This window comes from Rutilus rutilus, assembly GCF_951802725.1.
Source record: "Rutilus rutilus genome assembly, chromosome: 2".
Classification (NCBI taxonomy): domain Eukaryota; kingdom Metazoa; phylum Chordata; class Actinopteri; order Cypriniformes; family Leuciscidae; genus Rutilus; species Rutilus rutilus.
Genome location: NC_140210.1, coordinates 46,256,662 through 46,400,840, shown reverse-complemented (window position 1 = coordinate 46,400,840; position 144,179 = coordinate 46,256,662). Strand labels below are relative to the sequence as shown.

Below are 144,179 nucleotides of genomic sequence, written 5' to 3'. Positions count from 1 at the left end.
ATATATTCTCATTACAAACCCTGTGTTACTGCAGCATGAGTTCCAGCAATATTATAACAGTCAATTAGAAGATTTTAACAAATATGAGCACGAAAAATTACTGTTCGATAACAAACACAGACATCAATAATCAACATATGAATCTCAACAATGGTGACAATCTAAAGTACCTTGCTGCAATGCATGCTGGGTACCATCATTGTACAAAACTCCCAGCATGCATTGCAACATGAATAAATTATGCAGCTGAATTGTCCTATTATTTTAATTCTAAATATGTGCTTTTATTTTTTGCTGTTGTTTTTTTTTTTTTTTGTGACATTTAGTAGCTTTTCAGTGATGTTATGAATTAATCTGTTTATCTAAAAAATATATATATATATTGTCACCCTTGTTGAGATTCATGTGCTGATTTTTGATATCTCTGTGTGTCACGGTGGATTCATTTTTCATGTTCATGTTCGTTAAAATCTTCTAACTGATTGTTATAATATTGTTGGACCTCACGCTGCAGTAACACAGGGTTTGTGATGAGAATATATTATTGGTACAACACAGTTGTTAGATTGAAATTATCTCAGTGAAGCAGTCTATTTCATGATGATTACAAAACCATCAACAGGTAACCATCATCACCTGATCTCGTTTCACTTTAGCTTTCTTTGCTGCTGCAAATGTGTTTGACAAACACACTGTCACAGCGGCCAAAAAAGACAAAAGATATAATAAGAGTTAAGAGCCCAACTAATGGAAACACTAATCACTGTTATGGTGACTTCAAATGAACCACATTAGAGTTAAACACCTGTTAATTCTCAATAAAAACTGGGGTGACCTCATATTGTGGCCATAAAATGAGCACACAGCGAGTCCGCTGTGAGGTTACACTTTTAGCTTATATTGTGGTCATATGGAGAGATCACTGTGAGATCAACTTGTTGACTGGGCTGTCATGTTATCTTTTGTTTAGATGCCTAATGTGTGTGACAGTTCTGGGAGATAATCAAACAAAATCATTTTGATGACAGGCATTTCAGAATGACCAAAACAAAATTTTAGATGGTGTGTGATGAGATTGCTCAGTCCAGTTATCTAATCATATAATCACATGCAATATCCCAAAAATTGCATAGGCTACAATACATGGATGGAAACATTGGCATTGTTAGTTCAACTCTAAGGCTCTATCACACATAGGGCTGGGCGATATATATCGTGAGATTGTTATGCGCATCTCGTCAGTAAAGCCGGTTCCTTGATTAGTAGTAAATCGCCTTCACCTGCTTTCAGATGGAGCGGCATTTACTACACAGCAAAAACTCCAGTGTTAAATTAACACTCCTGGGAAGGTTTAAAGTTAATGAGATAATTTAGTAATTAATTTAGTGATGATTGAGCATTATTGAAGACACCTGATGTTAACAAGCAGAATCACTGAAGGAGAAAATCACAAATTGTAAGCCACCGTTATGGTGATGGGTGTTTGCTTTAGTTGGACTCTTGACCCTTATACATACACTTTAAATTTTGCTTGTCTGCTGTTATTGATTTATAACAGTCAAATGAACAAAGTAAAGTGTGATCTTATAGTGTTGGTTATGTTTTGACATAATCATGCTGTGATATGAAAAATGAAACTTATTGAGATAGATTGGTTTAACTTGTTAGCAGCAGCTTTGTGATTTTACAGCATAATGGTTATCAGTATTTTTCTTATAATCCAAAATATTTAATAAACATTGTTCTGATCAAAACACTTTCAAATTCATTTATTTAGAAACACAGATATCAATAATCAGCCTGTGAATCTCAACAATGGTGACAATAATAAAGCATGTTGCAGTGGCTGCCACCAATCACAACTCATTAATGGCTCCCATCATGCATTGCGGTATGAATAAATTATGATCTGAATTGTCTATGTAATTTACTTTTCCTAATTTAATATTCTGCTCGTCACCATCGTTGAGATGCATAGACTGAATCTTGACGTCTGTGTGTGCCTAAAAGAGGGATTTTTTTTTTTTAAACTACTTTTAAGCAATCCTTTATATTATATCTAAAATTCTGGATATTTAGAATTGCAGAATCACAGTTATGCTGTAACCAACAACATAAATCAAAAACATAGTTCAAATGATGATTGTCATAATATAACCAACACCATCAGATCACTTTTTTTCTTTGTTCATCTGGCAGTTATAACTCAGCCAGACAAAATCTAAAGTTAATAATATAAGGGTCAAGAGCCCAAATAAAGAAAACAATGATCGCCATAACGGTGGCTTACAATTTGTGATTTTCTCCTTCAGTGATTCTGCTTGTTAACATCAGGTGTCTTCAATAATGATCAATCATCACTAAATTAACCACTTAATTATCTCATTAACTTCAACACTCTTGAGTGTGGACTCATATACAATCCCAGGAGTGTTAATTTAACACTGGAGTTTTTGCTGTGAAAGAGCCGTAGTTAACTGACAAGCTGAGCCATATCACATTAATTATCGCTGGCGATACGTCTGCGATATTAATGCGATATGGCTCAGCTTCAGGGGCGGATCTATAAAAATATTTATGGGGTGGCGAGAGGGGGGCAGGAATTTTTGAGGGGTGGCAACATATGGCAGAAGTATATATACTGAATTTAAATCACAGTTAAATTGGCCATAACTTTTAATTCGTTGCTGCCAATAGGGATGGGTATCGTTAAGGTTTTAACGGTATTACTACTCTTACCAATACTCCTTATCGATCGGGTACTTTAACAGTATTCTTATCGGTTCTTTTTGTTATATAAAAAAAAGGAGGAAAAAACTATTATGAACACATTTAATATTGCTTTATATTTTGAAATGTAAAATAAATATCTATAGCAAAAGAAAAAAGCAATGCTTTAACAAAACAAATAAAACATGCATGTTATGCAGAAGGGTGCAGGCTTTTGTGTTTTATATTCAGACGACATAGGACACCAAAAACAATGTACAAACACATGGTCAAACAAAAAAGTATACAATTAAACAAATATACAAATTATATACCCAGTGCTTTAATTTCAGTAATGTCGGCATTACTGTTCAGGAGTAATATGGGCTAAAAAGACATCTAATAAAGTCAGATTTAAAATAATCTGGGGGGGGGGGTACTGGGTTCGGGCCGAATACCGAGCCCGGAGCCTCTCCTCGGACAGCACGTCAAATATGCATTTATTCTATCTGACTTATTTGTAAGTGTGAACTCGTGAAATCTCAATTCTCAAGCGGCTGTCGTCTTTGTTGTTAACAAATTCAACCCAAGCGCTCGTTGGTGACGTAGATGATTACGTTGCTCATCTGTCCATCATCGTATAAAGCCCACCCTGACAATTTGATTGGTCCGAACAATTTTTGTTCGGGCATAATAGCTCCTCAACGGAGCGAGTCCAGACCGAACTTTCCGAACAAAACATTTTGTGGGCGGGGCTAAGTTCGGCTGGCATCCAGGCTAGCTCTTTGTAGCAGAGGTGGAAAGTCCAGGGGTCAGAAAGTAAAAGTCCTGCCATATATTTATTCCACCCATGAACTCACACAGCAAAAACTCCAGTGTTAAATGAACTCTCCTGGGAGTTTATTTGGCTCCAGACTCAAGAGTGTTAAAGTTAATGAGATAATTTAGTGATTGATTGAGTGATGATTGAGCATTATTGAAGACGCCTGATGTTAACAAGCAGAATCACTGAAGGAGAAAATCTATTTTTTAAGTTGCCATTATAGTGATCAGTGTTTGCTTTAGTTGGGCTCTTGACCCTTAAACCAGTAATATTAGATTTTGCTTTCTGTTGTATCTGAACAAAGAGAAAAGTTGATCAGGTGATGTTGGTTATGTTATGACATAATCATGATTTCACCTGAATCACAAAACTCATTTAGTGAGTTAGGTTTACCTTGTTGATTACAGCAGCCTGTGATTCTACAGTATAGCATTTTCAATATAATCAAAAAGATTTCTTTGAAGTTGTTCTGATCAAAAGACTTTGATGAAGTATTTTATTTGGACACACATACATTAATAATCAGCCTGTGATTCTCAACAATGGTGACAATAATAAAGCATGTTGCAGTGCATTCTGGGTGCCACCAATCAAAACCCATTCATGGCTCCCATCATGCATTGTGGTATGAATAAATTATGATCTGAATTGTCTTGTTTTCCTAATTGAATATTAATTTTGTCACCATTGTTGAGATTCATACACTGAATCCTGATGTCTGTGTGTGCCTTAAAGAAAGATTTTCTTTTTCTTTATCAGAACAACTTTTAAGAAATAATTTGAATTATATTGAATAATCTGGAACTTAATCTGTAGAATTACTGTGATGTTGTAATGACCAATATACATTTAAGTCAGAGATTAGGCTCTAATTGAGTTCAGTGATTCAGATCAAATTATGATTATGTTCAAATATAACCAACACCACCTGTTCACCTTTTCTCTTTGTTCATCTGGCTGTTATAACTCAGATACAGCAGCCAAACAAAACCTGAAATTAAACATTTAAAGGTCAACTGCCCAACTAAATCAAACACTGATCTCCATAATGGTGATTAAAATTGTGATTTTTCTCCTTCGGTTATTCTGCTTGTTAACATCAGGTGTCTTCAGTAATGGTCAATCATCACTCAATCAATCACTTAATTAGCTCATTAACTTTAACACTCTTGAGTCTGGAGCCATATAAACTGCCAGGAGAGGTCATTTAACACTGGAGTTTTTGCTGCAGCTGATTTCACTAATTAGTTCTCTCTCCTGCTGAATTTGCAAATCCAGGTGATTGGAACAAAATACTGAGGAGGACTTTTACTTTCTGAACCTGGACTTTCCACCTCTGCTTTGTAGTAAATGCAGCTCCATCTGAAAGCAGGTGATGGCGATTTACTACTAATCAAGGAACCGGCTTTACTGACGAGATGCGCATAACAATCTCACGATATATATCGCCCAGCCCTAATCACACACCCGGTGCAATGCAGCGCCAGGCGCTACGCAAGTGTGTTTTGCTAGTTTCAGCCCGACGCAGTTTTCATTTTCACGTCCTGCGCCACGTTGTTTAAATAGAAAATGCATTTGCGCCCATTTGTGCGCCGAAGGGCTTCTGGTCTGAAAACGAGGTGTGTTCAAGCACATTGATGGTGCGTTTCTATTTTGAGGAACTGAAATAGACGCACCATTGACCAACTGAAACCTGGTATAAAGTCAATGGCGCAGTATTTATTTATGTTTTTGTTATTTAAACAATGCGTTAGTAATATGAGCCTATAGGCAAGTCCACAACGCGCGTACACTCTGCTTATTACACACATAGGGAGGCGCAGAAGCACACAAACATGCCAAATATTAAAAATAAAAAGGATTACAATGTAAAAGATTAATATTCTGTACATAAAGATAACGTGGAATCCAGCTTGTCCCGTAGATGGTGTTCTTGCGCTTTAACCTCACACAAGCAGATCAGTTTCCTCTCTGGAGAAGCGTTCAGTCTTCCCGCTTAAAAATTGCATCATGTAAATAGCGAATCCGCCATGACGCGAGCGCAACTGACTTTTAAAGGGAATGGGAGATGAGACTCTGATTGGTTTGTTGCACGTTACGCCCAAAACACACCCATTACTCATTAAGAGAATAGAGACGACCCTTTTAGACCATGCACTTATATTGTTAAAATATAAAACTTCAATTTCAGAAACTCAACTTACGGTGCATCCTTCCTCCAGCGTTATATTTATATCTGCAATGACAGAAATCAGCATGAAGACAATAATAAAATACATCTGCACAGAGTTGTATAGTCCAGTGGTCAGAAAGTAAATGTCCTGCCAAATGTTTATTCCACCTCAGTCAGCTGATTTCACTAATTAGTTCTCTCTCCTGCTGAATTAGCAAATCCAGGTAATTGGAATACAATACTGAGGAGGACTTTTACTTTCTGAACCTGGACTTTACACCTCTGCATAGCAATGCCACATGTCAGCCAAGAGCAAAGAAATAAACCAGAACTGGACCTTATCGGAGCCACAAAATCTGTGTGTATTATATATGCACAGATTTTGCAATATGCACAGGTGCCAAAGACTTCTACTCTTTGGCGCCTGGATTACCCACCTCTGCTAATATGTACATTTGAGGGACTAATATATACTCTTTAGGTACAAAAGTGTACCTTTTGAAAAGGTACCGCCACAGTGACAGCATTTGTACCTTTTTTTCTGAGAGTGAACCGGGGTTACGACAGTAACCTATTGTTCTCTTTCATCATCTCGTGTTCGAGATCCACCTATGGGAGAGACATGGACAGCTCCCCGATCATAGATATCATATAAAGGCTAGATGTCTTAAGGCGGAGTCACTTCCGGCATCACCGGCGGCCATCTTAGGACAGGGCTCTGTGAATTAAGGTGAGTGAGCAGCACGCACACAAATCCTCTTATCTCGCTGAAATCTGGACGGATTTACAAACGGTTTGGTTTCTTACAAACGTTATTAACGTGGCTATAATTCTGAATGCTTAAACATTTTGAACATAATTATTCATATGTATGCAGTATAATAGCTACATCTCTGACGTTTATAACAAACCAAACCGTTTGAAAATCGGTAGAAAATTGAGCAAGTTATGGTTATTTAAAAGTACATGCACCATGTTATGAGTGAGCGAGCACCCTGTCGTAAGATGGCCGCCGTGTGCGGATGTCGAGCTCCATTGGCCAGCAGCGCGGACGAGACATCTAGCCTTTATATGATATCTATGTCCCCGATTGCCCAATACACTCACAGTGAGGTTCTGAAAGCCAGAGAAGGACGGTCCCCCCTGGGAGGCGGTGCCTGACACGTCACATAATCATGAACCTGCAATTCTGACGCACACACATGACTGCTGTGCACATGCAGGACATGAAACATGTATGCAGCACACACACGATAATAACCCCAGCAACACCAATGTGCATATAAATACACCCAGAAAAGGAATGGAAATGCATGCTTGGTGACAGAAGTGTGCATGGCCTGCCGGCCCATTTACTCCTTATTCGTTACTGCCAACAGAGTTGCAGGGAAGGGCTAAGAAGACCCCACCCCTAAAACCGAACGTGTTACCGAGATTCTGGTGACATCCAGCCGGTAGTAACGCACAAAGGTATGAGGAGAAGCCCAACTGGCAGCGGAGCAGACGTCCTGCAGTGACACTCCCCTAAACAAAGCCCAAGAAGCGGGAATGCCCCTCATCGAATGAGCTCTGATGTCCCCTGGGGGCTGCACTCCCTTTGATTCATAAGCCAAAGCTATAGCATTCACAAGCCAATGCGTTGCTTAGATATGGGATTCCCTCTATGGGATATGGGAATCGCAAGAAGCCCATGAAATAAAGAGATGGTCGCTCTTCCAGAAAGCACTGGTCCTGGTCATATATGTCTGTAAAGCACGGACGGGACACAGAGCATTTAGCCTCTCATCCTCTGGGGAGAAAAAGGTGGAGGGTGAAAAGCGGACAGCTCCAACACCTCCGAAGTGAACGCAGGGAAGTACTTCGGCATGAAGGCCCGATTAGGCTTAACCCCTTCCCCTTCACCCCCAATTTTGGCAAGTGCTGCATACATGAAATGCCCAAAATAAAAAGGTTACTGCTCATAAGTAATTCTGAATAGAAACATAACACACATACATTTAGAAAGCCAACACTTGAGAGTTTATAGTTCAAGACTCAAAATTAACCTGTTAACCTGTAACTCAAGACTGTTATTAATATTGAGATATATAAGCTCAAACATATTTTGAACTAAAATAATCTGGGATCACCAGTGATCCCTGACAGGTAAGGGGAAACCTTATCTCCACTAAGAGAGAATTTAGTGCACGAGAGATGAACCAAGAGTGCATGTAGCTCACTGACACGTTTAGCTGATGCCAAGACCAAGAGCAAAGCTGTCTTGACAGCAGCTTTAGGGAAATAATTCCCAGAGGCTCAAAAGGATATTGAGACAGAGCCTCCAGCACCATGGAGAGGTCCCACTCAGGAACAGTTCTCCTGACGACTGGCAAGGAGCGACGGACACCCTTCATATAATCTTCGGATTAGAGGATGCTGCCCGACTGTTGAGCCCTCAAAACCCACATGACAGGCTGAAATCGCAGCCAAGTAGACCTTAATTGTGGAAAAAGACCTCCCTTTTTCCATGAGGTCTTGAAGGAACACTGTTAACCCTTGCTGTAAAAAAAGGCCAGATTCTGACAATATCATACCATTTTCCATTAAAACAGTAATATACCGTAGAAAATAAAAGTAGCCTACAGGAATATACTGTGAATTAACAGTGCTCAAAGTCGACACTCAGAGGCTGTTTTCCCAATCACACCCTATACCCTCATTCACTATTCCCTACATTAGTTCACTAATATAGTCCACTTGAATGAAAAGAAGTGAGTGAATTGAGAAACTGATGAACACCTGATAAGCAGAATCACTGAAGGACAGAGAAACAAGAACAGAAAAAAGAGAAACACAAGAACTACAACTGACTTCCAGCAACACTGAGTGTGAAACCAGTTTACGATTATTTTTTTTATACATGTACAAAAGTTTTTTTTGAGAATTAACAGAGATTTAGTTAATAATAAAGTTTGTTGTCACCATAATGGAGATCAGTATTTGCTTTAGTTGGTCTCTTGTCCCTTGACTTTTTACCATTCATCTCTCTCTGACTGCTGTAACAGTGAGTTTATAAAACACATTTGTTATGGCAAGAAAGAGCCAAGAGAAATTGTGATGATGTCACAATTATTGTAACCGCAATCATTCACTAACTCTGTGTGTGCACAAGTGTGACGTGCACAAACACAGCTCAAGCAGCAAAAGAAACACTAATGTTTTAGCATCAGCATCCCAACTAAAGCAAGCACTGATCTCTATAATGGTAACTTCAAACTAAACATTTTCAATTAAACATCTCAATAACAACTTCTGTAGATGTATGACAGAAATAAAGTCATACTGGTTAATAATAAGTGTAATAATTTGTAATGGCTGGAAGTCAGTTGTAGTTCTTGTGTTTCTCAATTTTCTGTTCTAACAGCAGGTGTTCATCACTAATGCTCAACAATCACTTTTTACTCTTTGTAGTGTGGATTTTCCTGTGGGGTTGAAAGGGTTAACAGTGCAAGATATAAAGACACACCCACAAAATGTATTTTAACAGTAATAAACTGTAAGTTATAAAACAGGTTTATACTGGCAACACTGTTGCCAGTAGTTTACTGTAAAATCTTGTTTGTGGGTCACCATTGTGCAGAAGAGTAGAGCCTGTGCTTCAGTCCAGGAGAAGATCTACAAACATTGATGATATGCTGCATGTTGCTTTATTTAACAGGCAGTGACTGTGTAGTTGCTGGTCCAGTGGAAATCTCTTTATTTACCAAAGTTTCTTTGTGGTTTCAAATTAAAGAAGTTCACAGCAATACTTTGCTCACGTTGTTAATGATTTATAAATTCTATTTAATACATTTAAATGGCAGTTGGTCAATTTAAGGCAGTCGGTTTCTGCAAGTGTAATTAGTTAACGAATTTTAGTGCATTTTTACAGTAAATTACTGGCAACAGTGTTGCCAGTATTTTACTGTAAAAAAACCCGGTAAGGTCTAACAGTGAAACACAAAATATCAGGAACTGAGCAGAGGTGGAAAGTCCAGGTTCAGAAAGTAAAAGTCCTCCTCAGTATTTTGTTCCAATCACCTGGAGTTGCTAATTCAGCAGGAGAGAGAACTAATTAGTGAAATCAGCTAAAACTCCAGTGTTAAATTAACTCTCCTGGGAGTTTATTTGGCTCCAGACTCAAGAGTGTTAAAGTTAATGAGCTAATTAAGTGATTAATTGAGTGATGATTGAGCATTATTGATGACACCTGATGTTAACAAGCAGAATCACTGAAGGAGAAAATCACAAATTGTAAGCCACCATTATGGCGATCAATGTTTGCTTTAGTTGGGCTCTTGACCCTTATACATTCACTATAAATTTTGTTTGTCTGCTGTTATTGATTTATAACAGTCAAATGAACAAAGAAAAGTGTGATCTGATAGTGTTGGTTATGTTTTGACATAATCATGATGTGATCTGAAAAATGAAACTTATTGCGATAGTTTGGTTTAACTTGTTAGCAGCAGCTTTGTGATTTTACAGCATATGATTATCAGTATTTTTCTTATAATCCAAAATATTTAATAAACATTGATCTGATCAAAACACTTTCAAGTGAATTTATTTAGAAACACAGATATCAATAATCAGCCTGTGAATCTCAACAATGGTGACAATAATAAAGCATGTTGCAGTGGCTGCCACCAATCACAACTCGGTAATGGCTCCCATCATGCATTGCGGTATGAATAAATTATGATCTGAATTGTCTATGTAATTTACTTTTCCTAATTTAATATTCTGCTCGTCACCATCGTTGAGATGCATAGACTGAATCTTGACGTCTGTGTGTGCCTAAAAGAAGGATTTTTTTTTAAAACAACTTATAATATAATCTAAAATTCTGGATATTTATGCAGAATCACAGTTATGCTGTAACTAACAACATAAATCAAAAACATAGTTCAAATGATGATTGTCATAATATAACCAACACCATCAGATCACTTTTTTTCTTTGTTCATCTGGCAGTTATAACTCAGATACAGCAGGCAAACAAAATCTAAAGTTAATAATATAAGGGTCAAGAGCCCAACTAAAGCAAACAATGATCGCCATAACGGTGGCTTACAATTTGTGATTTTCTCCTTCAGTGATTCTGCTTGTTAACATCAGGTGTCTTCAATAATGATCAATCATCACTAAATTAATCACTTAATTATCTCATTACCTTCAACACTCTTGAGTGTTCATCTGAGAGTTATAACTCAGATACACAAACCAAACAAAGTCTAACATTATTAGTTTAAGGGTCAAGAGCCCATCTAAAGCAAACACTGATCACCATAATGGCAACTTAAAAAAAGAGATTTTCTCCTTTGGTGATTCTGCTTGGGACAAGGGAAGAGAAGGAGTTCCCTTTTCCAGCTGTTGCTCTAATTCATCCAAAATCTCCACCTGGTAAGCGGAAAGCAGTGAAGAAACGTTCAGGGCCCTGACAGCCAAGGCCTAGGACTTGTATGCGGCCTGGTGAACTGAGGCAGAAAAACGGTCCATCTTGTTGGGCAAGACCGGCTTAGGGGGGGCGAGCAGCCCGCCCTGAGCAGAGTTAAGGTGCCTGGCGATGGAAGGCTCGATACCGGGGTATGACGGGGGTCATCCATACCATGAGCTGCCATATCCTTCACCTCAAGGCCCATGAGACCGTGTTTAAAGTCGAGCGGGTCGCTCCAATTGTGCCTCATGTGCTTCACGCACGCTGGAAGGATGGGGAAGAGTTGTTTTCTCGGACCGGGAGGGGGTCCCAAAACGTTCCCATCGTAAATATTCCTCTCCTGGTCGGTGGCGCTCTGTGGAGCCGGCCACTCAATGTTGAGGCGAGCGGCTGCTCGCTCACAAACTTCCAGGAGGATGGACTGAGGCAAGGCCGCGTGGGCGCTAGCCTGGGGAACGCCAGAGGGCAGGAAGGCCTCCTCGTCCTCTGAGACCCCAAGAAGGGCCGCGTCATCCTCATTGCCGGAACCGGCCGGTTCATCGACGAGCGTGAGGTTGCCAGCGAAGATGTCCTCTTCGGGGAATGCAGGATTGGACTGGGCGGGGCGGGGCCTTACCTGGCATTGGCTGCGCGCTTCTGTCTGTCTAGCCAGACTTGGTGCAATTGGATGCTTCTGCAGAGGTCAGGTACGGATGACCTTCCATAAGTGGATCTCGAACATGAGATGATGAAAGAGAACATTCAGAAAATAAGCCAATAGAGACACAGTGTGTAACATTACCAGGTGAGATGGTCACTGGTGAGACAGTTGTTGAGCTGGTGTTAACGCTGCCAGTGTCTGAAAGTTTGGATGAATAGTGATTAATGAACAGAGACACAAATATCATGAATGTGTAGAAAGAGCTCATGTGAATATAATTACCTGCACAGTATGCAAGATTGCAGTGAGGTGGACCAACCAGCTCATAGACATAATAATTGCCTGAACAGGCTTTGACTTTAATGGGAAAAGACCCGTAAAAGCAGCAGTAACCCGCGTGACTGACCCAGTGACCGCAGACATCTCGAGTGACGACTCCATCTGTTACTGTTGGGTGTCCACCACGTATCCACAGTGCGATATCAGTGCCACAGCTGTACCTCTCAACACATGTGTCTGGGATATGAGCGCTAGTGTTGTTAATGAAGAGACGATACCAGCCGCTCCAGGAGACAGGCCTGTCACAGTTTCTGACTGAAGCATGTGTATTATTGATGGATCTCCATGTATTGTCCAGCACAGTGTAGGTGTAGCAGGGGTCTGCAGAAAGATCAACTTATGAAAACACCAATATGAAGTCATAGTCTAAATATAAATATGTTCATGAAAACACATTATAGGCTACTGTATTATATATATATATATTATATATATATATATATATATATACTATATATTATAAATGAAATATAAATCTTATAAAAACATTATGAAAACACCAGTACAAATGTGTAAGATTAATAAGGGAATTAAGATCAATATAACTCAAAGGGGATTGAATTACAGTGAATAAGAATCGAATTAATATGCAAATTATTCAGAATTAATATTTAACACTTTATCAACTATTCGTCCACCGATAAATTGAGATTAGGGTATTTTATCAATTCTGTACAGAATATTATCCCGTGGCCTACGGTAATAAAATCATAAAAATTATGATAACTGATTATGAGCAAGGTAACAATCTACAGTTTAAGGCAGTAACTTGTAAGCACACAGCACAAGACGCTTGTATGTAAAATCAACCAAGACTTTATTGAACTACTCTAATACACACAAACTAAACTACCCAGTCAACATGTTGATCTCACAGTGATCTATCCATATGCAGAGGTGGAAAGTCCAGGGGTCAGAAAGTAAAAGTCCTGCCATATGTTTATTCCACCCATGAACTCACACAGCAAAAACTCCAGTGTTAAATGAAGTCTCCTGGGAGTTTATTTGGCTCCAGACTCAAGCGTGTTAAAGTTAATGAGCTAATTAAGTGATTGATTGAGTGATGATTGACCATTATTGAAGACACCTGATGTTAACAAGCAGAATCACTGAAGGAGAAAAATCACAATTTTAGACACCGTTATGGAGATTAGTGTTCGATTTAGTTGGGCAGTTGACCTTCAAATGATTATCTTTAGATTTTGTTTGGCTGTTGATCTGAGTTATTACAGCCAGATGAACAAAAAGAAAAGTTGATCAGGTGGTGTTGGTTATATTTGAACATAATCATAATTTGATCTGAATCACTGAACTCAATTAGAGCCTAATCTCTGACTTAAATGTATATTGGTCATTACAACATCACAGTAATTCTACAGATTAAGTTCCAGATTTTTCAATATAATTCAAATTATTTATTAAAAGTTGTTCTGATAAAGAAAAATAAAATCTTTCTTTAAGGCACACACAGACATCAAGATTCAGTGTATGAATCTCAACAATGGTGACAAAAAGAATATTCAATTAGGAAAACAAGACAATTCAGATCATAATTTATTCATACCGCAATGCATGATGGGAGCCATGGATGAGTTTTGATTGGTGGCACCCAGAATGCACTGCAACATGCTTTATTATTGTCACCATTGTTGAGAATCACAGGCTGATTCTTGGTGTCAGTGTGTCCAAATTATATAATTTTTCAAAGTCTTTTGATCAGAACAACTTTCAAGAAATCTTTCTGATTACATTGGAAATGATTAACATGGCATAATATTAGAATCACAGGCAGCTATAATCAACAAGGTAAACTTAACTCTCTAAATGAGTTTTGTGATTCAGGTCAAATTATGATTATGTCAAAACACAACCAACACCACCTGATCAATGTTTCTCTTTGTTCATCTGAGAGTTATAACCCAGATACAACAGCCAAACAAAATCTAAAGTTATTAGTTTAAGGGTCAAGAGCCCAACTAAAGACAACACTGATCACCATAATGGTAACTTAAAAAAGAGATTTTCTCCTTCAGTAATTCTGCTTGTTAACATCAGGTGTTTTCAATAATGCTCAATCATCACTCAAACAATCACTTAATTATCTCATTACCTTCAACACTCTTGAGTCTGGAGCCAAATAAACTCACAGGAGAGTTAATTTAACACTGGAGTGTTTCCTGTGTGAGTTCATGGGTGGAATAAATATATGGCTGGACTTTTACTTTCTGACCCCTGGACTCTCCACCTCTGTCCATATGACCACAATGTGAGTTCACAGTGAGCTAAAAGTGTAACCTCACAGCGCACTCGCTGTGTGCTCATTTTATGGCCACAATATGAGGTCACCCCAGCTATAAATGTTATTGGATTTGAACATTTTAGTTGAAAATGAAAATTAGGTTGACGTCTAAACATTTGATGTCAGGCTCCAACTTCATTAAACAACTCCACAAACAGCATTACCAGCTTCACTTATTACTAACCAGACTGACTTTATTTCTGTCAGACGTCTACAAAAGTTTTTATTGAGAATTAACAGGTGTTTAACTCTAATGTGTTTCATTTGAAGTCACCATAACAGTGATTAGTGTTTCCATTAGTTGGGCTCTTAACTCTTATTATATCTTTTATCTTTTTTGGCAGCTGTGACAGTGTGTTTGTCAAACACATTTGCAGCAGCAAAGAAAGTTAAAGTGAAACGAGATCAGGTGATGATGGTTACCTGTTGATGGTTTTATAATCATCATGAAATAGACTGCTTCACTGAGATAATTTGAATCTAACAACTGTGTTGTACCAATAATATATACTCATCACAAACCCTGTGTTACTGCAGCGTGAGGTCCACCAATATTATAACAATCAGTTAGAAGATTTTAATGAACACGAACATGAAAAATGAATCCACCGTGACACACAGAGATATCAAAAATCAGCACATGAATCTCAACAAGGGTGACAATATATATTTTTTTTTTTTAGATAAACAGATTAATTCATAACATCACTGAAAAGCTACTAAATGTCACAAAAAAAAAAAAAAAAAACAACAGCAAAAAATAAAAGCACATATTTAGAATTAAAATAATAGGACAATTCAGCTGCATAATTTATTCATGTTGCAATGCATGCTGGGAGTTTTGTACAATGATGGTACCCAGCATGCATTGCAGCAAGGTACTTTAGATTGTCACCATTGTTGAGATTCATACGTTGATTATTGATGTCTGTGTTTGTTATCGAACAGTAATTTTTCATGCTCATGTTTGTTAAAATCTTCTAATTGATTGTTATAATATTGCTGGAACTCATGCTGCAGTAACACAGGGTTTGTAATGAGAATATATTATTGGTACAACACAATTGTTAGATTCAAATGACCTCAGTGAAACAGGTTATTTCATGATGATTATAAAACCATCAACAGGTAACCATCATCACCTAATCTCGTTTCACTTTAACTTTCTTTGCTGCTGCAAATGTATTTGACAAACACACTGTCACAGCAGCCAAAAAAGATAAAAGATATAATACGAGTTAAGAGCCCAACTAATGGAAACACTAATCACTGTTATGGTGACTTCAAATGAAACACATTAGAGTTAAACCTCTGTTAATTCTCAATAAAAACTTCTGTAGACTTCTGACAGAAATAAAGTCAGTCTGGTTAGTAATAAGTGAAGCTGGTAATGCTGTTTGTGGAGTTGTTTAATCCTCCTCTGCTGAGATCTTCACAGATTTAATGTCTTCTTTTCTCTTCAGTTGATTTCATCTGAGGCTGTGGCTGAAGTCAGTTGTAGTTCTTGTGCTTCTGCTCGTCTCTTTTTTCTGTTCTCTTCTTTCTTTCAGTGATTCTTTTTGTTAACAGGCTGAGATGACTTCATATTTAATATACACAGATTTTGTGGCTCAGATAAGGTCCAGTTCTGGTTTATTTCTTTGCTCTTGGCTGACATGTGGCATTGCTATGGCCTGCTTGTGGCCCAGATTTGGCAAACAGGAGTGGCCCACCCAAGTGCCGTAATTCCACGCTGCATGTGGGCCAGATCATCTTTCCACGTGTGCCAGATGTGGGCCGGATCTGGGCCGACACCAGAGGTGGAAAGTCCAGTGGTCAGAAAGTAAAAGTCCTGCCATATGTTTATTCCACCCATGAACTCACACAGCAAAAACTCCAGTGTTAAATGAACTCTCCTGGGAGTTTATTTGGCTCCAGACTCAAGAGTGTTAAAGTTAATGAGATAATTTAGTGATTGACTGAGTGATGATTGAGCAATATTGAAGACACCTGATGTTAACAAGCAGAATGACCAAAGGAGGAAATCTCTTTTTTAAGTTACCATTATGGTGATCAGTGTTGGCTTTAGTTGGGCTCTTGACCGTAAACTACTGACATTAGATTTAGTTTGGCTGCTGTAACTGAGTTATAATAGCCAGGTGAACAACAAGAAAAGCTGATCAGGTGGTGTTGGTTATGTTTTAACATAATCATCATTTGACCTGAATCACTAATCTCATTTAAAGCCTAATCTTTTACTTAAATTTATATTGGTCATTACAGCATCACTGTGATTCTACAGAATAAGATCCAGAAATTTCTGTATTATCCAAATGATTTCTGAAAAATTGTTCTGAAAAAAATAAATAAAAAATCTTTCTTCTAGGCACACACAGACATCAATAATCAGTGTATGAATCTCAACAATGGTGACAAACAGAATATTAAATTAGGAAAAGGAAATTATTAAGACAATTCAGATCATAATTTATTCATACCGCAATGCATGATGGGAGCCATGAATAAGTTTTGATTGGTGGCACCCAGAATCCACTGCAACATGCTTTATTATTGTCACCATTGTTGAGAATCACAGGCTGATTCTTGATGTCTGTGTGTCCAAATAATTTATTTATTTTTTACATTTTTTAATGAAAGTCTTTTGATCAGAACAACTTTTAAGAAATCTTTCTGATTATATAAAAAATGCTGAAAATAGTATAGAATCATAGAATCACAGGCTGCTGTAATCAACAAGGTAGACTGAACTCTCTAAATGAGTTTTATGATTCAGGTCAAATGATGATTATGTCAAAACATAACCAACACCACCTGATCAACTTTTCTCTTTGATCATCTGAGAGTTATAACTCAGATACAACAGCCAAACAACATTTAACATTATTAGTTTAAGGGTAAAGAGCCCAACTAAAGCCAACACTGATCACCATAATGGCAACTTAAAAAAGAGATTTTCTCCTTCAGTGATTCTGCTTGTTAACATCAGGTGTCTTCAATAATGCTCAATCATCACTCAATCAATCACTTAATTATCTCATTACCTTTAACACTCTTGAGTCTGGAGCCAAATAAACTCCCAGGAAAGTTCATTTAACACTGGAGTTTTTGCTGTGTGAGTTCATGGGTGGAATAAATATATGGCAGGACTTTTACTTTCTGACCCCTGGACTTTGCACCTCTGGCCGACACAATGTTGCTATGTGGGTATTGTGGTCACAGTTTGAACACACAGTGAGAGCGCTGTGAGGTTACACTTTTAGATCACTGTGAACTCAGATTGCTGACGGTGTGACCACATGGTGACACCACTGTGAGATCAAAGTGTTGACTGGGTAACGAAAACACACAAACATTCATTCAAACAGTGACAGAGAAAAGTGATGTAATTAACGGCCCAGTGGGCATTTGATGTCAATTTAACATCAATGTGACATCAAACATTGATGTCAAAATTACATCATGAAATAGGTCAAAAATGAAAGTCATATTGACGTCAAAGTGTCGATGTCAAATTGATGTCAAGATTTTGACCTCTGCTGATGTTATTTTTATGTTATTTTGATGTCATGCTTTGTTTGTTGGTATTTGATGTCAATTCAACATTTATTTGACGTCAAGATGTCATGATGTTGTAAACTGATTTAACTGACTCTATCTTAAATTGATCAGTTTCCATTTCATATTTATACTGTGATCTTATTTTATTTGAGTCAAAAAATGTAATTAATTTAAATGAGTTAACAAAACATCGATTTAACTCAATCCTTTTGCAGATAAGTATTTGTTAACAACAGCACACATGAATTAGCCTGACTACGTCAGACTTCATACTTCCACTCAATTTCATTTCGCTTCTGTACTCAGTCTGAGACAGCGTAATAGCTTTCTGTTTTCCTCCGGCCTGAAAACAGCCGGCCAATCAACGAACAGAGGGCGGGCTGAGAGCCGTGACGTAGACGCTGATTGTACTGTGGTGGATGCATAGATTTACTTCACATAATCTGCAAAAGTCGTTCACAGCCATGTTCACTCCGGTATTTCGCTCGATGGTTTTGTTTTCACATCATACATGTGTTTACAGTGGAAGTTAGATGAGGCTGAGCATGCGCATAACACACGCCATAACCAAACGTTATGTGATTGGCTTACGGGTAACCAATGATTTTAAACTTCAGACAAGCGCTTGAGTCTGCTGTGAGACTTTAGTGTAAATGCCCACTGCTGTGATTGGCTGCTGTGATTCTTCAGTGTAAACGCCTACTGCTGTGATTGGCTGACATGCTTGCATATGAAATAGTTAGCATTACATGTGAAACTCTCTCGAAAACATTTACTATTACAGCTATTATACGTTTTTACTATTACAGCTATCGAGATTAACGAGTCGTGAGAAGTTTTTTAAAGTATTTAGATCTATTCCCATCACATAAAACGTTGCAGTGATCCCAGCGGGCATTTGATGTCAATTTAACATCAATATGACATCAACATTGATGTCAAAATTACATCACGAAATAGGTCAAAAATGAAAGTCATATTGACGTCAAAGTGTCGATGTCAATTTGATGTCAAGATTTTGACCTCTGCTGATGTCATTTTGATGTTATTTTGATGTCATGCTTTGTTGGTATTTGATGTCAATTCAACATTTATTTGACGTCAAGATGTCATGATGTTGATCCCAGCAGGCACATGATATAGACTACAACGTCGGTCAGACGTTGGATTTTGGTTGAAAATGAAAGTCGGTTTGATGTCTAAATCCAATGTTTGTTTGACGTCAAGCTCCAACGTTGGGCAGTCGTTGAATTTTGGTTGGAATAAACCAAACAAAAAGGTGAAATGCATGGCCGTACACTTATTACCAGTTTCACTTAAAGCTAACCAGATTTACTTTATTTAATTTCCGGTTTAATCAATAGTTGTATTTTAAAGTCACCATGATGGTGGTTAGCGTTTGCTTTAGTTGGAATCTTGACTTTTTAGTATAACATTTTCTCTAATTGCTATAATTTTGTGTTTATAAAAAATTTAGCTGGAAATTCTGTTTGTGGAGTTGTTTTATCCTCCTCTGCTGAGATCTTCACAGATTTAATTTAAGGCTGTGGCTGAAGTCAGTTGTAGTTCTTGTGTTTCTCTTTCCTTCAGTGATTCTGCTTGTTAACAACAACAGGTGTTAATCACTAATGCTCAATCATCACTCAATTGATCACTTAATTGTCTCATTAACTTTAACACTGCTTCAGTGTTACTTTAACACCATGTAGAGTGGGACCATATGTGCTCTGAGCAGTGTTGATTTAACACTGGGGATTTTGCTGTGTAGGCAGAGGCATATAGTGACAGATTAATTCAATAATGTTCCAAATATGTTGCATCAATCCGTATGTTTCATTAGGCTACTAGGCTATTTGTTTTGCCTTACTCTTTATTCATTTAGGCTATTTATTCAGTTATTCATCATCTTCCGTCCTTCGCACTACTTGTGTAGCGCACGCATTCTCAGACCTGTCACCTGTCACTCATCATCGTAGGGGAGGCGTTTGGCATCATTCCCGCGTTACAATCATCAGCCAATCAAGGTGGTCACTTCAGTCAAGCTCGTGCATGAGTAATGACGTCATCCATAGCAACGAAGACTCACTCTTAGTTTAGGAGTTGTCATTTTTCTTTACTAAGAGTAGGTCTGAAAGGCGTTGTAAATAACTTTTAAGAGAAAACTCCTAGCTAAAATCTTTTAGTGCGATTTAGGAGTACTCCTAGTGGTAAGATAAAATGCTTTGTGAATACTGCCCCTGATCTGTAGCCTACATACATTAGAAACCATTCAGAAAATAAGCCAATAGAGACACAGTGTGTAACATTACCAGGTGAGATGGTCACTGGTGTGACAGTTGTAGGGCTGGTGTTAACGCTGCCAGTGTCTGAAAGTTTGGATGAATAGTGATTAATGAACAGAGACACAAATATCATGAATGTGTAGAAAGAGCTCATGTGAATATAATTACCTGCACAGTATGCAAGACTGCAGTAAGGTGGTCTAACCAGCTCATAGACATAGTAATTGCCTGGACAGGCTTTGACTTTAATGGGAAATGACCCGTAATAGCAGCAGTAACTCCCATCATTACCACAGACATCTCGAGTGACGACTCCATCTGTTACTGTTGGGTGTCCACCACGTATCCAGAGCGGGACTTGAGTGCCACAGCTGTACCTCGCAACACATGTGTCTGGGATATGAGCACTCACACCATTAATGAAGAGACGATACCAGCCGCTCCAGGAGACATAGTAGTCACAGTTTCTGACTGAAGCATATGTATTATTGATGGATCTCCATGTATCGTTCAGCACAGTGTAGTTGTAGCAGGGGTCTGCAGAGAGATAAACTGTTTTGAAAATATATTAAGAAATTAACAAGTTTCTGGTAATGTTAATATTACAAAATGTAACCAAAAGTGCAGCTTTAGACATTACTTTTCTTCTTATTCTTTTGCTAATTCAGATTCATTTCGATCTACAATATGTTTTAAAATGCATTTATAGGATTATTTAAACATCAACACATTACATACCAAAATAATCATGTACATATTATTATTAGTACTATTTTTTTAAAGAATTTATTTCCATTTTCTTGGTCTAAAAATGACCATTTCAAAATTACCATTGCCAGGTTTTCAGCGGGAATCCACAAACTAATATTAAAGTAACAATCTGACATTCAGTTTCCTCAATATTTCATAAGCAAATAATACAAAAAACACACTGTGTGTGTGTGTGTGTGTGTGCGCTCTCCGCTGTGTGTGTATGTGTGTGTGTGTGTGTGTGCTCTCCGCTGTGTGTGTACTCTCCACTGTGTGTGTGTGTACTCTCCACTGTGTGTGTGTGTGTGTGTGTGTGTACTCTCCACTGTGTGTGTGTGCTCTCCACTGTGTGTGTGTGTGTGTGTGTGTGTGTGTGTGTGTACTCTCCACTGTATGTGTGTGTGTGTGTGCTCTCCACTCTTTGTGTGTGTTGTGCTCTCCGCTGTGTGTGTGTTCTCCGCTTTGTGTGTGTGTGTGTGATCTGTGCTCTCCGCTGTGTGGGCTCTCCGCTTTGTGTGTGTGTTTGTGTGTGATCTGTGCTCTCTGCTGTGTGTGATCTGTGCTCTCCGCTTTGTGTGTGTGTGCTCTCCGCTGTGTGTGTGTGTGTGTGTGTGTGCTCTCCGCTGTGTGTGTGCAGAGGTGGAAAGTCCAGTGGTCAGAAAGTAAAAGTCCTGCCATATGTTTATTCCACCCATGAACTCACACAGCAAAAACTCCAGTGTTAAATGAACTCTCCTGGGAGTTTATTTGGCTCCAGACTCAAGAGTGTTAAAGTTAATGAGATAATTTAGTGATTGACTGAGTGATGATTGAGCAATATTGAAGACACCTGATGTTAATAAGCAGAATCACTGAAGGAGAAAAATCACAATTTTAGACACCGTTATGGAGATTAGTGTTCGATTTAGTTGGGCAGTTGACCTTCAAATGATTATTTTTAGATTTTGTTTGGCTGTTGATCTGAGTTATTACAGCCAGATGAACAAAAAGAAAAGTTGATCAGGTGGTGTTGGTTATATTTGATCATAATTTGATCTGAATCACTGAACTCAATTAGAGCCTAATCTCTCACTTAAATGTATATTGGTCATTACAACATCACAGTAATTCTACAGATTAAGTTCCAGATTTTTCAATATAATTCAAATTATTTCTTAAAAGTTGTTCTGATAAAGAAAAAGAAAATATTTCTTTAAGGCACACACAGACATCAAGATTCAGTGTATGAATCTCAACAATCGTGACAAAAAGAATATTCAATTAGGAAAACAAGACAATTCAGATCATAATTTATTCATACCGCAATGCATGATGGGAGCCATGGATGAGTTTTGATTGGTGGCACCCAGAATGCACTGCAATATGCTTTATTATTGTCACCATTGTTGAGAATCACAGGCTGATTCTTGGTGTCAGTGTGTCCAAATAATATAATTTTTCAAAGTTCTTTGATCAGAACAACTTTCAAGAAATATTTCTGATTACATTGAAAATGATTAACATGGCTTAATATTAGAATCACAGGCAGCTGTAATCCACAAGGTAAACTTAACTCTCTAAATGAGTTTTGTGATTCAGGTCAAATTATGATTATGTCAAAACATAACCAACACCATCTGATCAACGTTTCTCTTTGTTCATCTGAGAGTTATAACGCAGATACAACAGCCAAACAAAATCTAAAGTTATTAGTTTAAGGGTCAACAGCCCAACTAAAGCAAACACTGATCACCATAATGGCAACTTAAAAAAGAGATTTTCTCCTTCAGTAATTCTGCTTGTTAACATCAGGTGTTTTCAATAATGCTCAATCATCACTCAAACAATTACTTAATTATCTCATTAACTTTAACACTCTTGAGTCTGGAGCCAAATAAACTCACAGGAGAGTTCATTTAACACTGGAGTGTTTGCTGTGTGAGTTCATGGGTGGAATAAATATATGGCAGGACTTTTACTTTCTGACCCCTGGACTCTCCACCTCTGCTTATGGGTGGTTGAGCTGCACGCTTAACAAACAAACTACAGCTAGTTCAAAACGCAGCAGCTCAAGTTCTTACCAGAACCAGGAAGTATGACCATATTAGCCCAGGTCTGTCAACACTGCATTCGTATACATTTTTAAATATTGCTGATTACTTACAAAGCACTAAATGGTTTAGCTCACTGTACTTGAGCGAGCTCTTAACGCATTATAGTCCTTCACGTCTATTGCGATCTCAAAATTCCGGCCAGTTGATAATACCTAGAATATCAAAATCGACTGCTGGCGGTAGATCCTTTTCCTATTTAGCACCAAAATTTTGGAACTGTCTTCCTAACATTGTCTGGGAAGCAGACACACTCTGTCAGTTCAAAGCTAGATTAAAGACACATCTCTTTGACCTAGCATACACATAACACATTATAGACTTCTATAATTCAATGTTAGGCTGCATAGATTAGGTCAGCCGGAACTGGGAACACTTCCCATAAATCCTGATGTACTTGTTACATCATAAGAAGAATGGCATCTATGCTAATTTTAGTGTTTTTGTTTATCCCAAGGTTTTCCCGCAGCCTGCCAGATCCAGGCCGTATGCAGATCTGATGAAGGACCTGCTGCTGGACCCGACGTCATAGCGGGGTGCTAAAGTGCCAACTAGTTTCTCCTTATGGAGGATCCCTTTACCACTCTACAGATCAAGCGTTGACGCGAAAATTCGGTTCGCGTATCTACCCCGAAGTGATAAAATTCTGTATCACAATGTTAAGGCCAGACAAGTAGTTTTTTAAGGCTTGGCTTGTAGGGAATTACAAACCTGCGCACATATATTCAAACGCGCATACCAATAGACTGAACTCGTAATACGCATGTGCACACCATCAGCGTTCTCACAGGTTTCGCGTTTAAAGTCTGTGTAAAGTTTCCTGTTAAAACGGTGTCGTGTTAGCGGCCCCTAAGTTAATCACTAATGATCGTTGTGATGGAAGTGAATCAATCAAATTAACTTTAGCTGGAAAATAACTTTATTCAAGCCAAAACAATCTCTGTTACTTTAAACTATCCTGTACCTATCTAGTAAAAATGTATTTCACCATCATCGCTAACCACCCTCAGCCGATTGGCATTACAGTATTTGCAATCACCATCCCGTGGCAAAACGGAACGTCTAAAAGAAAAGTTCTGACTGCTGACTGAACATTGGTCAGTGAGCCTCTCCCGCTCGGCGCTGTCAAGCGCAGCTTCACCACACAGATTTAACTCCGCACAGCTAAATAAAACAGGCTGGTGGCAGACTAATAATTCATATTTCTGATGTAATGATTTCTGTGAAACGTGTAAAGTTGCACAGAAGAAAGCCCAATAGGACCTGCCCTGTACAGTTTAAGAATCTGTAGCCATAGAGGACTATTTTGTTGAACAGACCTGAGCGACAACTGATGACGTCACATGCTCAGATTTGCTTGACCAATCGGCGGAAGGGGGCGTGTCATTTTGACTAAGATATTATTGTTATAAATGTATAATGACAAGTGTCCCACGGGTGTCGGGGAGGGGCAGTCTTAAAAATAGTGGTTAAAACATTTTTATAAATCATAAATTCAGAAATGTATTCTTTGTAATGTGTGAAAAGTATTGATATTAAAAGTTCATTATTTGTACCTGAATGTAATTATTATAATGTTTTTTCATAGTGTGATTTTTGGGGAATTGAATACAATTAGGATCAGTTTGACCTGGACCACACAGACTGTAACCAGAAATCTAAAGTGCATGAGGGTTAAAGAGAGAAAGTCAATCTGTACTCACACATGACATTGAGCTGAACAGCAGGAGAGATGTGAGTGTGTCCGTCTACAGCACAGCTATATCTGCCTGAATCATCTCTTCTGACTGACTGCAGCAGGAGTTCATTGTTTCTGTCTCTTCTCTCAGTTAATGGCTGTGAGTTTCTGTACCAGATGAATGTTGCTCTGTCAGTCAGAGCGCAGCTGCTTTTACATCTCAGAGTGACTGAATCTCCCTCTGTCACTCTCTCAGGAGACTCCACCTGAAGATCTGAACACAACACACACATTATATCTAGTGCTGCTGTCATACACTGATTATTATTCTACATAATGCATAGAAGAAGAGATAAACCTCATCATAGTCACCTGTGACAGTAAGAGTCACTCCTGGAACACCAATCCATTTTATATTTTTATCAGTGATGAATCTGAAATAGTACATGTGTGAATCATTCAGTGTCACATGACTCAGTCTGACGGTGCAGTTCTGCTGTTTATCTCCCAGATACTGAAGCCTCTTTCTGTATGCAGGGTCCTCAGACAGATCTGGATACTCTTCATGTTCCTTTTTATCTTTTGTTTTAGTCCAGAACACTTTCATGATCTGATATCCAGTAGGGTATGAATAAGTGCAGCTCATTATCACTGCTGAGTCCTTTAGTGCACAGATGTGTGAAGGACTGTAACTCACACTCCAACCAGCACTAGAAACCCCTGAAACACAGAATTCATCAAACTGTAAATGTTGTAAAAAAGAATACATTGATTTTATTGATATCTAATCAATAAAATTGAGGCAACAGATTACAAGCAATATTATTAATTAAATTTAACAAATTAGAATTGAGTAATAATTAATCAAATGAATTCCTTAACCCTCTGGGGACCAAGGTGTTTTTGGAGCCCTTGAGATGTTCTGACATGCCTTGAAATTTGTGCTTTTTTCAGTTATTTATAAACATGTTAATGGCAAAGGTGTAAAATCACTCTATATAGCACAAACAGGGCTACCAAAATATGCGGGCAACGTGTATGTAGATGTTTGTATTTTTAAGAGAATAATGTTTATGCGTGGTTATTGGAAAAAATAAAAATGAAAGTGGCTGAATTAAGACCACAAAACACATATTAAATATGTGTCCACAAGACTTTTGTCTAATTGATGTTGTACCTTTGAGTACTGGCTTCAAAATTATGTGAAAATAGTCTTGCTTTATCGTTCACAAAAAAAAAATACATTGATTTAAATGGTGTAAAACAGGTTTTGCTTGGAAAGCCAATATGCGAGGGGGAGGAGTAGTTTACACCTTAGATTACAGTGTCCCACCCACTCTGCATAATGACTCTGCATAGCCTGATTAGCCATTCATTCAGGTGTGACACTGACTGAGCCACAATGCAAGGACAATGTATTTAGAAGAATACTTATATTGACCATTTAAGATTTCGCTTACATCTATCTTGTAAATATGTTTAGCTATTTTATTAAAAATGTTACAATTACAACAATAATTACAATTTCAACAATATTTCAAGTGTACTCTTTCTTTGTAAAAAAAAAAAAGAAAGAAAAAAAAAGATTATAGGCCTACATTTTATCATATGTATTCATTAGTTTGAATATAGCCAACATTGGAACATCTAACATCTTAGTCTATGACTTTATTTTTGACAAAAATAGTGTGACTAACGCCTGACTAACGTTGTTTTATTGAAATATCAGGGCATATAAATGTTAATTTACGTTGCTTATACAAATACATTTTATTTCAACATATTCCAGTCGATTTTTACTCATCTCAGTAGGCTATGGCAAAGCAGTTTATTCTTTCACACACAGACACGCGATTCATATTTAGGCTAAACACTCTTTACAAATATGTACCCTTCATTCATCTCACAGAAACGCGAGTCATATTATAGAAATGCGATTCATCTTTTTGCGGTTTATAGGCCTACACTAACGTTATTCCATAACGTTATTCCACACTTGAGAAAAGAAAACAGCCTACCTCACTCCTCAGCGCGATCTGCTGCTCATATCAGGATATTTCTCCTCATCAGCACTGTGGAAACTTTTCTCCATAAAGGATAATGTCTCACTCGCGACGCGCTTTGTTTACAGCTGATGTGGGCGTTTCACAGACTGAAATGGTTCTCGGAATTTGCATTTGAATAGCGCGCGCTCTCCGGGGAGTGGTCAAATTACTGTGAATCATCTCGTAATGAGCTCGACTGGAGTCGCTCTCTTTGTATACAGATTACAGAAACTAAGAATATTTGTTTTTTATATAAATGACTTCAATTAAAAGATGCGATCTCAAGCTTTATGCCCGTGGGTCTGTTTGCCTGTTTGACTGAATTTTCGCGGAGTTATAGATCATTTTCGAACGCGTTTCAAACGGGAGTTTACTGACAGAGAGAAGGCAGAAATCGCATCATCTTAATTTTTCTTTATTTGTCAAAAAGCAAAACACTTTATTTTTATTGTGAGTATACAGAAAAAAAATAGAAACTGAACAGGATCGATTGATGTATTACACGAAAATGAAAGATCAAAATTAACAGAGCATTTAGTGTTTATTTTCATTGCTAAAAAAAAAAAAACGAGCAAAACGCGCGGGCGCGTTTTTGGTCCCCAGAGGGTTAAAATTTAACCAATTAAAATGAGTACAATTCACAAAATATCTTTTATTGCCAACATTGAAGACACCTGGTGTTAACACGCAGAATCACTGAAGGAGAAAACCATAATTAAAGTCACCATTATGGAGATCAGTGTGTGTTTTAGTTGGGCTCTTGACCCTTAAATTATTAACTCTAAGTTTTGTTTGGCTGCTGTACATGAGTTTTTACAGCCAGATGAGCAAAGAGAAAAGGTGATCTGATGGTGTTGGTTGTGTTTTAACATAATCATTATTTCACAATCATTTGACCTGAATCACTGAATTCATATAGAGTCCAATTTAGTTAGGTTAACTCTATTAATTATAGCAGCACTGGTCTTGTACGGCATTATATTTTTAACTTTTACAATGTAATCCAATTAATTTCTAAAAAGTTTCTCTTATACAAAAAAGAGACACATAGACATAAATAATCAGCCTGTGAATCTCAACAATGGTGACATTAATAAAGTATGTTGCAGTGCATTCTGGGTGTCACCAATCAAAACTCATTCATGGCTCCCATCATGCATTGCTGCATGAATAAATAATGAGCTTATGATCAGAGGTGATCTGTTTGTCACCATTACTGAGATTCATACGCAAAATCTTGATGTGTGTGTGTGCTTAAAAAAAAAAGTGTATATATATATATATATACTTTTTTTTTAATTGATTTGATCATTTGGATTTCATTGAAAAGGCTGAAAATATTATGCTGCTATAATTAATAAAGTTAACCTAACTCAAAGTCATTAAGACAAAAGTCAGACAAAAGCAGAGTTCAGTCATTCAGGTCAAATGATTGTAAAATAATGATTATGTTAAAACACAACCAACACCATCAGATCACCTTTTCTATTTGTTCATCTGGCTATTATAACTCATGTACAGCAGCCAAACAAAACTTAAAGTTAATAATTTAAGGGTCAAGAGCCCAACTAAAACACACACTGATCTCCATAATGGTGACTTTAATTATGGTTTTCTCCTTCAGTGATTCTGCGTGTTAACACCAGGTGTCTTCAATGTTGGCAATAAAATATATTTTGTAAATTTTACTCATTTTAAATGGTTAACTTTTAAGGAATTAATTTGATTAATTATTACGCAATTCTAATTTGTTAAATTTAATTAATAATATTGCTTGTAATCTGTTGCCTCAATTTTATTGATTAGATATCAATAAAATCAATGTATTCTTTTTTACAGTGCAGGCCGCCCAGATGTGGAAAACGAATTTTGAAGTAATTTCGTTTTACTTCAAGTTTTACTTCAAGTCAGTTTTTTGCCTGTGAACTAAAAAACGACAAATCAAGCCGAAATCTCGTATTTTTGTTTTTTTGAAAAAAACGAATAAAGGGGCCATTTTCTCGTTTCTGCTTATTTCATTTCAAATTGAACAAAGAACTGCAAAGCGTTACATGGTCCATCTGTAATCTTAAATCATTTATTTCATTTGAACATTTCAGCCAGTTATTGTAGATGTTTCCACATGAAGTACATTTTCTAAGTTCAAATGACAAAACATTTTTTCAGTGTACATTACCTATTGCAGTCGTCACCGGTGAGACAGTTGAAAAGGCCAAGTACAGTCTTAAGACATCTAAAAAAAAAAATTATAAATCAACATGTTTAGGACACAAAAAAAATAGACAAATAAACATATAAATATAAGCTTGTACTTAAAATAATAGTTCACAAAAAATGAAAGTTCTGTCATCATGACTTTTTCTTTCACAGAATATTGTATTGTCTATCCTAGAAATTATTATTATCCTCATCCATCTTTTCCACATAATGAAACTCTTAAGCCTTTTCTGTTCAAACTAACAAAAAAGCACCATTGCAGCACTACAGTATCTATATGAAGTATGATGTGTGTGTCATATTCCAAATCTTCTGAAGTCAAACAGCAGCTTTATGTGAAAGAAGTGGTTGTTGTTTAGGGTGGTTTCTCTACACAGATAAATCAATCACATCCCAGTCAACACTTTGATCTCACAGTGATGTCACCATGTGGTCACACCGTCAGCAATCTGAGTTCACAGTGATCTAAAAGTGTAACCTCACAGCGCTCTCACTGTGTGCTCAAACTGTGACCACAATACCCACATAGCAACATTGTGTCGGCCCAGATCCGGCCCACATCTGGCACACGTGGAAAGATGATCTGGCCCACATGCAGCGTGGAATTACGGCACTTGGGTGGGCCGCTCCTGTTTGCCAAATCTGGGCCACAAGCAGGCCATAGCAATGCCACATGTCAGCCAAGAGCAAAGAAATAAACCAGAACTGGACCTTATCTGAGCCACAAAATCTGTGTATATTAAATATGAAGTCATCTCAGCCTGTTAACAAAAAGAATCACTGAAAGAAAGAAGAGAACAGAAAAAAGAGACGAGCAGAAACACAAGAACTACAACTGACTTTAGCCACAGTCTTAGATGAAATCAACTGAAGAGAAAAGAAGACATTAAATCTGTGAAGATCTCAGCAGAGGAGGATTAAACAACTCCACAAACAGCATTACCAGCTTCACTTATTACTAACCAGACTGACTTTATTTCTGTCAGAAGTCTACAGAAGTTTTTATTGAGAATTAACAGAGGTTTAACTCTAATGTGTTTCATTTGAAGTCACCATTACAGTGAATAGTGTTTCCATTAGTTGGGCTCTTAACTCGTATTATATCTTTTATCTGTTTTGGCCGCTGTGACAGTGTGTTTGTCAAACACATTTGCAGCAGCAAAGAAAGTTAAAGTGAAACGAGATCAGGTGATGATGGTTACCTGTTGATGGTTTTATAATCATCATGAAGTAACCTGTTTCACTGAGGTAATTTGAATATAACAATTGTGTTGTACCAAAAATATATTCTCATTACAAACCCTGTGTTACTGCAGCATGAGTTCCAGCAATATTATAACAATCAATTAGAAGATTTTAACAAACATGAGCATGAAAAATTACTGTTCGATAACAAACACAGACATCAATAATCAACGTATGAATCTCAACAATGGTGACAATCTAAAGTACCTTGCTGCAATGCATGCTGGGTACCATCATTGTACAAAACTCCCAGCATGCATTGCAACATGAATAAATTATGCAGCTGAATTGTCCTATTATTTTAATTCTAAATATGTGCTTTTATTTTTTGCTGTTGTTTTTTTTTGTGACATTTAGTAGCTTTTCATTGATGTTATGAATTAATCTGTTTATCTAAAAAATATATATATATTGCCACCCTTGTTGAGATTCATGTGCTGATTTTTGATATCTCTGTGTGTCACGGTGGATTCATTTTTCATGTTCAGGTTTGTTAAAAGCTTCTAACTGATTGTTATAATATTGTTGGACCTCACGCTGCAGTAACACAGGGTTTGTGATGAGAATATATTATTGGTACAACACAGTTGTTAGATTCAAATTACCTCAGTGAAGCAGTCTATTTCATGATGATTATAAAACCATCAACAGGTAACCATCATCACCTGATTTCGACAGCTTTAGCTTTCTTTGCTGCTGTAAATGTGTTCGACAAACACACTGTCACAGCTGCCAAAAAAGACAAAAGATATAATAAGAGTTAAGAGCCCAACTAATGGAAACACTAATCACTGTTATGGTGACTTCAAATGAAACACATTAGAGTTAAACACCTGTTAATTCTCAATAAAAACTTTTGTAGACGTCTGACAGAAATAAAGTCAGTCTGGTTAGTAATAAGTGAAGCTGGTAATGCTGTTTGTGGAGTTGTTTAATGAAGTTGGAGCCTGACATCAAATGTTTAGACGTCAACCTAATTTTCATTTTCAACTAAAATGTTCAAATCCAATAACATTTATAGCTGGGGTGACCTCATATTGTGGCCATAAAATGAGCACACAGCGAGTGCGCTGTGAGGTTACACTTTTAGCTCACTGTGAACTCACATTGTGGTCATATGGAGAGATCACGGTGAGATCAACGTGTTGACTGGGATTATAGATGTATCAATTTAAATTATTGCATGAATGACATGTCGTAGATGATTCAGGAATTCTAGAGGTTTCAACAGAAAGAAAGATAATTTCTTCAAAAAATAATTTGTGCTTGAGTGACTTGCAGAGGTGTATAGTCCAGGGGTTCGAAAGTAAAAGTCCTGCCATATGTTTATTCCACACACACACACACACACACACACACCAGGCAACACACGCACAATGGCAATTCAAAGTGCTTTACATAGAAGAAATTAAAAATAATAAAAAGAAATAAGAATATTAAAAACAGTTTAGAAAAATAAAAAATAAAATACAGTACAGTACAGTCGGACGAACATTGGCACAGTGCTCGTTCAGTAAATGCATAGCTAAACAGATGTGTTTTGAGTCTGGATTTGAAAGTAACTAGTTTCCCTTATGAACACTGAGCGATGGTAATTCAACACCAGGGAATTTACTGTGTGAAGTGACGTGAAGGATAAACCAGATCTGATTCACTGGTCATTACATCAGTATACAGACAAAAAGCAAAAAACACTGTTTAGACTTACACAGAATAGCAGAGATGAGAGGATGAGTTTTTATAAAACCTGAAATATGAAGAAAAAGTCAATAAAAACACTGAAATTGTATTGGATTGAGTCTGAGAAAACTACATTCATCATACGTTCACAGGTCATAAGGTTTTTGGGGCGATGAGAGCCAACCTTTAAACACAAGAAGAATACTCACCTTTATGAAAGGAAGCCATTGTCAGTTTATTTCTGATTATCCACAAACCAGTTCAGAGGAAGAGTTTCCTTTACAGTTAGAGAATAAACAAATTAGCCATTGCATTGACACATGACTTATAAAAAGCTGTTTTCTCTTTGTTTCAAACACACATGTAAAACATTCCACAGCATTTGATTTTGGATCAGAGTTCAAATTGAGACTTTTAAAACCGTAATTGTCAAGCACAATGCAATAAAGGAAGAAACAACTTGATCAATTCCTCATATTTTATGAGGTGACTATTGACTAATTTGTACAAATGACCTACCCCTGACCCCGCCTCTAAACCTACCCATGACCCCGCCCCTAACCCTACCCCTGACCCTGCCCCTAAACCTACCCCTGACTCCACCCCTAAACCTACCCCTCACTGGTGTTTAGACAAATCAGTCGTCGAATTAAATAATGCTCTGTTGATATACAGTGATCATCATCCGACAAGTTTAAAAAGTTTGTGTGTTGAGATGATATAGAGAAGTTATCTGTCCATCATTCTAATGAGGAAATATGAAAAAAGTCCACTGTTTTCCCTCTTCAAAATACAACTTTCCACACAATATGTGTCATTTCCTCAGTTCCGCCTTCTTCTATTGACTCGTGTCATACATATAAATTGTACATAGACATTGTGATCAGATTCTCTGATTATTTCACAGATAGTTAAGACTTTTGTATGTTACATTTTAAATAGATATGTTGCAGAAGATGGCTTAATTTCATTTTTTATTTCACAAACTAGGATATTCTTCTCAAATTAGAGTCAGTGTATTTTATATACATATATCAAATATTTAAAGCCAAGAGAAAATATGATCACACTTTAAACCCTAACACTCAAAATCATTAATTGGTTTGAGTAGGACAAACTTAAATTAAACTAATTAGTTCAGTCAAATTAACTTGTATGAGTATTTAGCACTTTTTTTTTTTCATTCAAGTTCACAGAACTGATATATTTTAAGTAAACTGAACTGTTTCATTGTTTTGAGTTTTATGAAATAATTTATTTTAATTTAGACAAACTTAAGTTTAACTGAAACAGCTGGGATGTCTATTTCCCAGCATGCTTTGCCGATGGCACTCGAAAGGGAGAGTAAATGTTAAAATTAAGTGTAATATAATGTTTTTTTGTGTGTGTGTAAGATTAATGTTAAGTGTGAGATTTAGTAGTGATTAATGTTTTGTTATGCTAATTTAGAAGAATTTCTGTTAATGTTGACTTTACACTGTAAAAAATAAAATCTTTAAAAAACGGTCAATGATTGTCAGCTACGGCTGCCAAAAAAACGTAGACAAAAAAACGTAAAAATAAAGTAAAATATCCTAATTTAAATGAAGTGCAAAAAACTTTTACAGAAACTTTCCTTAAATGTTTTACAGAAAAACACTGTTATTTTACAGCTATTTGCTGAATTATTACGATCAAACATCTTCACTGTAAAAAAAAAATCCCATAAAAAAACAGTCAAATGACTGTCAGCTAATTTTGCATGATGAAACTGCTATAGACAATCATGCAGTGCTGGGATACTCAGATTTTATTTAGTCATTATACAGAAAATGTTTTGACAGGATCATATAGACTCACTCAGACATCAAGAATCAGCGTATGAATCGCAACAATGGTGACAATGAAAAAAAATTCTGATCAACTCTGAACTACTATAAAGTCACAAAAAGGCTTTGTTGGTTGTCACCATTGTTGAGATTCATATGTTGATTCTTGATGTCTCTATACTACAATAAAAATGAACCAGCTCAAAACTTTTTCTATATGATATATATATTTTTTTAAATTTCAGATTGTTATAATACTGATGCCGCAATATTTCAAGGGTCATGTGAAAAATTATGGCATTACTTACTTTGTATAAAGCTAAAATCCATCTATATATTATGTAATCTAATCTAATATATTCATGCTTGACTGACAAATCAGTGAACCAGATTGCCATATGATGATTATAACATTACTGTTAACTGACCAAGATCATCTGATATTTACTCCCACATTTATTGCTATAACATTGTGTATGAAATACATAGTTAAAGCAGCCAGAGTTAACTAAAGCTAAAAAATTAGGGTCATGAGCCCAACTATAGCAGACACTGATCTCAATCATGGTGACATCAAATTTATTTTAAAGTTTTTTACACTTTATTTAAATTAGCATATTTTACTTTAATTTTATGTTTTTTGTTTGCCAGCCGCAGCTGCCAGTCATTTGACCCTTTTTTTACGATTGTTTTTTTACAATGAAGGTATATGATCGTGATTATTCAGGAAATACCTGTAAAATAACAGTGTTTTTCAGTTTATTTAATTTAGGATGGTTTACAGGTTTTTTGGGGAGCTGACAGTCATTTGACCATTTTATCATTTAAAGGTAGGGTAGGTAATCCTGTTCAGAAACACTTTTTTTTATACTGGGTGAAATGGTCCTTCCATCCTGAGAGTAGTCAATACATTATGTGTTCAGAAAAAGGAATGAAAAAAATCAGACCTCTGTAGCAGCTGCAGGACAGTAAAAACTCTGACCAATCACTGCCACTCGGTCCGAGTGTAAAGAACCAATCAGATGCCTTCATGTCTCGTGCCCGAGCCCCACTGCGCGTGCTGCCCTGCGTGCACTCATCACATGTCACCGTTCCCGGAAATATTCAGCTCAAAGCACCTGCATATGCAGTCAGCGAAGGCAAACAAGGCAAAAACTACTTCCTCGGACCCTGCCCGCACTCTTGAACGACCTCCTCTGCTTCGCCCTCAACCCCGGACCTGTCCTCGAACCGACGATGCGGTACTTGTCTCCGGACTCGGAGTGTACGTTAGTCTTCATTAGAGTCAACAATGTTTTCATCATGGAAACTCTTACATGCAAAACACCGTATATGTTATGAATCTTACACGAAATTCACCTTCATCACAGTGTAACTGATGGTAATGGAAAAACGTGTATCAATGCAACCTGTTTTTAGTTTTGCCTTATAAATATAGCTCGTTACCGAATGAAACTTTACCAGTATCGATATGCTAGCTTGATAGTGAGTACTAAAAGAAATCTTATTTGTTTATATTCATAGTGATAAAGTTAGGTATTTTATTACATGTGATTCTGACATGATGTCACTGTATGTACTGCGCTCCTTCCTCTCCACTCGTCTCAGGTAATAAATGCGTCTTGTTCCAGCTGAGCCTGAGCGTTTGGCGTCGCGCGTTCATGTGTTTTGGGGGCGTGGCTTTGGAAGGAGCTCAGAAGGGAGGGGGTGGGAGTGAATGGAAATAATGAGCTGTGTTTATTGCAGATTAAAAGGTCTACAGTCACTCGATTTTTATATTTTCTTTTTCAGAGTACTTACATTTTAATTATGTATTGGTATATAAAGACAGTTTAAACAAATTTGAATGTTTTTTTTTTTTTAGAAAAATCCTACCTACCCTGCCTTTAAAGCTGCATTCAGTAACTTCGGGATTTCTTCGCTGTATTCTCGCTTTTTGCTCGCAGGTTTCTCTCTAGAGCTCCCCCCACAGCTTCGGAATAGATATTTGACAACACTGTTGTAAAAACTCGTTGGCTATTCTCAGACACCAGAGGCTAGCAGATCAACGACATCAAAGCAGATGGGATATTCTTTAAAACGTCTTCTTCCTTCGGGTTCGGACAGCGTGAGGGAGCGCAATAATGACGGCATTTTAGCAGATTTCTTTTGGCCGTAAAGCAGTTGTTTACATCGCGAGACCTGATATCACGCGAGACTTCCTGACACGGCGGCCGGCGGCCCGCCGCCCCAAAGTTGCAAGTGCGCATTTTCCGCTCACGGGCACCAGGGGGGTGCGAAACGACCACCATTCAACCCGAAATAAGTAATATAACCATTCCAATGACTCCGAAGCTGTTCCGTTAAGGTAAAAAAGTTACTTAGTTCACCTTTAACTGTTTTGTTACTGTTTATTTACAGATTATATTTGTAATTTTACATACATTTTTATGTATTTTAAAAAAACAGAAAAAATACTGTATGAAAAATACAATCAATTTTCTGTATAAAAAATGTGTATTACTGGAATTTGTCATTAATGTCACAATACCTAAAATAACAGCTGAATTTTTATTTTACAGATATTATTTGTAATTTTACAGTGTTTTGACTACAATTTAAAATTAAAGAAAATGATCGTCAAAAAATCAGTTATTTTCTGTAAAATTAGGATTTTTTTTTTACAGTGTAGGATAGTTACCATCATGGTGACAAGTGGTGCATGCAGCTTGATTTGAGAGCAAATAATCCCTTTATGTTTGTATTGTATATTGTTTATATTGCACAAATCATTTTTTCTTTATGCTTAAATTGTTTGAGTTAATAAACTTAAATGATTTAAGGCAATCGGTTTCCTCAAACGGTTTGAGTTGAGCTAACTCATCAGGTTTTACAGTGCAGGTGGTTTTGGGAAAGTTGATCTGAACTGCTGATAATGCTTTTTTTTTCTTCCCTCATCACTGAAATAATTCATAACTGACTGCTGTAAAATGCATTAATAATATAACACACTTTCTAAATGAAATTAAACATAGCCTCTGCTTGAAAAATGTGAAAACGGACGTGATTCACCAGCGTAGAAATAAAGTTAGATTTGTTGTATTTATTTAAGATTTAATTAAGATCGTGTTGTACATAAAGCAAGATTGATTCATTATTGTTTCAATGTTGATTCGATGTAAAATAAGTGATTTTATTTTAATGTCCATCTTGATCTATTCTTTATAATTGAAATAACATTATCTCAAGTTGCAAACCTGATGAAAAAAATCAATGTTAAATATCGATCTTGATTCAATGTTGGTCTGTTATCAGCGTTTTAATAAAGTGCCTCATAGTCCAGCACAACTCTCCATAATGGAGACCAGAATACTGTGTCGATCATGTTAAAAGCAGAGCATTAATCTAATAGCAGCAAAACTTTCACTGAATTTTACATTTGCTTTCACTAAATTTCTCCCATAAATACTGTGAAACATGTAGTCTACAGTATCACAAACAGCTATTAATGACAAAACTGCAAAAATGTGTAGATTGATAGAAACACTAAAGCATTTAATTGTCATTTAAGTAAAGAGAGACTCACCTGATATGAGTTTCTTCACACAACTAGACTGACTACAGAAATATGTGTGTCAGAAGATTATATGACCGTTATCTCATCCAATGGAAAAAAAAAAAAAAAAAAGTCAACCCTTCCTGCAAAAATTCAAATTAACATTCAAATTTAGACGACTTAATGAACACAATGAATACAAAGATCACATTTCTAAAAACATGGTACATTTGCTTTAAATGAGATTAAAAACGTACTATTTACTATAAAAGGACTATGTTTTTTCTCTATCCTTAGACCTTTATATCATCTTAGACCTTCATATTTGCCATAATGCATATTTTCGAAGTTGTGCTCAAAAAGTGGGTTTGCAAAAACGACCACGACCAAAGTGACCAAAATCATCATCAAACTGCCCTTTGTACATTGTAAAAGTCTGTCATAGTTTGAATAAGTCCACAAAGTTTGTTTATGCAAATATGGAATGCATGAATAGTTCTATAACACATTTCTTTATAAACAAATCAATCTTTCAAATTCTGAACACATTTTAAACGTTTCCCAACCAACCACACTAGTACAACATGAAGTTCTTTTTGTCAATGAGCCACAGCTCTGCAGAGTTTAGCTCCAACCCTGATAAACTCTCCTGCCTGTAGCTTTCTAGTGTAAGAATTGAGCAATTAGAAAATGCCGGACAGTCTGGTTGAAGAGCGACCAGACCCTGAGAGGACAAAGGACCTCTCTGGAAATTAACATTTGAACTCTCCCTTGTGCACTATCGAGACAAAAGTGTCACCTCCGAGACAAAAACCTAACATTAAAAAGTCAAGACCAAAGTGCCCAACTAAACACTGACCTCCACAATGGTGACCAAACCAAACTATTACTTTCAACATCTAAACCTCTTTGAAGAGGTTCAGTCCTGTGTCTGCTGGGAAACTCCTAAAACTGTACAAGAATGTGTAGCACTTTCTAAGTGATCTTATGAACCACTGACAACTCCTAAATAACTGGTTTGTAAATAATGCTATATAAATTGATCATTAATAAAGTATGAAAATACAATTATTAAACACATTATACACTCTAAAAAGAGATGTGTTAAAAAACAACACACATCATGTGTTGATGGTATTTGACACATGTTGTGTATATTTTAACACACAATGTGTGTTAAAATGTAACTCTAGAATAGCACTGGGTGGAGGAGAGTTTGTGTTTATGAAAAAATTATAGGTATATTTTATATGGTATCCCATAAAACACTCTAAAATAAATAAAGCAATACATTCAAATAAATAAATTCTTCAATGTCTTTTTCAAATGCTGCTTTCAACTTATTAATTAACTTGTTATTAATAACCAGATTGACTTTATTTCTGTCAGACGTCTACAGAAGCTTTTATTGAGAATTAACATAATTAATAATGTCCAGTACAGTGAGTCTGTCCAGTCATTGAGCTTGAAACATTGTGTTGTACTTTGTGTGCACATGCATTCTGTACTCGACTATTGATTAAACGGTTAATATTTTAGCATCTGGCCCTTTCACTTTATTTTTTAAAATGACACAATTTGTGTGTTAAAATGACTTACACAGTGAATGAGTTAAAATTAACACAAAACTAGTAGTCCTGGAGCTCACCCACGCATGTGTCAAAATTTAACACAGGTTGTGTCATTTTTAACACATTCTTTCTAAGAGTGTAGATATGCTTATACATCAAGAATAAAGCATATATAGCTGTATTTATAAACTGCTCATTTATGTCTATTAATGCTTTATAAATGATGAATTAACTGTTTACTAATGCTTAACTAATGATTACTAGCGTGCAGTTATTATAAAGTGTTACCCAAAAGTCTGTTAGCTGGGTTTCATATGGGGCTGAAAGGGTTAAAATGGTGAGATGTTCAAATCTGTTTTCTGTTGTGAAATTGGATGTTTTCCTCCAGTTGTACTGCTTCTACAACATTTTGTCCTTTATTGGACCATTTGAATACTGGTTTTCAACTTACTGTCAAACAACACAACCCTTTATTGTCTTGTAAAGGATACACAAAAGATCTTCAGTATATTCCTGAAATTATGTAAATAGTGTTTGACGAAAGAGTGTTAAAAGCCACAGTTTTTGTGTGTGAGGGCTGTGTGTTATTCTAGACTGAATGCAAATGAATCTTCCTCGGAGGCCGTAGTGATCAGTTTACTGTTAAGAGGTTTCTCTTTAGACTACAGTTACTTACAGACCATAACCTAGATGTGCTGTATTTGACAGTAACTTGGGTAAAACCAGACAATTACATTACTTTAAATGAGTCCACCCCGCAAGATTACATTTATAAACACAAGGCTTGTTTAAAAGGCAAAGGGGGAGGTGCTGTAATTTATAGCAATATCTTCAGTATTACACTGAAAAAAATGTGGAGTGACATTTACTTAAAAAAAGCTAGGCAACTTTTTCCACACAGAAAGTGCTTGTAATCTTTACTCGGGCTATTTCAATTAGTAATTAATTGTAAAAGTAATTAAATTGAACAAATCATAATTGAGCAATAATTAATCAAATTAATTCCTTAAAAGTTAACCATTTAAAATGAGTCAAATTTACAAAATATCTTTTATTGCCAACATTGAAGACACCTGGTGTTAACAAGCAGAATCACTGAAGGAGAAAACCATAATTAAAGTCACCATTGTGGAGATCAGTGTGTGTTTTAGTTGGGCTCTTGACCCTTAAATTATTAACTTTAAGTTTTGTTCGGCTGCTGTACATGAGTTATAACAGCCAGATGAACAAATAGAAAAGGTGATCTGATGGTGTTGGTTGTGTTTTAACATAATCATTATTTCACAATCATTTGACCTGAATCACTGAACTCATATAGAGTCCAATTTTTGAGTTAGGTGAACTATATTATTCATATTATTCACCTCTGATCATAAGCTCATTATTTATTCATGCAGCAATGCATGATGGGAGCCATGAATGAGTTTTGATTGGTGGCACCCAGAATGCACTGCAACATGCTTTATAAATGTCACCATTGTTGAGATTCACAGGCTGATTATTGATGTCTGTGTGTCTCTTTTTTTGTATAAGAGAAACTTTTTGGAAATTATTTTTGTTTACATTGTAAAAGTTACAAATATTCTGCCATACAAGGCCAGTGCTGCTATAATTAATATAGTTAATCTAACTAAATTGGACTCTATATGAGTTCAGTGATTCAGGTCTAATTCTTGTGAAATAATGATTATGTTAAAACACAACCAACACCATCAGATCACCTTTTCTATTTGTTCATCTGGCTGTTATAACTCATGTACAGCAGCCAAACAAAACTTAAAGTTAATAATTTTAGGGTCAAGAGCCCAACTAAAACACACACTGATCTCCACAATGGTGACTTTAATTATGGTTTTCTCCTTCGGTGATTCTGCTTGTTAACACCAGGTGTCTTCAATGTTGGCAATAAAAGATATTTTGTACATTTTACTCATTTTAAATGGTTAACTTTTAAGGAATTAATTTGATTCATTATTACTCAATTATAATTTTGTTCAATTTAATTACTTTTACAATTAATTACTAATTGAAATAGCCCAAGTAAAGATTACAAGCACTTTCTGTGTGGAAAAAGTTGCCTAGCTTTTTTTAAGTAAATGTCACTCCACATTTTTTACAGTGTACTCAGAAGTCTAGTTTCAAATATAATTCTTTTGAAGTGATGGTGCTTTCTGTAATGTAATCTTCCGTAAGTGATAAATCACATTTGAGATTTGTGCTGGCTATTGTATACAGGCCATCAGGGCACCATACAGACTTTATCAAAGAATTTGCTGATTTAGTACACAGCAAAATCCCCAGAGTTAAATTAACTCTGCTCAGAGAACATTTGGTCCCTCTCTACAGAGAGTTAAAGTAAAAAATCCAAAGAAAGTCTGATCTGTAGCAAGAGAGAATTGTTAACAAATATAATCTATTATCTTCAAATAACCACTTTTGGACAGTGATGAGATAAGTGCCTCAACCTACTTTTTGTTGTATCATCTTATCATCTGTGTTTCTGGCCTTCTTTGTAACAAATTACGTGTTTTGGTAATAACTGTTACAAAAACCACAAACTTGCAAAAAGCGCCAAGTGACAAAAAAAGTCAATTTATATAGCGCTTTTAACAATGTAGATTGTTTCAAAGCAGCTTTACAGAGATAAACGTATAATTTAAGGTAAGATTGTTTTGGCTTTATAGCGGTTCTTTAAAGATCAACATCTAAACCTCTGTTAATTCTCAATAAGAACTTCTGTAGACGTCTGCCAGAAATAAAGTCAGTCTGGTTAGTAATAAGTGAAGCTGGTAATGCTGTTTGTGGAGTTGTTTAATCCTCCTCTGCTGAGAACTTCACAGATTTAATGTCTTTTGTCTTCATTTGATTTCATCTAAGGCTGTGGCTGGAAGTCAGTTTTAGTTCTTGTGTTTCTCTTTTTTCTGTAGTTTAAAATGAATGAAAAGTTACTATTAAGTTAAGCAATTAAATTATGAATAATTTAACTTAATGAGCAACTGAATACTGAATGAACATTTCCAAAAGAGTAAACCAAAACTGATCACAGAAATTATTGTATATGAATCATCATATAATCGCAAAGTGTGAGTCAAAAACTAAATATATTAAAAAGCAATTGAAGATCTACGAGTGCACAGAAAAAAAAAAAATATATATATAGAAACAGTTTTCACTCATAAATTGCTAGTAAAGTTCACAAGTAATTACAAAGAATCTGCAAGAAACACATTGAATTTAACTGACATTTTCAAGCAGAAAGACTGAAATTACATTTTTTGTAAAACAATTATCTTTGTGCTATTTATTGTTTTCAGTGCTCATGAGTAATCAGAGTGTATTTAATACAAGTATCTCAATATTAAAATCACACACTGTAAACTGAGTATTAGTATCCATTCGCAGTTTCAACCAGTTTTTTTCCAGTTCAACCATATTTCTAAAGGCGGTTTAACCCTTTCACACGTAAGTTTAAAATATTCTGGCTGACCCCCCAGCGTGAGTTTTTCAAGGCGACCATTATTTAGAATGTGTCACTTTATGGTTTCCAAGGTGACGCGTTATTGCTTGTCACGTGACACACCGCAGCAACAACAGAGCTGAATGAATGATGATCTGCTTTTATGTCATTTTTCCTTTTTTATTCAAAATATTCACAAATTTGTTAGATATGGCATGAAATAGCTGATATTCCGATTGTCAAATATATGCAAGTGGAAGTGTTTTGTTGTTTAAACACCTTTATAACAATTGCGTTAGTTGAGCTGGGCGCCGCCATGTTAGTTTGTGCCGCAGATGCAGTTCAGAGAATCGGATCTGTTGGATTTACAACACGTGAATTCATCCACTTCTCCCGAAATACATAAAAGTAAGTGGCTGGTGAACTGGGAGAAGAATAGAGTAAACTTTAAAGTTACTTACACAATGTGTATCTGATATGAATATAACTAATTATAATGGAAAGGATTATTATTGCCTCTTCCTTTGACATCAGTGTGTATTTTACAAACTCTAAATGTATTGTTTTTTTAGTACTTTATATGTCTGAAACCTAAAATAAACATTATGTGGTTGAAAACACTGAAAAGTTGTGATATATGACAGCTCTGAGCGTGCCTGTCTCTGGCTCAGCGCCAGCCAACGCGCGAAAGCACATTTGAATTTAGCAGTTGATCACGTCATGCACTGACCGTTCTAATCACACCAGTGTGATCGTACGCTCCAGGGACCAGCCTAGACTGATCACACCGGTGTGATCGTACGTGCGAAAGGGTTAAGAGGTCAGCCCTTGTCAGAACATGAATAGAACTAACACAGTAAAAACCCCAGTGTTAAATCAACACTGCTCAGAGTACATATGGTCCCACTCTACAGAGTGTTAAAATTAACACTGAAGCAGTGTTGAAGTTAATGAGATAATTAAGTGATTAATGAAGTGATGATTGGCCATTAGTGGTGACACCTGATGATAACAAGCAGACTCACTGAAGGAAAGAGAAACACAAGAACTACTGACTTTGAACCATTATTGCACTTATTATTTTACCAGTTTGACTTTATTTCTGTCATTCATCTACACACGGTCTTATTTAGATTTAACAGAAGTTTAGATGGTAATGTTTTATGGAATGTTTCGTTTCATGTCACCATTATGGTGGTCAGTGTTTGCTTTAGTTGGGCTCTTGACCCTTTCGTTTTTAACATTAGTATTTTTCTGGCTGCTCCAACTCTGTGTTTATAAAGCACATGTGTTGTGGCAAAAGAAACTGTGACTTTGGCTGTGTTTCCTGAAAGCATTGCAAGCCTAATTTGATCGTGCAAACCATTTGTTGCAGTTGGTCTGCAATCAAGTAAGGCTTAAGATGCTTTTGGAAATGCAGCCCTGGTTATGATTTGATGATGAATTTACTAGTGACTTGATTCAATGATGGCACCCATCATTATAAACTGATTATCCACATGTTTTATAATTGTTTCACTACAGTAGTTACTTCCAACAATGTTTTCATGATCTGAAATTTTTTTAAATCACACACAGACATCAAGAATCTACATATGAATCTCAACAATGGTGACAATCAAACAAATGCTTAATGTTGCAGTGCATGATGGGAGCCACCAATCAGAACGCATCAATGGCTCACATCATGCATTGCAGCATGAATAAATTATGCAGCTGAATTGTCCTGTAATTTTCATTGTTTGCTTTTATTTTGCTATTGTTTTGTTCTGACTTTAGTAGCTTGTTTTGTGATGTTCAGAGTTTATCTGTTTGTCACTAGTTTGTTTATTGTCACCATTGTTGAGATTCATATGCTGATTCTTGATGTCTATGTGTTTAAACACAATAACTTCTTTGCACAAAGTATTTTCAAAATTTTTCATATTGCTGTTGGATCTCAAACTGTAGAATCTCAGAGCTACAATCACCAATAATAAAACGAGACATCAAGAATATAGTTAAAGATTTAGACTCTGAATGACATCTGTGAATCAGGACACTACATGATGATAATGTCATTATCATCAAAACATATTGTGAGCAGGTCATGTTTTCTCTTGCAATAACAAATGTGCTTTATAAACACAATGTTGGAACAGTCAGAGAAAAACTAATATTAACAAAAAGAAAAGAGTCAAGAGCCCAACTAAAGAAAACACTGACCACCATAATGGTAACTTAAGAAAACTTCCATAAAACATTACCATCTAAACTTCTGTTGAATCTCAAGAACTTTTGTCGATGTATGACAGAAATAAAGTCAAACTGGTAATAATAAATGCAACAATGTGTAATGACTCAAAGTCAGTTGTAGTTCTTGTGTTTCTCTTTTTTCTGTTATTTTTTCTCTTTCTGTCAATGATTCTGCTTATTAACATCAGGTGTCACCACTAATGGCCAATCACTTAATTAATCACTTAATTATCTCATTAACTTCAACACTGCTTCAGTGTTAACTTAATTATCTCATTAACTTCAACACTGCTTCAGTGTTAATTTTAACACTCTGTAGAGTGGGACCATATGTACTCTGAGCAGTGTTGATTTAACACTGGGGATTTTACTGTGTACACTGTTAACCCTTGCTGTAAAAAAAGGCCACATTCTGACAATATCATACCATTTTCCATTAAAACAGTAATATACCGTAGATAACACAAATAGATTACAGGAATATACTGTGAATTAACAGCGCTCAAAGTCGACACTCAGAGGCTGAGTGTTTTTCCAATCACACCCTATACCCTCATACACTATTCCCTACATTAGTTCACTAATATAGTCCACTTGACTGAGTGAATGAAAAAAAGTGAGTGAATTGAGACACTGATGAACACCTGATAAGCAGATTCACTGAAGGACAGAGAAACAAGAACAGAAAAAAGAGAAACACAAAAACTACAATTGACTTCCAGCCACTGAGTGTGAAACCAGTTTACGATTATTTCTTTCATACATGTACAAAAGTTCTTGTTGAGAATTAACAGAGATTTAGTTAATCATAAAGTTTGTTGTCACCATGATGGAGATCAGTATTTGCTTTAGTTGGTCTCTTGTCCCTTGACTTATTATTCATCTCTCTCTCTGACTGCTGTAACAGTGAGTTTATAAAACACATTTGTTCTGGCAAGAAAAAGTCAAGAGGGAAAAAGGAAAAAGGCACAATTATCCTGGACATGTCTGATTTGAAGATCTTTCTGCTATATATTCTTTGAAATAATTGGTATTTCAAATTTTGCATATATCTGTGAATCTGTAACATGAAATCAATATTTCTGTAATCAGGTCTTCTGAAGAATATTGTAATCATATAGTGCTTTAAAATATTTTTAACTCCTGCGTGTCTCAGACACAGACAGACATCAACAATCAGCACATGAATCTCAACAATGGTGACAATAAAAAGTTTCATGTCTCAATGCATGCTGGGTTCCAGGATAGTATAAAACTCCCAGCATGCACTTCTGCATGAATAAAAAAAATATAAAAAATATATTGCTACCATTGTTGAGATTCATGTGCTAAATTGTGATATCTCTGTGTTTCTATAAGCCAGTGTAGCTCTCTTTCTTTTGTTTATGCATGATGTGTTTAAAAAAAATGAGTCATAATTTATTGTTGTGGTCTCACAGTGGTGATAATGTAACACTTTTGATTGAGGAGTAAACTCTGAATGAGTGAGAATGAATTCCTTAGTGAATGAACAGGCTATATAATGATTTTGTCATCACAATCATTATAACTACAATCATTCATAAACTGTGTGTGCACAAGTGTGACTTGCACAAAAACAGCTCAAGCAGCAAAAGAAACACTAATGTTTTAGCATCAGCATCCCAACTAAAGCAAACACTGATCTCTATAATGGTAACTTCAAACCAAACATTTTCAATTAAACATCTCAATAACAACTTTTGTAGATGTATGACAGAAATAAAGTCATACTGGTTAATAATAAGTGTAATAATGTGTAATGGCTGGAAGTCAGTTGTAGTTCTTGTGTTTCTCTATTTTCTGTTCTAACAGCAGGTGTTCATCACTAATGCTCAACAATCACTTACATATTCCCTTAATTATCTCACTGCAACAGTGTCTCAATGTTACTTTTACTCTTGGTAGTGTGGATTTTCCTGTGGGGTTGAAAGGGTTAACAGTGTAAGATAAAAAGACACTCCCACAAAATGTATTGTAACAGTAAAAAACTGTAAGTTATAAAACAGGTTTATACTGGCAACACTGTTGCCAGCAGTTTACTGTAAAATAAATTTTTTGGGTCACCATTGTGCAGAAGAGTAGAGCCTGTGCTTCAGTCCAGGAGAAGATCTACAAACATTGATGATATGCTGCATGTTTCTTTATTTAACAGGCGGTGACTGTGTAGTTGCTGGTCCGGTGGAAATCTCTTTACACTCTTAACCCGAATTAGTTGACTTTACTCGCAAATCGCGAGGAAACCCGTTGCCTTATACCACTTTAGTTTTTACACAAGCAGAAACTAAACATGTTGAGTTGTATTAACATGGAACCCTAACCTTTTACACAAGCTGAAACTAAACATGTTATGTTGTATTTACACTGTTTAGGATAATAGGTTTACTATTGGGTACTCAGCACCATTGTTGAGATTCATATACAATTCTGTTGGATTTCCTGCTGTAAAATCACAGGAAAAGTCAAGTGCTACTGACTTTAGTGACTTATAATCCCTATTGATAACAGCATCAATAGGCAGTTAAAATTAATTGATCATTTTACTCTTAGCTTTTTGCTATCACTATTGTGCCTTTTAAACTCACAGTTATAGCAGCCAGAGAAAATATAATGTTTAAATATCAAAGGCAAGAGCCCAACTAAAGCCAACACCTTTCACCATCATGGTGACTACAAATGAAACAATAAATAATCAACATCTAAACCTCTGTTGATTCTCAACAAGATCTTTTGTAGACGTCTGACAGAAATAAAGTCAGTCTGTTTAGTAATAAGTTAAGCTGGTAATGTTCGACTCTTCGGTTCAAACTTTAAATGACGCACTCTGCGCACTGTCACCTGTTTAAATAGGCCACGCCCCTCCCTTACAGAAGCTTAACATAGCGAGTTATCTCAGCTTAACATGATTAGTGCAATGAATCTTTCAGCTAAATAGTGCACACAACTAATGTTGTTTAGTAATGATAGCAGGTTTTTACTAAACATAAAAGAATAAGTAATGATTACTCGTAAGTTTAATTAGAAACAAAATCTGGGTTTACAGTGTATGTGCAATAGTTTTTTAGTGGTCTCAAATGAAAGAAGTTCGCAGTAATACTTTGCTCACATTATTTATGCATTATAAATTTTAGTTAATACATTTAAATGACAGTTGGTCAATTTAAGGCAGTCGGTTTCTGCAAGTGTAATTTGTTAACTTGAATTTTAATTTAGTGCATTTTTACAGAAACAAACTGTAGATTACAGTAAAGAACTGTATAATTAACAGTATATTACTGGCAACAGTGTTGCCAGTATTTTACTGTAAAAAACCCGGTAAGGTCTAACAGTGTAGGCATACAGTGGACAACCTCATTTAGAGAGTAGACATAACTCTCTAAATGAGTTCAGTGATTCAGGTCAAATTATGATTATGTTAAAACATAACCAACACCACCTGATCAACTTTGCTCTTTGTTCATCTGAGAGTTATAACTCAGATACAACAGCCAAACAAAATCTAATGTTAACAGTTTAAGGGTCAAGAGCCCAACTAAAGCAAACACTGATCACCATAACGCTGTCTTAAAAAAAAAGATTTTCTCCTTCAGTGATTCTGCTTGTTAACATCAGGTGTCTTCAATAATGGTCAATCATCTCTCAATGAATAACTTAATTAGCTCATTAACTTTAACACTCTTGAGTGTTAATTTAACACTCATATTTTAACACTTTAACACTCTTGAGTTTGGAGCCATATAAACTCCCAGGAGAGTTAATTTAACACTGGAGTTTTTGCTGTGTGTTTGACGAAAGCAGTGTTAAAAGCCACAGTTTTTGTATATGTGAGGTCTGTGTGTTCTAGACTAAATGCTAATTAATCTTCCTCGGAGGCCGTAGTGATCAGTTAACTGTTCAGAGGTTTCTCTTTAGACTACAGTTACTAACAAAAATAGTTGTAAATAGTTGTCACTTCTCACTGAAGTGAATCAGACTTTCCAGTGCTATAGGTGTAATGCATGAGACATCTGACTTGCTTTCCACTGGAGTAATATGAAGGCCATGGAAAATCTCAAAATCCTCAGATGTAATGCACAGAAACCCGTCAGCCAGTTTGCAGTTTCTTTTCAATGTGACAACTTTATTTGTTGGATTTGGAATTGGTTGGCTCATCAATCACAGTTCTGCCAGGTGACATGGGCACGTTAGTTGGCAGACGGCCCCAAACCGAATGTTAATGCTCTGGCAAGAACACTACTGCTTGAATGAGTTTGACTGTGCCTACTTTGTCAGAGACAGTATCCCCTTTCCAACGTTCAACGCCTGTAAACATTGACATGAACTGCTGAATGTCTCCATTAAGCTGATGGTCAGGTCTAGAAGCAATGTCCTAATAATCTCTGCTGCTCTTCAGCTCATTATTCAAGTGTTTAATGATTTATTTATTATGATTAATTAGAGCCCAATATAAGATCATCACATTGGTCAGGCACGACCAAACAGCGGACAACACACTGGATGCCAAAGAAGTGGATCTCTAAATCATAGAAAACTTCAGGCTGCATATGCTGACCGCCACAGCCAACCAAGACAATGTTTTCTTCAGAATGTTTCTCCAAAGGTAAGACACCAGCTGAACTGATTTTCCTGACGTGGGCTGTCTAGTTTAACTGATGAGGTGGTGTACTAGCATCACTGCTCAACTGATGTTGACGATGAGTGGCTCGTTGAGGGCAGTCCTCTTTCCAATGCCCAGGAGTTAAGCACTTAAGACATCGGTTGTCCTGTCTGCAATGAGACTCTGCAGGGTTTGCGGTAAGTTTGAAATGCTGTAGCTTGATGATGAGGGCTGGCTTGGAATTGGGTCTGCTGAGTGACAAGACGGTCCAATAGACTCACTAGGATTTTCATGCAGTCAGCGTCACTGCCAGACTGTGCTAGGGGAGAAGGTGAAAAAGACAAGGCGGGGTTAAATGCAGATGTCTCAACAACAAACCCTATAAAACCGAGTGCAAACCCTATGCTCGGTTTAATACAATTCGTGTGACTTTGCGTATTTGAGCTTTACGTTCTTGCATGTGTTCATCAAGCCTCTCTTGTATCTCACAGGCTGACCATTTTTCTGCTGATTTGAATTTGAAGACGTTTGAAAGAGACTGATCCGGGCAGTGCTTAATAAACATCATACTGATCTCGTGACTTGGATCACAAATGCGCCGACCTTGTCTCTCTAAGCATTCCTTCGCAACATCCATTGTTTTTTTTCAGCCTGATCCAATACTCCATTGCATCTTCGAATGGCATTGGTAAAGTATTGTGAAAATTGGCTAGGGGCATACTAGAGTAGGAGACTGTGCTGAAATGCTGCTTCAAAATTTCAAAAATCAATTGTGGATTTTTGTAGTGATCAACAATGTGTAATTACACAGTTTAATTCTCACCACATCACATGCTTTCCCCATAAGCCTATCCAGGACTTCTTGTGACTGCTCATGAATTGGAATAGCACATATTCTCAGGTATAAAGACATGAGATTTTCCCACTCCTGTACAGTGAATCTGTCCAAGTCATCACCCCTAAATATTGGTGGTTCTTCTACATTGCATCACTAATTTGACATTAGACAGCGTCATCTCAGTTGGCTGTTCAGAATTACTGCTATGTGCGCTTCTATCAGATCGGGTTCAGTCCACTTTACTTCATATAAAATATGTTGTCCTTCAGTCCACGGCGAACCAACAGGTGTCGATCTTCAGATGGATCCTTAAAAGGTCACGGCACCATTGTAACCGTTCCCTCGTGATGGGACGTTGACTCTGTGTTGTGTGTGTAGAACAAATGGACACCAAACTTCTATAGCTGGCTCTTTATTTCCTGGACAATAAAGAGCAGGACAAACAAAGAATTAATCAATAAACATGCATTCTGTAGCTTCTCTCAAAACTCCATCTTTGGCTCTGTGAGCCACGAGACATCCTCATCTCAGATTAGCTTAGCTTGAACTGAGAGAAGCGAGAACGCGCCCAAACTTAATGTCCCCGTGAACCGGAAGTTACAAACAACTTTTCTCCAGTGTTGTGACGTATTTCCAAGTGAAACGGAATATTGAATAGAGGGCAAGGTTTTACTTTAGCGCTCCTCCTCTCCATCTCTCACTGATAGCAAACTAACGGTTTGAGAGGAGTTGCCACGCGCTCACGCCATAGCACATGACAGGAAGAGAAGTCGTTTCGAGGGGGGAGGGAAGGATAACATATTTGATTAAAGATTATAAGGGTACATGATTTTTTTTTTAATTAATGAAGTGCACAGATAAATCATTTATAATAAACACTACAATATTACATATAAATATATGAATTGTAAAATCTTATTTCATGGCGACTTTAAAGGACAATTCCGGTATTTAACACTTTGAGTCTATTTTGTAGTTTGTTTTGGATGAACAAGAGTGGTGGACAAAGAAATTTTGACAATGGTTCCTGTCGCGACTTTTTGACTATTTTAGAATTGCCCATGACCACTTTAGAATGGGAGTCAATGGCCATGCACAAACATGTCCTTAAAACAACCCTTAACGTTCGTTTTCAAAACTGTGCAACTCACCGTGTGGTTAGTGGTGTTCGTTGATGATTAAAAACAAATATATCGGCGCAATGTATGATTTCAATCCGTTAATTTTTCTATAGTGGAACTATTTTTTCAGATACCTCACAACCGCGTATAAACTTCCGCTCTTCCGCAACTTCCGTTGCTCTGCTCACGCTAGCCTTCTGAGAGCGAAAAGACCTAAAAGACTACAATCAAATGTAAACAGCATCCTTTCCGTTTCCGGTAGCGCAGTAATATCAACGAGCAATGAGTCCTCCAACGGAAATCAATGGATTTTACAAAATGCCAAATAAAACACGACAGAAACTGTATTTCGCTACGCTACTTGTTTTGGAACATCAACGAACACCACTAACCACTCGGTGAGTTGCACAGTTTTGAAAACGAACGTTAAGGGTTGTTTTAAGGACATGTTTGTGCATGGCCATAGACTCCCATTCTAAAGTGGTCATGGGCAATTCTAAAATAGTCAAAAAGTCGCGACAGGAACCATTGTCAAAATTTCTTTGTCCACCACTCTTGTTCATCCAAAACAAACTACAAAATAGACTCAAAGTGTTAAATACCGGAATTGTCCTTTAAGTGTCTCTTAAAGGGGCAGTACTCTTCATTACCAAATTGTAAACTCAAACTATTCATGCCAATGTGATTAAACCAAAAGACAATACAATAAAAATCAAACAATATATTCAAAATAAAAGAATCAGAGTTCATAGAATACGAAAAAGGGAGATTTTGAGTGAAAAGAATAATGCTGATTTTACCTTTGTTACAATAAGGAAAAATAGGTCACAGGACAGAACCAAATACACAATGAAGGGGGAAACACAGAACATACATTTTACAGGTTGTGTTGTTTTACATTAAATTGAAAAGCACTGTTCAAATTGTTCCAATAAGGAATTTCTCAATATCTCACTCATTTAAATAACAGGAAAACAAGAGTTGGTGATTTACATTGACATACACTGGACAACTTTTTCACTGTTATAATACAATTCTTTTCTGTTTTTTTCTTATTCTTTATAAGGATTTATGGCCTTTGTCTCATGTCTCATCTGGACATTTTTGCTGACTGGAAGAACAGCTCTCCACCAATTCCTGTACTGTTGCCTGACCTGCACAAGAAGAGAAAGTCAGTCAAAATTGGGTTATTTCACAAGACAAATGATGACTAGATCAAGGAATAGACTGACTTAAATTCTTTTGGAACAGCCTTTCTGTTGGAAGTGTGCCTTTATGGCCTAAAATGCTTTATAAAAGGAAGTTAACTGGGTTTTGGAACAGTGCTGTAGTCTCTCAGGTGTGAAAATAAGATGGAACTCATATGAATTATGTGAAGCATATAGAAGATTATCTGGTAGAGTAACATGATGTCTGACCTCATTATTGAAGACACAATAGACCAGGAAGATGAAGGTTCCCTGCTGGGAGTTCAAGATCAGGAAGAGGATCTCCAGCTCCTTACTGCCATTAGTGAAGAAACCCAGAATCCAGGAGCAACCAAGAATCACAAACTGAGCCAGTGTTTTAAATGTCATAATCCTGCAGAGAAAGAGAAAGAAAAATATTTAATGTGTCTTTATTGACTATTTGTTGACTATTATTTTAAATCAGGTTGTTTGTTACTTGGTTTGTTTCATCTGTGAAACTTCAGGGTTCAGATTTTTCAAAGTCAAGTTCAGACTGATGATGATGTTGATGAAAATAATCATATTTAACTGCACAGTAAGAAAAAAAAAAAAGGTAATTAATCAGTGTTTTCCTTTTAATACAAAGTCATGAGATAAATGAAATAAGAAATGTGCTTACTGCAATTATGACCGCAACAGGTCCCAGAAAACTCCAGAAAAAACCTTTATCCATTTTAAACCAGCAACTGTTTGGAAGAAGATACAGTCAAAAAATAACAATAAACAAACATGGATGAAGATCTCTGAGTCACTCAAACTAAACTCACTCTTCACTTCCATAGCCTTTAGGATCCACTGCAGCAGACACGGCCACCACAACCAGAGGAACCGTATATCCAATCACACACAGGAATCCACTGCTAAGTACAGTCCTCTTTTTGGAGCTGATCTGTGATAGGTTCTTCACACAGATGAAGAGCAGCACAGCTTCAATGAACATCCACACAAAGCCGGAGAGAAAGAGGAAGTGCAGCACACCTGATATCACGGCACACAACACCTGGAGATCATGAGAGACGGTTATGATGATTCTCAGTGAGACTGATGAAGGAGCCCTACAGCTCAGCACATTCTCACCTGATGAGGGTTTATGAGGCTCAGGAACTGTTGTGTGAGCAGGAACAGAAGGTGAGCCAACAGCAGACTCACGCAGAGGTTGATTCGAGCCACATTATTCACTCCAGGACTCCACTGACAAAAGGCAAAGGTCAACAGGGCCAAACTGAAGAACACCAGCCCAACTGGCACACACACCAAATTCAACAGCTCCAGCAGTGAGTTGCTCTGAGAAAACAAGTCAGAGTACATGAGTGCCACATCTGTGCTGTTCTTCAATGCTCACTATAAATGTTCTCGTACCTCTGATGGGCGGCTGGTTTGCATGATGAGAGCGAATGTGGACAGATGAACACAGGAACACACAGTGTAGCTGCTGTTGGTCTTTAAAACAGAACAACCATCTACAGTCCACTCGCTGATATTCCAGTACACACAGGACAGGGAACCGTTGGGAACAAGCTTCTGAACAATAAAGAAAAGACGTGCATATTAGGGATACCTCCAGTGGCGGCTGACCAAAACCTTAGAGCACTTACTATTTCATTATGTATTTGTATTTTTAACTTTCAGGAATTATTTAGTTATTTAATTATTTAAATTTAATTGATATATCGCATTGACCAACCCCTTATCCTAAATACAACTGTTGGTAACTCTTTTGAAATATTTAACCTAGTCTTTGCATCTGTTTTATGTTTAAATGGTAGGGTGAGTATTTGAAGGGCACATGTGTTGTGAAACTGATGAAGATGTTTTCTTAATTTGCGGGTGTTTTTCTATTTGCATGTGTTTTCTTCAGTTACAGCACGTTGAGCTCTCTCGGCCACCGTAGCATTGTGAACATGAGAGTTATTTTTCATAAAATTCTTAATCCAACTGCCAGCTTTACTGACAGTAAAGTTTATCGAGTGGATCTCTGAACTGGTGTGAGTGAGTGGAGGCGGGGCTAATTTGCATATCCATGGTTCCACTAGGAAAAAAAACGTTCAAATGTCATTTTGTTGATCAAAGTTTGTCATTTTGTCCACTGTAATATCAGCTATCAGTTAACTGGTTTGGTTAGGGAAGAGTAGCTGAGATCACAGTGGACATTGTGGTTTCCTATCGTCCGGTCACTACGACGTACGTCGTTGACGGACGAATAGGAATCTCGCTAGAGAGGCCAATCTACTTCGAGTGAAACTAAATGAGCCAATGCATATTGGTACGCTTTCTCGATGCTCCCATCTCACAAGGTGGCCTTTTCGGCGACACTGTTGAGAATTGGCCCAACAGTTCTCTGCAGTCAGCAGTAGACTGAACTACTGTGTCCGCTGCAGGAGGATGACACCGCCCGTCTCAGCCGCTGTTTAAGTGGTCGGTGAAACAATCACCCCTGAGATGGTGGAGCTGCTCTCTCCCGGTGGAGGGCCGGGGAACAAATCTTTTGAGTAAAAATTCTGTTCCACCACTGGAGTTCACAGTGGTACCCAAATTCTCAAAAAACAAAAAACAAAAGAGCAGTTCCTCTATCCCTGGGTCTGAAGAGGGCCAGGAGAGCAGTGGGAGGAGAGAATCCTCACCACTCTCATCCGCCTCTTCTATCGCCAGCAGGCAACAGTGTGCGGTTCGAGAACGCAACCAAGCCGCCTCCTGCACCTCCTGCCCCGTGGAACCAGGTAAGTGTTGCTCAGCACACTCAGACTACGCTACGGGCCGCCTACCAGAGAGAGCCTCCTGAGCCAAGCCCCTGTGTTCCACCACGCTGCCCTACTCAGGGTACACCTACGGTCCCTTTGGTCCCGCTTGCACGGTCTCTACGAACCTGGTTAGCGCTCCCCAGTCCGTCTCGCTGGCTCATTGGGACCACCAGGCCCGGCTATGCGATTCAGTTTGCCCGGCGTCCCCCCAAGTTTCAGGCCATCCACTCCGCTACAGTGAGAGCAGCCGATGCCCATGTCTTATGCACGGATATCGCAGTCCTACTGGCGAAGGACGCGATATAGCCGGTCCCTCCAGCCGATATGAGGTCACGCACTACAGTCCCTACTTCATTGTACCCAAGAAAGGTGGTGGGTTACGACCGATCTTGGACCTGCGAGTTTTGAATCGGAGCCTTCACAAGCTACCATTCAAAATGCTCACGCAGAAACGCATTTTCGAATGCATCCGTCCCCAAGATTGGTTTGCAGCGATCGACCTGAAGGACGCGCACTTTCATGTCTCGATTCTTCCTCGACACAGGCCGTTTCTGCGCTTTGCGTTCGAGGGTCGAGCATATCAGTACAAGGTCCTGCCCTTCGGGGCTGTCGCTGTCTACCCGTGTCTTCACGAAAGTCACAGAGGGGGCCCTTGTTCCTATGAGAGAACAGGGCGTTCGCATCCTCAACTATGTCGACCACTGGCTCATACTGGCACACTCTCGAGATCAGTTATGCGAACACAGGGACCTCGTGCTCAGGCACCTCAGCCAGCTGGGCCTTCAGGTCAACTGGGAAAAGAGCAAACTTGCCTCTCCATGCAGAGGATTTCCTTTCTCGGTATGGAGTTGGATTCGGTCGCTCAGACAGCGCTAGTTCCCAGAACTCATGCTCCTCATGACAGTCCCTCCCTGGCCCATTCCTCTGAGGAAGGATCTTCTGACTCAGAGACGGGGCACCCTATGGCATCCGCGTCCGGATCTCTGGAAACTCCATGTTTGGTCCCTGGATGGGATCTAGGTGACTTACCCCCAGAGGTACTTAACACAATCACTTCTGTGCGTCTACGAGACGTGCATATGCCTTGAAGTGGAACCTGTTCATCGAGTGGTGTTCCTCTCGCAGAGAGGACCCCCGAAGATGTTTGATAGGGTCAGTGCTTTCCTTCTAGCAGCAAGGGTTGGAGCGAAGGCTGTCTCCCTCCACCCTCAATGTACATGCTGCCGCTATTTCAGCATATCATGACCACATAGATGGCAAAACAGTAGGAAAGCACGACCTGGTCGTCAGGTTCCTTAGGGGGGCGAGATGATTAAATCCTCCTCGTCCCCCCTCCATAGCCTCTTGGGACCTTTCCCTGGTGCTTCGAGCACTTCAGGATGCTCCCTTTGAGCCTTTGCAGTCAGCAGACTTAAAGCTTCTCTCCTTGAAGACTTTGCTGCTGATTGCACTGGCCTCGATCAAGAGGGTAGGGGACCTGCAAGCATTTTCCGTTGACGAATCGTGCCTAGAGTTCAGGCCGGGTGACAACCATGTTGTACTGAGACCCCAGCCTGGCTATGTACCCAAGGTTCCTACCACTCCCTTTAGAGATCAAGTAGTGAACCTGCAAGGGCTGCCCCTGGAGGAGGCAGACCCAGCCCTGGCTTTGCTCTGTCCCGCTAGAGCATCTGTAGAGCTGCGGGCTGGGCAACACCTAACACGTTCGCTAGATACTAAAGCCTATGTGTAGAGCCAGTGTCCTCCTGTGTTCTCGCCTTAAATGGGTAGAAGCACTGTGATTTGCTTGCTGCATCCTACTGTGCACCCTTATTGCTCCAGAGTCAAAACCTGTTGAGTCCTCCAAACACCCTCGGCCCGGACATGGCGGAGCGTCCGGTGCCAGGCCTTTATCCGCTGAATCCTTGAGAACCGGGTTTAGGCTGGGTCCCATATATGTGACCCTACGGGGATCCCATATGTGTATATTCTCCACGGCTGCTCCTAAACGGAAGCCCGTGTCTTTCCCTTGGGCTAAGTCACCCACTATTCATATGCAGTACAACCCTCGGTTTAGTCCATATGTGTATTCCCACATAACTCTCCTTAAGAATGTGGCACCCGCAGCATTCCCCTCCCTTAGATCGGGCACGCTTTCCCAGTGTTATCCAATAATCTCACTGTATGGGTTATCACGGAACAACAGTGACGGATACTCTCGGTGTAAGCCCTTTCCTATCGTCCTTCCAGGCAAGAAGGTGTGAAGGCTTACACAGGGTGCTGGATGGGGTGTAGCAGCTGTGGCGCTTTGGTAGGGATTCCTATTCGTCCGTCAACGACGTACGTCATAGTGACCGGATGATAGGGAACGTCTCGGTTACATATGGTAACCCTCGTTCCCTGAGGGAGGGAACGTTCCGTCGCCACATCTGCTGCGACCCGCCTGGGCAGCCAGCTCACCGGCTCGGCTCCTCAGCAAAAAACTGAAGTGCAATCGCACCAGCTGCTCGTTAAATACCCGCGCTGCGAGGCTGCACAGCTGATGCAAATGACTGCACACCAATTTGCATTGGCTCGTTTAGTTTCACTCGAAGTAGATTGGCCTCTCTAGCGAGATTCCTATTCGTCCGTCAATGACGTACGTCTCTGTTCCCTCCCTCAGGGAACGAGGGTTACCATATGTAACTGAGATGTTTTAACCATGTCATTTGATGTGTTGAAGGAGTCAGGCTTCAGTAGATTCTCAATTGTGTAGATAATAACCCAACATTTTCAGCAAACATCCCAGTATGATTTAATGCAAAACAGTGAAAGTTTAAGAAAAACAGTTAACAGAAGGAAATATCCAAAATTATAAACTATAACCAAATGATAAAATTAGTCCAAATAATTCAGAACTATTAGTTTAACATAATAGCTGATACATAGCCCTATACCTAGAAACTTTTCTATCAGCGGTCACCTCCATTTTATTCAAAACATTTTTTTTTCTGAATTACTGTACATTTTCAAACCGAACCCTGATTGATTAGAACAGTGGATAAAGGAGATTATGAAGTAGTAAATGAAAGTTACTCACTCTGATGTGTTTGAAGGTGAAGTTGACTGGTTTAGTGAGTTTAGTGTTGGTGGTTTTGGGAAGAGTAGCTGAGATTACAGTGGACATCATGGTTTTAATCGTGGCATTTGATGTGTTGAAGAAGTCTGGCTTCAGTAGATTCTCCATTTTGTTATAACTCATGAAAGCCACAGCAGCTGATCCTGTGTGACAGAAAATCACATACACTGAATGTGATATTATATTGGAAGTATGTAAAAAGTTATTTAATGAGTCATACCAAAACTTTTAACATACTTTCACTATTGTGCTTGGCGATCCCAATGAGATCGATGTCCACAGAAGAATTTGTTGTGTCAAGTTGAGGGATTTTATCTAAGGTGACATTTGGTCCAACCATGAAGACTTCAACCTCTGATTTAAAATAAAAAAATAACATTATGTAAATTATTCAGTCTAACAATATTTTACATCAACCAGACGAGAAATCATGAAATAATTAGATCATCCAGAAAGTCAACGATTAGTTCATACTCCAGAGTTCAAATTTATAGAGCTGCATGATTCTGGTTAAATTGAGAATCACATTTATTTATTTATTTATTTATTTATTTATTTATTTATTTATTTATTTATTTATTTATTTAACAGAGATCACAATTCTCGATTCTTAACCCTAACCCTAACCCTAACAAAATAAAATGTAATTTACAAGAGGTTCTGGAAAAATGTTAATTGCTGCTATTTAAAAGCTTTTAACAATTAATGGGGCAGCTCTACAAAGCTAGTAATATCATGTAGGCTGTACCTGTAGTTACTTCTGCAGTTCTGTTTTACTTACCCACAGTGTCAAGGGTAAAACTGACATTGGCATATGTGTCTGTCGGCTTCACCAGCATGGACACCAGCTTTTCACTGGCTTTTAACACACGGTTTCCATCTGACACCAGTTTATTTGGGTCAGCTGATGATGACACTAAAACCTTCTCTGAAGTGTTGAGGACCAAATCCAAAATTTTGGTCACATCCTATTTTAATGATCATATAATGAGTATTATTTGTAAATGTTGAAACAAAAGAAAGCATTGCTACAGTATCATCTAGTGACAAACAATTGTCATGTTTTTCTTACGGTCAAAGGGAGAACTTCAGCTGTGATGTTCTCTATCTGCTCGAGAAGATTTTCTATACATCGTCCTGTGGCCTGAAATCACAGAGCACTGAAGATTATTTGTTGATTTTAATGTTTTTCTTTTATGGTTTCTAAATAAAAGTTAATTGTTGGTGCATGTAAAAGGAACAAATAGTTCAACATACAGTACAGGCCAAAAGTTTGGAAACATTATTTTTAATGTTTTTGAAAGAAGTTTCTTCTGCTCATCAAGCCTGCATTTATTTGATCAAAAATACAGAAAAAAAAAGAAAAAAAAGTAATACTGTGATATATTATTACAATTTAAAATAATTGGTTTTCAATTTTATACTTTAAATTATCATTTATTTCTGTGATGCAAAGCTGAATTTTCAGGATCATTACTCCAGTCTTCAGTGTCACATGTGACATCCAGTCTATCACATGATCCTTTAGAAATCATTCTAATATTCTGATTTATTATGAGTGTTGGAAAAAAATATATATTTTCTAATAATATAAATCTTCTTTACTATCACTTTTTATCAATGTAACACATCCTTGCTGAAAAGTATTGATTTATTTCAAAAAAAGAAAGGAAAAAAAAATTACTGACCAGTAGTGTATATTGTTGTTACAAAAGATTTCTATTTTAAAAACATTTTCTTCTTTTTTTTATTTTAATTTTTATTTATTTCTACTTTTTATTCATCAAAGTATCCTAAAAAAGTATCGCAGGTTATGAAAAAATATTAAGCAGCAGAACTATTTCCAACTTTGATAATGAATCATCATATTAGAATGATTTCTAAAGGATCATGTGATAGACTGGAGTAATGATCCTGAAAATTCAGCTTTGCATCACAGAAATAAATGATAATTTAAAGTATAATAAATTGAAAACCAATTATTTTAAATTGTAATAATACAGTGGGTACGGATAGTATTCAGACCCCCTTAAATAAACATTATTAAATGTTATTATTAAATTATTAAATTAACATTAAACTCTGTTATATTGCAGCCATTTGCTAAAATCATTTAAGTTCTTTTTTTTTTTTTCTCATTATTGTACACACAGCACCCCATATTGACAGAAAAACACAGAATTGTTGACATTTTTGCACATTTATTAAAAAAGAAAAACTGAAATATCACATGGTCCTAAGTATTCAGACCCTTTGCTCAGTATTTAGTAGAAGCACCCTTTTGATCTAATACAGCCATGAGTCTTTTTGGGAAAGATGCAACAAGTTTTTCACACCTGGATTTGGGTATCCTCTGCCATTCCTCCTTGCAGATCCTCTCCAGTTCTGTCAGGTTGGATGGTAAACGTTGGTGGACAGCCATTTTCAGGTCTCTCCAGAGATGCTCAATTGGGTTTAAGTCAGGGCTCTGGCTGGGCCATTCAAGAACAGTCACAGAGTTGTTGTGAAGCCACTCCTTCGTTATTTTAGCTGTGTGCTTAGGGTCATTGTCTTGTTGGAAGGTGAACCTTCGGCCCAGTCTGAGGTCCAGAGCACTCTGGAGAAGGTTTTCGTCCAGGATTAGGCTTGGCACGATAGTCGGTGTTACCGGTGTTACACGGTGTTCAGTCGCAACACCGGTTTCATCACTTGCCCACCGCAGCACCGCAAATTTTTTTTTTTAAAGCAATTACGCAGTATTCGTATTTTCTGTCTCCAGTTGACTAGCGTTGTATGATCACGCTCAACCATTCAAGCGCGGCAAAACAAGAGACCGCGCTGTAAGTCCTGCCTATTACACACACACACACACACGGAAAAGAAGTGCGTCAGTATCGAGTTCTCTTTTCGGCCTTGAACAAAACACACACAAATTATGCCAAAATGTCCGTTTTGTCGAGTGTCCTCATAAGAGCAAATTATTTAAATAATATCATAAATGAATGTAGAGATTTGTGAGAAAATGGGACGCGTGTCAGATGGAGTGTCATTAATGTTAATCAAAGAACAAAGGTAAGAGAGTAAATCACTCACTCAGACCCGGCGCCAGGAGGATTAGTATACCAGTAGCCTAATAATCATGAATGCACTCTCGTGTGCATGAATGAATCTTTTAACACATCTCCGGCGAACGGCTTCTTCACGCAAAAGAAAAACTCAAGCGCAGTGAAATTCATGTGGCGTTTCCTGATGGAACGAGATTGTTCGTTAACTTCATTTTATACGTGCAATTCACACGAGCTCTAAACGAATGCGAGACTGCTGCGATTAGTCAAACTTTATTAATGAAACAAAATCAGAGGGAATAGTTTCTTTAATGTATTGTTTTTTTTTTGTTTTTTTTTACCGGTTGGCCGGTCACACGGCTTTCATAGTTTTCAGTTAGGCTAGTGCGGAGACCAGGGCCGGGTTTCCCGATAACAATGTATCTTAGCTCTTAAGAGCATTCTCTGTGTGCAAGGTTACGAACACTCGCCGCAATTCAACGCGCGTTTCCCAAAAATGCACTTAACATGAATGCGCGAGAATGCGTTCGTGCTACTTAAGAGTCGCTGTCCATTCGCGAAGTGCTGAAATATAACCTTATATGGAATCGTATTCTGAACGTTTAACCTAATAACTGTCATCTGTTGTGGATTAGCAATCAAGACAAGTGATTGTACAAAAGCAAATAGGCCTACCGTTTTTTGGCTCTTTAATGTGTCGTGACAGATTGCCTCAGTTAAAGCCAAGTTCAAATCCACCGAAGTTAATCAATATCTCTTCTGACTGCTTTGTCGCACAAAAATGGTGGAATTTGATTGGTCAGATCGCATGTCAATCAAACTCAATACGAATGATGAATTGATGCCATGTAAAAAAAAAATTACATCACTCTAACACCCCCCCACCCCCACGATGAAACCGGTAATACCGGTGTTGTCACAAGTCGATTAACCGGTGGGAGAATATTATCACCGTCACATCTCTATCCAGGATATCCCTGTACTTGGCCGCATTCATCTTTCCCTCGATTGCAACCAGTCGTCCTGTCCCTGCAGCTGAAAAACACCCCCACAGCATGATGCTTCCACCACCATGCTTCACTGTTGAGACTGTATTGGACAGGTGATGAGCAGTGCCTGGTTTTCTCCACACATACCGCTTAGAATTAAGGCCAAAAAGTTGTATCTTGGTCTCATCAGACCAGAGAATCTTATTTATCACCATCTTGGAGTCCTTCAGGTGTGCTTTCACGTGTCTTGCACTGAGGAGAGGCTTCCGTCGGGCCACTCTGCCATAAAGCCCCGACTGGTGGATGGCTGCAGTGATGGTTGACTTACTACAACTTTCTCCCATCTCCCGACTGCATCTCTGGAGCTCAGCCACAGTGATCTTTGGGTTCTTCTTTACCTCTCTCACCAAGGCTCTTCACCCCCGATAGCTCAGTTTGGCCGGACGGCCAGCTCTAGCAAGGGTTCTGGTCGTCCCAAACGTCTTCCATTTAAGGATTATGGAGGCCACTGTGCTCTTAGGAACCTTAAGTGCAGCAGAATTTTTTTATTCTGTAACCTTGGCCAGATCTGTGCCTTGCCACAATTCTGTCTCTGAGCTCTTCAGGCAGTTCCTTTGACCTCATGATTCTCATTTGCTCTGAAATGCACTGTGAGCTGTAAGGTCTTACATAGACAGGTGTGTGGCTTTCCTAATCAAGTCCAATCAGTATAATCAAACACAGCTGGACTCAAATGAAGGTGTAGAACCATCTCAAGGATGATCAGAAGAAATGGACAGCACCTGAGTTAAATATATGAGTGTCACAGCAAAGGGTCTGAATACTTAGGACCATGTGATATTTCAGTTTTTCTTTTTTAATAAATGTCCAAAAATGTCAACAATTCTGTGTTTTTCTGTCAATATGGGGTGCTGTGTGTACAATAATGAGAAAAAAAAAAGAACTTAACCCTCTGAGGTCGGCAAACGCGCCCCCGCGTTTTGCTGGATTTTCTTCACATTGTAGCACTATAAACTTAAATTACTCCGTCATTTATGGTCATACAGAAAAAAAGAAATATAAAAAAAAGAATCTGTGAAATTTCTACTTTTGTATGTGTTCAATTACAATCAAATCAAAACATTGTGCTTTTGTAAAATAAAGAAAATAAACAGGGTGTGTGTTCTGCCTCTCCGTCGCGGTGAACTTTTTTTTCTTGAGCACGTCTATAAACTGAAACAAAACTCAGATACTCAGATACTACAGAATACTTGTCACACATTTATGAGCCATATACCTTTATAAACATTTAAGTGTGTACTTTTAAATGATCGGATTCAAACTGAAAACAAATATTCTCTGTTTAAGTAATTTGTATAAAACCAACAAGATGTCCAGCTTCTCAAACGCTTCCTAATTATTTTTAATTTGACCACGCCCACTTGCACAAAAGATATTCACATGCAAATCTCCACATGGAACGCGAACGCACTCATTACCTCAAAAACAAAACACCAAAACACTTCACAAGTCTCTGCTTTTCGTCAAGTTTGAAAGACGCACCGTGAGTTTACATTGGATTTACCTCAGAAGAAGAACGCGATTTGAAGACAAGAAAGATGTAAGGTAAGAAATTCTTACATATTAGTTTGTTATTGTTGCATAAATTTCTCATTGCAGTTGAACTGTTGCTAGATATATGGTGAATATTATAATATTTAGACCCGTGTTTACTGTTACTGTGTTTGTGGATATCTGCTCAAACGTAGATATGTATATGGTAACCATAATGTTTCATATTTGAGCGTGATCGCGTTTGAATGTATCATATTTTGGATCGCGATCGCGTTTGAAAAGCAAAACGCACCAAACGGCTTCATGTTTTTACTATTATCTCATTTCATATCATCATAACGAATGGAAACATTTGAAGTAACATGATAATCAATATATTTTTCTCTAGCTTAGTTGTTACTGAAAATATTTTGGAAGATTTATAGGCTGCTATAGGTTATTGTTATTATTATTTTATGCAGCATAGCCTATGCCTACAAGGCACAACAAACCTGGTGTTCATTATATTATATATTGTTGGAAACATTTGTGTGTGTGTGTGTGTGTGTGTGTGTGTGTGTGTGTGTGTGTGTGTATTCTGTGAATTTTAAAAAGCAATTTTAACCAGAAAAATCTAAAATGTATTCCCAAAATCGTGCAGGCCTTTCTCTTGATATCAGTATGTTCACTTTTTTTTTTCTTTCAGGGCCCAGATGCCACTGAGTCCTGCTGACTTCAACATTCACATGAGTCTCTGTACATGAACATTGTAAAGTGAAAATCAAACACCTTGGAAATGAAAGGTATGTACAATGTTTTTAGGAATGGCACAAAGGTCTCTGTCTTTGGATCATTGTTTTCAATGAGTGCTTTTTTGTCATTTGTTGTGTATCTTTGGATTATGTTGTGTTGTAAATAAATCAAACAATCTAAAAGCCATTCTTTTTTAAATCTCCTCATTCTTTGTGCAAGGTTGCTCAGAATGATAGGGCTTGATAGCTCCTAATAGGGCAGTTAGGGGAGGGTCTTTGTCTTTCTCAGGTGTGAAAAACGTACATATTAATGAGCTCCCGCATAAAGCTTTCTCACACAAAACACGTCATAAAATTTTTAAATCAATATATTGTCTTCTCTGAATGAGCAGTCAGGGTGATTTTCACATAGTTTTAGAGCAAATATTCTAGGCTACGTCACACAATTTTCAAAAGTCTTGTGAAGAAATAATCAGTATGGGTTTCATGACCTTATTTCAGTGAGAAATTTTTTTTTTGTATTTTCACAAACCACGCATAAATGTCATTATCTCAAAACTACAAACGTTTACACACATGCTGCTGATATATTATTGTAGCAGAGTTTGTGCTGAATACAGTGTAATTAGACTTTAGCCATGAAAATGTCACAAGTAACAGAAATAAGCACAAATGTCAGAGCATGTCAGAACACCTCCAGAGCCCAGAAAACAGCTCAGACCTCAGAGGGTTAAATGATTTTAGCAAATGGCTGCAATATAACAAAGAGTGAAACATTTAAGGGGGTCTGAATACTTTCTGTGGGTATACAGTGGGTACCACTGTATATCACAATATAAAAAAAAATATATTAAAAAAATCTGTATTTTTGATCAAATAAATGCAGGCTTGATGAGCAGAAGAAACTTCTTTCAAAAACATAAAAAATAGCAATGCTTCCAAACTTTTGGCCTGTACTGTATATCTACTGTATGCAAAGAATGAACAACACTGACCAAAAAAACAAAACAAAACATTATAGTGCACATTATACAGTGCATATCTCTGTGGCCGAGGGCCGTGAGAGGGCGGCACGGGGCCGGTGGCGTGATTACTGAAGAGCGACACCTGCGCGACGTACCGGTCTCGTATCTCTCACGGAGGAGCGGAAGCATAAAGGAGGAGCGACGACAGTTAAGAGAGAGAGAGGAACAGGCCTGAGTTTTATGTGAGGTTTTGTTCCTGTTTTGTGTGGCCAGCAGTCGTCCACGAGGGGCTGCAGGCTTATGCTTTCATTTTTGTATTGTTTATTTATTAAAATATTTGAATGTTCGCCGGTTCCCGCCTCCTTCTTCCCATAACATCTGAACTGCGTTACAATATCATACTGTATTGTGCTTTTGATTCAAGTTTTATGGTATGATGTCCAACCTTCCAATCACAGTTTAAGAAACTCGTCTCAACTTACCTTGCATCCTTCCAGCAGTGTAAAGTTCAGACCTGGAATGGGAAAACTCAGCATGAATTAAATAGAAGTTCCTTTCAAAAGTCATTTCGGTGGGACTGGCTGATGCAGTGGGTGTGAGAATAATCCATTGTAAATTGGTTTACAGTGATCTTTTATTTAATTATAAAACTGGTGAAATACATTACTTGGCAAATCCAAATGGACTTATTCTAGATTTTTTTTAAATCAACACCTAATCTCACTCAGACTAAGGTAAGAACATACCAAAGCCCATCATTTGATTAAGCAGATGTGCAGTCCTGTTTATGTATGATGTATTTATTCATGGTGTCTTTTGTAAACACTGCAAACCAATTTTGAACCAGTGGTAAGTTCAGATCATAACAGTAAAATCATCACAAGCCACATTTAAATGACCATAACAAAAATGTTACATTAATACATGATACACAATTACACTATATTAATTTAGGTCAGGAGACTGTAATATTACATGTAACATGAAGAGAAGGAAATATCAAATCAAACTCTGATGTATTACATTCATTTAATGACTGACATATATCCTCATTTTTAAGTCACTTTGGATAAAGGCGTCTGCTAAATGACTAAATGTAAATGACTGTTTCATAAGGTGTAACATTAACAAGACAAAAATTTGTCAACAAAACAGACTTGGATGAAAGAAAGTGTCACTCACCTGTAGAAGTAGAACTGGTAGATGTTGTAGAAGAGACCGGCTGTAAAGGAACTGAAAGAATGAAAATCAGACTCAGATGCTGAATTACTGATTCAGTTCAATTCCAGTTCGGCAACACATTTACCTGTAGTCCTGGGACTGACAGATATTGTGGATGTGACACGCTGTATATAAACTGAAATATAACAGATGGAAACCAATGTTAAATCAGACTCAGGTGATAAACTACTGTGTTCTTCATGAAGAAAACCATCATGAGGGTAAAAGACCACATTCAGTCCAGAATGATCCTCACCTGTAGATGTAGAACTGGTAGATGTTGCGGAAGTGATCGGCTGTAAAGGAACTGGAAAACAAAATTACAAATGTAAAATCAGACTCAGATTATGAACTATTGTTTTCTTTACTAAGACACTGATTATGGAGGGTCACGTTTCAATATTGCAATCCAATAAAATCATCAAAAGAGATGAAGAATATGATCTCCCAGTAGCAACATTGTTTCGGCCCAGATCCGGCCCACATCTGGCACAAAGATGTGGAAAAATGATCTGGCCCACATGCAGCGTGGAATGACAGCCCTTGGGCGGCTCACTCCTGTTTGCCAGATCTGGGCCACAAGCAGGCCAATAAGAACTTTAGACGTCTGCCAGAAATAAAGTCAGTCTGGTTAGTAATAAGTGAAGCTGGTAATGCTGTTTGTGGAGTTGTTTAATCCTCCTCTGCTGAGATCTTCACAGATTTAATGTCTTCTCTCTTCAGTTGATTTCCTCTAAGGCTGTGGCTGAAGTCAGTTGTAGTTCTTGTGTTTCTGCTTGTCTCTTTTTCTGTTCTCTTCTTTCCTTCAGTGATTCTGCTTGTTAACAGGCTTATTAAGGCTGAGATGACATATTTAATATACACAGATTTTGTGGCTCAGATAAGGTCCAGTTCTGGTTTATTTCTTTGCTCTTGGCTGACATGTGGCATTGCTATGGCCTGCTTGTGGCCCAGATCTGGCAAAGAGGAGTGAGCCAACCAAGGGCCGTCATTCCACGCTGCATGTGGGCCAGATCATCTTTCCACATGTGCCAGATGTGGGTCGAAACACTATCTGGGCTTGAGGAGTTTATTTTTAAAGGCCACATTCAGTCTAGATTTATTCTCACCTGTAGATGTAGAACTGGTAGATGCTGTAGATGTAGAATTGGTTAATGTAGAGGAAGTGACCGCATGTAAAGGAACTGCAAAAATAACAGATGGAAACTGATGATAAATCAGATTCAGATACTGAATTATTGGGTTCTTCATGAATAAAATCATTATGAGGGGGTTCTTCTTAAAGGATACATTCAGTTTAGAATCAATCTTACCTGTAGAAGTAGAACTAGTAGATGTTGTGGAAGTGACCGGCTGTAAAGGAACTTAAAAAAAAAAAAATATATATATATATATATATATTATACTGAACTGAATTTTTTTTTTATAATATAATATAATATAATATATATCAGATGGAAATCTATGTTAAATCAGACTCAGATAATGAACTACTGCGTTCTTCATGAAGAAAAGCATCTTGATGGATTTATTTTAAAAGGCCAAATTGAGTCCAGAATCATCCTTACCTGTAGATGTTGAACTGGTAGATGTTGTGGAAGTGACTGGTTGTAAAGGAACTGAAACAATAACAGATGGAAACAGATAAATCAGATGTCAGATGCTAAATTATGGTGTTCCACATAAAAACAATAGTTAAGGAGCTTCTTTTAAAAGTCACATTCAGCCCTAGAAACATGCTCACCTTCAGTAGTGGGACTGATAGATGTTGTGGAAGTGACCGGCTGTAAAGAAACTAAAAAAAAAAAAAAAAAAAAAAAAAAAAATTAGCAGATGGAAATCTATGTTAAATCAGACTCAGATAATGAACTACTGTGTTCTTCTTGAAGAAAACCATCTTGATGGATTTATTTTAAAAGGCCAAATTGAGTCCAGAATCATCCTTACCTGTAGATGTTGAACTGGTAGATGTTGTGGAAGTGACTGGTTGTAAAGGAACTGAAACAATAACAGATGGAAACAGATTAATCTGATGTCAGATGCTGAATTAGGGTGTTCCTCATAAAAGCAAAAGTTAAGGGACATCTTTTAAAAGTCACATTCAGCCCAGAAACATGCTCACCTTCAGTAGTGGGACTGGTAGATGTGGTGGAAGTGACTGTCAGTAAATGATCTGTAACATTTACAGGATGAAAAGAGAATCAAAGTCAAATTTAGATGAAGTTCTGTGTTCTTCATGAAGATATTAATTACGGAGGGTTGCATTTCAATATAACAGTCCAGTCTAACATCATCCTCACCTGTAGATGTTGGACTGGTAGATGTTGTGGAAGTGATCGGCTGTAAAGAAACTGAAACAATAATAGATGGAAACAAATGATAAATCAGACGCAGATCCTGAATATGAATGAAGAATCATTTGAGGGGTTTCTTTTAAAAGGCCAAATTTAGCACAGAATCGACACACCTGTAGAAGTATAACTGGTAGATGTTGTGGAAGTGACTGTCAGTACATGACCTGTAACATTTACAAAGTGGAAAGAGATGCAAGGTCAGATTTGGATGAAGCACTGTGTGTTCTTAATTAAGACATTATGGAGGGTTGCATTTCAATATATACAGTCCAGTCTAATATCATCCTCACCAGTAGAAGTGAAACTGGTAGATGTTGCGGAAGTGACCGGCAGTAAAGAAACTGAAACAATAACATATGATAACAGATGATAAATCAGATGCTGAATTAAGCCCTATTTGCACGGGATTAGTATTACCTAGGGACCTCCGGTAATTTGTAATAATCGCGGAGGTCATCTGTGATTTTTATCCCGTGCGAATCTGCCATGTCTGTAAAAATGTCTGTAAAAATTCCCCCGAAAATTACCTACCGTATTTCGGCCAACACAGGGGTCCTCTGATAATACCAGTCCCGTGCGAATCCCCATGTCTGTGATTTGGGCTGTTTTTTTGTGAGCTTATCGTTTCCTAAAGAACGTAATAACCATTATGGGCCGTTTAACAGTCCATTTTACGTCTGTATTAAAACTATATTAACAATAAAATCTCTCGATATGCCCTACTCCAATCCGATTATAGTTTTTCTCCAAATAAAACTATGAAGTGCTGCAAAAGAGAAAACAAACTAGACGTGATCCGGAAGCTCAACTCGGACCGTTGTCATGGAAACGTCAAATTAAGCATTTTGGCGCAACATGGAAGCTCTTTTGGAAAGTTTGGACGCTTTTTGTGGTAGTGTAACATAGTAGTCTGTATCGTGGAGCATTTCTTTGTCTCACACTGCCTCTAAAGACGTCCATCCTGTAAGTATCTCAAGAAATCAAAGTGTGAAAGAGTAAAATTGATATAAAATGAAATAAACCAAATAAAATGATTAGAAAAACAAGCCTATCGCGACGTTTCGGTATTTATAATACCTTCTTCAGGCAGGTTTGTTGTAAATATGGACAAAGAATAAAAGAAAAAGAAGATATATTATATATTTATACAATAATATGATATTATATAATATATATAATATATTTCTCTAATAAATTGGTTTTAAATAATAAGTTCTTTTTTTTTTTATTGCAATACTGCAGCGCGATCTTCGTTTCAGCACGTTCAGCTAGTGAAGTGTGAATGGGTGGGCGCACGCTGTAAAGTCCATAAACTCGAGGGAATTACGAACATTTATTTGCCCGTGTGAATGAGCCACCAAAAACACAGACGTCAGGGGGTAATTTCTTAATTACAGAGGTCCAGGGGTAATACTAATCCCGTGCGAATAGGGCTTTACTGTGTTTTTCAAGAAGACGCTATTTATGAAGGGGGATCTTTTAAAAGCCACATTTAGCCCAGAAACATGCTCACTTTCAGTAGTGGGACTGGTAGATGTTGTGGAAGTGACTGTCAATAAATTATCTGTAACATTAACAAGATGAAAAGAGAATCAAAGTCAGATTTAGATGAAGGTCTGTGTTCTTCATGAAGACATTAATTATGGAGGGTTGCATTTCAATATAACAGTCCAGTCTAACATCATCCTCACCTGCACAGCAAAATCCCCAGTGTTAAATTAACACTGCTCAGTGTTTATATGAGTCCACACTCAGAGTGTTATAAGTAACACTGAAGCAGTGTTAAAGTTAATGAGATAATTAAGTGATTAATTGAGTGATGATTGAGCATTATTGAAGACATCTGATGTTAACAAGCAGAAAATTAATTTTTAAAATGGTCACCATTATGGTGATTGGTGTTTAGTTTAGTTGAACTCTTAAACCCTTATCATTTTTACTTTAGATTTTGTTTTGCTGCTGTAGTTCAGTTATAACAGACAGATGAACAAAGAGCAAATGTGATCTGATGGTGTTGGTTGTGTTTTAACATAATCATTAGTTGGCCTGAATCACTGAACTCATTGAGAGTATAATTTCTGAGTTAAGTTTACCTTATGGACTATAGCAGCACTGTCCTTGTAGAGCATGCCATTTTTAGCCTTTTCAATGAAATCCAAATGATCAAATCAATTACAAAAAAAACGTCTTAAAAAGTGTTCTTTTTAGGCACACACAGACATCAAGAATTTGCATATGAATCTCAACAATGGTGACAAACAGATCACCTCTGATCATAAGCTCATTATTTATTCATACTGCAATGCATGATGGGAGCCATGAATGAGTTTTGATTGGTGGTACCCAGAATGCACTGCAACATGCTTTATTATTGTCACCATTGTTGAGATTCACAGGCTGATTCTTGATGTCTGTGTCTAAAAAAAAACATTTGTTTTGTATGTGAACAAGTTTTAGGAAATTATTTGGATTACATTGTAAAAGTTAAAAATATTATGCTTTTCAAGGACAGTGCTGTATATCTAACTCAGAAATTAGGCTCTATATGAGTGATTCAGGTTAAAACATTGTGAAATAATGATTATATTAAAACACAACCAACATCATCATATCACCTTTTCTCTTTGTTTATCTGGCTGTTATAACTCAGATACAACAGCCAAACAAAATCTAAAATTAATGATTTAAGGGTCAACGGTCCAAATAAAGCAAACACTGATCACCATAATGGTAACATACCAATTACGGTTTTCTCCTTCAGTGATTCTGCTTGTTAACATCAGGTGTCTTCAATAATGCTCAATCATCACTCAATTAATCACTTAATAATCTCATTAACTTTAACACTGCTTCAGTGTTACTTATAACACCCTGAGTGTGGACTCATATAAACACTGAGAGTGTTAATTTAACACTGGGGATTTTGCTGTGTGTAGATGTTGCACTGGTAGATGTTGTGGAAGTGTCCGGCTGTGTCACATTCAGCCCAGAAACATGCTCACCTTCAGTAGTGGGACTGGAAGATGTGGAAGTGACTGTCAATAAATGATCTGTAACATTAACAAGATGAAATGAGAATCAAAGTCAGATTTAGATGAAGTTCTGTTTTTTTTTTTCATGGAGATATTAATTATGGAGGGTTTCATTTCAATACAGTCCAGTCTATCATCATCCTCACCTGTAGAAGTGAAACTGGTAGATGTAGCGGAAGTGATCGGCTGTAAAGAAACTGAAACAATAACATGTAAAATCAGACTCAGATGATGATGAACTACTACTGTGTTCTTTATTAAGACATTGATTGTCGTAATTTGTACTATAAATGAACACAGACAACGGCATGTCTTTAGCCTGCTGGCATATTTACTGAACTGTTTCCATGACAACACGCAGATACATTTCTACGGCCCCAGGTACGGGGCATCCCGAGGGTCATACTACAGATTATGGAGGGTCGCGTTTTAATATTACAGTGCAATGCACCATCATCCTCACCTGTATATGTAGAACTGGTAGAAGTTGTGGAAGTGTCTGGCTGTAAAGGAACTGAAACAATAACACATGAAAACAGATGGTAAATCAGACTCAGATGCTGAATTACTGTATTTTTCAAGAAAACACTGAATGTGACTTTGAAAAGATGTTCATCCATAATTAGACCAGAAACATGCTCACCTTCAGTGGTTAGATTGGTAGATGTTGTGGAAGTGACTGTCAGTAAATGATCTGTAACATTAACAAGATGAAAAGAGAATCAAAGTCAGATTTAGATGAAGTTCTGTGTTCTTCATGAAGATATTAATTACGGAGGGTTGCATTTCAATATAACAGTCCAGTCTAACATCATCCTCACCTGTAGATGTTGGACTGGTAGATGTTGTGGAAGTGATCGGCTGTAAAGGAACTGAAATAATAATAGATGGAAACAGATAAATCAGATGTCAGATGCTAAATTATGGTGTTCCACATAAAAACAATAGTTAAGGAGCTTCTTTTAAAAGTCACATTCAGCCCTAGAAACATGCTCACCTTCAGTAGTGGGACTGGTAGATGTTGTGGAAGTGACTGTCAGTAAATTATCTGTAACATTTACAAGATGAAAAGAGAATCAAAGTCAGATTTAGATGAAGGTCTGTGTTCTTCATGAAGACATTAATTATGGAGGGCATTTCAATATAACAGTCCAGTCTAACATCATCCTCACCTGTAGAAGTAAAACTGGTAGATGTTGCCGAAGTGATCGGCTGTAAAGAAACTGAAACAATAACATGTACAATTAAAGCTGCAAGCAGCGATGAAAGGGCCCTCGCACCCGTGCCGCCGCCACCCGGTGGCTTTAGGAAGACAGAGCATGGTTGGACAATGTGCATTTAAGGAGGTATATATAGTAGTTGCTAGCAGGTTTAGTATGTTTTTAGCATGCTTAGTACACAATAGTTATGTGGTTAGTACTGCATTACTGTGTTAACCATGTCAGTTTCTGTTGCCAGTAGGTGGGGCTATGTCTATATCTGAATATCGCTATGTAGATGTGTTCAGTGCAGGACTTTTATCAAACATGTGGAGTTTGGGGCAGATTGGACATTGTATGCTTGAGTTACAACAACTTCCTTTAGCATTTCTAGCATGTTTTATGATGTTTCTAGCATATTACATATTAAAGGGTTAGTTCACCCAAAAATTTAAATTCTGTCAGTAATTACTCACCCTCATGTTGTTCCAACCGCGTAAGACCTTCGTTCATCTTCGGAACACAAATTAAGATATTTTTGATGAAATCTGAGCCATGTTTCACTCCTCCATAGGCTTCCAGTGTGACCGAAACTTGCTGGCCCAGAAAAGTTATTAAAGAGATCGTTAATATAGTCCAAGTGACTCCAGTGGCTCAATCTTAAGTATATCAAGCGACGAGAATACTTTTTGTGCGCAAAAACAAACAAAAATAACGACTTTATTCCACTATTCATTTCCTTCTCTCTGGATGTCTAGTTGGTTTGCGTAGTGTTTTTGCGCAGCGCGTCTGTGTCACACGTCACCACGTAGGCTCACTATTGGCCGACGCCGGTCATGTGTGTGTTGCGTGATGACGTGCAACACAGACGCGCAGCGCAAACACACTACGAGGCCCAGAGAGAAGGAAATGAAAAGTGGAATAAAGTCGTTATTTTTGTTTGTTTTTGCGCACAAAAAGTATTCTCGTCGCATGATAAACTTAATGTAGTGCCACTGTAGTTACTTGGACTATTTTAACGATGTTTTAATAACTATTCTGGGCCGGTGAGTTTCAGTCACACTGGAAGCCTATGGAGGAGTCAAAATTCTGTCAGATTTCATCAAAAATATCTTAATTTGTGTTCCGAAGATGAACGAAAGACTTACATGGTTGGAACAACATGAGGGTGAGTAATTACTGACAGAATTTTCATTTTTGGGTGAACTAACCCTTTAATTTTGGGGTAGATTGGACATTGAATGCCTGAGTTACAGCAAATTCATATTTAATTGCAGTAATAGGATGCTTTAACACTTAGCTAAGTATTTGATTGCATGTTTCTAGTATGTTGCTAACATGTTTAGCAGTTGGTGACACTTTTTTATATGTTATTAGGAGTCCAGAATAGTGTTAAACGTCACTTCCTGTTGCCAGCAGGCGGCGCTATGACTATATCTGAATATGAGCATGGACTTGTGTTCAGGAGATAACTATTATCAAACGTGTGAAGTTTGGGGTAGATTGGACATTGTATGCCTAAGTTACAACAACTTCCTTTAGCATTTCTAGCATGCTTTAGAACTTAGCTATGTGTTGCTAGCATGTTTATTGCATGTTACATATTAAGTTTGGGGCAGATTGGACATTCCATGCCTGTGTTACAGCAAATTCATATTTAATTGCAGCAATAGCATGCTTTAGCACTTAGCTAAGTGTTTGCTAATATGTTTCTAGTATGTTGTTAGCATGTTTAGCACTTGCTGGCACTTTTTTATATGTTATCAGGAGTCCACAACAGTGTTTAACATGTCACTTCCTGTTGCCAGCAGGCGGTGCTATGACTGTAACTGAATGAGCATGGTCATGTGTTCAGGACAGAACGCTTATCAAAAGTGTGAAGTTTGGCGCAGATTGGACATTGTCTTCTTGAGTAACAACAACATCCTGTTTCATTGAATTAGCTAAGTATTGCTAGCATGTTTTAACATGTTTCTAGCATTTTTAGAAGTCAGTGGCATTTTTAACATGTTGCTAGAACGGCATCAACGTGTTAAACATGACACTTCCTGTTACCAGTAGGTGGCGCTATTACTATAACTGAATATTCTCATGTAGATGTGTTCAGGCCATGACTCTTATCAAACGTGTGAAGTCTGGGGCAGATTGGACATTCTGTGCCTGAGTTACAACAAATTTCTATTTAATTGCAGTAATAGCATGCTTTAGCACTTAGCTAGGTGTTTGCTAGCATGTTTTAGCATGTTTCTAGTATGTTGTTAGCATGTTTAGCACTTGCTGGCACTTTTTTATATGTTATCAGGAGTCCACAAGAGTGTTAAACATGTCACTTCCTGTTGCCAGCAGGTGGCGCTATGACTATAACTGAATATGAGCATGGTCATGTGTTCAGGACAGAACGCTTATCAAAAGTGTGAAGTTTGGGGCAGATTGGACATTCCATGCCTTAGTTACAGCAACTTCCTATTTATTTGCAGCAATAGCATGCTTTAGCACTTAGCTAAGTGTTTGCTAACATGTTTCTAGTATGTTGTTAGCATGTTTAGCTCTTGCTGGCACTTTTTTATATGTTATCAGGAGTCCACAACAGTGTTTAACATGTCACTTCCTGTTGCCAGCAGGTGGCGCTATGACTGTAACTGAATATGAGCATGGTCATGTGTTCAGGACAGAACGCTTATCAAAAGTGTGAAGTTTGGCGCAGATTGGACATTGCCTTCTTGAGTAACAACAACATCCTGTTTCATTGAATTAGCATGCTTTAGCACTTAGCTAAGTATTGCTAGCATGTTTTAACATGTTTCTAGCATTTTTAGAAGTCAATGGCATTTTTAACATGTTGCTAGAACGGCATCAACGTGTTAAACATGACACTTCCTGTTACCAGTAGGTGGCGCTATTACTATAACTGAATATTCTCATGTAGATGTGTTCAGGCCATGACTCTTATCAAACGTGTGAAGTTTGGGGCAGATTGGACATTCCGTGCCTGAGTTACAGCAAATTCCTATTTAATTGCAGTAATAGCATGCTTTAGCACTTAGCTAAGTGTTTGCTAGCATGTTTTAGCATGTTTCTAGTAAGTTGTTAGCATGTTTAGCACTTGCTGGCACTTTTTTATATGTTATCAGGAGTCCACAAGAGTGTTAAACATGTCACTTCCTGTTGCCAGCAGGTGGCGCTATGACTGTAACTGAATATGAGCATGGTCATGTGTTCAGGACAGAACGCTTATCAAAAGTGTGAAGTTTGGGGCAGATTGGACATTCCATGCCTGAGTTACAGCAACTTCCTGTTTCATGGCGAAACATCAAAATTTGTCAGGCCGCCGAGGGCCCGCCCTTCGACGAAAACTCAAGATCTTCGCAATTTAACGTCGCAAAGGCCTTAAGATTACACTCACCAAATTTGAAGATGATCAGATTAAAACTGTAGGAGGAGTTCGTTAAAGTACGAGGCCTGAAAATGGCAAAAAGTGCACAAAAATCAGAGAGGAAGTTGAAAATGGCTGACTTCCTGTTGTGTTTAGAGCTATGCTCCAAGAGACTTTTTTGTAGGTATTAGGTCATTACACATATGTACCGAATTTCGTACACGTACGTGGAACACAGCGGGAGGCGCACTCTGTTGAACTTTTATAGGTGGCGCTATCGAGCCATTTTGCCCCGCCCAATTCTGAAACCTATATCAGATGTAAATTTTCGCCAGTTCTGACGCGTGTGCAAAGTTTCGTGAGTTTTCGAGCATGTTTAGGCCCTCAAAAATGCAATTAAATGCGGAGAAGAATAATAATAATAATAATTAAAGCTGCAAGCAGCGATGAAAGGGCCCTCGCACCCGTGCCATCAACACTCGGTGGCTTTAGGAAGACAGAGCATGGTTGGGCAATGCACATTTAAGGAGGTATATATAGTAAGAGTATGTCAAAGTCAGTTACAAAATGTTTCGTATAATGGTGTTAATAGCATGCTTCATGACTCAGCTAAGTGTTGCTAGCATGTTTAGTATGTTTCTAGCATGCTTAGTACACAATAATTATGTGGTTAGTACTGCATTACTGTGTTAACCATGTCATTTTATGTTGCCAGTAGTTGGGGCTATGTCTATATCTGAATATCGCTATGTAGATGTGTTCAGTGCAGGACTTTTATCAAACATGTGAAGTTTGGGGCAGATTGGACATTGTATGCTTGAGTTACAACAACTTCCTTTAGCATTTCTAGCATGTTTTATGATGTTTCTAGCATTTTACATATTAATTTTGGGGTAGATTGGACATTGCATGCCTGAGTTACAGCAAATTCATATTTAATTGCAGTTATATCATGCTTTAGCACTTAGCTAAGTGTTTGCTAGTATGTTTTAGCATGTCTCTAGTATGTTGGTAGGATGTTTAGCACCTACTGGCATTTTTTTATATGTTATTAGGAGTCCAGAACAGTGTTAAACGTCACTTCCTTTTGCCAGCAGGCGGCGCTATGACTATAACTGAATATGAGCATGGACATGTGTTCAAAAGATAACTCTTATCAAACGAGTGAAGTTTGGGGTAGATTGGACATTTTATGCTTAAGTTACAACAACTTCCTTGAGCTTTTATAGCATGCTTTAGAACTTAGCTAAGTGTTGCTAGCATGTTTCTTGCATGTTACATATTACGTTTGGGGTAGATTGAACATCCCATGCCTGTGTTACAACAAATTCCCATTTAATTGCAGTAATATCATGATTTAGCACTTATCTAAGTGATTGATAGCATGTTTTAGCATGTTTCTAGTATGTTGTTAGCATGTTTAGCACATGCTGGCACTTTTTTATATGTTATTAGGAGTCCACAACAGTGTTTAACATGTCACTTCCTGTTGCCAGCAGGTGGCGCTATGACTGTAACTGAATATGAGCATGGTCATGTGTTCAGGACAGAACGCTTATCAAAAGTGTGAAGTTTGGGGCAGATTAGACATTGCCTTCTTGAGTAACAACAACATCCTGTTTCATTGAATTAGCATGCTTTAGCACTCAGCTAAGTTTTGCTAGTATGTTTTAACATGTTTCTAGCATGTTTAGAAGTCAATGGCATTTTTAACATCTTGCTAGAACGGCATCAACGTGTTAAACATGACACTTCCTGTTACCAGTAGGTGGCGCTATTACTATAACTGAATATTCTCATGTAGATGTGTACAGGCCATGACTCTTATCAAACGTGTGACGTTTGGGGCAGATTGGACATTCCATGCCTGTGTTACAGCAAATTCCTATTTAATTGCAGCAATAGCATGCTTTAGCACTTAGCTAAGTGTTTGCTAGCATGTTTTAGCATGTTTCTAGTATGTTGTTAGCATGTTTAGCACTTGATGGCACTTTTTTTATATGTTTTTATATGTCCACAACAGTGTTTAACATGTCACTTCCTGTTGCCAGCAGGTGGCACTATGACTGTAACTGAATATGAGCATGGTCGTGTGTTCAGGACAGAACGTTTATTAAAAGTGTGAAGTTTGGTGCAGAATGGACATTGCCTTCTTGCGTAACAACAACATCCTGTTTCATTGAATTAGCATGCTTTAGCACTTAGCTAAGTATTGCTAGCATGTTTTAACATGTTTCTAGCATGTTTAGAAGTCAATGGCATTTTTAACATGTTGCTAGAATGGCATCAACGTGTTAAACATGACACTTCCTGTTACCAGTAGGTGGCGCTATTACTATAACTGAATATTCTCATGTAGATGTGTTCAGGACAGAACGCTTGTCAAAAGTGTGAAGTTTGGGGAAGATTGGACATTCCATGCCTGAGTTACAGCAAATTCCTATTTAATTGCAATAATAGCATGCTTTAGCACTTAGCTAAGAGTTTGCTAGCATGTTTTAGCATGCTTCTAGTATGTTGTTAGCATGTTTAGCACTTGCTGGCACTTTTTTATATGTTATTAGGAGTCCATAACAGTGTTAAACATGTCACTTCCTGTTGCCAGCAGGTGGCGCTATGACTATAACTGAATATGAGCATGGTCATGTGTTCAGGACAGAACTCTTATCAAACGTGTGAAGTTTGGGGCAGATTGGACATTCCATGCCTGAGTTACAGCAACTTCCTGTTTCATGGCGAAACATCGAAATTTGTCAGGCCGCCGAGGACCCGCCCTTCGACGAAAACTCAAGATCTTCGCAATTTAACGTCGCAAAGGCCTTAAGATTACACTCACCAAATTTGAAGATGATCAGATTAAAACTGTAGGAGGAGTTCGTTAAAGTATGAGGCCTGAAAATGGCAAAAACTGCACAAAAATCTGAGAGGAAGTTCAAAATGGCTGACTTCCTGTTGTGTTTAGGGCTATGCTCCAAGAGACTTTTTTGTAGGTATTAGGTCATTACATGTATGTACCGAATTTCGTGCACGTACGTGGAACGTTGCGGGAGGCGCACTCCGTTGAACTTTTATAGGTGGCGCTATCGAGCCATTTTGCCCCGTCCAATTCTGAAACCTATATCAGATGTAAATTTTCGCCAGTTCTGACGCGTGTGCAAAGTTTTGTGAGTTTTCGAGCATGTTTAGGCCCTCAAAAATGCAATTAAATGCGGAGAAGAATAATAATAATAATAATTAAAGCTGCAAGCAGCGATGAAAGGGCCCTCGCACCCGTGCCATCAACACTCGGTGGCTTTAGGAAGACAGAGCATGGTTGGGAAATGTACATTTAAGGAGGTATATATAGTAATAGTATGTCAAAGTCAGTTACAAAATGTTTTGTATAATGGTGATAATAGCATGCTTCATGACTATGTTTCTAGCATGCTCAGTACACAATAATTATGTGGTTAGTACTGCATTACTGTGTTAACCATGTCAGTTTCTGTTGCCAGTAGGTGGCGTTATGACTATAACTGAATATGAGCATGGATGTGTGTTCAGGACAGAACTCTTATCAAACGTGTGAAGTTTGGTGCAAATTGGACATTGCCTTCTTGAGTAACAACAAAGTCATGTTTCATTGAATTAGCATTCTTTAGCACTTAGCTAAGCATTGTTAGCATGTTTTAACATGTTTCTAGCATGTTTAGAACTCAATGGCATTTTTAACATGTTGCTAGAACGGCATCAACGTGTTAAACATGTCACTTCCTGTTGCCAGTAGGTGGCGCTATTACTATAACTGAACATTCTCATGTAGATGTGTTCAGGCCATGACTCTTATCAAAAGTGTGAAGTTTGGGGCAGATTGGACATTCCATGCCTGAGTTACAGCAAATTCCTTTTTAATTGCAATAAAAGCATGCTTTAGCACTTAGCTAAGAGTTTGCTAGCATGTTTTAGCATGTTTCTAGTATGTTGTTAACATGTTTAACACTTGCTGGCACTTTTTTATATGTTATTAGGAGTCCATAACAGTGTTAAACATGTCACTTCCTGTTGCCAGCAGGTGGCGCTATGACTGTAACTGAATATAAGCATGGTCATGTGTTCAGGACAGAACGCTTATCAAACGTGTGAAGTTTGACGCAGATTGGACATTCCATGCCTGAGTTACAGCAAATTCATATTTAATTGCAGTAATATCATTTTTTAGCACTTAGCTAAGTGTTTGCTAGTATGTTTTAACATGTCTCTAGTATGTTGTTAGCATGTTTAGCATTTGATGGCACTTTTTTTATATGTTTTTATATGTCCACAACAGTGCTTAACATGTCACTTCCTGTTGCCAGCAGGTGGCACTATGACTGTAACTGAATATGAGCATGGTCATGTGTTCCGGACAGAACGTTTATTAAAAGTGTGAAGTTTGGTGCAGAATGGACATTGCCTTCTTGCGTAACAACAACATCCTGTTTCATTGAATTAGCATGCTTTAGCACTTAGCTAAGTATTGCTAGCATGTTTTAACATGTTTCTAGCATGTTTAGAAGTCAATGGCATTTTTAACATGTTGCTAGAATGGCATCAACGTGTTAAACATGACACTTCCTGTTACCAGTAGGTGGCGCTATTACTATAACTGAATATTCTCATGTAGATGTGTTCAGGACAGAACGCTTATCAAAAGTGTGAAGTTTGGGGCAGATTGGACATTCCATGCCTGAGTTACAGCAAATTCCTATTTAATTGCAATAATAGCATGCTTTAGCACTTAGCTAAGAGTTTGCTAGCATGTTTTAGCATGCTTCTAGTATGTTGTTAGCATGTTTAGCACTTGCTGGCACTTTTTTATATGTTATTAGGAGTCCATAACAGTGTTAAACATGTCACTTCCTGTTGCCAGCAGGTGGCGCTATGACTATAACTGAATATGAGCATGGTCATGTGTTCAGGACAGAACTCTTATCAAACGTGTGAAGTTTGGGGCAGATTGGACATTCCATGCCTGAGTTACAGCAACTTCCTGTTTCATGGCGAAACATCGAAATTTGTCAGGCCGCCGAGGACCCGCCCTTCGACGAAAACTCAAGATCTTCGCAATTTAACGTCGCAAAGGCCTTAAGATTACACTCACCAAATTTGAAGATGATCAGATTAAAACTGTAGGAGGAGTTCGTTAAAGTACAAGGCCTGAAAATGGCAAAAACTGCACAAAAATCTGAGAGGAAGTTCAAAATGGCTGACTTCCTGTTGTGTTTAGGGCTATGCTCCAAGAGACTTTTTTGTAGGTATTAGGTCATTACATGTATGTACCGAATTTCGTGCACGTACGTGGAACGTTGCGGGAGGCGCACTCCGTTGAACTTTTATAGGTGGCGCTATCGAGCCATTTTGCCCCGTCCAATTCTGAAACCTATATCAGATGTAAATTTTCGCCAGTTCTGACGCGTGTGCAAAGTTTTGTGAGTTTTCGAGCATGTTTAGGCCCTCAAAAATGCAATTAAATGCGGAGAAGAATAATAATAATAATAATAATAATAAACAGAGCAATTCCAAGAGGGTCCTCACACCATCGGTGCTCGGGCCCTAAATATATATATATATATATATATATAAATATAGCTGCGAGCAGCGATTACGGGCCCAAGCCGGTGGCACCGCAACCCCGGTGCCTTTAGTTACCTAAAGGCACCGGGGTGGCGGTACCGCCGGCTTTGGCCCTCCATCGCTGCTCGCAGCTATATTTATATATATATATATATATATATATATACATACACACACATACATATATATATATATATATATATATATATACCGTTCAAAAGTTTGGGGTCAGGAAGATTTTTAATGTTTTTAGGAGAAGTCTCTTCTGCTCACCAAGGCTGCATTTATTGATTAAAAATACAAACAAAAACAGTAATATTGTGAAATATTATTCCAATTTAAAACAGCTGTTTTCAATTTTAAAATATTTTACATAGTAATTCATTTCTGTGATCAAAGTTGAGTTTTCAGCATCATTACTCCAGTCTTCAGTGTCACATGATCCTTCAGAAATCATACTAATATGATGATTGATGCTCAATAAATATTCATTATTATTTTCAATGTTGAAAACAGTTGTGTACAGATTTTTTTTTTTTTTTAAATGCTTTGATGAATGTAAAGTTCAAAAGAACAGCATATATTTCAAATATATATATTTTTTTAACATTATAAATGTCTTTACTGTAACTGTTGATCAGTTTAACTCATCCTTCATAAATAAAAGTACTGATTTATTTTATTTCTTCCCCCAAAAATAAAATTTTAATTATTACTAACCCAAAACTTTTGAGCGGTAGTGTTTAACGTTACAAAAGCTTTAGATTTCAGATAAATGCTGTTCTTTTGAACTTTCTATTCATCAAAGACTGTAAACAACTGTTTTCGACATTTAAAATAATAATGAATGTTTCTTGAGTATCAATCATCATATTAGAATAATTTCTGAAGGATCATGTGACAGTGACGACTGGAGTAATGATGCTGAAAACTCAGCTTTGATCACAGGAATAAATAACAGTTTAAAATATATTAAAATAGAAAGCAGCTGTTTTAAATTGGAATAATATTTTACAATATTACTGTTTTTGTTTGTATTTTTAATCAAATAAATGCAGCCTTGGTGAGCAGAAGAAACTTCTCTGTTATGTGCGCGCCACAGACTGCACGCACGTCCGCTTAGAGTTCCGCCTTTTGCCTTCCGTCAATATTACGTTATTAGAAAAAAATTTTTTTAGAGAATCTATTTTTTGACATTTGTGAATCGATTCAGAATCGTCCACGTCCGCATCGCGATGCATCTAAGAATAATTTTTTTCTCCCACCCCTAGATTTCATACAACAGGTTAATAAACAGTTACAATTAAGTCACTTACATTTTAGATGCAATGTTGACTGTTTTTGTTCTGTTTCAGCAGCGAAAATAGTTAAACAAAGATCACGGCAGAACCATCACGCATCACGTGTTTTCTCATAACTGAACGAATCAGCATTTTTAACGAATCGGTTGACTCAAAGATTGAATGATCAATCCATAAACATCTGTCTTAATCATGATCGACTCATTCGAACGAATCGTTTGAACGAATGAATCAATGACTCGCTTATTAAGATGGATGCCTGGCGACACCTAATGGCGGTTTAGTGTTGTTTAAAAGCATCATTCTTTCCCACATGTGTGTGATTTGTGTGTGCAACATTATCATTATTTTTCTTTCACTATTATATTAGCGATTTAAAAGCACCCACTCGTGTCACACGTCGATTAACCGGTGGGAAAATATCCTCAGACACATACCTAATAAATGTATATTTAAATACAATATTGGCCTACCTGGTAAAAAGTTTTATATACTATTTTGATGTCCTTTTGGACACAAGAGGGCAGTATAGCCCTATGTTTGCTTTTTTGTTGAACCAAATAGCACTAAATAGCTAACTTTTTAACTAAATAGCTAACTAAATTACTTTTTCATTCTTCTTGAATTGCAAAAACAGAATAAAATGGGTTTAGTTGTGATATTTGTATACTTTTATATAGAAATAAATGGTATATAATTACATTTTTAGAAGATTTTTACTTTAATCCCTCGCCATAGCAAAACCGTTTGAGATATTTATTATCCATTCACAATTTAGCATATGTAATGTATTTTCATCATGTTGAAAAAGTTTGGTACGAATAAAATAAATAGTTTAAGAGGAGTGGCTAAAAATTCAGAGGCTGATTTTGCAAAAAAATTCACATTCAGACCAAAATATCTGACTTCCTGATGGCCAGAGCTATTGAATGTAAATTAGAAAGTTGTCCGGCTTGATGAGAACAATATACAAACTATTTTTTCTTTACTGTATTTAAAAGTAACCCCCCCACTTTTGTCAAAAGCATGTTGAAAGTGACACACTTCCTGCTGCCAGTTGGTGGCGCTATAACTTTGACTCACAATAACTACATCCATCTGATCGGCCTCTTACCACGAACACACTACTGAAGTTTCATCAAGATCAGTTAATGTATGCAGAAGTTATTCCACTTCCGTGTTTCTCTTTTCTCGCCATAAATTCGATTCCTCGCCACAGCCAAACCGTTCGAGATATCAAAAATCCGTCCGCAATTTAGCATCCTCAAAGTCTTGACTACATGCACACCGAGTTTGAAGGGGACACGGTGAATTTTCTAGGAGGAGTATTTCACATTCCACAGCAAGCGTTTTCCAAACAACCCATAATAGCCGACTTCCTGTTGGGCTGGCGTAAAACTTGACCGGGATAAAGTTGTTCGGCCCGATGAGATCTATATGTGTACCGAGTTTCATATTAATTCATGCGAGCGTGTTTGATATATGGATCAAGTTTTAGAACCCCGTTCAAGGGGGCGCTGTTGAGCCCCCCAGCCACGCCCGGGTACCAGCTTCAGCCCGGCCCTGATGGCCGTGGGTTCTGACTTGTGTGCAAAGTTTCAAGAGTTTTTGAGCACGTTAAGGACCCCAAAAGCCCCTGAAACCTTGATTAACAATATAAAAGCAATAGTCAAATCCCCCCTCCCCTCACACACACACAGACACAGAGAGAGGGAGAGAAACTTCTTCAGAAAATCCACATTCAAACCAAAATATCTCTCTTCCTGTTGGTCGGAGATGGTTAATGTCAATTAGAAAGTTGTCCGTCTTGATGAGAACAATACACATACCAAGTTTTGTTGCTGTTGATAAAACTAACCGCCCCATTTATGACTAAAGGTGGCGCTACTGAGCCCCTCACCACGCCCGTTTCTGAAACTTTGCACATGTCTACGGGCTAATAAATGTGATGTGTCTGTCGAGTTTCATCCAATTTCAAGTATGTTAAGAGTCTCAAAAGCATCAAAAAAGAATATTAAAGTTTGAAGCGTTGCCATGGCAACAGTATTAAAGATATCAAAAATTCTTTCACAGGTCTACATCTGCCGTGTGTTTACATTATACACATAAAGTTTGAAGCAAATCGGGTAAAAATAAGAGGGTGATTTCAAAGCATTTTGAAAGTGACACACTTCCTGCTGCCAGTTGGTGGCGCTATAACTTTGACTCACAATAGTCACATCAATGTGATCGGCCTCTGACCACGAACACACTGCTGAAGTTTTATCAAGATCAGTCAATGTATGCAGAATTTATAATACACTTCCTGTGTCCCATTATTCGCCATAAATTCGTTTCCTCGCCTTGGCCAAACCGTTCGAGATATCAAAAATCCGTCCGCAATTTATAATCCTCAATGTCTTGACTTCATGCACACCGAGTTTTGAGGCAAATGGATGAATTTCCTAGGAGGAGTACATCAAATTCCACAGCATGCGTTTTCCAAACAACCCATAATAGCCGACTTCCTGTTGGGCTGGCGTAAAACTTAGAGCACGAAAGTTGTTCAGCCCAATAAGAATCTATATGTGTACCGAGTTTCATATTAATTCATGCAAGAGTGTTTGGTATATGGACCAAGTTTTCGGACCGCACTCGGACCCCATTCAAGGGGGCGCTGTCGAGCCCCCCTGCCACGCCCAGGTACCATCTTCAGCCCGGCCCTAATGGCCGCAGCTTCTGACCTGTGTGCAAAGTTTCATGAGTTTTTGAGCACGTTAAAGGCCCCAAAAGCCCCCGAACCCTTGAAGAACAATAATAATAATAAATATAGCTGCGAGCAGCGATTACGGGCCCAAGCCGGTGGCACCGCAACCCCGGTGCCGGGGTGGCGGTACCGCCGGCTTTGGCCCTCCATCGCTGCTCGCAGCTATATTTATATATATATATATATACAGGTGCTGGTCATATAATTAGAATATCATCAAAAAGTTGATTTATTTCAGTAATTTCGTTAAAAAAGTGAAACTTGTACAGTATATAGACTCATTACATGCAAAGTGAGATACCTCAAGCCTTTATTTGTTATAATTTTGATGATTATGGCTTACAGCTTGTGAAAACCACAAAATCAAAATCTCAGAAAATTAGAATATTACATGAAATCACACAGTAATTACACAGTAATTCCATGGTCATTGAACCAGGTTTTGGTTATTTTGGCAGTGTGGGCCGGTGCAAATCCTGCTGGAAAATGAAGTCAGCAACTCCATGAAGCTTGTCTGCTGAAGGAAGCATGAAGTGCTCTGAAAATGTCCTGGTAGACGGCTGCGTTGAGTGAACAGCACAGTGGACCAACACCAGCCGATGACATGGCTCCCCAAACCAACACAGACTGTGGAAACTTCACACTGGACTTCAAGCATCTGGGATTGTGTGCCTCTCCATTCTTCCTCTAGACTCTGGGACCTTGGTTTCCAAACGAGATGCAAAATCTGCTCTCATCAGAAAAGAGGACTTTGGTCCACTGTGCTTTATTAAATCCAGAGTCAACGCAGCCGTCTACCAGGACATTTTTAGAGCACTTCATGCTTCCTTCATTTTCCAGCAGGATTTGCACTGGCCCACACTGCCAAAAGAACCAAAACCTGGTTCAATGACCATGGAATTACTGTGTAATTACTGTGTGATTTCATGTAATATTCTAATTTTCTGAGATTTTGATTTTGTGGTTTTCACAAGCTGTAAGCCATAATCATCAAAATTATAACAAATAAAGGCTTGAGATATCTCACTTTGCATGTAATGAGTCTATATAATATACAAGTTTCACTTTTTTAACGGAATTACTGAAATAAATCAACTTTTTCATGATATTCTAATTTTATGACCAGCACCTGTATATATATATATATATATATATATATATATATATACATACATACATACATACATACATACACACACACACATACATATATATATATATATATATATATATATATATATATATATATTATTATTGTTCAAAAGTTTGGGGTCAGTAAGATTTTTTATGTTTTTAGGAGAAGTCTCTTCTGCTCACCAAGGCTGCATTTATTGATTAAAAATACAAACAAAAACAGTAATATTGTGAAATATTATTCCAATTTAAAACAGCTGTTTTCAATTTTAAAATATTTTACATAGTAATTCATTTCTGTGATCAAAGTTGAGTTTTCAGCATCATTACTCCAGTCTTCAGTGTCACATGATCCTTCAGAAATCATACTAATATGATGATTGATGCTCAATAAATATTCATTATTATTTTCAATGTTGAAAACAGTTGTGTACAGATCTTTTTTTTTTCAAAATGCTTTGATGAATGTAAAGTTCAAAAGAACAGCATATATTTCAAATATATATATTTTTAACATTATAAATGTCTTTACTGTAACTGTTGATCAGTTTAACTCATCCTTCATAAATAAAAGTACTGATTTATTTTATTTCTTTCCCCCAAAAATAAATTTTAATTATTACTAACCACAAACTTTTGAGCGGTAGTGTTTAACGTTACAAAAGCTTTAGATTTCAGATAAATGCTGTTCTTTTGAACTTTCTATTCATCAAAGACTGTACACAACTGTTTTCGACATTTAAAATAATAATGAATGTTTCTTGAGTATCAATCATCATATTAGAATAATTTCTGAAGGATCATGTGACAGTGACGACTGGAGTAATGATGCTGAAAACTCAGCTTTGATCACAGGAATAATTATTATAATTATTAATCAAATAAATGCAGCCTTGGTGAGCAGAAGAAACTTCTCTGTTATGTGCGCGCCACAGACTGCACGCACGTCCGCTTAGAGTTCCGCCTTTTGCCTTCCGTCAATATTACGTTATTAGAAAAATATTTTTTTAGAGAATCGATTTTTTGACATTTGTGAATCGATTCAGAATCGTCCACGTCCGCATCGCGATGCATCTAAGAATCAATTTTTTCTCCCACCCCTAGATTTCATACAACAGGTTAATAAACAGTTACAATTAAGTCACTTACATTTTAGATGCAATGTTGACTGTTTTTGTTCTGTTTCAGCAGCGAAAATAGTTAAACAAAGATCACGGCAGAACCATCACGCATCACGTGTTTTCTCATAACTGAACGATTCAGCATTTTTAACGAATCGGTTAACTCAAAGATTGAATGATCAATCCATAAACATCTGTCTTAATCATGATCGACTCATTCGAACGAATCGTTTGAACGAATGAATCAATGACTCGCTTATTAAGATGGATGCCTGGCGACACCTAATGGCGGTTTAGTGTTGTTTAAAAGCATCATTCTTTCCCACATGTGTGTGATTTGTGTGTGCAACATTATCATTATTTTTCTTTCACTATTATATTAGCGATTTAAAAGCACCCACTCGTGTCACACGTCGATTAACCGGTGGGAAAATATCCTCAGACACATACCTAATAAATGTATATTTAAATACAATATTGGCCTACCTGGTAAAAAGTTTTATATACTATTTTGATGTCCTTTTGGACACAAGAGGGCAGTATAGCCCTATGTTTGCTTTTTTGTTGAACCAAATAGCACTAAATAGCCTGTTTTTAACTTTTTCATTCTTCTTGAATTGCAAAAACAGAATAAAATGGGTTTAGTTGTGATATTTGTATACTTTTATATAGAAATAAATGGTATATAATTACATTTTTAGAAGATTTTTACTTTAATCCCTCGCCATAGCAAAACCGTTTGAGATATTTATTATCCATTCACAATTTAGCATATTTAATGTAGTTTCATCATGTTGAAAAAGTTTGGTACGAATAAAATAAATAGTTTAAGAGGAGTGGCTAAAAATTCAGAGGCTGATTTTGCAAAAAAATTCACATTCAGACCAAAATATCTGACTTCCTGATGGCCAGAGCTATTGAATGTAAATTAGAAAGTTGTCCGGCTTGATGAGAACAATATACAAACTATTTTTTCTTTACTGTAGTTAAAAGTAACCCCCCCACTTTTGTCAAAAGCATGTTGAAAGTGACACACTTCCTGCTGCCAGTTGGTGGCGCTATAACTTTGACTCACAATAGCTACATCCATCTGATCGGCCTCTTACCACGAACACACTGCTGAAGTTTCATCAAGATCAGTTAATGTATGCAGAAGTTATTCCACTTCCGTGTTTCTCTTTTCTCGCCATAAATTCGATTCCTCGCCACAGCCAAACCGTTCGAGATATCAAAAATCCGTCCGCAATTTAGCATCCTCAAAGTCTTGACTACATGCCCACCGAGTTTGAAGGGGACACGGTGAATTTTCTAGGAGGAGTATTTCACATTCCACAGCAAGCGTTTTCCAAACAACCCATAATAGCCGACTTCCTGTTGGGCTGGCGTAAAACTTGACCGGGGTAAAGTTGTTCAGCCCGATGAGATCTATATGTGTACCGAGTTTCATATTAATTCATGCGAGCGTGTTTGATATATGGATCAAGTTTTAGAACCCCGTTCAAGGGGGCGCTGTTGAGCCCCCCAGCCACGCCCGGGTACCAGCTTCAGCCCGGCCCTGATGGCCGTGGGTTCTGACCTGTGTGCAAAGTTTCAAGAGTTTTTGAGCACGTTAAGGACCCCAAAAGCCCCTGAAACCTTGATTAACAATTTAAAAGCAATAGTCAAATCCCCCCCTCCCCTCACACACACACAGACACAGAGAGAGGGAGAGAAAATTCTTCAGAAAATCCACATTCAAACCAAAATATCTCTCTTCCTGTTGGTCAGAGATGGTTCATGTAAATTAGAAAGTTGTCCGTCTTGATGAGAACAATACACATACCAAGTTTTGTGATTCTAGGAAAAACTAAACCCCCATTTTTGACTAAAGGTGGCGCTACTGAGCCATTCCACCACCCCCGTTTCTGAAACTTTGCACATGTCTACTGGCTAATAAATGTGATGTGTCTGTTGAGTTTCATGCAATTTCAAGTATGTTAAGAGTCTCAAAAGCATCAAAAAAGAATATTAAAGTTTGATGCGTTGCCACGGCAACAGTATCTAAGATATCAATAATCCTTTCACAGGTTTACATCTGCCGTGTGTCTACATTGTACACTTAAAGTTTGAAGCAAATCGGGTAAAAATAAGACACTGATTTCAAAGCATTTTGAAAGTGATGTACTTCCTGCTGCCTGTTGGTGGCGCTATAACTTTGACTCACAATAGTCACATCTGTGCGATCGGCCTCTTACAACGAACACACTGCTGAAGTTTCATCAAGATCAGTTAATGTATGCAGAAGTTATAACACACTTCCTGTTTCATTTTTTCGCCATAAATTTGTTTCCTCGCCACGGCCAAACCGTTCGAGATATCAAAAATCCGTCCGCAATTTAGCATCCTCAGTGTCTTGACTTCATGCACACCGAGTTTGGAGGCGAATCGATGAATTCCCTAGGAGGAGTACATTAAATTCCACAGCATGCGTTTCCAAACAACGCTAAATAGCCAACTTCCTGTTTGGCTGGCGTAAAACTTAGAGCACGAAAGTTGTTCGGCCCGATGAGATCTATATGTGTACCGAGTTTCATATCATTACATGCAAGTGTGTTTGATTTATGGACAAGTGTTCGGATCCCGTTCCAGGGGGCGCTGTTGAGCCCCGCTGCCACGCCCGGGTACCAGCTTCAGCCCGGCCCTGATGGCCGCAGGTTCTGACCTGTGTGCAAAGTTTCAAGAGTTTTCGAGCACGTTAAGGGCCCCAAAAGCCCCTGAAACCTTGAAACACACTGAAATCAATTGGAAATTCCCTCCCACCCCTCACACACACAGAGACAGAGAGAGAGAGAGAGAAAATTCTCCAAAAAATCACATTCAAACCAAAATATCTGACTTCCTGTTGCTCTCAGCTAATAAGTGTGAATTAGAAAGTTGTCCGGTTTAATGAGAACAATATACATAGCGAGTTTAGTGACTCTATGTAAAACTAAGCCCCCATTTTTGACTAAAGGTGGCGCTACTGAGCCCCTCACCACGCCCGTTTCTGAAACTTTGCACATGTCTACTGGCTAATAAATGTGATGTGTCTGTCGAGTTTCATGCAATTTCAAGTATGTTAAGAGTCTCAAAAGCATCAAAAAAGAATATTAAAGTTTGATGCGTTGCCACGGCAACAGTATCTAAGATATAAATAATCCTTACACAGGTCTACATCTGCCGTGTGTCTACATTGTACACCTAAAGTCTGAAGCAAATCGGGTAAAAATAAGAGGGTGATTTCAAAGCATTTTGAAACTGACACACTTCCTGCTGCCAGTTGGTGGCGCTATAACTTTGACTCACAATAGTCACATCCATGTGATCGGCCTCTTACAACGAACACACTGCGGAAGTTTCATCAAGATCAGTTAATGTATGCAGAAGTTATAACACACTTCCTGTTTATCTTTTCTCGCTATAAATTCGTTTCATCGCCACGGCCAAACCGTTCGAGATATCAAAAATCCGTCCGCAATTTAGCATCCTCAATGTCTTGACTTCATGCTGACCGAATTTGGTGTGGATCGGATCAATTCCCTAGGAGGAGTACATTAAATTCCACAGCATGCGTTTTTCAAACAACCCATAATAGCTGACTTCCTGTTGGGCAGAGCTAATAACTTAGAGTGCGAAAGTTGTTCGGCCCGATGAGATCTATATGTGTACCGAGTTTCATACTAATACGTTCTTGTATGTGTCCAAGATTTAAGATTGTGTTCTAGGGGGCGCTGTTGAGCCCCCCTGCCACGCCCGGGTACCAGCTTCAGCCCGGCCCTAATGGCCGCGGGTTCTGACCTGCGTGCAAAGTTTCATGAGTTTTTGAGCACGTTAAAGGCCCCAAAAGCCCCCGAACCCTTGAAGAACAATAATAATAATAATAATAAATATAGCTGCGAGCAGCGATTGCGGGCCCAAGCCGGTGGCACCGCCACCCCGGTGCCTTTAGTTACCTAAAGGCACCGGGGATGGCGGTGCCACCGGCTTTGGCCCTCCATCGCTGCTCGCAGCTATATTTATATATATATATATATATATATATATATATATGTATATAAATATCTATATATATATACACACACACACACATATATATATATATATATATATATATATATATATATATATATATACTTATATATATACGTATATATATATATATATAAATATAAGACAGAAAATTTTACTTGTCTTACCTTATTCTGATTTTATGATACACCCAAAATATTCCACAACAAATCCTTTAAATTTAATGTAAAAATAAAAACGAAAGTAAGCAGTGTTGGTCTCACGTAACCCTCTCATTAGAATCAAAATGTTTCAATATTTGCGATGTATTTGGATGCTAAACTATTCTTTATTATAGGCTTTGTACTTCACTCGTGTTCCAATATCGATGGAAAAAATCATCCTCTTCACACGCGCAAAAATGTTCTTGGAAACATCACAGTGGAGCTCTGCTTACTGTGAATGGTACAGATTGTACTACTGACTATTTAAACAGAGCAGTGTAATTCGTTTATGTTAGGTTGACTATTTTTATTATTATATTGTATTAGGGCTATAATGAACAGGCTGCGATGTCAAGATTGCAATTCTGGAATGTGTGTGTGTGTGTGACGCGGTTGCGGTTGAACAGTGGACACAAAAACATAAATAAAATGTTTTAGTTAATTCCTACATCCATAGGAATACATTGAAAATGCTCGCTCTACTCCGCACCATTATCAATGTCTGTGCGGACGTCTGTATTTTACTAGTATATAGTATACTATAGTTAGCGATTTAAAAGCGCTCAGTGGTGTCACACGTCGATTAACCGGTGGGAAAATGTTATCACAGTCACATCCCTAATATATTTATATATAAATACAATAGGCCTACCTGAAAGAGAATTTTACTTGCCCGACCAGAGTATAGCCTGATTAGAACGTCAATAACAAAAAAATAACTTGGGAATCACTAAAACGAGAGATTATTCTAATTTCATTACATTCATTTTAAGTTGCAATCAGCAGTTAATAATAAATGTATTACTGATCAATGGTAACAAGGTTGCACTGCTGAGGCTCATGCTGCTTCTCCAGGAGAATTGTAAACAAATGAGCGCAGCACACAAAAAAGCAACCCAGTTAACAACATACTGACTATAAAAATTACAAATATGGAGTTTTTATATATTTTATAACATATGATAGAGTTAAGCAACCTCACTTGACAAGTAGGCAACTATTTCCTGAATACAATCACGATTGAAACTGTGACATTGATTTCATACAACAGGTTAATAAACAGTTACAATTAAGTCACTTACATTTTAGATGCAATATTGACTGTTTTTGTTCTGTTTCAGCAGCAAAAATAGTTAAACAAAGATCACAGCAACTTGTTTTCTCATTACTGAATGATTCAGCATTTTGAAACGAATCGCTTGACTCAAAGATTCAATGGTCAATCCATAAACATCTGTCTCAATCATGAATGACTCAGTCATTGGAACGAATCATTTGAACGAATGAATCAATGACTCGCTCATTAAGATGGTCGCCTGGCGACACCTAATGGCGGTTTAGTGTTATGTTTAAAAGTATCATTCTTTCCAACGTGCACCATTATCAATGTCCGTGCGGACGTCCGTTTTTTTACTTTCACTTTTATATTAGCGATTTAAAAGCACCCACTCGTGTCACACGTCGATTAACCGGTGGGAAAATATCCTCAGACACATACCTAATAAATGTATATTTAAATACAATATTGGCCTACCTGGTAAAAAGTTTTATATACTATTTTGATGTCCTTTTGGACACAAGAGGGCAGTATAGCCCTATGTTTGCTTTTTTGTTGAACCAAATAGCACTAAATAGCCTGTTTTTAACTTTTTCATTCTTCTTGAATTGCAAAAACAGAATAAAATGGGTTTAGTTGTGATATTTGTATACTTTTATATAGAAATAAATGGTATATAATTACATTTTTAGAAGATTTTTAGTGTTTCCTTTTTGGACATTAATCCCTCGCCATAGCAAAACCGTTTGAGATATTTATTATCCATTCACAACTTAGCATATATAATGTAGTTTCATCATGTTGAAAAAGTTTGGTACGAATAAAATAAATAGTTTAAGAGGAGTGGCTAAAAATTCAGAGGCTGATTTTGCAAAAAAATTCACATTCAGACCAAAATATCTGACTTCCTGATGGCCAGAGCTATTGAATGTAAATTAGAAAGTTGTCCGGCTTGATGAGAACAATATAAAAACTATTTTTTCTTTACTGTAGTTAAAACTAACCCCCCCACTTTTGTCTAAAGCATGTTGAAAGTGACACACTTCCTGCTGCCAGTTGGTGGCGCTATAACTTTGACTCACAATAGCTACATCCATCTGATCGGCCTCTTACCACGAACACACTGCTGAAGTTTCATCAAGATCAGTTAATGTATGCAGAAGTTATTCCACTTCCGTGTTTCTCTTTTCTCGCCATAAATTCGATTCCTCGCCACAGCCAAACCGTTCGAGATATCAAAAATCCGTCCGCAATTTAGCATCCTCAAAGTCTTGACTACATGCACACAGAGTTTGAAGGGGACACGGTGAATTTTCTAGGAGGAGTATTTCACATTCCACAGCAAGCGTTTTCCAAACAACCCATAATAGCCGACTTCCTGTTGGGCTGGCGTAAAACTTGACCGGGGTAAAGTTGTTCGGCCCGATGAGATCTATATGTGTACCGAGTTTCATATTAATTCATGCGAGCGTGTTTGATATATGGATCAAGTTTTAGAACCCCGTTCAAGGGGGCGCTGTTGAGCCCCCCAGCCACGCCCGGGTACCAGCTTCAGCCCGGCCCTGATGGCCGTGGGTTTTGACCTGTGTGCAAAGTTTCAAGAGTTTTTGAGCACGTTAAGGACCCCAAAAGCCCCTGAAACCTTGATTAACAATATAAAAGCAAGAGTCAAATCCCCCCCTCCCCTCACACACACACAGACACAGAGAGAGGGAGAGAAAATTCTTCAGAAAATCCACATTCAAACCAAAATATCTCTCTTCCTGTTGGTCGGAGATGGTTCATGTAAATTAGAAAGTTGTCCGTCTTGATGAGAACAATACACATACCAAGTTTTGTGATTCTAGGAAAAACTAAGCCCCCATTTTTGCCTAAAGGTGGCGCTACTGAGCCATTCCACCACGCCCGTTTCTGAAACTTTGCACATGTCTACTGGCTAATAAATGTGATGTGTCTGTTGAGTTTCATGCAATTTCAAGTATGTTAAGAGTCTCAAAAGCATCAAAAAAGAATATTAAAGTTTGATGCGTTGCCACGGTAACAGTATCTAAGATATCAATAATCCTTTCACAGGTTTACATCTGCCGTGTGTCTACATTGTACACATAAAGTTTGAAGCAAATCGGGTAAAAATAAGACACTGATTTCAAAGCATTTTGAAAGTGACATATTCCTGCTGCCAGTTGGTGGCGCTATAACTTTGACTCACAATAGTCACATCCATGTGATCGGCCTCTTACCACGAACACACTGCTGAAGTTTCATCAAGATCAGTTAATGTATGCAGAAGTTATAACACACTTCCTGTTTCATTTTTTCGCCATAAATTTGTTTCCTCGCCACGGCCAAACCGTTCGAGATATCAAAAATCCGTCCGCAATTTAGCATCCTCAATGTCTTGACTTCATGCACACCGAGTTTGGAGGCGAATCGATGAATTCCCTAGGAGGAGTACATTAAATTCCACAGCATGCGTTTCCAAACAACGCTAAATAGCCAACTTCCTGTTTGGCTGGCGTAAAACTTAGAGCACGAAAGTTGTTCGGCCCGATGAGATCTATATGTGTACCGAGTTTCATATTATTACATGCAAGCGTGTTTGATTTATGGACACGTGTTCGGATCCCGTTCCAGGGGGCGCTGTCGAGCCCCCCTGCCACGCCCGGGTACCAGCTTCAGTCCGGACCTGATGGCCGCGGGTTCTGACGTGTGTGCAAAATTTCAAGAGTTTTCGAGCATGTTAAGAGCCCCAAAAGTGCCCGAAAGGTTGACAAAATAATAATAATAATAATAATAAAATATAGCTGCGAGCAGCGATTACGGGCCCAAGCCGGTGGCACCGCAACCCCGGTGCCTTTAGTTACCTAAAGGCACCGGGGATGGCGGTGCCACCGGCTTTGGCCCTCCATCGCTGCTCGCAGCTATATTTATATATATATATATATATATATATATATACAGTGAGGAAAATAAGTATTTGAACACCCTGCTATTTTGCAAGTTCTCCCACTTAGAAATCATGGAGGGGTCTGAAATTGTCATCGTAGGTGCATGTCCACTGTGAGAGACATAATCTAAAAAAAAAAAATCCAGAAATCACAATGTATGATTTTTTAACTATTTATTTGTATGATACAGCTGCAAATAAGTATTTGAACACCTGAGAAAATCAATGTTAATATTTGGTACAGTAGCCTTTGTTTGCAATTACAGAGGTCAAACGTTTCCTGTAGTTTTTCACCAGGTTTGCACACACTGCAGGAGAGATTTTGGCCCACTCCTCCACACAGATCTTCTCTAGATCAGTCAGGTTTCTGGGCTGTCGCTGAGAAACACGGAGTTTGAGCTCCCTCCAAAGATTCTCTATTGGGTTTAGGTCTGGAGACTGGCTAGGCCACCCCAGAACCTTGATATGCTTCTTACAGAGCCACTCCTTGGTTATCCTGGCTGTGTGCTTCGGGTCATTGTCATGTTGGAAGACCCAGCCTCGACCCATCTTCAATGCTCTAACTGAGGGAAGGAGGTTGTTCCCCAAAATCTCGCAATACATGGCCCCGGTCATCCTCTCCTTAATACAGTGCAGTCGCCCTGTCCCATGTGCAGAAAAACACCCCAAAACCATGATGCTACCACCCCCATGCTTCACAATAGGGATGGTGTTCTTGGGATGGTACTCATCATTCTTCTTCCTCCAAACACGTTTAGTGGAATTATGACCAAAAAGTTCTGTTTTGGTCTCATCTGACCACATGACTTTCTCCCATGACTCCTCTGGATCATCCAAATGGTCATTGGCAAACTTAAGACGGGCCTTGACATGTGCTGGTTTAAGCAGGGGAACCTTCCGTGCCACGCATGATTTCAAACCATGACGTCTTAGTGTATTACCAACAGTAACCTTGGAAACGGTGGTCCCAGCTCTTTTCAGGTCATTGACCAGCTCCTCCCGTGTAGTTCTGGGCTGATTTCTCACCTTTCTTAGGATCATTGAGACCCCACGAGGTGAGATCTTGCATGGAGCCCCAGTCCGAGGGAGATTGACAGTCATGTTTAGCTTCTTCCATTTTCTAATGATTGCTCCAACAGTGGACCTTTTTTCACCAAGCTGCTTGGCAATTTCCCCGTAGCCCTTTCCAGCCTTGTGGAGGTGTACAATTTTGTCTCTAGTGTCTTTGGACAGCTCTTTGGTCTTGGCCATGTTAGTAGTTGGATTCTTACTGTTTGTATGGGGTGGACAGGTGTCTTTATGCAGCTAACGACCTCAAACAGGTGCATCTAATTTAGGATAATAAATGGAGTGGAGGTGGACATTTTAAAGGCAGACTAACAGGTCTTTGAGGGTCAGAATTCTAGCTGATAGACAGGTGTTCAAATACTTATTTGCAGCTGTATCATACAAATAAATAGTTAAAAAATCATATATTGTGATTTCTGGATTTTTTTTTTTTAGATTGTGTCTCTCACAGTGGACATGCACCTACGATGACAATTTCAGACCCCTCCATGATTTCCAAGTGGGAGAACTTGCAAAATAGCAGGGTGTTCAAATACTTATTTTCCTCACTGTATATATATATATACATACACACACACACACACATATATATATATATATATATATGTATGTGTGTGTGTATATAAATATCTATCTATCTATATCTATATATATAGATATAGATAGATAGATATTTATATACACACACACACACACACACATATATATATATATATATATATATATATATATATATATATATATTTATAAGACAGAAAATATTACTTGTCTTACCTTATTCTGATTTTATGATACACTCAAAATATTCCACAACAAATCCTTTAAATTTAATGTAAAAATAAAAACGAAAGTAAGCAGTGTTGGTCTCACGTAACCCTCTCATTAGAATCAAAATGTTTCAATTTTTGCGATGTATTTGGATGCTAAACTATTCTTTATTATAGGCTTTGTACTTCACTCGTGTTCCAATATCGATGGAAAAAATCATCCTCTTCACACGCGCAAAAATGTTCTTGGAAACATCACAGTGGAGCTCTGCTTACTGTGAATGGTACAGATTGTACTACTGACTATTTAAACAGAGCAGTGTAATTCGTTTATGTTAGGTTGACTATTTTTATTATTATATTGTATTAGGGCTATAATGAATGTCAAGATTGCAATTCTGGAATGTGTGTGTGACGCGGTTGCGGTTGAACAGTGGACACAAAAACATAAATAAAATGTTTTAGTTAATTCCTACATCCATAGGAATACATTGAAAATGCTCGCTCTACTCCGCACCATTATCAATGTCTGTGCGGACGTCTGTATTTTACTAGTATATAGTATACTATAGTTAGCGATTTAAAAGCCCTCAGCGGTGTCACATGTCGATTAACCGGTGGGAAAATTTTATCACAGTCACATCCCTAATATATTTATATATAAATACAATAGGCCTACCTGAAAGAGAATTTTACTTGCCCGACCAGAGTATAGCCTGATTAGAACGTCAATAACAAAAAAAATAACTTGGGAATCACTAAAACGAGAGATTATTCTAATTTCATTACATTCATTTTAAGTTGCAATCAGCAGTTAATAATAAATGTATTACTGATCAATGGTAACAAGGTTGCACTGCTGAGGCTCATGCTGCTTCTCCAGGAGAATTGTAAACAAATGAGCGCAGCACACAAAAAAGCAACCCAGTTAACAACATACTGACTATAAAAATTACAAATATGGAGTTTTTATATATTTTATAACATATGATAGAGTTAAGCAACCTCACTTGACGAGTAGGCAACTATTTCCTGAATACAATCACGATTGAAACTGTGACATTGATTTCATACAACAGGTTAATAAACAGTTACAATTAAGTCACTTACATTTAGATGCAATATTGACTGTTTTTGTTCTGTTTCAGCAGCAAAAATAGTTAAACAAAGATCACAGCAACTTGTTTTCTCATTACTGAATGATTCAGCATTTTGAAACGAATCGCTTGACTCAAAGATTCAATGGTCAATCCATAAACATCTGTCTCAATCATGAATGACTCAGTCATTGGAATGAATCGTTTGAACGAATGAATCAATGACTCGCTCATTAAGATGGTCGCCTGGCGACACCTAATGGCGGTTTAGTGTTATGTTTAAAAGTATCATTCTTTCCAACGTGCACCATTATCAATGTCCGTGCGGATGTCCGTTTTTTTACTTTCACTTTTATATTAGCGATTTAAAAGCACCCGCTCGTGTCACACGTCGCTTAACCGATGGGAAAATATCCTCACAGTCATATACCTAATAAATTTATATTTAAATACAATAGGCCTACCTAGTAAAACGTTTTATATACTATTTTGATATCCTTTTGGACACAAGAGGGCAGTATAGCCCTATGTTTGCTTTTTTGTTGAAACAAATAGCACTAAATAGCCTGTTTTTAACTTTTTCATACTTCTTGAATTGCAAAAACAGAATAAAATAGGTTTAGTTCTAATATTTGTATAATTTTATATAAAAATAAATGGTGTATAATTAAATTTTAAGAATATATGAGATGTTTTCTGATTCCTTTTTTGACATTATTTTAATCCCTCGCCATGTCAAAACCGTTTGAAATATTTAATATCCGTTCACAATTTAGCATCTTTAATGTATTTTCATCGTGTTAAAAAAGTTTGGTGTGAATAAAAAAAAAACACTTAGCAGGAGTGGGTAAAAAGCAGAGGCTGAATTTGCAAATAAATCCACATTCAAACCAAAATATCTGACTTCCTATTGGTCGAAGCTAATAACTGTATATTAGAAAGTTGTCCGGCTCGATGAGACCAATGTACGTACTGATTTTTAAAACTGTGGGTAAAACTAACCCCCCCACTTTTGTCAAAAGCATTTTGAAAGTGACACACTTCCTGCTGCCAGTTGGTGGCGCTATAACTTTGACTCACAATAGTCACATCCATCTGATCGGCCTCTTACCACGAACACACTGGTGAAGTTTCATCAAGATCCGTTAATGTATGCAGAAGTTATACCACTTCGTGTTTCTCTTTTCTCGCCATAAATTCGTTTCCTCGCCACGGCCAAACCGTTCGAGATATCAAAAATCCGTCCGCAATTTAGAATCCTCAATGTCTTGACTTCATGCACACCGAGTTTGGTGGGGATTGGATGAATTCTCTAGGAGGAGTACTTCGCATTCCACAGCAAGCGTTCTCCAAACAACCCATAATTGCCGACTTCCTGTTGGGCTGGCGTAAAACTTAGAGCACGAAAGTTGTTCAGCCCGATGTGATCTATATGTATACCGAGTTTCATATCATTACATGCAAGTGTGTTTGATTTATGGACAAGTGTTCGGATCCCATTCCAGGGGGCGCTGTTGAGCCCCCCTGCCACGCCCGGGTACCAGCTTCAGCCCGGCCCTGATGGCCGCGGGTTCTGACCTGTGTGCAAAGTTTCAAGAGTTTTCGAGCACGTTAAAGGCCCCAAAAGCCCCTGAAACATTGAAAAACAGGAATTTTAAACAAATCTCACTCAAAAGACAAATCCCCCCTCCCCTCTCACACACAGAGACACAGAGAGAGGGAGAGAAAATTCTTCAGAAAATCCACATTCAAACCAAAATATCTCTCTTCCTGTTGGTCGGAGGTAGTTAATGTCAATTAGAAAGTTGTCCGTCTTGATGAGAACAATACACATACCAAGTTTTGTTGCTGTTGATAAAACTAACCCCCCCACTTATGACTAAAGGTGGCGCTACTGAGCCCCTCACCACGCCCGTTTCTGAAACTTTGCACATGTCTACTGGCTAATAAATGTGATGTGTCTGTCGAGTTTCATCCAATTTCAAGTATGTTAAGAGTCTCAAAAGCATCAAAAAAGAATATTAAAGTTTGAAGCGTTGCCACGGCAACAGTATTAAAGATATCAAAAATCCTTTCACAGGTCTACATCTGCCGTGTGTTTACATTATACACATAAAGTTTGAAGCAAATCGGGTAAAAATAAGAGGGTGATTTCAAAGCATTTTGAAAGTGACACACTTCCTGCTGCCAGTTGGTGGCGCTATAACTTTGACTCACAATAGTCACATCCATGTGATCGGCCTCTTACAACGAACACACTGCGGAAGTTTCATCAAGATCAGTTAATGTATGCAGAAGTTATAACACACTTCCTGTTTATCTTTTCTCGCTATAAATTCGTTTCATCGCCACGGCCAAACCGTTCGAGATATCAAAAATCCGTCCGCAATTTAGCATCCTCAATGTCTTGACTTCATGCTGACCGAGTTTGGTGTGGATCGGATCAATTCCCTAGGAGGAGTACATTAAATTCCACAGCATGCGTTTTTCAAACAACCCATAATAGCTGACTTCCTGTTGGGCAGAGCTAATAACTTAGAGTGCGAAAGTTGTTCGGCCCGATGAGATCTATATGTGTACCGAGTTTCATACTAATACGTTCTTGTATGTGTCCAAGATTTAAGATTGTGTTCTAGGGGGCGCTGTTGAGCCCCCCTGCCACGCCCGGGTACCAGCTTCAGCCCGGCCCTAATGGCCGCGGGTTCTGACCTGCGTGCAAAGTTTCATGAGTTTTTGAGCACGTTAAAGGCCCCAAAAGCCCCCGAACCCTTGAAGAACAATAATAATAATAATAATAATCCTAACGAAAACAATAGGGCCTTCGCCCCTTCAGGGCTTGGGCCCTAATAATCCTACCGGAAACAATAGGGCCTTCGCCCTTTCAGGGCTTGGGCCCTAATAATCCTAACGAAAACAATAGGGCCTTCGCCCCTTCAGGGCTTGGGCCCTAATAATAATCCTAACGAAAACAATAGGGCCTTCGCCCTTTCAGGGCTTGGGCCCTAATAATAATAATAATAATCCTAACGAAAACAATAGGGCCTTCGCCCTTTCAGGGCTTGGGCCCTAATAAACAGAGCAATTCCAAGAGGGTCCTCACACCATCGGTGCTCGGGCCCTAATAAACAGAGCAATTCCAAGAGGGTCCTCACACCATCGGTGCTCGGGCCCTAATTAGACTCAGATGATGAACTACCGAGTTCTTTAATAAGGCACTAATTATGGAGGGCCGTGTTTCAATTTTACAGTGAAATCCAGCATCATCCTCACCTGTAGATGTAGAACTGGTAGATGTTGTGGAAGTGTCTGGCTGTAAAGAAACTGAAACAGTAACAGATGGAAACAGATGATTCATTGATTCAGATGATGACAGAAAATTAATTTTGTGATTGTTGTTGGCACACAGTAAATTCCCCGGTGTTAAATTTAACACCGCTCGGTGTTCATATGGGAACCACCAGCAGGGTGTTAAAAGTAACACTGAAGCAGTGTTAGAGTTAATTAGATAATTAAGTGTTTAATTGAGCGATGATTGAGCATTGAAGACACCTGATGATAACGAGCAGAATCGCTGAAGAAAAGAGAAACACAAGAACTACAACTGACTTCCGGAGATGAAATTAACTGAAGATAAAAGACGACATTAAATCTCTGAAGATCTCAGCAGAGGAGGATTAAACAACTCCACAAACAGAATTACCAGCTTCACTTATTACCAACTAGTTATTGACAATTAATAGAGGTGTAGATGTTGATGTTTTATTGGAAATAATATGTTTTAGTCAATTCACCATTATGGTGATCAGTGTTTGCTTTAGTTGGGCAGTTTGACTCTTGGCTTTGCTATGCAAGTTTGTGGTCTTTGTGACAGTGTTTACCAAAACACATAATTTTGTTACAAAGTATGCCAGAAACAAAGATGATCAAGTGATGTAGTTTTAACCATCATGAAGTAGAACAATTCACTAATCTCATAAATTGGCAAAAATGGTATTTGGTATTAAAAGATGACTTTTTCACCAATGATAATTTCTTGCCACTGAACAGACATTCTGAATGTTTTTTTTTTTTTTTTTTTGTGAACATTGTGGAGGAGATTATTTAAGACACACACAGACATCAAGAATTAGCATATGAATCTCAATAATGGTGACATGCTTCCTGCAGCAATGCATGCTGGGAGCCACCATATTATAAAACTAATGGCTCCCAGCATGCATTGCAGCATGAAGCATGTAACCATTGTTGTGATTCATAAGCTGATTCTTGATGTCAGTGTGTGTGTTCGGTTTATTTTCTTGCAATGTATTTAAAAGTTAAAATTCAGAATGTTTGATCTTTGAAACAAAAAAAAAAATATTGGTGGTAAAAATCTGTTGATAACAAGTTACTTCTTTTGGTCAGTTATGACATTTGTCAAACTTTTTCTTTATGATGATGATGAAACATACATTATATATTAGTTTATGGTTTTCTTCGTAACACATGATGTGTTTCAGTAAACACTGTTACAAAGACAAAAATTAACATAACATTTTTTATAAATGGTCAAACCACCCAGCTAGAGGGAACACTGATCACCATAATGGTGACCAAACATTTTCATCTAAAAATGTGTTCATTCCCAAAAAGAACTTCTGTAGATGAATGACAGAAATAAGGTCAAACTAGTTTGTAATAAGAGCGACTTATATTACATCTTGTAAAAAGGGTAATAATTGGTCCCCATCCCACATAGCAACATTGTGCCGTCCCAAATCCGTCCCACATCTGGCACATGTGGAAAGATGATCTGACCCACATGCAGCGTGGAATGACGGCCCTTGGGCGGCTCACTCCTGTTTGCCAGATCTGGGCCTCAAGCAGGCCATAGCAATGCCACATGTCAGCCAAGAGCAAAGAAATAAACCAGAACTGAACCTTATCTGAGCCACAAAATCTGTGTATATTAAATATGGAGTCATCTCAGCCTTAATAAGCCTGTTAACAAGCAGAATCACTGAAGGAAAGAAGAGAACAGAAAAAGAGTCGAGCAGAAACACAAGAACTACAACTGACTTCAGACACAGCCTTTGATGAAATCAACTGAAGAGAAAAGAAGACATTAAATCTGTGAAGATCTCAGCAGAGGAGGATTAAACAACTCCACAAACAGCATTACCAGCTTCACTTATTACTAACCAGACTGACTTTATTTCTGTCAGACGTCTACAAAAGTTGTTATTGAGAATTAATGAAGGTTTAACTCTATTGTGTTTCATTTGAAGTCACCATAACAGTGATTAGTGTTTCTATTAGTTGGGCTCTTAACTCTTATAATATATTTTGTCTTTTTTGGCTGCTGTGACAGTGTGTTTGTTGAGCACATTCGCAGTAGCAAAGGAAGCTAACGTGAAATGAGATCAGGGGCCTCATTTATAAACCTTTGCGTAGGATTTGCGTCTGAAGTGGCGTACGGATGAAACATAGGACATGCATACGCACAGAAATATTCGGATTTATAAAACCGTGCGTATGCACATCCTACACAGTTTTTCCTTAATAAATCACAATCAATTCTAAATGTAGCGCAGCTTTTGCGGCTTCATGTCACGCCCATAGTTGCCCATAAATAGTCCGTGAAACACCCACAAGTCAATACTCATCGATTGCGAAATCATTGCAAACACAGAGAGGAAAACCAAGAAACGTAACTTCACTCAATGTTAAGTAGAAATTATCGTTGACGAGGTGGAAAAGAGGAGTAAAATGTTGTTTGGAGGGCACAGTGTGGGCATTACTAATACCAAAAAGGCACTTGAGTGGCAAAAGGTTGCAGACGGCGTTAATGCTGCAGTCTCACAACCTCGGACCGTGGCCGAAATAAAACAGAAATGGTCCACATTGCGCATTGTGATGGTATCATGGCATTTTATTACCATCCATTTGATTGCATCTGACAAGCTACAGATGTGTTATGAGGATGAATTGCATAACATGCCAATATTATTGCAGAACATATTTCATTTGTTTTACACTGCAGATTGATCAAACGGGTGTTCGTGTAGGCTGTTAATTGTAAGACTTGCTTTGTGGAGTCTTCATGTTATTTCCCACTAAGCAAAATGATGTCCGAAAGACGTCTTTTCAATGTCTTTGTTACAAAAATCGGACGTTGAAATGACGTCCACTGAGGAGCCAGAATGAAAGTTTTTATGACGTCTTTTTTTGACGTGTTCTGCACGTCCGATATAGACGTTTCTTTGAACCTTCGTACAAGGTTAAAACTAGTTCAAATGTGGCCATTGTGGACATATTTCAACATCATTTATGGTCTCATTTAGACATAATTACTTTGCCTATTGCTGTCAGATGATCTTAGTGAGAATTAACAGAGGTTTAGCTGTTGATATTTGTTTAATTTGAAGTGTCACCATTGTGGTGATCAGTGTTTGCTTTAGTTGGGCTCTTGGTCCCCTTTCTTTTTACTTTAACTTTTATTTGGCTGCTGTAACAGTGTGTTTGTGTAACACAATTGTTGTGGATTAAGTAACAGGCTTATTAAGGCTGAGATGACATATTTAATATACACAAATTTGTGGCTCAGATAAGGTTCAGTTCTGGTTTATTTCTTTGCTCTTGGCTGACATGTGGCATTGCTATGGCCTGCCTGTGGCCCAGATCTGGCAAACAGGAGTGAGACACCCAAGAGCCGTCATTCCACGCTGCATGTGGGCCAGATCATCCCAGTTCCTACAAGATCACATTCACCTGCCTCTGTTTTTGAGAGCCACGCCCACTCCTCAACATGGAATCAACAACAGATGCATAGCACCAAGTCCCAGCCCTAAACTTTTGTTTTCGATAACTTGTTATGCACGGCTGTTAAATCATAGGGCCTTAATTTTATTTTGCAGATCCCACTTTGAGAACCCCTGCTTTGGGATACAGTGTGTTACATTACCAATTGAGATGGTCTCTGGTTTGACAGCTGTAGAGCTGGTCTTAATGCGGCAATGTCATAAAGTTTGGATGAACAGTAATGAGCACATTTCTATTAACACAGCTTATGCACAAACATTAATTGTGTAAAATGCTTGCAATTATCTGCAAATGCACATTTCATACACTTTTTATGTTCTTTATCTTTATCTAGACACACACTCACACATCTGTTCAATTCAGATCCACAAACATTTAGCCAAAACACAATCCAACAGAGGAAACATCAGAGTACATTACCAGCTGAGGTCGTCTCTGGTGTGACTGTTGTATCGGTGCTGCTGATGTTAGTAACAGCTGAAAAAAATAATGACTGATGAATCCTAATGAATTAAACACACAATAAAAAGAGCTCTAGTAGATATAAGTACTCTGTCCACCTCTGATCATCTGTATCTAGATACACAAACACACTCACACACGTGTTCAATTCTACAGATCCACAAACATTCAGCCAAAACACAATCCAACAGAGGAAATATCAGACTACATTACCAGCTGAGGTCGTCTCTGGTGTGACTGTTGTATCGGTGCTGCTGATGTTAGTAACAGCTGAAAAAAAAGAAAAAGACTGATGAATAGCAATGATTTAACAAACTCACAATAAAAAGAGCTCATGTAGACACAAGTATTCTTTCCAACTCTGCTCGTCTTTATCTAGAGACACAAACACACCCACACACCTGTTCAATTCTACAGATCCACAATCATTCAGCCAAAACACAATCCAACAGAGGAAACATAAGACTACATTACCAGCTGAGGTCGTCTCTGGTGTGACTGTTGTATTGATGTTGCTGAAGTTAGTAACAGCTTAAAAAAAAACAAAAAAAAACAGATAAATAGCAATGAATTAACAAACTCACAATAAAAAGAGCTCATGTAGACACAAGTATTCTTTACAACTCTGCTTGTCTTTATCTTGAGACACAAACACACTCACACACCTGTTCAATTCTACAGAACCACAATCATTCAGACAAAACCCAATCCAACAGAGGAAACATCAGACTACATTACCAGCTGAGGTCGTCTCTGGTGTGGCTGTTGTATCGGTGCTGCTGATGTTAGTAACAGCTGAAAAAATAATGATGGATGAATACCAATGAATCAACAAACACACAATAAAAAGGGCTCAAGTAAATGTAATTCTATGACCACTCTCTGAGAGTATGACAATGTGTTTGGTCTTGACGGAATAGATCTTCTACGCTGCTGCTGCTCCTTTTTATTGCTGCTGCTGCAGAGCAAGTACTGGACTTGTCACTGCAATACAACATAACAACATATTGCTATGAGCAAGCGAGACATGCTGCTGTACAAACACAATCACCCCCGTAGCAGATCTATACAGGTGGAGCTGGGGAAAGTGGAGGGTTTCCTGTAGCTCAAACAGTAGAGCGTTGGGGCTTGCAATGCTAATGGCTAGTTTCCACTGAGCGGTATGGTACACTGTAAAAAATTTAATCTTAAAAAAACAGTCAATGACTGTCAGCAATGGCTGCCATACAAAAACCGTACAATGAATGTAAAATATCCTAATTTAAATAAAGACAAAAGACTTTTACAGAAATCTTCATTAATCTTTTTAACAGAAACACAGTTATTTCACATATATTTCCTGAATTTTTTACAAAAAAAAAACCATGCAGTTAACTATGCATGATTTGCTGTGACTATACATCACTGCATCAGCAACTACACAGTTACTATCAGTTAAATAAAGCAACATGCAGCACATCATCAGTGTTTCTTTGCTCATCCTGAACTGAAGCTCAGGCTCTACTCTTCAACACAATGGTGGCACACAAAAAACACCATACTGAAACACTTTAAACCCCAATAGAACATTAAACACTACCAGACAGAGGTGGGTAACCCAGGGGCCAAAGAGTAAAAGTCCTGCCACATGTTTATTCCACCCATAAACTCAGTCAGCTGATTTCACTAATTAGTTCTCTCTCCTGCTGAATTAGCAAATCCAGGTGATTGGAACAAAATACTGAGGAGGACTTTTACTTTCTGAACCTGGACTTTACACCTCAGCATAGCAATGCCACATGTCAGCCAAGAGTAAAGAAATAAACCCGAACTGGACCTTATCGTAGCCAAAATAATCTGTGTATATTAAATTTGGAGTAATTTCAGCCACAGCCTCAGATGAAATCAACTGAAGAGAAAAGAAGACATTAAATCTGTGAATATCTCAGCAGAGGAGGATTAAACAACTCCACAAACAGCATTACCAGCTTCACTTATTACTAACCAGACTGACTTTATTTCTTTCAGACGTCTACAGAAGTTTTTATTGAGAATTAACAGAGGTTTAACTCTAATGTGTTTCATTTGAAATGTAACACATTTGCAGCAGCAAAAAAAACTAAAGTGAAATGAGATCAGGTGATGATGGTTACCTGTTGATGGTTTTATAATCATCATGAAATAGACTGATTCACTGAGGTCTTTTATAATCTAACAATTATGTTGTTCCACTAATATATTCACATCACAAACCCTGTGTTACTGCAGCATGAGATCCAGCAATATAACAATCGATTTAAATCTTTTAACAAACATGAAATTGAAAAATGGGCCTTTGCTGACACACACAGATATCACCAATCAGTGTATGAATCTCAACAATGGTGACAATCACAAATATTTAGATAAACAGATAAATTCAGAACATCACTGAAATATTAATTCAAATATTTAGAATTAAAAAAAATGATATGTCAATTCAGCTGCATAATTTATTCATGTTGCAATGCATGCTGGGAGTTTTGTACTATGCTGGTACCCAGCATGCATTGCAGCAAAGTGCTTTTGATTGTCACCATTGTTGAGATTCATACGCTGATTGTTGATGCCTGTGTGTGTCATATTAAACTGATTTTTTTAGTGCTCATGTCTGTTAAAGTCTTCTAACTTACTGTTATAATATTGGTTGATCTCATGCTGCAGTAACACAGAGTTTGTGTTGTGGAAAAATATTAATGTGATAACATAATTGTTAGATTCAAAAGACATCAGTGAATCAGTCTATTTCATGACAATTATAAAACCATCAACAGGTAACCATCATCACCTGATCTCATTTCACTTTAGCTTTCTTTCAAAATGTGTTTGACTAACACACTGTCACAGCAGCCATAAGAGACAAAAGATATAATAAGAGTTAAGAGCCCAACTAATGGAAACACTATTCACTCTTATGGTGATTTCAAATGAAACACATTAGAGTTAAACCTCTGTTAATTCTCAATAAAAACTTCTGTAGACGTCTGACAGAAATAAAGTCAGTCTGGTTATAAGTGAAGCTGGTAATGCTGTTTGTGGAGTTGTTTAATCCTCCTCTGCTGAGATCTTCACAGATTTAATGTCTTCTTTTCTCTTCAGTTGATTTCATCTTAGGCTGTGGCTGAAATTACTCCATATTTAATATACACAGATTTTTTTGGCTACGATAAGGTCCAGTTCTGGTTTATTTCTTTGCTCTTGGCTGACATGTGGCATTGCTATGCAGAGGTGTAAAGTCCAGGGGCTCGTTCTTCGTACGTCGCTAACTCAGTTAGCTGGATTTGATTGTTGACGATTTGGCATGATCTTGGATTGTTTGGTTCTTCGACGCTCATCCTGGACTTGCTGTCATAGCAACAGGTGCGCAATCTTAAACCTGCTCGGGAGCAGGCTTATTTCATGTAAACAGGATTAGACTGCGGCTCATAAACGGAGATGATACGGGAAGTCCAGCGCAGCGCGATAGTGCACTTTCTGATATTTTTTTTCCTCGTGACTCGTGAGATTGTCGTTTACATTATTAATTTGTTGGAAACGCACATTTATTTTCGACTTGTCGGAGTCACTACAGCACAAACTGTACCCTAAGATTAATTGCGAGTGGCTCTTTCCTTTACACTATTGGAGATGCGGAGAACTTGATGGAAAGTGCTGTTTGTCGTGTCATTCGGAGTTTACCTGCCGCTTTTAGGTTTAAAAAACAGTTTTAGTTTTTTTTTTTTTTTTTTTTTTTTTTGCCATTTCCAAGCCACTGAAGACCCAATGTAAATCAGTTTTTTTTTAAGCAGCTTTTTATTTTTTTATTTATTAGACTATAGCCTACTATTTATTAGACTATTTAAATATTTTTTTATGAAGATCATGCGATCATGACCATGCTGATTACAGTATGTCACTCAGGCTTATAGGCTAGACTGCCATCAAGGCCTCAATGAAGGGGATTATGTGAACAGAAAGGGGGTTCACAATGTAAATGTGCAGCCCAGTTACTATTGTGATTCTTAATATTCCAGATATTATTCCTAATAATATTATATCAAATAAAAAAAAGGCAGTTGACTAAAATCTTCCATATCACAAATGTGAAAGCAAAATGGTCAGGATCTGTGTATGACTTAAGAATTTGCAGAGATTCACATTTATGCACATTATTTTAAAGTGGTAAGGAAAGTTCCACAATTAAATATCAAGCTCACTGTATTACATACACTTATGCTGATCCTAACAGAACTGCATTTTTTCATAGGTGATTATGACATGTTCCTGCCTGCAGACAGGTGTTTTAAGACCCCATTCCCTGACCCAAACCAGTTACAATGCAGCTCTGGCCAGGACAAGGGCACACAATGAAATGAACTTTGGCTAACTAAAGGGAAGATGTCAGTGTCTGAAAAGTCTGAGGGTTGCACACCTGACAGGGCCTGTGACATTGTTGCATTTGCATGTGCCATATTACACAACACTGCCAAAAAAAAAAAAATACACTTTTCATTAAATGTTTAATAAAAGACAAATATGCTTAGTTCCTTGAGTTTTATTTCAATTGTTCTTTGTAAAGAAAAGCCAGTGGTCAAGTGCCTGCAACAAGAGATATTAGACACATGCCTCATGCAACAAATAAAAAGGAAAAGTTGGCTATCCACTGCCCACCTGTAGGCCTATGTCTCCTCTGTCTGTGCAGACTCTTCTGTAGGCCTTTCTGTAGATGTGGAATCCTGCAACTTATATTGCAGCCATAAAGCATACAAGTATAAATTAAGTAAAGTTATTTATGCACTTGCAGGTAGGCTAGTTCATCCATATGACAGTTATCTGAGAGGGTTTATTCACTGTCCAGTGCAATGGAAACAAATGGACATTACAAAGTCTTATACTTTCTTTCCTTTGGAAAGTTAGAAAATGTCCACTTAAGTTAACAAGTGTTGGTGTATTATGTAAAAGTGCACAAAAGAGGAAAACACAATGTCATTACAATGAACTACACTTGGGAAAAATGTGATCAATAACTCTTTTTGAACTCTTCTTCAATACATATTTTTACATTAACATAAGTTTATCAGTTTTTACTTCCACAAGTCAAAGCAATTCATCATTACTCAAGATTTAACAGCTGAAATGACTATATGGCCTTAATTTAATGCAGCAAAAATACAGTGTAGGCTACTAAGATCTTTTTTTTTCTCAGCCTTTTTCTTGATTGCTTTTATAAACAGACAACCATTTATTTAACAGTGCCTTTCATAAAAGAGACTATAATATAACTAAAAATTACCATTAGAATATTTTTGTACTTCACTTTTATTTGTTCCCATATTCTAGTGTGGTGACTCTGACATTACAATGAACAAAGTAATTATGCAATTATTAAAATACAAAAATATAGGCTAATAAGTGATAAAAACATCTAACATGGCCACTTCTAACGGATTTAAATTGTCTGCTACTTTTTGCCAGCCCTCTCTCCTGGCTTTTGCAGACTTTGAGGTGTTCCCTGGCGTTTTGATTAAAACATTAAAATTCCGAATAAACTTCGACTATTAGTTCTTGCTCTGCTGAGGAGAAAAAAACATAGATATAATATGAGAAAAACTGTGCGCGCTCTTTGGCCACGCTGAGCAGCCAATGGCAGCGTTGCTGATCAATGTTTCCACTATCGATACATATCCCCTTTTAAGCCAGAGCGTGAACGCGCAGTTATCTCAGATAACTCAATCCAGCGATACTAATCCTATCCGGCAAGTGTGTTCGAAGAACTCAATTAGCCGGATTATGATTAGCACGATGAAATCATCTTGGATGTGTCATTTGATCTCGGATGTAATAAGCAACGTACGAAGAACGAGCCCCAGGTTCAGAAAGTAAAAGTCCTCCTCAGTATTTTGTTCCAATCACCTGGATTTGCTAATTCAGCAGGAGAGAGAACTAATTAGTGAAATCAGCTGACTGAGTTTATGGGTGGAATAAACATATGGCAAGGACTTTTACTCTTTGGCCCTGGATTACCCACCTCTGCTACCAGATCTCTCAGGATCTCAGCATCTTCACTTATTACAATCCAGACTTTATAACATTCTTATTGAGAATTACAGAGGTTTAGAAGTTGATGTTTTATTGAAAAGAATAAAGTTTGATGTAGCACAGGTGATTTAGCTACATAGTAGTGACAAGAGATACAATACATAACACACAATAGTGCTCATTTGTAGATTTTATTAAAATTGATAATTTATTTGATTACAAAACAAGAAGGAAAAAATATTTCTGAAAAGAAAGAAACGAAAAGAAATAGTTTTTGTATGTGTTTTAATTTATTTTTGAGTTTTTCATCTGGTTACGTCATGTATGTGAAAATAGAGTACTGCCCCTTTAAGCCTGCTCTTTCTAGAACGTGCTCTTGGGCAGAGGGAGAATTGAATCCTCCATTTTGAGAAGAGCGTTAGAGCAGAGCTCCTGTGGGTAATGTGTCTGAACATCGTTATTTTGAGACCGAATATTTGATAAAAGACATCACTAAACAAGGATTTGGTGAGTGTTAATGTTTTTTTTTTTTGTAAGTTTATGGTTGAAGTGAGATAAATGCTGGTTTAATAACGATCGGTAAATGAGTTACATGGAATTGTGTGACGAAGTTCTAGAAAGCATGTGTTTTAACTGAAGTCTTGGGTTTATGATAAAGTGTATATATGGTTTAATATGAGTTTTATCTAAACTTCCTTTATGTGGTTGTCATTTGTAATTTTATTTTGGTTATTGCTGTAACGTGATGATAATGCAGCTTACCGCTGTCTTAAAATTATTTCCCTCTGAAATAATTTGATAGAAGTTTGAAGTAATTTTGTTATCATTTTGACCTAAAATACAGGTCAGGCTTCACGCCCACTGCGTCATGTCCCGCCGAAACGGGAGTGGCTTGGGCCTATAGATACAGCTCGACAGGCTGGTAGAATCTGGTTTTTCATCGCCGATGCGAACTGGAGCGTGTTGCATGCACGGCAAAGATACGCAGTACTTGTTCCCTCTTCTAGAGGGAACCGAGGTTACGTTAGTAACCGAGTACGTTCTCTTACGAGAGGTCTCCCCATTCAACACTTTGATCTCACAGTGATGTCACCATGTGGTCACACCGTCAACAATCTGAGTTCACAGTGATCTAAAAGTGTAACCTCACAGCGCTCTCACTGTGTGCTCAAACTGTGACCACAATACCCACATAGCAACATTGTGTCGGCCCAGATCCGGCCCACATCTGACACACGTGGAAAGATGATCTGGCCCACATGCAGCGTGGAATTACGGCACTTGGGTGGGCCACTCCTGTTTGCCAAATCTGGGCCACAAGCAGGCCATAGCAATGCCACATGTCAGCCAAGAGCAAAGAAATAAACCAGAACTGGACCTTATCTGAGCCACAAAATCTGTGTATATTAAATATGAAGTCTTCTCAGCCTGTTAACAAAAAGAATCACTGAAAGAAAGAAGAGAACAGAAAAAAGAGACGAGCAGAAGCACAAGAACTACAACTGACTTCAGCCACAGCCTCAGATGAAATCAACTGAAGAGAAAAGAAGACATTAAATCTGTGAAGATCTCAGCAGAGGAGGATTAAACAACTCCACAAACAGCATTACCAGCTTCACTTATTACTGACCAGACTGACTTTATTTCTGTCAGAAGTCTACAGAAGTTTTTATTGAGAATTAACAGGTGTTTAACTCTAATGTGTTTCATTTGAAGTCACCATAACAGTGAATAGTGTTTCCATTAGTTGGGCTCTTAACTCGTATTATATCTTTTATCTTTTTTGGCCGCTGTGACAGTGTGTTTGTCAAACACATTTGGAGCAGCAAAGAAAGTTAAAGTGAAACAAGATCAGGTGATGATGGTTACCTGTTGATGGTTTTATAATCATCATGAAGTAACCTGTTTCATTGAGGTAATTTGAATCTAACAATTGTGTTGTACCAATAATATATTCTCATCACAAACTCTGTGTTACTGCAGCATGAGTTCCAGCAATATTATAACAATCAATTAGAAGATTTTAACAAACATGAGCACGAAAATTTACTGTTCGATAACAAACACAGACATCAATAATCAACGTATGAATCTCAACAATGGTGACAATCTAAAGTACCTTGCTGCAATGCATGCTGGGTACCATCATTGTACAAAACTCCCAGCATGCATTGCAACATGAATAAATTATGCAGCAGAATTGTCCTATTATTTTAATTCTAAATATGTGCTTTTATTTTTTTTTGTGACATTTAGTAGCTTTTCAGTGATGTTATGAATTAATCTGTTTATCTAAAAAAAATATATATATTGTCACCCTTGTTGAGATTCATGTGCTGATTTTTGATATCTCTGTGTGTCACAGTGGATTCATTTTTCATGTTCATGTTCGTTAAAATCTTCTAACTGATTGTTATAATATGGTTGGACCTCACGCTGCAGCAACACAGGGTTTGTGATGAGAATATATTATTGGTACAACACAGTTGTTAGATTCAAATTACCACAGTGAAGCAGTCTATTTCATGATGATTATAAAACCATCAACAGGTAACCATCATCACCTGATCTCGTTTCACTTTAGCTTTCTTTGCTGCTGCAAATGTGTTTGACAAACACACTGTCACAGCTGCCAAAAAAGACAAAAAATATAATAAGAGTTAAGAGCCCAACTAATGGAAACACTAATCACTGTTATAGTGACTTCAAATGAAACACATTAGAGTTAAACACCTGTTAATTCTCAATAAAAACTTTTGTAGACGTCTGACAGAAATAAAGTCAGTCTGGTTAGTAATAAGTGAAGCTGGTAATGCTGTTTGTGGAGTTGTTTAATGAAGTTGGAGCCTGACATCAAATGTTTAGACGTCAACCTAATTTTCATTTTCAACTAAAATGTTCAAATCCAATAACATTTATAGCTGGGGTGACCTCATATTGTGGCCATAAAATGAGCACACAGCGAGTGCGCTGTGAGGTTACACTTTTAGCTCACTGTGAACTCACATTGTGGTCATATGGAGAGATCACTGTGAGATCAACGTGTTGACTGGGTCTCGTACTGCGTAATATCTTACGCTACGGGAACACAGTGTAAAACGCTGTGCATGCTGAAATCCAACACCAAAGTCCCAAGGGCAGGTGCCTCGCAGAGAGTCCGGGAAAGAGGGGCTAGAATAGTATCATTCCCATAACAAGTAGCATCCTATGGGGCGCAAGTTATATCATCAGTATTTCACACAGTCAGGGCGAAAAACTCGGCCTGGACTGATGAATATTATGGGTCTTACACACTGCCCATAGAGTTATTTAATCGATCAAGCAGTTTCAGTAGTCTGAGCCGGTAGCATCGGTGCAGACAGTACTGATTTATTAGACCGAAAGCAGCTTAGCCTGCAAGGCGGGAACCTCTAGGTTATAAAACCTTATACATGTAGATGGGGAGGCCCAGCCTGCCGCCATACAGATATCCTGCAAGGCAATCCCACTAGACCAAGCCCACGACGAGGCCATGCCTCTTGTGGAGTGCGCTCTGACACCTAACGGGCACTGCAGGCCCTTAGAAGCGTAAGCCAGCGCTATAGCATCCACTATCCACCTGGATAGACTCTGTTTCGACGCAGCTAGTCCCTTAGAACGTCCGCTGAACGAAACAAAGAGCTGCTCCGTCTGTCAGAAGACAGTCGAGCGAGACACATAAGCCCTTAGTGCCCTGACCGGGCAAAGTAAGCTCGCATCCTTCTCCTCACTATGGACCGGCAGAGCTGACAGGGAAATCACCTGAGCCCTAAACGGTGTGTTGAGGGATTTAGGAACATACCCGTGCCTTGGTTTGAGTATGACTTTCGAGTCATTTGGCCCAAACTCCATGCACGTCACGCTCACTGAGAGCGCTTGCAAGTCCCCTATACACTTTACCGAAGCGAGAGCCAGAAGAAACACTGTCTAGGAAGACAAATGTTTGATATCTATTGATTGGATTGGCTCGAATGGGGCACCTTTCATGGCTTCCAAAACCGTAGAAAGGTCCCACATGGGGACTGAGGGAGGTCTGGGAGGATTCAGCCTCCTAGCTCCTCTAAGGAAGCGGATGACCAGATCGTTCCTCCCAAGTGACTGGCCAAGCGTCGGTCTAGTAAACGCTGCTATGGCCGCCACGTAAACCTTGAGCGTGGATGGGGTTCTGCCCTTATCCAGTAGCTCTTGCAGGAAGGAGAGAACTCCCGTCACCCCACAGTCTAGGGGTGATATGCCACGAGCTGTGCACCAGCTAGAGAACACAGACCATTTCGAGGAATAGAGCCGTCTAGTAGACGGTGCCCTAGCCTGCGTGATCGTGTTTAACACTCCCACCGGGAGGTTAGCGGGTACCCGTTGATGGCCCATGCATGTAGGGGCCAAAGCTCTGGGCGAGGATGCCAGATCGAGCCCTTGGCCTGAGAGAGGAGGTCCCTCCTCACTGGTATCGGCCATGGGGCAGTGCTTGTCAGCTGCATCAGAACTGGGAACCAAGCCTGGTTCTTCCAGAATGGAGCCACAAGTAGCACTCAGCATCCGTTTTCCCTGATTCGCTCTAACACCTGAGGCAGGAGCGTGACGGGGGGAAAAGCATAGAGCGGGCAGCGGGGCCAGATGTGGGCCAGCGCGTTCCTGCTCCTGGAGAAAAACTCTGGACAGTGAGCGTTTTCTTGAGACGCAAACAGGTCTCCCTTCGCTCTGCCGAATGTCTTCCACAGCAGTTGGACTGTCAGCGGGTGTAGAGACCATTCTCCTGCCGGAACATTGTTTCTGGACAGTCTGTCTGGTCCCACATTCAGGTAGCCTGGCACGTGCGCTGCTCTCAGCGAGCGCAGATTGTGCTGAGCCCAGACCAGGAGGCGTTCCGTCAGCCTGTAAAGGTTACGGGACCTGATACCTCCCTGTTGATTTATATAGGATACCACCGACATGTTGTCCGAATGGACCAAGACGTGGTGTCCTTTTATCTGGGGACAAAAGCGCCTCAGCGCGTTGTCGACTGCCATCATCTCCAGGCAGTTGATGTGTAGAAGCTTTTCCCATTCTGACCACTGGCCGAAGAACGGTCTGCCCTCGAGCAGCGCTCCCCATCCCAAAGTGGAGGCGTCCGTTGACACTACCTTCACACTCGAGGAAGTCCCCAGGCTTACACTTGACCGGTACCAGCCGGTCGCTCTCCAAGATTTCAGAGCTGAGACGCATTTCTGATCGACCTGAGGCGATAAAGACCGGAGGTCCACGCTCGACGTGGTACTCACGCCTTTAGCCAGAACTGCAGTGGGCGCATGTGGAGCAGACCCAACTGGAGAACTGATGATGCTGAGGCCATGAGACCCAGCATTTTCTGAAACTTACTGAGCGGGACTAGAGTGCCGCAGCGGAAGGTTTTCGTCATGCGCTGAATATTCAGTCTGCGCTGTGGCGATAGTTGTGCTGTCATAGACAGTGAGTCCAGTTCTGTGCCCAGAAAGATATTCTCTGACTGGGAGACAGCGAACTCTTTGCCCAATTGACTTTGAGACCTAGATTCTCGAGATGTTCGAGTAATATGGTCCTGTGTTCTATGAGCTCTGAGTGTGATCGAGCTAGAATCAGCCAATCGTCCAATTAGTTCAAAACTCGCATGCCCCGAAGTTTCAGGGGTGCAAGTGCCGCGTCCATGCACATTGTAAATGTACGGGTTGCCAGGGACAGGCCGAAAGGCAGGACTATGTATTGATATGCCTGGCCCTCGAAGGCAAAAAAAAAAAAAAAAAAAAAAAAAAAAATCGCCTGTGACGTGACGCTATTTGTATTTGAAAATACGCGTCCTTCAGATCTATCGACATAAACCAGTCCCCTTGGCGAATTTGCGAGAGGATTTTCCTGGTTGTGAGCATTCTGAACCGGCGTTTCGAAAGCACTCTGTTCAGCTGCCTTAGATCTAGAATGGGTCTGAGACCCCTGTCTTTTTTCGGTACCAGAAAGTATCTGCTGTATAGACCCCCTTCGCTCTGAGCTTGAGATAAAGGCTCTATGAGCCCCGTGGGGCTTGTCATGTCTGTGAGTGGATGTGGGCGCGGGACAGCGGGCACATTTACTACACTGAGAACACCGTTGGCTTGAGCCGACTGTATATGCGTTGGTTTCGTTTTTACAGAAACCGTGAGACATGCAGTGTGCAGTGTTTGTGGGCACTGGGTCGTGGGCACATTCACTACATTTAATGCACAATCGACATGAGTCGATTTTATGTGTGCGAGCCCTGGAATGTGGCGGGCTGTGCTTGTGTGTAGGACTGAGCACTGGGCTGTGGGCATCGGTTATACCACTAATTGGCCGGAATACCAGAAAATACACTCTTATGAGATTTATCTGGGCAGCCGTAAAAACGGCGTTTGTGTGCAGGCAAACGGGCTGTGGTACTGGCTTGTTTTCTGCAAAATACACTGGAACAGTCGCATTTTCTGGATCTGAACGAGCGAGAAGTTTTGGTGGAAGTCTGGCCGCAGCGGGACTTGAACACCGTCGTTTTCCTAGGCGGGCTAGGAAGACTTTGAGGCCTCGGGCTTTCTCTCACCATTGAGTGCAACGCAGATGCAGCCTGTCCAGCGGCGGTGTAAGCACGACTGTGCATGGCTGAAGTTGTGCAGCAAGCTTTGGATGGTAGCGCTATCTTGGCACGCCGTCCAGCAGGGCAGGGCGGGCAAAGATGGGCCGCTACAGCGTCTTCCACAGAAGGAAGAGAATGGTAGGCAAATAGCCAGATAGCGTCATCATCGTCTTGTGACGGCGTTTGTTTGCAGGCGTGCACGTATTATAACAGGCTTGTTTACTGCAATATTGATATTTCCAGTCGCCTGAACTTAGGAGGGGACTGAGAAATGTGTGAGAAATGGAGGTTGGTCCGGCCTCGGCGGGACTAAAAACACTTTCTTTCCTCCTTTCGCCGGTGAGTGACGCACGCGAACGGGGCGCGAGGGGCGGGGTAGCTTTCTTGTAACGTAAAACTAGCCCGTTGCAGGAAACATCCATCCACATAGATGTGGCTTCTTCATCGTCATTCAGAGATGAAAAATCAGATTCTACCAGCCTGTCGAGCTGTATTTATAGGCCCAAGCCACGCCCGTTTCGGCGGGACGTGACGCAGTGGACGCAAAGCGTCCCCATTGGTTCTGACGTGAAGGGCCTCTCTCGATAGGCTTCTGCAGTTGCCGCAGGGCAGCCAATAGGCGCTCGAGTCGTCTTGCCTATGTCTGCATGCTGCCGCAATGCGTTTTACATTATTTCAAAATTAAGGATAATTTTTGGCTTCAGAATCTCAAGGAAAAGAGATTTTCCCCTAGCGTAAGATATTACGCAGTACGAGAGACCTCTCGTGAGACCTCTCGTAAGAGAATCATTAGTTCAAATTCTAAAAATTGTTTGAGTATATGTGTACTATTAAGTACCCAGCATGCATTGCAACATTAAGCTTTTCATTTGAGTGTCACCATTGTTGAGATATATATGCTGATTGTTGATGTCTATGTGTGACAAAATAACATGACATTTAAAAAAAATAAAAATCTGCATAATGTTTTTACAATTGTTCAAAATATAACAATTCTGTTGGATTTCCTGCTGTAAAAATCACAGTAATTTAATATCAATCATGTGGAAAGACCCAGACAATAAGAGATTAAACTCTAGATCAGCGGTTTTCAATAGGTGAGGCGCGCCTCCCCTGGGGGGCGCCAAAGAGCCACAGGGGAGGCGCGACACGCAAAAAAATAAATAACTGTATGCAGCTCTATTGAGATCGGTAATTGTGTGTGCGACGCGAGTATTAGCTTTAAAATGCGTCGTTTCCTTGTCCCAAGTCAACAGAAAGTCAGCATTAAGGGAGGATACGGAGCCCGGGAAGTCACCTGTGTGAGTAAAAAAACGATCCGTGGCGACGGTTTTGCAATCCGTCCGCTCAGTTTATAAACAGTACTCACGAATTCTCAAACTGTTCCCTCGGTTTAATAAACCGTACCCACGAGTTTCTAATCCGCGCTCTCAGACTTGTTAACCAGTTTTTGCAATCTGTACCCACAAATTCATGCCCACGCTTTCGCAATCCGTTCCCACGTAGTATTGCGTGACGAGTTCATAATGCTGTGAATTCCCGCTCCCATTTACTTCACAATCACATTATAGAAAGACGCGCGTCGCGATCTGTGCACTGCCGCGTCTCGCGCTCGCCATGCAGCCAGATTCAGTATCAGTGCACCTTATGAACCATGGCATTAACTTGAACTGCATTTCTGTCAGTGCGTGACTACAGCTCGTTAATAAACTACAGCTCGTTTTTTTATTATTGATTCATTTCATACAATCCGTCTTCATTTGGCAAGTTCACTTGCGCAAAAACGTTTTTCATGTTCAACTGTTTTTGTGTGTGTGGATGCTGCTGATAAAATAGCTTCGCCGAGACTACAAAGAGACATGCATTTGTGTGTGTGTGTGTTTGTTTCTTTGTTTGTTTGTTTTGTAAAAGTTTCCCGCTATTTAATGCACAATTTTCCTTACAAATTATATTTATCAGCATTACAATGTGAGTAAATGTAGCTGTGTAAAATGTAAGGGATGATGCCACCCTTATAGAACAATGTGCATTTACGTTTAAATTGTAACATAGCATGGAATTACAGTGTAATTAGTGTTAGCCTGCTATCTTTGCCTTTTTCAGTGCATTAGGTGAGGTAATCTGATAATATTAGTGATTCTCATTTATCAAAACACTAAAACTGGTACCGTTTTGGAGAGAAATTGGGTATTTTTTAATCTCTCTTTTTAACCCATCTCATGTGTGATGCTGAACTATCATATGAGTTTCTAAAGGTTTTTGAATTCTTTGCACAGTTATGAATATTGATATTTTATGTGCAACAATAGCATGCTCAGGCTCAGTGGCCTTTCGACTAATTTTAAATGCCTTTTTTTTCAAGTACTGTAATATGATTTAAATGGTGATGAGTGTACTGATTTGATGCATTTTAAAAAGATGGACGTTAGATATTCTTTAATCTTTCTGACAAAGAAAAAATATATAATGTGAATTACAGTATGTGCAATTTTTTTAAATTTATAAATTGTAGTGCACAGTGTTTATTATAAGGGGGTAGAATTCGCAGCTCAGTACTCACTACTCATGAGTTCTCAAGCTACTTTTTTACTCTTACTCAAGTAGTTTTTTGGACAAGTACTTTTTACTCTACTCACACTACATTTTTTGGAATGTAATGGTACTTTTACTTGAGTATGTTTTTTCAGTACTCTTTCCACCACTGCTGATTTTGTTCGAGATGATGTGCATCTCCTTCAAATGTGCGCTTAAAGCCCAGACACACCGTGCCGATTTCAGCCATCAGGTGTCGTCGGCGGTAGCTTTGGCGCCGATTGCACGTTAAGCATGTTTAGTTGACTTGTGGTTAGGCCTACTGATGTTCAGTGATTATAAAGTAGCCTCAATTAGGCCTGCATAAAGTTGTAAATTATTTGCTGTTGCAAAGAATCGTTTATGAATGCACTTTTAAGAAAGTTGTGGAAATAAAATAATATTTACATTTTATCATTTTTTATTGAAACTCATCATTGCCTTGAACACACAAAAGATGGCAATTACTGCAGAGGCGTGTGTGGGTTAGGGCAGGCAGAGGGATTTTGGGGAAGGGGGTGCTCGGCTGTCCTTACCTACTCTAAGGGGAGGCTCACATTCACCCAATTTGAATGAAATGAGGTGTAGATGAAATGAGGTGCTACTGACTTATAATCTTTATTGATGACAATATCAATATGCAGTCATAGTCACTGGATCACTTTATTCTTGACTTTTTTGCTATAACAATTGTGTCTTTTAAACACACAGGTAAAGCAGCCAATGAAAAACTAATCGTCAAATGTCAAGGGTAAGAGCCCAGCTAAAGCCAACACTTATCACCATCATGGTGACTACAAATTAAACAATAATTCATCAACATCTAAACCTCTGTTAATTCTCAATACCGTCTGCTGCCGAGGCCTGTGCTCGTCCCGCCAGGTGTAGAGCCCCTTGGACGTACATTAGACGCGGGTCTTTTCACGTGACCAGGCAGGTTTTTGAATTGGCCCCCTCCCCTTCCTTATGAAACTAAACATACCAAGTTATCTCTGCTAAACCTGATTAGTGCAATGAATCTTTCAGCTAAATAGTACAAACAACTAATGTTGTTTAGTAATGATAGCAGGTTTTTACTAAACATAAAAGAATAAGTAATAATCACTCGTAAGTTTAATTAGAAACAAAATCTGGGTTTACAGTGTATATAAATATATAAAGTTATGAAACTTCACTTAGCCCTTAGCCAAACCGATTGGCCAGGGAACAAATTATAGATTCACGAGACCAAATATTGCCCGTTAGATATACACAAGATGAATTATATCTCATGTTTAACCACTACGCAAACACACTCACACACGTGTTCAATTCTACAGATCCACAATCATTCAGACAAAACCCAATCCAACAGAGGAAACATCAGAGTACATTACCAGCTGAGGTCGTCTCTGGTGTGACTGTTGTATCGGTGCTGCTGATGTTAGTAACAGCTGGAAAAAAATAAAAAATAAAAATACTGATGAATACCAATGATTTAACAAACTCACAATAAAAAGAGCTCATGTAGACACAAGTATTCTTTCCAATTCTGCTCGTCTTTATCTAGCCCTTAATCGCTGTTAAAAAAGGATAATCCTTAAGATGTTTGGGGTCATTTTGACCCCAAACTTTTAAAGAGCGATTGCATAAGGAAATATACATTTTTTAAATGGAAAACTATATATCATTTTTTTTATTTACTTCTTAACTATACATTTATGCTGTGTTTTTGTGGAAATTTTGAAGTTTTTTACCTATTTACTGCACAATTACATAACTAGGCCATAAATTGGCTCATGAAAAAAGATTTTTTAAAGAAAAAATCACTTAAATGATGATCTTAATTAAATCTAAATAGTTTTTGGACATTGCTCTATGTGTTAGGGATAGAATACTGACATCTGCTGGTTTGTGGAAAAACTTTAGAAATTATAATTAAAGAAAGAAATTGCAATGACCACATATATCCAATAGAGGGCCATAGAGACTCATTCATTTTCACTTCATTTTTCTTGATACTTAAACTTCTCCTCACAACTTTATGATATATATTATGTGAATATTTATTTAAACATTTTGAAATACATAAAAAATATGTAGTTTTGTCAGAGTTATAATTTGTTGTTGTTTTCTGATATATTTTGAATTATCTTGCTTTTGCAAATTATTATACATACATTTGCAGTAACATTACAAGTCACCACTATGACATGACTGTAGTGTGTGTGTGTGTGTGTGTGTGTGTGTGTGTGTGTGTGTGTGTGTGTGTGGGTGTGTGGGTGTGTGGGGGGGTTGGCAAGCTTGTTCCATGTTGCATATGTGACATTTTTCAGATTTATGCCAGTTTAGTTGATTTTATTTGCCAATTTCTATAAAAATGCTCTCTGTTGCAGTGACATACGTGTGTGTTTGTGTGTGTTTGTGTGTGTGTGTATGAGATAGAAAGTTCGTTCCACTTTGGGTTTATGCTCTAGGACCAGACCTTTATTTAAATGTAATTTTTTTTAGATTTATGCCAGTTTTGTTTATTTTATTTGCCAATTTCTGTAAAAATGCTTTCTGTTGCAGTCACATACATGTGTGTGTTTGTGTGTGTGTGTGAGTGTGTGTGTATGAGATAGAAAGTTCGTTCTACTTTTTATTTATGCTCTAGGACCAGACCTTGGTTTATTTGTAAAAATTTTCAGATTTATAATGGATTTACTTTTATTTTTTTGACAAACTAAATTTTAAAAAGTCATTTTTTTCATTTTTCCATTCATTTTCAATGTGGGGTCATTTTGACCCCAAACAGCTTAAAAGGTACTTTTTTTTTTACACACCTTTAGAACAACCAAATCAAGCCCAGTTTTTGTGTGCATGTTTAGATAGATTATTTAGGAAAAGTCACAGAGTTTCATGTCCCTGAGATGAAGGTAACACTTTTAAAAAATGAAGGAAAAGTCCATTGGGGTCATTTTGACCCCAAACAGCGATTAAGGGCTAGAGACACAAACACACTCACACACGTGTTCAATTCTACAGATCCACAATCATTCAGCCAAAATACAATCCAACAGAGGAAACATCAGAGTACATTACCAGCTGAGGTCGTCTCTGGTGTGGCTGTTGTATCGGTGCTGCTGATGTTAACAGCTAAAAAAAAAAAAAAAAAATACTGATGAATACCAATGATTTAACAAACTCACAATAAAAAGAGCTCATGTAGACACAAGTATTCTTTCCAACTCTGCTCGTCTTTATCTTGAGACACAAACACACTCACACACGTGTTCATTTCTAGAGATCCACAATCATTCAGCCAAAACACAATCCAACAGAGGAAACATCAGAGTACATTACCAGCTGAGGTCGTCTGTGGTGTGACTGTTGTATCGGTGCTGCTGATGTTAGTAACAGCTGAAAAAAATAATGACTGATGAATCCTAATGAATTAAACACACAATAAAAAGAGCTCTAGTAGATATAAGTACTCTGTCCACCTCTGATCATCTGTATCTAGATACACAAACACACTCACACACGTGTTCAATTCTACAGATCCACAATCATTCAGACAAAACCCAATCCAACAGAGGAAACATCAGAGTACATTACCAGCTGAGGTCGTCTCTGGTGTGACTGTTGTATCGGTGCTGCTGATGTTAGTAACAGCTGGAAAAAAATAAAAAATAAAAATACTGATGAATACCAATGATTTAACAAACTCACAATAAAAAGAGCTCATGTAGACACAAGTATTCTTTCCAACTCTGCTTGTCTTTATCTTGAGACACAAACACACTCACACACGTGTTCAATTCTACAGATCCACAAACATTCAGCCAAAACACAATCCAACAGAGGAAACATCAGAGTACATTACCAGCTGAGGTCGTCTCTGGTGTGGCTGTTGTATCGGTGCTGCTGATGTTAACAGCTAAAAAAAAAAAAAAAAAATACTGATGAATACCAATGATTTAACAAACTCACAATAAAAAGAGCTCATGTAGACACAAGTATTCTTTCCAACTCTGCTCGTCTTTATCTTGAGACACAAACACACTCACACACGTGTTCAATTCTACAGATCCACAATCATTCAGACAAAACCCAATCCAACAGAGGAAACATCAGAGTACATTACCAGCTGAGGTCGTCTCTGGTGTGACTGTTGTATCGGTGCTGCTGATGTTAACAGCTAAAAAAAAAAAAAAAAAATTGACTGATGAATACCAATGATTTAACAAACTCACAATAAAAAGAGCTCATGTAGACACAAGTATTCTTTCCAACTCTGCTCGTCTCTATCTAGAGACACAAACACACTCACACACGTGTTCATTTCTAGAGATCCACAATCATTCAGCCAAAACACAATCCAACAGAGGAAACATCAGAGTACATTACCAGCTGAGGTCGTCTCTGGTGTGACTGTTGTATCGGTGCTGCTTAAGTTAGTAACAGCTGAAAAAAACAACAACAAAAAAAAACTGATGAATAGCAATGAATTAACAAACTCACAATAAAAAGAGCTCATGTAGACACAAGTATTCTTTCCAACTCTGCTTGTCTTTATCTTGAGACACAAACACACTCACACACCTGTTCAATTCTACAGATCCACAATCATTCAGCCAAAACCCACACTGTTAGACCTTACCGGGGTTTTTTACAGTAAAATACTGGCAACACTGTTGCCAGTAATATACTGTTAATTATACAGTATGTTACTGTAAAAACACACTAAATTAAAACTCAAGTTAATTACACTTGCAGAAACCGACTGTCTTAAATTGACCAACTGTCATTTAAATGTATTAACTCAAATTTATAATGCACAAATAATGTGAGCAAAGTACTACTGTGAACTTTTTTCATTAGAGACCACAAAAAAACTTTTGTAAATAAAGAGATTTCCACTGGACCAGCAACTACACAATCACTGCCTTTTAAATAAAGCAATATGCAGCAAATCATCAATGTTTGTAGATCTTCTCCTGGACTGAAGCACAGGCTCTACTCTTCTGCACAATGATGACCCACAAACAAGATTTTACAGTAAACTACTGGCAACAGTGTTGCCAGTATAAACCTGTTTTATAACTTACAGTTTATTACTGTTAAAATACATTTCGTGGGTGTGTCTTTTTATCTTACACTGTTAACCCTTTCAACCCCACAGGAAATCCACACTACAAAGAGTAAAAGTAACATTGAGACAGTGTTGCAGTGAGATAATTAAGAGAATATGTAAGTGATTGTTGAGCATTAGTGATGAACACCTGCTGTTAACAAGCAGAATCACTGAAGAAAAGAGAAACACACGAACAGAAAATAGAGAAACACAAGAACTACAACTGACTTCCAGCCATTACACATTATTATACTTATTATTAAACAGTATGACTTTATTTCTGTCATACATCTACCGAAGTTGTTATTGAGATGTTTAATTGAAAATGTTTGTTTGAAGTTACCATTATAGAGATCAGTGCTTGCTTTAGTTGGGTTGCTGATGCTAAAACATTAGTGTTTCTTTTTTTTTTTTTTTCTGTTTGAGCTGTGTTTACTGGTCACACTTGTGCACACACACAGTTTATGAATGATTGCAGTTATAATGATTATGATGACAAAATCATCATATAGCCTGTTCATTCACTAAGAAATTCATTCTCACTCAGTCAGAGTTTAGTCCTCAATCAAAAGTGTTACATTAGCACCACTGTGAAACCACAGCAATAAATTACAATGAATCTTTTTTTTTTTACACATCATACATAACCAAAAATAACAGAGTCAGAGATATGACAAATTAGCACATGAATCTCAACAATGGTGGCAATGTTTTTTTTTTTTTTATTATTATTATTCATGCAGCAGTGCATGCTGGGAGTTTTATATTATCCTGGAACCCAGCATGCATTGCGACATGAAACTTTTGATTGTCACCATTGTTGAGATTCATGTGCTGATTGTGTGTGTGTGTGTGTGTGTGTGTGTGTGTGTGTGTGTGTGTGTGTGTGTGTGTGTGTGTGTGTGTGTGTGTGTGTGTGTGTGTGTGTGTGTGTGTGTGTGTGTGTGTGTGTGTGTGTGTGTGTGTGTGTGTGTGTGTGTGTGTGTGTGTGAGTGAGTGAGTGAGTGAGTGAGTGAGTGAGTGAGTGAGTGAGTGAGTGTGTGTGTGTGTGTGTGTGTGTGTGTGTGTGTGTGTGTGTGTGTGTGTGTGTGTGTGTGTGTGTGTGTGTGTGTGTGTGTGTGTGTGAGAGAGAGAGTGTGTGTGTGTGTGAGAGTGTGTGTGTGTGTGAGAGTGTGTGTGTGTGTGTGTGTGAGAGTGTGTGTGTGTGTGAGAGTGTGTGTGTGTGAGAGTGAGTGTGTGTGTGTGTGTGTGTGTGTGTGTGTGTGTGTGTGTGTGTGTGTGTGTGTGTGTGTGTGTGTGTGTGTGTGTGTGTGTGTGTGTGTGTGTGTGTGTGTGTGTGAGAGTGTGTGTGTGTGTGTGTGTGTGTGTGTGTGTGTGTGAGTGTGTGTGTGTGAGAGTGTGTGTGTGAGTGTGTGTGTGTGTGTGTGTGTGTGTGTGTGTGTGTGTGTGAGAGTGTGTGTGTGTGAGAGTGTGTGTGTGTGAGAGTGTGTGTGTGTGTGTGTGTGTGTGTGTGTGTGTGTGTGTGTGAGAGTGTGTGAGTGTGTGAGTGTGTGAGTGTGTGAGTGTGTGAGTGTGTGTGTGAGTGAGTGTGTGTGTGAGAGTGAGTGTGTGTGTGTGTGAGAGTGAATCAAGCAGGAGCCCAAAAATGTTTTAGAGCACTATACGATTACGATATTCTTCAGAAGACCTGATTACAGTAATGTTGATATCATGTTGTAGACTCACAGATATATGCAAAATATGAAATACTTTGCAAAGAGTATACTAATATATTAATTCTAAGAATATACACAGAAAAGATCAGAGAATCAGACATGAGACATCATCACAAAATCCCCAAAAGATCTGATCATTTTCCTCTTGACTCTTTCTTGCCATAACAAATGTGTTTTATAAACTCACTGTTACAACAGTCAGAGAGAGATAAATGGTAAGAAGTAAAGGGACAAGAGACCAACTAAAGCAAATACTGATCTCCATCATGGTGACAACAAACTTTATTATTAACTAAATCTCTGTTAATTCTCAACAAGAACTTTTGTACATGTATGAAAGAAATAATCGTAAACTGGTTTGTAAACTGGAAGTCAGTTGTAGTTCTTGTGTTTCTCTTTTTTCTGTTCTTGTTTCTCTGTCCTTCAGTGATTCTGCTTATCAGGTGTTCATCAGTGTCTCAATTCACTCACTTCTTTTCATTCACTCTGTCAAGTGGACTATATTAGTGAACTAATGTAGGGAATAGTGAATGAGGGTATAGGGTGTGATTGGGAAAACAGCCTCTGAGTGTCGACTTTGAGCACTGTTAATTCACAGTATATTCCTGTAATCTATTTTTGTTATCTACGGTATATTACTGTTTTAAAGGAAAATGGTATGATATTGTCAGAATTTGGCCTTTTTTTACAGCAAGGGTTAACAGTTCAATCCAACAGAGGAAACATCAGAATACATTACCAGCTGAGGTCGTCTCTGGTGTGACTGTTGTATCGGTGTTGCTGATGTTAGTAACAGCTGAAAAAAAAAGAAAATTACTGATGAATACCAATGATTTAACAAACTCACAATAAAAAGAGCTCATGTAGACATAAGTATTCTTTCCAACTCTGCTCGTCTCTATCTAGAGACACAAACACACTCACACACGTGTTCAATTCTACAGATCCACAAACATTCAGCCAAAACACAATCCAACAGAGGAAACATCAGAGTACATTACCAGCTGAGGTCGTCTCTGGTGTGACTGTTGTATCGGTGCTGCTGATGTTAGTAACAGCTGAAAAAAATAATGACTGATGAATCCTAATGAATTAAACACACAATAAAAAGAGCTCTAGTAGATATAAGTACTCTGTCCACCTCTGATCATCTGTATCTAGATACACAAACACACTCACACACGTGTTCAATTCTACAGATCCACAAACATTCAGACAAAACACAATCCAACAGAGGAAACATCAGACTACATTACCAGCTGAGGTCGTCTCTGGTGTGACTGTTGTATCGGTGCTGCTGATGTTAGTAACAGCTGGAAAAAAATAAAAAATAAAAATACTGATGAATACCAATGATTTAACAAACTCACAATAAAAAGAGCTCATGTAGACACAAGTATTCTTTCCAACTCTGCTCGTCTTTATCTAGATACACAAACACACACACACACCTGTTCAATTCTACAGATCCACAATCATTCAGCCAAAACACAATCCAACAGAGGAAACATAAGACTACATTACCAGCTGAGGTCGTCTCTGGTGTGACTGTTGTATTGATGTTGCTGAAGTTAGTAACAGCTTAAAAAACAAAGCAAAAAAACAACAACTGATGAATAGCAATGAATTAACAAACACACAATAAAAAAGAGCTCATGTAGTCTCAAGTACTATTTGCTCCAACTGAGGAAACATGTAAATATAATTCTGTCAAAAAAGAACTCTCTGAGAGTTTGGCATGATAATGAGTAGGGCTGCACAATTAATCGCACTGGAACCGCACGCAATTTGGCAAAGGCTGCGATTATTTTATGCACAGTTTGTCAGTGCAGTGCGGCTGATCGGTAGTAAATGCTGCTCCATCTGAACACCAGAGGGTGCTGTCGTGCAGACATGCCAAATATGCCCCATCACAGAAGTAGATAACCTCTGTCATTCCAGGAAATCCCTGTGGCTGTAGTTGAATAAACAGGAGATTGAAATGCTTTGATTGATTAAACATGACCAATAAACACACAACTGCCTTATTCTGTGTGAGAAGCCAAATCATCTCACAGAAGGATGATCAACTGTCGTTATGAAGTTTGGAGTAAAAACATGTTATTAAATGCTGTTTTTTAAGGGGCATTCAAGAGGTTAATAAATGCTTCTCATGTTAGGAAAGATGTTTGACGCGTGTTGCTTTTTGAAGTGATTCAAACTCACAGTGCTTTCATATGGAGCAGCGTTTACAGAGCGGTACATCAATGACAAGCTGCGCATATAAAATAATCGCAGCCTTTGCGATTTCAAAATCGCGATAAGCCATCTCGATTTAAGTGTGATTACATGGAAATTGCAATTAATTGTGCAGCCCTCATAATGAGTATGACAATGTTAATGTGTTTGGTCTTGGCGGAATAGACCTTTTTTATTGCTGCTGCAGAGCAAGTACGGGACCTGCCACTGCAAATACACACACGACATGGTGCTATGAGAAAGCAAGACATGCTGCTGCTGTAAAAACATAATCACCCCTGTAGCAGATCTATACAGGTGGAGTTGGGGAAGGTGTAGGGTTTCTGAAAGCATGCTGAAAAACTGCTACAGCAAATAATAGGCAATTCACGAGTTCATGCTTACAAATAATCTAAGTACATCTAATATAAGTACTCCGCCGGCTATATCCCTGGCTGTGATAGGATCCTGCCAAGAGTAAGGAGTCAGAGTGACAGAGGGATGCTAAAAACTGTCGAGGAACATATGAGTCGGCTAAGTACATAGGCCTCCTCTCGTGCTGACTGGATAGATCATTTGAACGTGTTCCTCCCGAACTTAGTTAATAAAACATGAATTTGAATGTTGAACAGCAAGCTCATTGCCTACCAATACAGCGGGAACCAATCATGTGTTCCCTAAAGAGAATGAAGTGTTACCAGTAAAGTCAACTAAAAAGTGTTAGCTAGAACAACTCTTGGATTTTACAGTGTGCCTCTGCAGGCTCACGTTCATCTGCCTGTTTCCGAGAGCCACACCCACAACTCAACACTCAACCAACAACTGATGCATAGTTGTTGCCACCCTACATTTTCAGTTTTTGATAATCTGTTACATTTGGCTGTATGTAACAACAGGGAAAAGATCTGTCACTACTTTGTTTCATCATGACTTTAATGTAATCTATTTACATGGTCTTTATGTGCAGCCAGAGATGGTGGTTCAAGGAAGTAGTTCCTCATAACTCCATTTCAGGCATCTTCACTTACTAACACAAACCCACTCACTCACACAGATTCACTGGTACAGATCATCCCATTCATCAGGCCAGAAAATAACCAAAGAGACACAGTGTGTTACATTACCAGTTGAGATGAACGCTGGTGTATCAAATGTATAGCTGATGTTAATGCTGCTAACGTCTGAAAGTTTGGATGAATAGTGATTAATGAACAGAAACATAAAAATCATTAATGTGTAGAAAGAGCTCATATGAATATAATTACCTGCACAGTATGCTGAATTGCATAAAGTTGGACTAACCAGCTCATAGACATAATAATTGCCTGGACAGGCTTTGACTTTAATGGGAAAAGACCCAAAAATGCAGCAGTTATCGCTCCAGTGACTACAAACATCTCGAGTGACGACTCCATCCTCAACTGTTGGGTGTCCACCACGTATCCACAGCGGGGCAGCAGTGCCACACCTGTATGTTGCGACACATGTGTCTGGGATCTGAACATTCAAGCCGTAAAAGAAGAGACGATACCAGCCTCTCCAGGTAACAGAGACGTCACACATGGAGAAGGAATATCTATAACTGGTGGCTCTCCTTGGATCGTCTAGCACAGTGTAATTGTAGCAGGGGTCAACAGAGAGATCTGTATTGAAAACATTAAAAACAAGAAAGAAGAAAAATTTAATATTTAATGTTCACGTCCTTGGATTGAAAATGATGCATTTCTATGGCAACAGTATGAATGGCAAAATGGATCTGCAGCGGTCTCATGGTACAAGTTGGAGCTCTCCGAAAATTCTGAGTTTACAAGTTGTAATTATGAGTTCTATGAGGAAGGTGAAAGCTTTCTACAAATCGAAATCTCATTATTACAGTAATTCCAACACTGTGTGAATGCCCTTTAAGACCCCGCAGAAATGTTAAGTGAAGGCCCTAATATACTGTACTTCAAGTGAAATCAAAGAACAAACTGGTGTCAAAAATCAGGCCAAAATGAAGTTCATTGGAGTTTGTTTTGGGAGTTTGAAACAGATTGCCAAAGCGAACTTTCTGGAAAAGTTAGCTTTGGCTGGCAAACACCTTCGAACTACCATCTGACGTAGCAATTACATAATAGGTGTGCTCTGCAGCTCTGCCTTAACGTGGAAATCATCTCCAGGTCATTTCTTGAACTACCGTGGTCAGACGTACGGGAGTAAAAACATGAACACACTGGAGAATTGCTTCCCAGCTAACGACTATAAGAACGTTCTCCAAATATTGTAACTATACATACTATATATGCAAATATACTAACAAATATGTTAGTTCTGGGAACATAAAAAATGTCCAGTTTTCTTGACATTAGAGGAACGTGTTTTAAAAGGTATAATGTTCCTCAAACGTTCTTTTTTAACTTCATTTCGATTTAAAATTCAACATTATAGGAACGTTGATTTCTAATATTCCAACACATCTAAGTCCTCAGTGTTAAATTAACACTGCTCATTGTTTATATAGTCCACATTCAGAGTGTTATAAGTAACACCGAAGCAATGTTAAAGTTAATGAGATAATTAAGTGATTAATTTAGTGATGATTGAGCATTATTGCAGACACCTGATGTTAACAAGCAGAATCACTGAAGGAGAAAATCTCAAATTGTAAGCCACCGTTATGGCGATCATTGTTTGCTTTAGTTGGGCTCTTGACCCTTATATGTTTACTTTAGATTTAGTTTGGCTGCTGTATCTGAGTTATAACTGCCAGAGGAACAAAGAAAAAAAGTGATCTGATGGTGTTGGTTATATTACGACAATCATCATTTGAACTTGGTCACTGAACTCATTAAGATCCTTATTTCTGACTTAGATTTATGTTGTTGGTTACAGCATAACTGTGATTCTGCATACATATCCAGAAGTTTAGATATAATATAAAGAATTTCTTAAAAGTTGTTTAAAAAAAAAAAAAAAAAATCTTTCAAGCACACACAGATGCCAAGATTCAGTCTATGCATCTCAACAATGGTGACGAGCAGAATATTCAGTTAGGAAAAGTAAATTACATAGACAATTCAGATCATAATTTATTCATACCGCAATGCATGATGGGAGCCATTAATGAGTTGTGATTGGTGGCAGCCACTGCAACATGCTTTATTATTGTCACCATTGTTGAGATTCACAGGCTGATTATTGATGTCTGTGTTTCTAAATAAATTAATTTGAAAGTGTTTTGATCAGAATAATGTTTATTAAATATTGTGGATTGTAAGAAAAATACTGATAATCATAGGCTGTAGAATCACAAAGCTGCTGCTAACAAGTTAAACCAAACTATCTCAACAAGTTTTATTTTTCAGATCACAGCATGATTATGTCAAAACATAAACCAACACTTATCAGATCACACTTTTCTTTGTTCGTTTGACTGTTATAAATCAATAACAGCAGTTATAAATCAATAACAGCAGACAAACAATATTTAAAGTAAATGTATAAGGGTCAAGAGCCCAACTAAAGCAAACACTGATCGCCATAACGGTGGCTTACAATTTGTGATTTTCTCCTTTGGTGATTCTGCTTATTAACATCAGGTGTCTTCAATAATGCTCAATCATCACAAAATTTATCACTTAATTATGTCATTAACTTTAACACTCTTGAGTGTGGACTCATATACACTCCCAGGAGTGTTAATTTAACACTGGAGTTTTTGCTGTGTAGTGAATGCCGCTCCATCTGAAAGCAGGTGAAGGCGATTTACTACTAATCAAGGAACCGGCTTTACTGACAAGATGCGCATAACAATGTCATGCGATATATCGCCCAGCCCTACTTCAAATCAAAAACCATGCTCGTCGCACTTTTTGATTGCGGTCCAATTCTCACAATTAACTAACGACTTTTGCCTCAATAAACTCCTAATTACTGCTTATTAATAGTTATTTGTTAAGTTTAGTGTTACTGATTATCAGTTATGTGTGTCATTTAGTTTAGTTTTCATGGACTTTTAGTTTGTAATCATTAGTTCATGTTTTCCTTTCTTCAGTTTTTCTTCCACTCTTTAGTTGTCATGGTTACTGATATTATTAGTTATTTCAGTTCAGCTGTGTATCATAAAAATGTCCAGGTTCCTTAATGTTACTAGAATGTTATTTAAAGGTTGGTATGATGTTCCTGAAACATTCTTTCAATCATCTTTCGAAAGAGTAATAAGAACACAAACTACAACTTTATTCAGACACAGCCTTAGATGAACTGAAGATAAAATACATTAACTCTCTCAAGATCTGATTAAACAACTCAGTATGAACTGCTGATTGCCTGCTAGTTAAGAAAATAAACCAATGGAAACACAGTGTGTAACATTACCAGGTGAGATGGTCACTGGTGTGACAGCTGGAGAGCTGGTGTTAATGCTGCCAGTGTCTGTAAGTTTGGATGAATAGTGATTAATGAACAGATGAACAGATTAATGAATAGTGATTATCATGAATGTGTAGAAAGAGCTCATGAATATTATTACCTGCACAGTATGTTGAACAGCAGTAAGTTGGTCTAACCAGCTCATAGACATAATAATTGCCTGGACAGGCTTTGACTTTAATGGGAAAAGACCCGTAATAGCAGCAGTAATTATCATAGTGACCGCAGACATCTCGAGTGACGACTCCATCTTCAACTGTTGGGTGTCCACCACGTATCCAGAGCGGGACTTCAGTGCCACAGCTGTACTGAGCAACACATGTGTCTGGGATATGAGCGCTCAGGCCGTTAATGAAGAGACGATACCAGCCGCTCCAAATGACATTGGTGTCACACTTGTAGTAGTAGTTGCAGTAGTAGTTATTGTAGTAGTAGTAGTAGTAGTGGTAGTAATATTGTCTGCTGTTGGCTCTCCATGGATCATCCAGCACTGTGTAGTCGTAGCAGGGGTCAGCAGAACGAAAATCTGTTGTAAAAAAAAAAGCCCATAAAGCTAAAAGCTCTAAATTTGTTAACTTTTTTATTTTTTTTTATTTTTTTTATTAAATTTAGTGACAACACAATATTTACATGGTACAATGACTGGTATGCTATTGCTTGACACACATTTCACAATTTCAATTAAATTCTTGTGATCTGATTCTGATCTTGAATCAATATCGATTCCTTTGGATAAATATTAGGTACAGTAGATATGTTAATGTGTTATGTTAATCGCAGAGGTGGAATGTCCAGGGGTCAGAAAGTAAAAGTCCTGCCATATGTTTATTCCACCCATGAACTCAGCTGATTTCACTAATTAGTTCTCTCTCCTGCTGAATTAGCAAATCCAGGTGATAGGAACAAAATACTGAGGAGGACTTTTACTTTCTGAACCTGGACTTTGCACCTTTGGTTAATCGTTCTCCAAAAAAAAAAAAAAAAATCTCACCTAATTCTGTAAACATAAAGAGCCCTGTCAGCTGGTATTATTAAAGATTAAAAATAACATCTCAAATTAAATATAAAGCGCTTTTTATAATAACAACGTTATAATATTTTAATGATATAGGTCAAATATAATAAATATGTAATATAGTTATATTTAGCAAAATACTCCTCTCTATAGCAATTTTAAGTTAAACTAACATGCTATTTAACGTTTATTTACTATTATCTAGTAAAGAGTAACATGGTCGGTTAACGTACCACTTGAACTGAGACCTGTCAGCGATCTGTCACTTCACATTTACAAGCGCAAAAACAGTTTTTATTGTTTGAATTTCGTAATTAAATTGACAGAATCTGAGAGCTGGGAATTTGCTTCATATCAATAGTAACCTTCTCTGTCTTGTCCGTCAGTGTCAGTGTTCTCTTTGCTCTGCGATATTTCTCTGAGACAATGGATGTGTGGCGTGAGAGCATGTAAAAAGTGACAATTGAGTGAGCCTCAAGGTTAATTTGTGAGAGTTGGCAGTCCTGCAGATTCAGTGTGTAAATGTTTTTGGTGGGTGTGTTTGTGCTGCCGCGGTCTTGTTCATTTGTCATGTTGTTTGTGTATCTCTATGGCAAACGCTGAGCCCGTTCGGAACTACGGGAGCCCAGAGGGGAGATTCAGTGAATGTTAAAGAGAAAACCGATTTTCATTCAAACAAGTCGACGTAAACTACACATTCGAGTTAATTGATTAAATCTATTTATCGCCCAGCCCTAGATGATAACACGCAGAATCACTGAAGAAAAGAGAAACAAAACAACCACAACTGACTTCCAGACACAGCCTTTATGAAATCAACAGAAAAGACATGAAATCTCTCTTATTACAAACCAGTTTGACCTTATTTCTGTCAATCATCTACAGAAGATCTTTTTGAAAATTAACAGAGGTTTAGATGTTGATGTTTTATTGAAGTGTTTCCTTTAGTTTGGCTTATTTTATCTTCAGTTGGTTTCAACTCCAGAAGTCAGTTGTAGTTCTTGTGTTTCTCTTTTCTTCCGTGATTCTGCTTGTTAACATCAGGTGTCTTCAGTGCTCAATCATCACTCAATTAATCACTTAATTATCTCATTAACTCTAACACTGCATCAGTGTTACTTTTAACACTCTGCTGGTGGTTCCCATTTAAACACAGAGCAGTGTTAAATTTAACACCAGGGATTTTACTGTGTATCTAAAATGTATGTCTCAGAATGTGGATTTCTTGTTTGTAATTTCCCATCTTTAAGTGTAACCACCACACGCTTCTTCCCAGAATGTGCCGAATATGCGAAATGCGAGTCTGAGGGGATAGAAAAAAGGGAGAGGGAGGCAAATCCATAGCCGGAGAATCCGTTGGTAAAAAAAGAGATTAGCCAATCACCATCGAGTATTTCACTTTAAGTGCTTAGGAGTGTTGAGAAAAGTAACATGGCATAGAAGGCTACCTGATATAGCTTGATATCAACCAATCATTGAAAGACGTAAATTATGTTATATTAGTTTGAACTGCTAACACTCCTCAATCACACTGACACATCTTCCATTGAGGAAGCAGAGGCTGAGGGCTCGAAGGTGGACTCATCCATCACCCAAGCTGAAGTCACCGAGGTAGTCAAGAAGCTCCTCGGTGACAAGGCACCAGGGGTGGATGAGATCTGCCCTGAGTACCTCAAGTCTCTGGATGTGGTGGGGATGTCTTGGCTGACACGCCTCTGCAACATCACGTGGCGGTCGGGGACAGTGCCTTTGGGCTGGCAGACCGGGGTGTTGTTCCCTCTTTTTAAGAAGGGGGACCGGAGGGTGTGTTTCAACTACAGGGGGATCACACTTCTCAGCCTCCCCGGGAAAGTCTATGCCAGTGTAACCCTGTCAATTTTGCCCCAATAAAGTCCTGAAATGACCTTTAATGCAAACACTTAAACTAGAGTAAAGTGCAATATCTAGTTCACCACTAGGTGGCAGTGCACAATGAAACGTTCTTCTTCTGCTGTTTTCTGCCATTCGCCTTGCCTTAAAAAAAGCCTGGAAAAACGGGAGCCAGAGCAGAAGTAAATATTAGGATTTAAACTGATTTAGAAAACGAAATATATCCTTGAGGTTGAACTACATTGAAAATTAGACAACACTTGTTGTAAAACAAAGTTATCTCGGTGAGTGAAAACTATCATTTTGTGTTGATTAGCTTGAAGCTAAAATGGTGAAATGACTAAAAAATTTACATTTCAACGTTACAGTGGATCACAGTGGATTAAAAACCAGTCTGGCTATCTATAATAGCAGTGGATGTTACCCCACAGGTACATTTTGTTGTATATTCTAATTTTGGTACAATGAAAAATGCATTTTGAAAGGAAATAATTTTGTTGTGAGTCAAGTATGTCAATTTTGAGTTACTATGCTATACTGTACTTTTGTTTGTCCAGTTCCATTTTATTGATTTTAATTTTAAGTTGTATTATTGAACATATGGACTTTTAAATGATGGAAAGATGGAAAAAGGACATTTAGTTGAACATTATTTAATTTTCTGCACATTTTTGTGTAGACTGGTTTTTTTTTAGGCTTCTTCTGGTCCCGGATCCCTGGTGTTCCTTCCACCGAAGCTGGATTCCTCTCTGTTCGCCCTGGTGCCTGGTTCCCTGGTCCACTGCCTCAACTAACAGCGCTGCAACGGTTCCATTGGGTGGTTTGACATGGACGCTAAGTATTGAAGGGGTGGTTGGGCAGTTAAAATATTTGAGTGCACTCAAGGGTAACAATTTTTTTCTTTGAAAGATTTTTTTTTGTTGTTTTCTTGTTTCATGAGATCTCAGGAAATTGTGGCCGATTTGTTAACATCAATGGTACTAATGCTGTGTGAACTGAGCTAAATATTGAATTTTGAATAAGAACATAAGAAAAATAATTTGAATAAGAACATAAGAAAAATAATTTGAATAAGAACCACATTCAAACTTTAATCTGTTGTCCTGTGCTTCATTTGGAGTGGAATATATGCGTCTTCTGACCATATGATTAGTATATAACCAACCTCCTCATCGAATCTAGATTTAGATAACTCCTACAATAGATTCTTAGCCTGCCTATAAGCAGAACTACCACCGTAGGGTTACAGTCGTGGCGAGCCAGCCAGGAGGTTGGTACAGTGTGTAAAATAGACTCCACCCCAAAGCTGAAGTACACTAAGATTGCATTTACTGCAAAATGGATCTTTGCAATCAGTTTAATGTGCATGGGCCTAGTTGTCTATATGTCACAGGCATAGACGAAGCCTATTCTGATGATGACATTACAGAGTTCTTTAAAGTTAACGGGGACATTAAGAAAGTAGTCAGAGTTCCCAATGATCCAGCAGTTACCTGGTGTGTCAAGACAGTCCGTGAGCTATGCCAAGCAGAACTCGGACGAGAACTCGCTCAGAAATGTTTAGCTGAATTGAGCTCTCTTGCTGGAATTAGTAAAGCTGGCTTTTGGGAAGCACTTCAAAGTGAACTGCAGAGTGCCCAGCCCCAGACAGAACTTGGCCCTCCGCAAAGCCCGGATACTCAGCTACAGCCCTCTGAAAATCCTGTTGCTGTCTCCACAAATGGTAGCAGTGCAGATGGTGATATGCAAACCAACAATGATATTGCTAATCCATTTGATGCAGTCACTCGAAACATCCCAACTACTGCTACAAGGAATCCATTTCCCACCTCATGTCCAAAAAGTTATTGTTGAACATTTCATTCGTAGTGACTCCACACCATCTAGCTACAGTCAAAGCAGGATCCGTACATTCTCGGGGCGGCTGCCAAAACCGAATGGAGAAGTTGATTATGATTCCTGGCGTACTCAGGTAGACCTACTTCTTAAGGACGTGTCTGTCTCTGATTCACAGAAAGTAAGGAGAATATTGGAGAGTCTCCTCAGCCCAGCAGCGGATATTGTTAAGCCGCTTGGGACGGATGCAACCCCCCAAGCTTACCTCACCCAGCTCGAGTCAGCATTTGGAGTGGTCGAAGATGGAGAGGAGCTATTTGCTACCTTCCTGGGCTCTAACCAAAACTCAGGTGAAAAACCCTCTGTCTATTTGGGCCGTCTCCAGACTCTCCTCACCAAAGCCGTAACCAGAGGGGGAGTTTCAGCTGCAGAGTCTGACAAGTATTTACTCCGGCAATTCTGTAGGGGATGCTGGGACCAGAGTCTGATCATTGGCCTGCAGCTCGAACACAGGAAACCCAATCCCCCCTCATTCCCAGAATTGTTGTTGCTTTTGAGAACGGAGGAGGATAGGAGGGCAGCAAAGATGGATCGCATGAAAAAGCACCTTGGAAGTACGAAAGCTGCTGTACATGTTCATTCAGTTATGAGCATGCCAGTATTCGAACCTGAAGCTGCCCCCACTGCAACAAAGAAACACGAGACAGATTCTAAACTAGAAAAGGAAGTTGCAGAGTTGAGGATACAGGTTGCAAAGCTAATACAGCAGGGAAAGAAAGGAGGAAGGCATGAGGGAGTGCAGAGCCGTCCAGCCCAAAGTGAACCGCCTGCTAAGACTGAAAGTTTACTCGCGCAAGCTTCCAATAGAGACTCAAACCCCCATTCTCCGACACCACCTAAGCCCTGGTTCTGTTTTAAATGTGGGGGTGATGGCCACATCGCTGCAAAGTGCACTTTTGAACCCAATCCAGGCCTCGTCCGGAAAAAGAATGCAGAGCTCAAAGAAAAACGAAGCAAATTCTGGGCCAAGCAGGGAGCCAACAAAACATCTTTAAACTTCTAGAGGCTCCTGCCTTGGGGCGACCAGGAGCTGAGGACAAAGAATGTCCCATAGCAATGACTCACAAAGAGTGCTCTTCTGAAAGCAGTAGTTCTTCTGGCTGCAAATTGCCGCCTGGACTTGTGGGACCTCGTTGCACTTCGAACATCTCTGTTGGAGACATTAAATGTGATGCCATTCTCGACACTGGATCCCAAGTAACAACAATTTCAGAGACTTTTCATTCTAAATACATGTCAAGCTTACCTGTTCAGTCGATACACAATCTTCTCGAGGTCGAAGGGGCTGGAGGTCAAGCAGTGCCTTACCTGGGGTACGTGGAAGTCCACTTAACCTTCCCTGAGAATGTTACTGGAACCGAAGAGCAAATGTCTGTTTTAGCACTCATTGTCCCTGAGAACCAGTTCAATAGCAAGGTTCCTGTCTTAATTGGCACAAATGTCTTGCTTGAGTTATACCAACGTGGAATAAGCTATGACAAATCCAAGTTTCTCAGAAGATCAGACAGTTTTGCAGTACTACTCCAACATGTGGCCCGAGTACGCGAAAGTGAAGCTAAAGCTTGCCTAGTGAAATTGCACGGAGAAAAGCCCATTACTATTCCGGCAAGACACAAAATGTGTCTTTTTGGAGATGTTAGAGTCGGAAAAGCCAATTCCAATATGACATTTGTCGTTGAACCCCCCGAATCTTCCTTCCTGCCGGGTGGGTTGTTCATTCAGTGTGCACTAATAAACATAAACACAAGAGCTTCAAACAAGATCCCTGTAGTCCTCAGCAACACCTCAGATCACACTGTCACCCTACTTCCAAAGTGTGTTATTGGTGAAGTGTCTGCAGTTCAAAGTGTAATGCCCATGACCTCCTCTGCACAAGTCGATTCACAAACATCAAATGGCAAACATTCATTCAATCTGGATGACTCCCCAATGCCAGAGGAGTGGAAGGCACGCATTCGAGATAAACTGAACTCCATCCCTGAGGTTTTTGCGCTTGATGAGCTGTCATTTGGCCATACCATCGCCGTGAAACATACCATCCGTCTGCAGGACGAGACGCCCTTCAAAGAAAGATCCAGGCCGATACACCCCAGCGATCGAGAAGCTGTCAGACAACACCTTAGAGAGCTTCTGGATGCTGGTATAATAAGGGAATCCGAGAGTCCCTTTGCATCCCCAGTGGTTGTCGTAAAAAAGAAAAATGGAAAGATCAGACTATGCATCGACTATAGGAAACTTAACAGCCGCACTATTAAGGATGCTTATGCTCTTCCTAACATCGAGGAGACGTTTTCTGCCCTGAGTGGAGCAAGGTGGTTCTCTGTGATGGATCTAAAGTCTGGGTATTACCAGGTGGAAATGGTGGAAGAAGATAAACACAAAACTGCGTTCACATGTCCATTAGGTTTCTACGAATTCAATCGTATGCCACAAGGTGTCACCAACGCACCTAGCACCTTTCAACGCCTTATGGAAAAGTGTGTTGGTGACCTACATCTTAGCGAGGTTTTGGTGTTTTTAGACGACGTCATTGTCTTCTCCCAGACTCTAGAAGAGCACGAGGCAAGGCTCCTGAAGGTGCTTCATCGTCTCAAAAGCTATGGCCTAAAACTATCCCCAGAGAAGTGTCAGTTTTTCAAGTCCTCTGTGAAATACCTGGGCCATATTGTTGACGCTCAAGGAGTTCACACAGACCCAGATAAAGTGTCAGCTCTGAAAGATTGGCCCCGCCCTGGAAACAGAGAAGAACTGAAGCGCTTCCTCGGATTTTCAGGGTATTATAGAAGATTTGTGGAGGGCTACTCAAAAATCGCCAGGCCTCTCAATGCTCTCACCGCTGGGTACTATCCACCTAAAAAGAGGGGTAAAGTTTATAAAACACTGAGACCCAACACTGGTATAAGCCCCAGAGCACCCTTTGGCTCAGAGTGGACGCCTGAGTGTGAGTCCTCTTTCAGAACACTGGTTGAAAAGTTGACATCGGCCCCTGTACTTGCTTTCGCAAATCCCAAGCTCCCGTATGTGCTACATACAGATGCTTGCTGTGAGGGGTTAGGAGCAGCTCTTTATCAAGCTCAAGATGGAAAGCTTAGAGTAATAGCCTACGCCAGCAGAGGCTTATCCAAGAGCGAGAAGAACTACCCTACTCACAAACTAGAATTTCTAGCATTAAAGTGGGCAGTTTGTGAGAAATTCTGTGATTACCTGTATGGTACAGATTTTTCAGTCCTAACAGATAACAACCCGCTTACCTATGTCCTTTCATCCGCAAAGCTCGACGCAGCCGGACACCGCTGGCTAGCGGCCCTCTCAACCTTTAGATTCAACATCAAATATCGAGCTGGACGTGCTAATGGTGATGCGGACGGACTGTCAAGGAGACCTCAAGCAGCTCCTCAAGAGGATCATGAGTACCTGCAGGAAAAAGAACGGATCAACTCAATGACAAAACGCCTTATAGGGGGGGAGATTCCATCTGACGCAGTCTCAGCTGTATGTCAACGCCATTCAGTAAACATGCACTTACCTGTCCTTGCTGAGTCCCTTGTTGTTGACGACTCCTCCTTACCTGATCTATTCACTGGTACTGGACAAGACACTGTACCTGGCATGACAAAAGAAAACTGGCATGAAGCACAAATAAACGATCCATCAATTGGGAAAGTCATCACCTTGGTCAAAAAAAGACAAAAGCCCCACTTCAAATC

The 144,179-nt window shown here is 38.4% G+C and overlaps 1 protein-coding gene and 1 long non-coding RNA gene across 2 annotated transcripts; both read right to left on the bottom strand.

The window, feature by feature from the left end:
- Nucleotides 1-20,697: 20,697 nt before the first annotated feature.
- On the bottom strand, nt 20,698-32,055 carry LOC311286603. Its single transcript, XR_014626592.1, has 3 exons — nt 32,015-32,055; nt 29,021-29,077; nt 20,698-20,818 (listed from the first exon to the last, which is right to left on the bottom strand). It is a non-coding gene; the product is annotated as an uncharacterized lncRNA (long non-coding RNA).
- A 19,757-nt stretch (nt 32,056-51,812) lies between these two features.
- LOC311279432 (uncharacterized protein) lies at nt 51,813-138,296 on the bottom strand (the record flags this gene model as incomplete). Its single annotated transcript, XM_084390936.1, has 42 exons — nt 51,813-52,320; nt 52,585-52,747; nt 52,832-52,923; nt 53,015-53,081; nt 53,163-53,395; nt 53,473-53,679; nt 53,755-53,916; nt 58,192-58,373; nt 58,468-58,584; nt 59,012-59,198; nt 59,303-59,374; nt 65,996-66,027; nt 66,696-66,746; nt 66,820-66,870; nt 66,991-67,041; nt 67,844-67,918; nt 68,303-68,353; nt 68,479-68,529; nt 68,682-68,732; nt 68,857-68,907; nt 69,035-69,085; nt 72,764-72,814; nt 72,942-72,992; nt 73,118-73,168; nt 73,293-73,343; nt 103,043-103,093; nt 107,249-107,305; nt 107,396-107,410; nt 107,510-107,566; nt 107,657-107,674; nt 107,774-107,830; nt 125,832-125,888; nt 125,986-126,000; nt 126,100-126,153; nt 126,247-126,261; nt 126,361-126,414; nt 126,510-126,524; nt 126,624-126,680; nt 135,639-135,695; nt 135,793-136,218; nt 137,073-137,125; nt 138,244-138,296. The coding sequence occupies 42 exons, from the start codon at nt 138,294-138,296 to the stop codon at nt 52,219-52,221; spliced, it is 3,414 nt and encodes a 1,137-aa protein (XP_084247062.1). The 3' UTR covers nt 51,813-52,218.
- Between the last annotated feature and the right edge of the window lie 5,883 nt (nt 138,297-144,179).